Source organism: Heterodontus francisci, chromosome 43 (assembly GCF_036365525.1).
Source record: "Heterodontus francisci isolate sHetFra1 chromosome 43, sHetFra1.hap1, whole genome shotgun sequence".
Classification (NCBI taxonomy): Eukaryota; Metazoa; Chordata; class Chondrichthyes; order Heterodontiformes; family Heterodontidae; genus Heterodontus; species Heterodontus francisci.
The window spans coordinates 23449457-23593635 of NC_090413.1; the positions used below are offsets into that span (position 1 = coordinate 23449457).

General features: G+C 44.8%; 1 protein-coding gene and 1 long non-coding RNA gene across 3 annotated transcripts; one reads left to right on the forward strand and one right to left on the reverse strand.

The window, feature by feature from the left end:
- Positions 1–3559: 3559 nt before the first annotated feature.
- On the reverse strand, positions 3560–61446 carry LOC137355718 (uncharacterized). 2 transcript variants are annotated; one of them, XR_010970960.1, is made up of 5 exons: positions 61215–61446; positions 53598–53763; positions 24617–24784; positions 5202–5411; positions 3560–3999 (listed from the first exon to the last, which is right to left on the reverse strand). It is a non-coding gene; the product is annotated as an uncharacterized lncRNA (long non-coding RNA). The 2 variants fall into 2 exon arrangements; XR_010970961.1 differs by lacking the exon at positions 53598–53763.
- A 60350-nt stretch (positions 61447–121796) lies between these two features.
- LOC137355714 (transcription factor Jun-like) lies at positions 121797–123583 on the forward strand. The gene has a single exon (XM_068021164.1). It carries the CDS (start codon positions 122205–122207, stop codon positions 123147–123149), a length of 945 nt encoding a protein of 314 aa, XP_067877265.1. The 5' UTR covers positions 121797–122204; the 3' UTR covers positions 123150–123583.
- Positions 123584–144179: the final 20596 nt, after the last annotated feature.

Here is a 144179-nt window from a genome sequence, read left to right on the forward strand (position 1 = left end):
CTCGCTGTGTGAAAATTGGCTGCTGTGTTTCCAGCATTACAACAGTGTCTGCACTTTAAATAAAGATATTATAAAGCGCTTTGGGATGTCCTGAAGTTGTGCAAGTTCTCTATTTTCTTTCCTCATAGCCCTGAAGGGGGACTGTGAGGTTAGAGTGCAGGCTGCTGGCCCTCTCCTGACTGAAGAAATGGTGGTGGGGGAATGTAAATAGCAGCAAGAAGCAATGGTGAGAACCTCTTAAATAAAAGGCCTAGTGCTGGGTCCTGCAACTGGTTCTGCCATTTACAATGCTGGCAAGCTCTTTTGGCAAATCTTCTGGCAAAGGAGGGCGCAAGGTAGGTCAGATATGCGATCACATTGATAGATGGCAGCCAGGCTGCTATAGCTGGGCATTCCCTCAGCTATGTCCACTGGTCTGCACGAGATCTGCTTTCTGGGCAGGACGGAGGACAATGAAACCTTCGAACCATCGCTTTCTACACCAGCATGTTGAGACAGCACTTTGGCATCTGTCACCTCTACAGTTGGGCACCACGAGAGCTGCAATTGGTTCCTGGGGGGACACCTGTAGAACCATAGGATCATATGTTCGAATTCTGGCTGGAACATAAGAACAACAGTAGGCCATTCAGCCCCTCAAGTCTGTTCCGCCATTCAGTTAGATCATGGATGATCTGTACCTTAACTCCATTATGCATCTTCACACAACAAAAACTTGTACTTAAATAGCACCTTTAACACAAAAAAAATCCAAAGATGCTTCACAGGGATGTGATAAAGCAAAATTTGACACCAAGCCACATAAGGCGATATTAGAGATGATGGCCAAAATCTCAGCCAAAAAAGTAGGTTTTATGGAGCATCTTAAAGGAGGAAAGAGAGGTGGAGAGGCAGGGAGGTCTGGGGAGGCAGGCCTTGGGTGAGGGTACAGCCACCAATTGTGGAGCAATTAAATATCGGGAATGCCCAAGAGGCCAGAATTAGATGAGCACAGAGATCTCGGAGGGTTGTGGGGCTGGAGGAGATTACAGAGATAGGGAGGGGCGAGGGCATGGAGGGATTTGAAAATAAGGATGAGAATTTTAAAATCGCGGAGTTGCTTAACACATTTCTTCCTTGGAAATATTCCATATACAGTTTTATGCTTGAGTGTATGCCTGTGAGTGAGTGTGTGAGCAGGTGGGTTGAATACATGAAGAAACAGCAAAGGATAGTATTAAGCCTACAGGCTTGGGGGAATTTTGATCGTCACCCTCTCCCCCCTCCCTCAATGCTCTCATCGCCTACAATTTCATCCTCAAAGGCAGTGAGGGCTTAAAGTTCAGGGGACGCCTCCTGCCACTACTTGTTCCTATAGGCAGAGCAGCAGCATTGAGGAGTAAACTAAATGAACATGCATCATATAAACTCACTTTTGTTGAAAGAATTTTTTTCCTGGTATACTTTCAAAGACGTAAAGATGCCTTCAAGGATTTAATTTGCAGGTGCAATGTGGCCTTTTTTTTTGATTATTCATTCTTGGGATGTGGGCGTCACTGGCAAGGATGGCGTTTGTTGGCCACCCCTAGTTGCCTTGATGGCTCACTAGGCCACATTAAAGGGCAGTTCAGAGTCAACCACATTGCTGTGGGTCTGCGAGCCACATGTAGACCAGACCAGTTAAGGACAGCAGGTTTCCTTCCCTAAAGGATATTAGTGAACCAGATGGGTTATTATGGCAACCTGACAGCTTCGTGCTCACCTTGTGACACACAAGGCAAGTCCCCCTGCCCTAGTGTCATTCCAAACCCTCCCCCCTCTCACGGTATATTTGCATGAGGGAAAATTTTATGATCAGCTGATTTACTGATAGCCATTTTTAAAAAATTTCCCTATTTGTTTAAGGGTGGCCGTGAGCAATGAAAGAGCTGTGTCGTTGTTTTGAGCGATTTGCATTCAGTTGTAGTCAATGTATAACAGGTTAAGAGGATGCTTAATGCGGCCTGTATGCTTTGCTTATCTGTTCGATGTATGGAAATGTTGGGTAGCTTTGATCGCCACACATCTCTTACATGCATGGAAACTGCATGATACCACTGACATTCTCCTTGGCTGCCGCCTCTGTCCTAATTTTAAGCTTTTGCTCCCTTGTTCTGGACTCCCCCACCACCAGAGGAAACGACGTCTCTCTTATCTACTCTATCAACTCCTTTAAACCTCCAGTTCCCGCACGAGCCATGCTGCGTCCTTTGCCCCTGTTTTGTGCAGCTTTAGATCCCATGCCCATTGACATCAGGTAAACACAGCTCCGTCTCATCTCAGTTAGAACCAGTAGAGGAAGGAAGTTTTAATTCAGAAGACTTGCAGCCAACTTGAAGAGTCATAGGGACAGGGGTGCCCGCTCACCATTTCAACCAGTTCCCCACCTGGAGATTTTGTTTGGTCCCCTGGCATGTTTAGATTCAAGCAGTTCTCCCAATGATGTCTCCAGCACACTCCCTTCAAACAACATATTTAAGAACAAATCTGTGGACAAAATATTTCTACTGATTCATAACTTGGCACCATACTCAAGCTGTACATTAAAGCATCAACATGCTGCATCCCTGTGATTGCCGTGCAGCCCCTCCTTCCAAACAGAGAAGGAGGCCATTCAGCTCATCATGCTTGTGCCAGATCTTTGAAAGAGCTATTGAGTTAGTCCCATAACCTTGCCCTTTTCCTGTAGCCCTGTAGCCAGGAGCCCTGTTGTAGCAGTTGGGTGAGGGTCAAATCAGATTCAGTTGTGAAGCCACCCACAGTTGAACAGGCTACTGGCATTCACTGACAAGACATGCACATGAAGCAGGGCCAGCTTGGTGGGTGCGAGGTATTGGAGATCTATCAGAATCTGTAAAGCTCAGCATGAGTTAGAACCTTCAAAAACTAAAAAGGCACAAGGTATTAGCCGTGTTTTAAACGCAATAGAATTGACCATCTTTTGGAGCCCTGTCTGCCCCCTCAAGTGGGCCGAAAAGATCCCACAACCACTATTTTGAAGAAGAGCCGTAGAGTTCTCCCCAGTGGCCTGGCCAATATTTATCCCTCAAGCAACGTCATAAAAACAGATTATCTGTTCATTATCACATTATTGCTTGTGGGAGCTTGCTGTGCTCATGTCATGGGGTGGTGGGTTCAAGTTGCACACCAGAGACTTGTCTGTGCTGTGCCTGTGAGGTTCAACAGCCCCAACAGGGAATTCTGATATAAAAGCAAAACACTGTAGATGCTGGGAATCTGCAAGAAAAACAGAAAATGTTGGAAATGCTCAGCAGGTCTGGCAGCATCTGTGGAGAGAGGAAACAGAGTTAACCTTTCATTAGATGCAATATTCATCCAGTTTGCTCACTTGCTCGTTTCCTATATTGCAACAGCGTCTACATTTCAAATGTACGCAATTGGTTGTAAATCATTTTACGATTCTATAAAGCGCTTTGGGACGTCCCGAAGTCATGATAGACGCAATATAAATGCAAGATATTTCTTTACTGTTGATAGAAGGACAGTGTGTGTGGGTGGCACTATGGAAGAGCTTGTCATTTTAGATAAAGGTGGAGGTGTTGTGCTTTAACAGTGAAGATGTGATCAGCAAACCATCTCAATCAGTGCTCCCGATCAGTACCTCCTAACCTGCACTTCCAAGAATCAGATCTACAGTTTAACAGCACAGTAGGGTTAAGGCTACTTGCTGGAAAGTTATGACACAGCAGTTTATTGTTTCTTAACTGACTCTTACTGGCAATGATGCAGTCCATGTGTTTACAACTGGAGAGTTTAAAACATTAGCACAGATGGCACTCAGCCATGGTTTCCAGACAATGGATGTTACTCGGAAACAGACGCAGCCTGTGGGATTGTCTTTTCAGCAAGGAAGTGCTCTCGTCTGAGAAATGTTTGTTCTTCTCTGACAAGTCCCCTCGGTACCATTGGGTGCTGTGCGGCATTTGATTCACTGTTGCACAGGCCGCATTTGTTCCAGAGCTGAAAATAAAATTAAAAGATAAATATTGTTCTCTGAAGATTGGACAAGGCTTTCTTGAAAGTCTTCAAGAGTATTGTGATGCTTTCCAGAAACTTTGATTTCCCCCCCTGCCTCCCACCCACCCGATATTTCCTGAAGTCTTATCTGTAATGGCACTTTCAGAAATACTTCAATGCAGCCAGCAGCCTGGTGTGTTGACCTTGCTGTCCTGAAGCTGCAGACACTTCCTGGGGTACAGTTCCACAGGACGTTGCCTGGTAACCTTGTCATTCTCTATTTGTGAGCCCAGATGGAAGGCTATTGTATCATGGGGGGAGTTGCCCTGGGCCTGATCACCCCCCCCCCACCCCCACCCCCCCCCACCTCACTCCCGACTCTACTTACATCCACAGGCACAGCAGGAGCAGGAGTGGGAATTTCATCCCTCCTTCACTCCCGAGGCCTTGAGACCTTCAAACTTTGCAGACCCGAGACTGAAGCAGACATCTCCCAGGTGTGTGTGCGACTCAGTGCCAAACGGTGCAGTGCATCCCTGCCTGCAATGAGCCCTCCAGAGCTGGGATTAGAGGGCGGGAGGGGAGCCATTTTCTAAAGCAGAAAGATAAGGAACTTGCATTTATGTAGTGCCTATCACTGCCTGAGGGGAGGTGGACTCAGATTCAATACTAAGTTTCAAAAGGGAATTGGATCAATATTTGAATGGGAAAAATTTGCAGGGATATGGGGAAAGGACAAGGGGGAGTGGGACTAATTGGATAGCTCTTTCAATGGCCCGTTGTTTGGGCCTAGCTGTGGAATTGACTGCTATTCCCCTAGTAGTCTATATGTGTGTGCCTGTGGGCCCTTTGCTACTGCAGTAACACTCACCATTGGAAACTCTCAAAACATTGCTCTTGCAGGCATTTTATTAAAGTAACAAGGGCGAGGTGAGAAAGTGACAGACATCTGTCAGCATTAAGCGAATTAAAAGTGCAGTGCTCATCATTTGATGACTCAGTTCCGGGAACAGCCTGGTCTGCGTTGTCTTCAGGGTAGAGTAGCACTGCAGATATTCTTTCACCTGCAGCCTCATTTTCTTATTCAGTAACCTGCAATTTCTCTCCTTCACCAACGGCCCCCCCCCCCCACTCCGCCTCCCCCCCCACTCCGCCTCCCCCCACAAAGGCATTTTGTCGTTTCTGGGGTATTGGTCTCGACTTACCCTGCATGCTCTTGATACCTTGCCTCAATGACACTTTCTCAAATGCAGCTGTGGTTCAGTTGGCTGCACTCTCACCTCTGTGTCACGAGGTTGTGGATTCAAGTTGCACTCCAGAGACTTGTCCGTGCTGTGCCTGTGAGGTTCAACAGCCCCACCTTACAGAATCAGGGAATTCTGATATAAAAGCAAAACACTGTAGATGCTGGGAATCTGAAAGAAAAACAGAAAATGTTGGAAATGCTCAGCAGGTTTGGCAGCATCTGTGGAGAGAGGAAACAGAGTTAACCTTTCATTAGATGCAGTATTCGTCTAGTTTGCTCATGCTTATCTAATTTAATGTATTTCCATCAGATGAAAGGTCACAGACCTGCAATGTCAACTCTGTTTCTCTCTCCACAGATGCTGCCAGATTTGCTGAGTATTTCCAGCACTTTCTGTTTTAATTTCAGGGAATTCTGATATTGCCTGTACTAAATAAGGGGCATTCCTAATCCAGGCTGACACTCCAGTGCAGTACCGAGCACTGTTAGAGGTGCCATTTTTCAGATGTGACATTAAACTGAAAGGGGCAACACATCAAGAAAGAACCAGTGTCTTTGTGGGTAGCGCATGGCTACCCGACGGGACCCAACGACATGTGTCAGGTCCGGGTCAGGTCGGGTCACTCTTCTGGGTCTGGCATTCGGGTTCGGGTCGGACACACTCCATCACCACCTCCGGTACGTGGCTGCAATGTTAATGTACTTCTTGGACTTGAATGGTTGGTTAGTTACAGTTTTTTTAAGCTAGTGCAGTTAAGTAACTAAGTGAAAAACGGAAGCTAGGTTAACTGATGGTCGGGTTGGGTCGGGTGCAGGAAAAATCGAAAGGACACGTGCTGGGTCGGGCTCGGGTCGGGTGTGGTTCTGTCGGGTTCGCGTCACGTTTCATTTGCAGACCCGAACCGGCCTTTATTTGGGCGTGGGGGGAGGAATTCTTGGAAATTAAGAAAATGATGCTGCCTGCTCAAGTGATCCCATGGCACTATTTTAAAGAAGAGCAGGGGAGTTCTCCCTGGTGTCTTGGCCAATATTTATCCCTCAACCAACATCACTGAAACAGATTGTCTGGTCATTATCACATTGCTGTTTGTAGGAGCTTGCTGTGTGCAAATTAGACGTCTCGTTTCCTACATTGAGGTTGGCATCCTTCCATCTATGAAAGATGATGGACACGCAGCAAACGATCCATTTAGGCAGAGTGTCTCCTCTTGGTGAACCTTTGCTGATGGCTGTGAAGGCCAATCCTTGAGAGGCAGGTTCTGCCACAAGTGCCTCACGTGAAGCTGCCAAGTGACGCTGAGAGTTGTTGTTTGTGACATTGGCACCTTTTGCCAAGCTGCTGTAGCTACTTGTTCATCATGGTATTGCAAAACCAGTCCAATGGATGTGTCGCCATTTCCCTCTTTTTCCAGCTAAAGACTCCCAGGTGCCATAGTCGACATTCATGTCACGCTTGCAAGCATCCTTGAATCGGAGCTTTGGGCGCCCCACTCGTCCTCTGTCCCCGGCTACCTCAACATACTGAAGGTCTTTGGGCATGCGACCAGCTTCCATCATGCGGACGAGTCTGATCCACCAAAGCCGCCTCTGTTTGGTTAGTGCCAAATCACTTGGAGCTCTGCCTTTGAGAGGACTGCCACATTTGTGATTTTGTTCTGCCAGGATATACCAAAGATGAAAATAATTGAACTTCTTTTCCTGGTAGCTGTAAGTCACCCATGTTTCACAGCCACACAGCAAGGTGCTGAGAACACAGGACTGTAAAGTGCTTTGGGACGTCCTGAGGTTGTGAAAAGTGCGATTGAAATGCAAATGTTTTTATATTATGTAACTATTTACATATTGGTTGGTGTGTTTAAGGTTAAACACCAGACCTTAAAACTGAATGAGAAACAAATGATTGTGATCCCAGTACACAAAACATAGAAAGGGCAGGGTACCTATTTGTGGTCCAGTTGACTTGTTTTCGGTACAGGGAGGGTGCAGTGTGCGGTTGGTTTTAAAAAAACCACAGTTACTTTTTTAAAATAAAAATGGAAAATGCTGGAAATACTCAGCAGATCAGGCAGCATCTGTGGAGAGAGAAACAGAGGTGAAGGTTCAGCTTGTTGAGCTTCTGTCAGAACTTTTATTTCAGAATTCCAGCACCTCTGTTATTTCGCTTTCAGTTTTGAAAAAGCCTGGTCCAGTGAAATGGTCACCAGTAGGGATGCAATATTCGTCTACTTTGCTCACTCACTTGTCTGATTTAAGTTATCTGAACTTATTTAATAAAATCAAAAATATGGAGCTCCATAAACTCGATGTCATCTAAACCTCTGCTGCCCCTGTCCTAACTTGCGCCAAATCCCATTTACTAATTGCCCCTGTACTCGCCGACCTACGCTGGCTCCCTCTCCAGCAATGACTCAATTTTAAAATTCTCATCTTTGTTTTCAAATTTCTCCTGTGCCTCACCCTTCATATCTCTGTATCTCCTCCAGCCCTGCAATCCTCTGTGCTCCTCCAAATCTGGCTCCTTGCGCATCCCCAATTTTAAACACTCCATCATTGGCGGTCATGCCTTCAGCTGCCTAGGCCTAAGCTCTGGAATTCCCAACCTTACAAAATACTTGCATTTATATAGCGCTTTTCACAATCACCGGATGTCGCAAACTGTTTTACAGCCAATCAAGTACAGTCAGAGCTCAAACCTAGCGGCCAATTTGCACACAGCAAGCTCCCACAAGCAGCAATGTGATAATGACCAGATAATGTGTTTTTGTGATGTTGATTGAGGATAAATATTGACCAGGGCACCGGGGAGAACTCCGCTGTTCTTTAAAACAGTGCCATGGGATCTTTTGCATCCTCTCATCTGAAAGATAGCACCGCCAACAGTGCAATACTCCCTCAGTACCGCACTGGAGTGTCAACATTGATTTTTGTGTTCAAGCCCTGGAGTGGGACTTAAACCGAGAACCTGGTGACTCAGAGGTGAGAGTGCTACCCCACTGAGCCACAATTAAACCTCTACCTTTGCTGCTTCTCTTTCTCCTCCTTTAAGCTGCATCTTAAAACCTATGTCTTTGACCAAGCTTTCGGTCACCTGTCTAAATATTTCCTTATGTGGCTCGGTGTTAAATGTTGCTTTATAACACTCCTGTGAAATGCTTTGGGATGGTTTACTGCACTAAAGGTGCTATATAACTACAAGTTGTTGAATTTCGGAATGAAATTAACCGAGTGGTAAGAGAACGAAGCCAGACTTGCTGCTGAGGCGTTTGGGAAACTGGATGCCATAACGAGCACTGCACCCTCTCTCCTCCTCCTCCTCCCTCTCCCTACAAACACACACATGTGCAAAGCTGACACCAACACATTTGTGGCCAATGCATCCATTGCTGACCACTCTCTAGAGGATATCATTGAGTGCAGACAGATTTGCATTCGTTGTGACGCAGTCTGCAGTCAAATAGCCTGCTGACATTTACTGTCCAAAAAAAGCATGTGGCACCTTGAAGGATCTCAGGATGGTGCCAAGGCGCCTCCCTGCTGAAGAAATACTGTATGAGGTGCAGTCACTGTTGGAATGAAGGCTTTGCTCTAGATAGCTGTACACGACAGCACCTCTTAAAAGAGGTTTGGAGCAAAATGGAAGATGGGGAAAAAAATAAGAGGAATTAAATAGTGTCGCAGCCATTCCAGCCTCAAGTGCTGCATGATGGAGTGGGGAAGTGAGGAGAGGGAGGGAGCGAGGGGTTGGACTTCTGACTCCACAGTTGCATAACTGAACGAGCAGTTAAAAACCCAGTGCTAATGTTGTAGAACAGTGCCTTGGCGTCAGAGATACTTATCTCTTGCTAATTCAGATAACCTCACCCAGCCTCCGCTATCGTATCAGGGAGAGGAATTTTAAGCAAGTCTGTTATGTGTCACTTCAGGGTCGTTGTTTACAACTACACTGCTCTCGTCGGTTCCATGCAGCATCTGATGTGGAAAATCTAATTGGCAGAGACAGTGCGGTGACCAGACCCATCATCGCTTGTAGTGATAACATTGAAATCAATCCCCAACCCAATAGCATCTGTTATTTAAATCCAACAGGATATATTGAAACCCTTGTGATGCAGAAATTTTAAATGTTAACCTTACTGTTGTATTATTTTTAACCGTTCTAAGCTCTACCGCAGACCTGGAGAGGTTATTAGTGAAGATAATAATAAGCATCACGCCCTCGCAGCCCAGAGGCAGGCAAGCTGCAGAAATGATACTGTTTTCTGATTATAAACATGGGCGACAGAGCCACTCTCATTGCTGGAAACTTACCAGCAACAACTTGCTGGCAAGACGCAGACAGCTTTGGAGTGAAGGAATCTAGATTCCCAGCAGTGACATCAGCCTGACTCGAAAAAATGACTAATAAAAGGACTGTAAATCCCACACATTGCATGTATGCGTGTTTGTATTTGTGTGTAGATATACAACTGTGTATTATCTATGTGTTGGTGCATGTGCCTATGTGATTGTGTATGTGGAGGTTTGTATATGAATGTTTATGTGTTTCAGTACATGTATATGTTATTGTGCTTCTGCACTAATGGGATTTACAATCTGCTAAGAAGCACACACTGCTTGTGAAAGAAAGTATTGCATTTATATAGCACCTTTCACAGCCTCAGGGCATCATGAAATGCTTTACAGCCAATGAAGTACATTTGAAGTGTAATCACTGTTGTATTGCAGGAAACACAGCAGCAACTTTGCAAATAGCAAGGTCCCAAAAACAGCAATGTGATAATGACCAGATAATCTGTTATTTTTTTACGGTTATTGGTTGAGGGATAAATATTGGCCAGGACACGGGGGCGGGGGGTGGGAGAACTCCCCTGCTCTTTGAAATATGGGATCTTTTACGTCTAGCTGAGACAGCAAACAGGAATCTCTGTTTAGCGTCTCATCCAAAACACAGCACGTCCGACTATGCAGAAACTCCCTCACTCCTCACCTCACCCGAACGCCATGTGACCTCCTGAGAGCGGCAAGAAACCAGATATAGGCTAATTAGTGGGGGGAAAGATCTGGATAATTCCTCTCCAAGTCCCTTTATGCGATCGAAACTGGCTCAGGAGATCACTCTGGCCCTCTTCATTCTATACAGTACCTACCTTTTGTACGAGGTGATCTCTGCCCCAGCTAGAAACAGGTTCAGCTCTCATTTAAAGGAATTTAGCGAGTTGATGTCCACTGCACGAGCTGACAGCCTGTTCTAGGACCCTTCCTGACATCTAACCCAGACTCTGGCCTTTCATAATAAGGCACTCTACAAATGCTTCATCTTGAAGTCAGAAAAACTCAAAAGAAAAAAAACCCACATGCAACCCACAGACACCAGTGAAATAACTTTATCCAGCGTGAAGATTCAAAAAATTTGTGTGGCTGTGTATTCAGGATTTATTACAGGACCAGGCAGCTTGTGGGTTGCTTAAATTGCTGTATCATCACATTCCTCTCAAATGAAGACACATGAAAGGTTAAAATGTTATTCTCTGAGGTAAACTTTGTTATGTAGTTTGAGATTCTGTGGTAGTTCCTTTGTTCACAATTATGTCTGCTAAGCTGGTTGTTTAAGTGAGGGCAGATCTCGATTTTCTCCCTGCAATTTTTTGACTCCTGGAGTCGTTGAGGGCCCATAGTTAAATTATCGAGTCAAACTCACAAACGAAATTTTCGCCAAGGAACAAAGCAGGTTATTTTTGGTGACTAACAAAAGTGGGATTTGAAATATTCCAAGTGATTCCGATGCCGACCTTTGATCTGTGTGTGGAACATCCTGTGGCCTTGCCCTTTGTTTTCATGCAGGTGACTCCTGTGCGGTACCTCGCAATCAAAGATTGCAGCTCCTTGCATCAGAAGGAATGAGTTACATATTTTAATGGGTGGGTCTAAACTGGATCCGATAGGAAGGCGTTTACTGAAATGTGCCAGCATAATAAAACAATGGATGCCCCACGTCTCCTAGAGACACTGCTTTGATCTTATGACTTTGGTCAGGTAGCGTGCCAGAAATAAATTACATTTATCTAAGAACAAAAAATGCTGGAAATGCTCATCAGCTTTTGCAGCCTCTGTGGAGAGAGAAAAACAGAGTTAATGTTTCAGGTCTTTCTTTACTGTCTAGTTTGATTTTATATTTTTGTCAAATGAGACAAATGTCATTTTAACTTTTTGTCCAAAACAGTGTAGGATTGGGACTTGAGTTGCCGATCCTCCAGGATTGCCCTCAAGTCTCCAGGAATTCAGAATTAATCTCCGGGCCACTGCTGCAAGCAATGAAAGGAAATAAAAAGGCTATTTGCCCAGGGGGTGCAGTTGGAGACACGAGGTCATGTGATCAAACCTCCAGGAATATGTCCAAGCAAAGTTGGCAACCCTAACCGGGATAGTGGGGCACATTAGTGCCGTTGTGGTTCACCACATGGGGGAGGGAATTGCCTCAGTCAAAATGTAGAGCAAAATCTTAAAGAGGTTCCTTGTGAATCCAATTATGATGTTGCTACACATAGCAATGAAAGCAATTGTTCCCCTCAGTGTAGAGTTCCTAATCCCAGCCTGGTGCTTATGAGGGGGCTGGATTTTCACTCCCTGTGCCAGGCAATGCCACATGGTAGCAGCCTCCAAATGGATGTTGGGAGCCTCACCGCCCTTGTTAATGCTGCCATTTTTAAATGGGTCAGGTGTCCAAAGCACCTCCCCCTGCCCCCCCCCCCCGCCCCCCGTATCAGGTGTTAGGCCCCTTTAAATTTGGATATTGGGGTCCTATGATGTCAGTTGGACCCCGATGGCCATTTTAGGCTGGAACTGGCCGGGGCCTGCACCACGGTGACTCTAATCAGTTCCATAGGTGATGGAAAGGAAGAGACATGGCCAAGGGTGAGTCTTGAGTTGGCTTTGGAGGAGCAGGAGCACGCCCCCAGGGCCCACAAGAATAATCTGGGCCACTGAAGCTCCTGCATCCCCATGCTCAGCGACATGCTCATCCTCCTACAATGTACTTTCATGTCAGCAGCTCTGGTCTAGTTTCCCGGCCTGCATCTTGCAAGCTGAAAGAGAGGTCTGTTTGGCACCCTGAAACTCACCTGATGAGCCTAGAGCCTGGGCGGGGAGGTGGACATTGTAGGTAGGATGGGGGGGACTGTATATGCCTCATTCCTTCTATCTCTGTAACCTCCTCCAGCACTACAACCCTCTGATATCTCTGTGTTCCTGCAATTCCGACCTCTTATGCATCCCTGATTTTAATCAATCCACTGTTGGCGGCCGTGCTTTCAGCTGTCCAGCCCTAAGCTCTGGAATTCACTCCCTAAACCTCTCCACCTCTCTACCATTCTTTCCTCCTTTAGGATGTTCCTTAAAATCTATCTCTTTGGCCAAACTTTTGGTCACCTGATCTATTATCTCCTTCTGTGTCTCGGTGTTAATTTATAAATGTTGTTTAATAATGCTCCTGTGAAGCACTTTGGGATGTTCTACTACGTTAAAGATGCTAGATAAATACAAGTTGTTGTTGAAATATGGTGGATCAACCCAGTGACTGGTTAAAGAGCAGCACATGGAGAAGGATTGGGCTCAAAAGAGGAAACAAAATAAAGTGAGGGAGAAAGAAACGGGGCCTTCAAATTAAACTGCGCAATATTCCTGTATAAATACTTATATGAAATTCCATAACCTGCTATTTATTGGATACCTTAACCTACATAAAATAAATGGTAAAGTGAAATATCTGGAGGAGTTATCATGTTGTGAGGCACTCCAATCCACTCTGATGCTGTATTATCACACTCTCATCAGACACAATCCTCGGGGTGTTTCGATGATTATCTGCCTTCACTCTTTAACCTGTCTGCCTGCTGTCTGGAAAAATATCGGACTCCGAGAGGTGAAAGGGCATCTTCTCACAGCTCACTTTGCGTCATGTTCTTGGCCAAAGCAAGAACAGCCTCTCCAACTCAGTCAGCTCATAACCATTCCACAGGAACTGAGCCTGGAATATGAGAGACCCGGGCACAATGGGGAAGTGTCACAGGTCTGTCAACATCTGAAGTTGGAGAGACAGAGTGACAATTCTGATGGGGGGAATTGCCCCTCTGTCAGGACTGTAGGGAAAACCCTTCCCTGAACTGACCAAAACAAAGGGGAAGGGGAGCATGGCAGATAAAGGGCAAGGAGCTCATAAAGCTCTTCTGTAAAGGGCAAGCTATCAGTTGTGGCTCAGTGGATAGTGCTCTGGTCTCAAAGTTAGTTCGGTTGTGGGTTCAAGTCCCACTCCAGAGACTTGAGTGTAAAATCTAGGCTGGCCTCTCAGTGCAGAACTGAGGGAGTGCTGCACTGCCAGATGTGCTGTCTTTCAGATGTGGTATTAAACTGAGGCTTCATCTTCTGTCTTAGGTAGATGTAAAAGGTTCTGTGGCACTATTTTGAAGGTGGGCCGGGGAATTATCCCTGGAGTCCTGCTCAATGTCCCTCAGCCAACAAAAAAAACCAGGTACTAACCATTATCATATTGCTTTTTGTGGGAGCTTGCTGTGCTGCTGCAACACTTCAAAAAACACTTCATTGGGTCGAAAATGGCAAAGTGAACATCCTGAGGTTGCTCTATAAATGCAAGTCTTTCTACATAGCCCAGAAGGGGACTTTTTCTTAAATTCTTTCATGGGGTGTGGGCATCACTGGCAAGACCAGCATTTGTTGCCCATCCCTAATTGCCCTTGACAAGCTTGCCAGGACATTTCAGAGGGCAGTTAAGAGTCAACCACATTGCTGTGGGTCTGGAGTCACATGTAGGCCAGAACAGGTAAGGACAGCAGATTTCCTTCCCTAAAGGACATTAGTGAACCAGATGGGTTTTTAATGACAGTCGATTATAGTTTCATGGTATCATTACTGAGACAAGCTTTCAATTCCATATTTTTAAAAATTAGTTAATCGAATTTAAATTCCACCAGCTGCTGTGGTGGGATTTGCACCCATGTCCCTAGGGCACTAAAATAAAAGCAAAATACTGCGGATGCTGGAAATCTGAAATAAAAACAAGAAATGCTGGAACCACTCAGCAGGTCCGGCAGCATCCGTGAAAAAAGAATCAGAGTCAACGCCCCGGGTCAGTGATCCGAGGAAGGGTGATCTGAGTGGTTCCAGCATTTCTTGTTTTTATCCCTAGGGCACTAGCCTGGGCCAATGGATTAATATTCCAGTCACATTACCACTACATCGCCATCTCCAGGCTGCTGGCCTCTCCTGACTGAAGGAGAGGGATAGGGTAGGAGAAGCTACGATGGGTCCACCTGCAGAAAAAAATCAAGAGAGGCAGTAACATAAATTGTTTCACATCTCAAGGGAGTGTGTGGGGAGGGTGGAGGCGTTGGTTTCTCAGAAGAGAGAGTCAGTGGTCAGGATTGGGATGGTTTGCATTACAAAAGTCATGGCAAATTGACCAATGGAGCCATTCTGTTATGTGAAATATGTCCCACTGGTTTCAGCAATAAGTCAATCCTCACATACTATTTGCCTAACCACAAATATGAAAATGTGATCAAGAGATTTCATACATTCCCACTGACGGCTTAATACTCTGCCGGGGGGGGGGGGGGTGGGGGGGAACTGTAAATATGTTAACACTTATGTGACCTTACAACATATACATTGATATTACACTGAAAATCTTCTCTTTTCCCACCAGACTTCAGTAACACCGGCTTCTGAACACAGAGCTAGTATGTGAGGCTGTGTTTAGTCTAGAGAGCTCCCCAGTGCCATGCGCTGTTCATCTTTAACAGGTGACAGCTTGGAGATACTGTCCTGTCACATTTGGTGTCCGTTTTCCATGTTCTTTAGATTTTTCTTTTTAGATTTAGAGATACAGCACTGAAACAGGCCCTTCGGCCCACCGAGTCTGTGCCGACCGTTAACCACCCATTTATACTAATCCTACACTAATCCCATATTCCTACCACATCCTCACCTGTCCCTATATTCCCCTACCACCTACCTATACTAGGGGCAATTTACAATGGCCAATTTACCTACCAACCTGCAAGTCTTTTGGCTGTGGGAGGAAACCGGAGCACCCGGAGGAAACCCACGCAGGGAGAACTTGCAAACTCCACACAGGCAGTACCCAGAATTGAACCCGGGTCGCTGGAGCTATCTCTTCTCCACTTAGCTGGCTAGAGGGCCACAAGCACTAATCGCCCTCTGGGACCTTGTCCCAAATTGCCACTAATTCGCGCGAGAGCCTTCACAGGGAGTTGGTTGTCCTCTTGTGCCTCCCGGATTCTCATTGTTCCACCACTGGCAGCCATGCCTTCAGCTACCTGCGCTTTAAGCTCTGGAATTCCTCCCTAAATCTCTCTGCCTCTCCAGCTCACTCTCCTTCTTTAAGTCGAAACCTATGCCTTTCACCAATATCATCTTATGTGGTTCGTTGTCAAATTTTGTTTGATAATTGCTCCTGTGAAGCACCTTGGAACATTTTAATACATTGGAAACGCTACATAAATACAAATTGTTGTTGCTATTCGACTACAGGGGCATCAGAGCCTTGCTTGATGCTGTCCTCATCCAACAACCGTATGCCGGCAGTGTTTACTGTGCAGTAATTGTGGAGCAGGAAGCCTGGATTATTGCTTTCTCTCCTGCCTACCCCTGTCACCAACCTCCTCCAGGGTACTGGGGCCTGTTGGAGCACCCTGGCTGCTGCCTCGGCTGAACTCAGTGAATTCAGCATAGGTCTGTGTTCTCATTCAGTCTGTATGCTTCAGCTGTTCACTGGAGAAATTTGCTGAGATATTGATGAGGTTGGGGGGGGTGGGGGGTGGAGGGTGATGCTGGGTTGGAATCTAGTCCTGGAGCTGGGATGGAAACATCTAAAACAACTATTAATGATTGTGGATAATTCTGACTTTGGCCAAAAACCTGTACAGATGTTTAACGAGTGGCTGAATTAACATTGCCCGTTTTACAATATCAATCAAATCCAAAATAATTCCCTTTATCGGCAGACGGGGAGATGAGTAATTTAAATAAAAGCATATCTGGTCGTCTATTTCCCTCTCCGAAAGATTGCCTGTCTCCATCCTTCCCTCACCCTCACTGCTGCTGAAACCCTCAACCACACCTTCATCCCTTCCAGGTTTGATTTTTCTATATTTCTTTTCCTGCTGCCTCCTTCACTCCGCCTCCACATAAACAAAGCTCCACTGCTTAAATCTGGTTCCTTTCTGCAATTCCACTCACCTATATACTCTGTCTTCAGTAATCTCCACCAGTTCCCTAACACCAGAGCACTGATTTCAAAATCCTTGGCATAATTTGCAAATTATTCCATAACCTCTCCCCACATATAATCCCAATAATCCCCTTGAGCTCTACATTCCAGCTCATATTGTTGTTCGAAAAGGGTATTAAGGGTTAGGGAACCAATGTGGGCAGACAGAGTTAAGATACAGATCATTCATGATCTAATGAGTAGCAGATCAGGCTTGAGGGGCTGAATGGTCAGCTCCTGTTTCTGTGTTGCTATATACGTTCCTCTTCTAACTCAAGGGCACTGTGAATGCCTTTCTCTAAGCTCCACCATCATGGTCCTGTATTTTGGAACTACCACATGGAGCTTTTCTAATCATTCATGGTATGCGGGTGTTGCTGACAAGGCCAGCATTTTTTGCCCAACCCTAATTGCCCTTGAGAAGGTGGTGGTGAGCTGCCTTCTTGAACCGCTGCAGACCTTGCGGGGTAGGTACACCCACAGTGCTGTTAGGAAGGAACCTCCAGAATTTTGACCCAGGAACAGTGATATAGTTCCAAGTCAGGATGGTGTGTGACTTGGAGGGGAACTTGCAGGTGATGTTGTTCCCATGCATCTGCTGCCCTTTTCTAGTGCCTTCTAGGTGGAAGGGAGTGGTTGAGGTGAATAGCGTGGATGACGTAAGAGGAATTTAGGTAAGTACATGAGGGAGGAAGGAATAGAAGAATAAATTGCTAGGATTAGATGAAGCAAAGTGTAGGAGGAGCATAAACATCAGTCTGTTGCTATGCTGTCATTTCAATATATAATTCACTTCCTAAATCTGTCTACCTTGCTAAGTATCTTCCACCATCACCTGAAAACCCTTTAGACCCTCCAGCTACCTGCACCTGACTCTTCTCCCAGTTTCTGCTAGGTGTCCATCCTTTCCTTATCCCTCTTCTAATGTCTTGTTCTAGTTGCTGTATAAGAGGTTGCTAGTGCTGTTTAATTTGTTCTAAGGACATAGGCCACCCTTATTTTCCACCCTGAGTTGCCCTGGGAAGGCAGTGGGCTTTCTTGAACAGAGTTTATTTATAGTTCGCTTTACAGGGTATTTACTATGGGTTCCTCCCACTCTCACATTGTAACTTGGGTGTAAGAGTCAACTACATAATAGGGGCTGGAGCAGGGCAGGTTATTTTCCCTAAAGAACATTAGTGAACAACTTACAGCAATCCAGCAGTTTTCATGGCCTCTTTTATTAATTTATTGAATTCAGTTTCATAATTTGCCTTGATGAGATTTGAACTCATAACCTCTGGGTTTCTAGGCCAGTCTACGCTACACTTACTATACCATTGTTCCACTAGGTATTGTTGATATTGCTGATAATGTTGGTAACATTGTCACCATTGCTGGTTGGTGTGCGACGTCTGTATATTGCATTGCTTGTTGTAAGACCTTAAGACTATGATAAATGCAACAGGATTGGAAACTCTTCCTAACAACGTTATTTTGTATGATCCATATTGCTTTTATCCACTAAATGTCACAGGATATTGATCGACAGTGAGAACCCTGGTTGGTTTTCCCTCCTTTAATCTAGCCCATTGTAAGACACCCATCTGCTTCTCCAGCTGAGATTTGTTACCCGAGTCCTAGACTAGTAACTAGACCCTGCGACTAATTTACTTTGCAGAAGAATTGAAAGGGTGAAGCCGCTGGTTGGCTGAATTCCTCCTGTTTACACAACCTGGCAGATTGAAGGCACAGTGGGAGCAAGACTAGAACAGCTGCATGAGTGAAGTGGTGCAAAGGTCATGCTTCTGCAACACTAAGCTTCTGCCAGTGCAAGAATAACCTATAACAAGAAAAGCACATGGCTGGTCTGTACAAGTGGACTGAAAGAAAGAAGGAAGAAAGAAAGAAAAAAGAAAGCCTTACATTTATATGGCACCTTTCATGACGTCAGGATGTCCAAAAGTGCTTTGCAGCCAATGAAATACGAGCATACGATTAGGAGCAGGAGTAGACCACTCGGCCCTTCGAGCCAGCTCCGCCATTCAATAAGTTCATGGCTGAACCAATTACTCCACATTTCCACCTACCCCCGATAACCTTCCATCCCCTTGCTTATCAAGAATTGATCTACCTCTGCCTTAAAAAGATTCAAAGACTCTGCTTCCACCGCCTTTGGAGGAAGAGAATTCCAAAGACTTAAGACCCTCTGAGAGAAAAAATTTGTCCTCATCTCTGTCTTAAATGGGTGACCCCTTATTTTTAAACAGTGACCCCTAGTTCTAGATTATTCCACAAGGGGAAACATCCTTTCCACAATCACCCTGTCAAGACCCCTCAGGATCTTATATGTTTCAATGAAGTCACCACTTACTCTTTTAAATTCCAGCAGATACAAGCCTAGCCTGTCCAATCTTTCCTCGTAAGACAGCCTGCCCATTCCAGGTATTAGTCTAGTAAACTTTCTCTGTACTGCCTCCAACACATTTACATCCTTCCTTAAATAAGGAGATCAGTACTGTTCACAGTACTCCAGATGTGGTCTCACTAATGCCCTGTATAGCTGTAGCATAACCTCCCTACTTTTGTATTCAATTCCCCAAGCGATAAACGATAACATTCTAGTAGCTTTCCTACACATTTACATCCTTCCTTAAATAAGGAGATCAGTACTGTTCACAGTACTCCAGATGTGGTCTCACTAATGCCCTGTATAGCTGTAGCATAACCTCCCTACTTTTGTATTCAATTCCCCTCGCGATAAACGATAACATTCCTAGTAGCTTTGCTGTACCTTCATACTAACCTTTTGCAATTCATGCACTAGGACACCCAGATCCCTCTGCATCTCAGAGCTCTGCAGTCTCTCACTGTTTAGATAATATGCTTCCTTTTTTATTCTTCCCACCAAAGTGGACAATTTCCCACTTTCCCACATTATACTCCATTTGCCATGTCCTTGCCCACTCACTTAACCTATCTACATCCCTTTGTAGCCCTCTTCACAAGTTACTTTCCTACCTATCTTTGTGTCATCAGCAAATTTAGCAACTATATCTTTGGTCCCTTCATCTAAGTCATTTATATAAATTGTAAAAAGTTGAGGCCCCAGCACACATCCCTGAGGCACATCACTCGTTACATCTTGCCAACCAGAAAATGACCCATTTATGCCTACTGTCTGTTTCCTGTTAGCTAGCCAATCTTCTATCCATGCCAATATGTTACCCCCTACACCATGAGCTTTTATTTTCTGCAATAACCTTTGATGTGGCACCTTATTAAATGCCTTCTGGAAATCAAAGTACAATACATCTACCGGTTCCCCTTTATCCACAGCACATGTATCTCCCTCAAAGAACTCCAATAAATTGGTTAAACATGATTTCCCTTTCACAAAACCATGTTGTCTCTGCCTGATTACCTTGAATTTTTCTAAATGCCCTGCTATAATGTCTTTGATAATATCTGTCTTAGGGAAAATGTTAGAAGTTGTTAAGCTAACTGGCCTGTAGTTTTCTGCTTTCTGTCTCCCTCCCTTTTTGAATAAAGGAGTTACATTCACTATTTTCCAGTCTAACGGACCCTTCCTGGAATCTAGGGAATTTTGAAAAATTAAAACCAACGCATCAACTATCTCACTAGCCACTTCTTTTAACACCCTAGGATGAAGTCTATCAGGACCCGGGACTTATCAGCCTGCAGCTCCAACAATTTGTTCAGTACCTCTTCCGTGGTGATTGTAATTTTCTTGCGTTCCTCCCTCCCTTCCATTTCCTGACTTATAGCTAATACTAGGATGTTACTTGCATGCTCAGTAGTGAAGACTGATGCAAAATATCTGTTCAATTCATCTGCCATCTCCTTATTTTCCATTATTAATTCCCCAGACTCACTTTGTTAACTCTTTTTAAAATATCTATAGAAACTCTTACTTTCTGTTTTTATATTTCTAGCTAGCTTTCTCTCGTACTCTAATTTTACCTTTCTTATTAATCGTCATTCTTTGCTGTTTTTTATATTTTGTCCAGTCTTCTGACCTGCCTCCCATCTTTGCACAATTATAGGCTTTTTCTTTAAGTTTGATACTATCTTTAACTGTTTTAGTTAACCACGGATGGTGGGTCCCACCCTTGGAATTTTTCTTTCCCATTGAAATATATCAGTTCTGTGTATTCTGAAATATCCCCTTAAATGTATGCTTTTTGTCTCTATTGACCTATCCCTTAACCTGATTTGCCTGTTAACTTCAGCTAGCTCTGCTTTCATGCCCTCATAATTGCCCTTATTTAAGTTTAAAATACTAGTCTTGGACCCACTCTTCTCTCCCTCAAACTGAATGTAAAATTCAAACATATTCTGATTGCTGCTACCTAGGGGTGCCTTAAATATGAGGTCATTAATTAATCCTATCTCGTTGCACAATACCAGGTCTAGTATAGCCTGCTCTCTGAAATAAAAACAAGAAATGCTGGAACCACTCAGCAGGTCTGGCAGCATCTGTGGAAAGAGAAGCAGGGTTAACGTTTCGGGTCAGTGACCCTTCATCGGAACTGACAAATATTAAAAATGTCACAGGTTATAAGCAAGTGAGGTAGCGGGTGGGCAAGAGATAACAAAGGAGAAGATGTAGATTGGACAAGGCCACATAGCTGACCAAAAGGTCATGGAGCAAAGGCAAACAATATGTTAATGTTGTGTTGAAAGACAAAGCATTAGTACAGAAAAGGTGTTAACGGACTGAATATTGAACAGCAGCAAGTGCAAACATGGAAAAAAACAGTGGGTAAGCAAACTGAACAAACTAAAATGAAATGAAATAAATGCAAAAAAAGGTTGTAAAAAATGTAAAAAAGAAAACACAACTAAAAATGTAAGTAAAATGGGGAGCCCGTCATGCTCTGAAATTATTGAACTCCATGTTCAGTCCGGCAGGCTGTAGTGTGCCTAATCGGTAGATGAGATGCTGTTCCTCGAGCTTGCGTTGATGTTCACTGGAACACTGCAGCAATACCAGGACAGAGATGTGAGCATGAGAGCAGGGGGGAGTATTGAAATGGCAAGCAACCGGAAGCTCAGGGTCCTGCTTGCGGACTGAGCGGAGGTGTTCCGCAAAGCGGTCACCCAGTCTGCGCTTGGTCTCCCCCATGTAGAGGAGACCACATTGTGAGCAGCGAATACAGTATACTACATTGAAAGAAGTACAAGTAAATCGCTGCTTCACCTGAAAGGAGTGTTTGGGGCCTGGGATAGTGAAGAGAGAGGAGGTAAATGGGCAGGTATTACACCTCCTGCGATTGCAGGGGAAGGTGCCATGGGACGGGGACGAGGTGGTGGGGGTAATGGACGAGTGGACCAGGGTGTCGCGGAGGGAACGATCCCTTCGGAATACTGACAGGCGAGGGGAGGGGAAGATGCGTTTGGTAGTGGCATCACGCTGGAGGTGGCAGAAATGGCGGAGGATAATCCTTTGGATATGGAGGCTGATGGGGTGGAAAGTGAGGACAAGGGGAACCCTGTCACGGTTCCGGGAGGGAGGGGAAGGGTTGAGGGCAGAGGTAGGCTCCATGACCTTTTGGTCAGCTTATGTGGCCTTATCCAATCTACACTTTCTCCTTTGTTATCTCTTGCCCCACCCCCACCTCACTTGCTTATAACCTGTGACATGTTTAATATTTGTCACTTCCGAAGAAGGGTCATTGGCCCGAAACGTTAACTCTGCTTCTCTTTCCACAGATGCTGCCAGACCTGCTGAGTGGTTCCAGTATTTCTTGTTTTATTTCAGATTTCCAGCATCCACAGTATTTTGCTTTTATTTTAGCCTGCTCTCTGGTTGGCTATTGTTCCAAGAAATTATCCTGAGAACATTCCTTGTACCCCTCATCTAGACTACCTCTGCCCATCTGATTTTTCCAGTCTATAAGTAGGTTAAAATCCCCCATAATTATTGCTGTACCTTTCTGACAAGCTGCCATTATTTCTTCCTTTATACCCCGTCCTACTGTTTGGTTAATGTTAGGTGGCCTGGACACCACTCCCGCAAATACTTTTGAAGTGTAGTTACTGTAGCGATGCAGGAAATGCGGCAGTCAATTTACACACAGCAATATCCCATAAACAGCAATGTGATAGTGACTAGATAAGCTGTTTTTGTGATGTTGGTTGATGGATAAGGACACTGGGGATAACTCCCCTGCTTTCCTTCAAAATAGTGCCACGGGATCTTTTACATCCACTTGAGAGCAAGGTGTGGGGACCTCGGTTTAACATCTCATCTGAAAGAAGGCACCTCCAACAGTGCAGCATTCTCTCAGTACTGCGCTGGAGTGTTAGCCTAGATTTTTGTGCTCAAGTCTCTGCAGTGGGACTTTGACCCACAACCTTCTGACTCAGAGGCGAGACTGAGGCAGGGCTGACACTCAGCCCCAGAGTTCAGGGCAGCTGTGCCCTAACGGAAGTTGTAGGCTTGATGGCCAGCCAGGTTTGCTGCTGTTGGTGCTGTGCCTCAGGCTGGGTTTGAGTGCCTCTGCAGTGTATACACCAGCCCATTATTACTGCCCATAAGCAGCACACAGCTATAGAAGATTTCTGGGAAGCTTGCGTAAGAGTGTGCTCCTGCCAGGGAGTGTCGGTTCTGGAGAGAACACACAGAGTGCGGGAGTGCTCTTGTTGGAATGTGCCAAAGTGGCAAGTTTCGACCAAGTTCAAAGTAAATTCGAAGTAACCTCCATGGGTGTTCTTTGGGCATGAGGGAAATTGAACAGTAGCTGAAAATACCATATGCTCAGCCAAAGGAGAGGGCGAGGAAAGAAAAATGAAACTGGTGGGACCAGACCTGCCCTTCTCCTGAGAAACACACCTAACAACAGACAATTAAACAGGCATTACAAAAGTCCACAGCCCGCTTTTCCACACCCAGCAGAATGCAAGGTGGCTATTTACATACAGGAAAACAGGAAGCTTTGAGTAGGGAGGGCAGCGCTGCGTCTTGCATCCTGGTTTCAGCTTGAATAATATAGGGTATAATATCTTAGGGTTGACCGGGTGCTGATAAACCATTCAATCTTAATTCTCTGAACTCTTCTCTGTGCCTCTATTATTCCTTATGTGCTGCTATTCCCTGTAACTTATACATAGTCTGGTGTTCCCCATATTATATACAGGACTTCCCATTCCTGTAATATATTCAGAGCCTGCTATTCCCTATAACATATACAGGTTATTCTATGTTTAATTCCCTCACCCTTCCCTATCTATAGAACCTCCTGCAACCATATAATTCCATCCCCAACCCCCGAGCTCTCTGTTCCTCCGACTCTATCCTCACCATTTCTCTCCTCCTTTAAATCGCTCCTTAAGACCTACTTCTTTGACCGCCCATCCATCCTAATGTTGCCTTAAGTGGCTCAGCATCAAATGTTAACACTCCTGTGAGACTCCTTGGAATGTTTTACTCTGTTAAAGGCGCTATATAAACACAAGTTCTTGGTTGTTGTTGTAGCCACTTGTGCATCCTCCTCTCCGCCATCCTTTTTGGCCCAATATTAGCAGATGTACCTTTGGCCGTCAAGATCCCACACTCTGGAATTCCCTCCTAAATCTCTCCCCTTCTCCAACAGTCTTTCTCCTCCTTGAGACCCACATCAAAATCCACTGTGACAAAGCTTTAGGTTGCCCCTCTTGATGTCTCCTTCTGGGATTTGATACCCATTTCTGTCCAATAACACTCCTGAGAAATGAGTTGGGACATTTTTTACATTAAAGGTTGATACATAAATAATTGTTTGTAGTTGTTATTCCCTGTAACATTTTCAGGACCTCTTGCACTATTCTTATGTTATATTATTAGGGTTCCTGATAATCATAATAATTTAGGGACAGTAGCATAATGATTATGTTACTGGACTAGTAACCCAGAGGCCTGGACTCATGATCTAGAGACATGAGTTCAAATCCCATCTTGGCAACTCGGGTATTTAAATTAAATAAATCTGGAATAAAAAGCTAGTATCAGTAACGGTGACTTGATTGTTGTAAAATCTCATCTGATTTACTAATATCCTTTAGGGATGGAAATCTGCTGTCCTTACCTGGTCTGATCTGTGACTGCAGACCCACAGCAATGTGGTTGACTCTTAACTGCCCTCTGAAATTGTTGAGCAAACCAGTCAGTTGCCAAGAAAGCAGCTCACCACCATCCTCTCAATGACAATTGGGGATGGGTGGTAAATGCAGGTTTTGCCAGCAACGCCCACATCCTGTGAATGAATAAAAGAAAATCCATCATTGAATCATAAAACAAAAACTAGATTTATTACGGTAGAAAACATTCAACAGCTCACTGCCAGCTTACAAACTCCATCTTTGCCAGTTTGAATCTAATTGATTGTTTAACTGAAACATTGACACATACAAGAGAATTTCTAAATGCTCATACACAACCAGCAATTACTCACAATAAATACATGATTTGCTTCTCCTTGTCATATATGCAGAGTTTGCTGTTCCCTCTGATAAATAACAAGATGCTTCAAGATTATATTAGGGTTTTATAAGGAAGACATAAAGTAGTTCTTTCCACTTGCAGGAGAGTCCAGAACCAGGAGCCATAAATATAAGATATAGTCACGAACATTCCAGTGGGGAATTCAGAAGTATTTTCTTTACCAGAACAAACTGAGAATGTGGAACTCACTAACACATCGAATAGTACAGCACAGAAAGAGTCCATTCGACCCATTGAGTCTGCACCGGCTCTTCAAGTATTTCCTTTTTTAAGGCTACCTTTGGCCAGGATTTTGTCTTGGCGGCAGGGGTCTCGACCACCAGTAAAAGTGCCGGCAAGAGCCCCGCGTTACCCGGCGGCGGAGCTCCCGCCTGCTGAGAGCTGCTGGCCAATCAGCGGCCGGCAGCTCTTTAAGAGTGCAGTGCCACCAGGGAGGCAGTGGCTGCTGCTGGTGGAGTATTCATCAGAGTCCCTGGATCCAGGCCACAGGTAAGTCACAGTGGGAGGGGTTTCGAAGGTGGGGAAGGCAGGGGGTGGGGGGGGGAGGGAGTTGGCAGCAAGGGCAGGGGGGTGACTCTCTGCGGGCCTCCCGTTTCCCGATCCCGGGTCCCTCGTTTAGGCAGTAAGTGCCTTTTAAAAAGGGATAAGCCCCCATCCTCCTCCTCGGAGTTCCCCCCCAACCTGATTATATGCGCTCCCCACCTCCAAACCTGTCGCGGAGGAGAGTATAATATTCCCCCCATTGAATCTGTCTCCACCACTCTATCAGGCAGTGCATTCCAAATCCTAATCACTCGTTGCATAAAAATACTTTTCCTCATGTCACCTCTGGTTCTTTTGCCAGTCACATTAAATCTGTGACCCATCAGCCATTGGAAACTATTTCTCTTTATTTACTTTTTTTCCCTTCATGATTTTAAACACCTCTATCAAATCTCCTCTCAGCCTTCTCTGCTCTAAGGAAAACAACCCCAGCTTCTCCAGTCTCTCCAGAAAATTGTAATCCCTCATTCTTGCAACCACTCTAGTAAATGTCTTCTGTACCCTCGCCAAAGCCTCCACATCCTTCTTAATTGAGGCGAATAGCATAGATACATTTAAGGGAAAGTTAGGTAAACTGATGAGGGAGAAAGAAATAGAGGGTTATGTTGATAGAAGAAAATGAAGAAGGGTGGGAGGAGGTTCATGTGGGGCATAAACACCAGCCTGGACTGAATGGCCTATTTCTGTGATGCAAATATGATGTATATTTAGGAGTTGCTGTGCCCTGTAATAAATTACTGGATCTGTTATTCCCTATAAGACAATGAAAAAGGGTATGGGGTGGTGTAGTGGCGCAGTGGTTAGCACCACAGCCTCACAGCTCCAGCGACCCAGGTCCAGTTCTGGGTACTGCCTGTGTGGAGTTTGCAAGTTCTCCCTGTGACTGCGTGGGTTTCAGCCAGGTTCCTCCCACAGTCAAAGACTTGCAAGTTGATAGGTAAATTGACCATTGTAAATTGCCCCTAGTGTCGGTAGGTGGTAGGAGAATTGAGGGAAGGTGGGGTTGTGGTCGGGAATATGGGATTAATGTAGGCTTAGTATAAATGGGTGGTTGATGGTCAGCACAGACTCAGTGGGCCAAAGGGCCTGTTTCAGTGCTGTATGACTCTATAAAATAACCAAAGGGTTATCACATCATTGCACTCACATATATGCTGGATCTGCCTTAGAGTGATGACTTGACATCTGCACCATTCACAGAAATGATAGCACGTAAAGTGTGCTGTTTTCTTACACGGGTGAGACTGAATTTAGCGAATGTACAGCCTCAGGCAACGAAAGGCAACTTGAGACAGAAACCCCTGGCAAGGCACCTAACTAGGTCACAGTAACTTAGCACTAAGCAACTTCTTTAACCAGCAATCACACATTGACTGTGCCACTCCACTGTAGGCCATTAAGTAGGTCACACAGTAGTCGGTGCTCCGCAGTAATGGAAAAGGTTTAGTAAGCTACACGCATCAATTACTGAAGCAAGGGTGAATGAAAGTGCGAAGGCTATTAATACGACACGAGTAACCCATAAATCACTTGTTAGAGATGGTGCAGTTAATTAACATTATACCTCTCTCATTGAGTGAGGTGCAGCCCTAATTTTCATCCCTCCACCACTGGTGGCTGTGCCTTCAGCTGCCAAGGCCCTAAGCTCTGGAATTCCTGCCCTAAACCCCTTTGGCTCGCTCTCCTCCTTTAAGACACTCCTTAAAACCTACATCTTAGATCAAATTTCTGGTTACCTGACTTACTATCTCTTTATGTAGCTTGATGTTTAATTTTGTTTGATAATTGCTCCTGTGAAGTGCCATAGGATGTTTTTACTGTGTTAAAAGTGCTATATAAATACGTAATTTTTGTTACTTTTAGAATTTGTGTGATTTTTGAAGAGTTAAATAAAACTCAAGTTCTGAAATCCTTCCCATTGTTCAGTGGATATCTTCACTGAGTCACACAAAACAGGAAGCTCCTGGGTTTAATCTGATCTGTTAGTTGGTGGAGGTAGGATTACTACAATTGGCTTCAGTTCAGGGAGGGTCAGAACCGTGACCACCACCTAGAAGGACAAGGGCAGCCGGTGCCTGGGAACACCACCACTTCCAGGTTCCCTTCCAAGTTGCACACCATCCTGACTTGGAAATATATTGGCCATTTCTTCATCGTCGCTGAGTCAAAATCCCAAAATCACCGCCACCTTCTCAAGGACAAGGGGATTTGGCAATAAATGGCAGCCTTGTCAGTGACGCCCCACATCCCGAGAATCAGAGCTTCACCTCCTGGTAGTTATCCTGGATCTGTTAGTTGTCAATGGTAGAATTTCTACAATAAACCTCAGACCAGTGAGTGGTAAAGTGAACCAGACCTCCTGATTGCAATCCTGGAAGGGACATTAGGCTAGATTTTCTACTGCCCTGTACATGGGAAATTGGTGGGTTTTTATTCTTTTGTGGAATATGAGCGTCACTGGCAAGGCCAGCATTTATTGCCCATCCCTAATTCCCTTGAGAAGGTGATGGTGAGTTGCCTTCTTGAACCACTGTAGTCCGTCTAGTGTGGGTACTCCCACAGTGCTGTTAGACAGGATTTTGACCCAGCGACAGTGAAGGAATGGTGATATAGTTCCAAGTCAGGATGGTCTGTGACTTGGACGGGAACTTGCAGGTGGTGGTCTTCCCATGCATCTGCTGCTTTGTCCTTCTAGGTGGTAGCGGTCACGGGTTTGGAAGGTGCTGTCTAAGGAGCCTTGGTAAGTTGCTGCAGTGCATCTTGTAGATGGTACACACTGCTGCCACTGTGCATCAGTGGTGGAGGGAGTGAATATTTAAGTTGGTGGAAGGAGTGCCGATCAAGGGGACTACTTTGTCCTGGATGGTGTCGTGTTTCTTGAGTGTTGGTGATGCCACACTCATCCAGGCAATTGGAGAGTATTCCATCACACTCCTGGCTTGTGCCTTGTAGATGGTGGACAGGCTTTGGGGAGTCAGGAGGTGAGTTACTTGCCGTAGAATTCCCAGCCTCTGACCTCTTGTAGCTGGGAATTCTGCAGCAAGTAACTCACCTCCTGACTCCCCAAAGCCTGTCCACCATCTACAGCATTTATATGGCTGTTCCAATTCAGTTTCTGGTCAATGGTAGCCCCCAGGATGTTGATAGGGGGGGGGGCTTCAGCGACGGTAATGCCATTGCATATCAAGGGGAGATGGTTAGATTCTCTGTTGTTGGAGATGCTCATTGCCTGGCACTTGTGTGGCGCGAATGTCCAAGAGAGCAGACTTATTATGTCAGGTCTCTGTCTCCATTTCGTCTCTCTGGGAATTCCCTAGGGCTTTCACAAATGGGCCTACACCTGCCTAACATAATGAGGTGGGAGGGGGAAATCCAGAGCTCCCATCTCAATTTCCTCTGACAATGGTGAATGGCAAAAGAACCGGAGGTGACATGAGAATTTTTTCTTTTATGCAGCAAGTTGTGATCTGCAATGAGCTGCCTGAAGGAGCAGTGGAAGCGGATTCAATAGTAACTTTCCAAAGGGAACTGGATAAATACTTGAAAAGGAAACATTTACAGGGCTATGGGGACAGAACGGATGAGTGGGACTAATTGGAAAGCTCTTTCAAAGAGCTGGCACAGGCACGATGGTCCAAATGTCTTCTTTGTGTGCTATATTATTCTACGATTCTATCACAATGCTTGCTGAATGTCCCAGGATTGTTACACCTACACTATAATTTGCCCACAGACCTCTACCGACCAGAAAGTCCTTGATAGGGTTGCCAACTCTGGTTGTATGTATTCCTGGAGATTTTGTCATCTAACCTGCTGCCTTTAATCTCCCTGCCGTTGTTCACCCAACTTGTCCATCCTCACAGCAATTCATTGTATGTTAGTACTTTGGGGGAGCTTCTGAGGAACACGATAATCCCAGAAATTCTTATTTTCAGTTTGCAAAATCTTCTTTTTAATCCCTTGAAATGATGTTTTGATTGTGTGAACTTCTAATAAAGGGTTCACGCTAAAACATTAACCTGCCCTTTTCACATTCTGACTGACCTACTGAACATTTCCAGCATTTTCAGTTTTTATTTCAGTTTCCAGTACTTTCTTCTTCTTATTCTTCTTATGAGTACACTCCTGTTGTGATATAACAAGGTAATTGATGTTTTATTAACAGACAATACAGCTATCACTTTGACACACACTTACAGTTCTGTAACCCCTCTGCATAACACTCTCTGATATAAACTTTGTCTTTAGCTCCTGCACTAATATAGAAACTGTACAAGTACAGTCCCCATAACACCCCTTACTGTAACACTCTGATATACCACAGCCTCTAATTCACATCATTTGTGGCTCTTTCTCTAATACAGAAACTATATACACACTTTCTAGAACATGCACACTGAAGACGTTAACAATCATGAGATGGGAGAAGCCATTTGGACCCAGCAGGCCACTGCTTGTGCAGGCCATGTCCAATCTACCCTGTCACAGGCTCAGCCTCACCCATTTTAACTGCTGCGGCAGACATCCTGCAAAAGACTGATATACGGATATGCGGCCAAGAGACCTCCTGAAAATGCTAATGTTCTCTTAAGAAATCCCCTCCACCACCGCCCCCTACCCCACCCCAGTATCCCTTGACCCAAGTTCCAAAAGTTATGCCCAGCTCTGGAAGGAGAGAAATTTGATGACCTCATCAGGTCCCTTAGTGTCTATAGATCCCATTTTGAAAGCCTACCCTCTTATGCATCCCCAGTGTCCTCTCCCCACAACTGGCAATTGTGCCTTCAGCTGCTTAGGCCCTGAGCTCCCGAATTTCCTCCCTAAACTGATTCCCCCCTCTCTTCCTTCAAAGCGTTCCTTAAAACCTATTTCTTTGAATAAGCTTTTGGTCACTTATCCTAAGTCAAAATAGGCCCAGGCAGACATCCTGCAAAAAACTGATATACGGCCAAGGAACCCCCTGAATATGTTTCAAACTCATACTTCTACACACCTGCACAAAACCCACGCAGAGTTAAAATTGGGAGTCTTGACTTTATGCCTACCGCTGTCATTGAATCATCCTGATCCTTATGCATGTAACACCTGTATCATATCGGACTCTACTTGAACAAAGTTTCAAACTCCAATACCTAATAAACCAAGGAAGAAGATGCAACCCAGGCAATGTTGAAACAGGAGGTAAGTCAGATACTAGAGGGGTTTAAAATTGATAAAGAGGGAGTATTAGATAGGCTCTCTGTACTTAAAATGGATAAAACACCAGGACCAGATGAGATGCATCCAAGGATACCGAGGGAAGTGAGGGTTGAAATTGCAGAGGCACTGGCCATAATTTTTCAGTCTTCCTTACACTTGGGGGTGGTGCCAGAGGACTGGAGAGTTGCAAAAATTACACCCTTGTTTAAAAAAGGGTGTAAAGATCAGCCCAGCAACTACAGGCCAGTCAGTTTAACTTTGGTGGTGGGAAAATGTCTAGAAAAAAATTTGGGACAAAATCAATAGTCACATGGACTTAATTAAGGAAAGCCAGCATGGATTTCTTAAGGGAAAATCAAGTTTAACTAATTTGTTGGAGTTTTTTGAGGAGGTAACAGAGAGGGTTGATGAGGGCAATGCTGTTGATGTGGTGTGCATGGACTTTCAAAAGGCGTTTGAAACAGTGCCACACGGCAGACTTGTGAGCAAACTTGTCACTCATGGGATAAAACGGATGGTAGCAACATGGATACAAAATTGGCTGAGTGACAGGAAACAAAGAGTAGTGGTTAATGGATGTTTTTGGGCTGGAGGAAGGTTTGTAGTGGAGTTCCCCAGGGATCAGTGTTGGGAGCCTTGCTTTTCCTGAAATATATTAATGACTGCACAAAGAACAGCAAGGCGCTGCGCAAATGACTACTGGCAAGACCTATGCAGTCATATTCAGCTGGCCTCTGACACCAGAAACATCAGAGGAATGTATGATGGCATTAAGAGAGCTTTGGGCCAACCATCAAGAAGATCGCCCCCCTCCTCAAGTCTAAATCAGGGGGAAACGATCACTGACCAATGCAAGCAAATGGACCGCTGGGTGGAGCACTACCTAGAACTGTACTCCAGGGAAAATGTTGTCACTGAGACCGCCCTCAATGCAGCCCAGTCTCTGCCAGTCATGGATGAGCTGAACATACAGCCAACAAAATCGGAACTCAGTGATGCCATTGATTTTCTAGCCAGCGGAAAAGCCCCTAGGAAGGACGGCATTACCCCTGAAATAATCAAGAGTGCCAAGCCTGCTATACCTTCAGCACTCTACGAACTGCTTTGCCTGTGCTGAGTCGTGGGAGCAGTACCACAGGACATGTGTGATGCCAATATCATCACCCTCTATAAGAACAAGGGTGACCGCGGTGACTGTGGCCAGTCTGGACATAGCAGTGGGATTCCACTACCGTGGAATCTCCCTGCTCAGCATAGTGGGGAAAGTCTTCGCTCGAGTCGCTTTAAACGGGCTCCAGAAGCTGGCTGAGCGTGTCTACCCTGAGGTACAGTGCAGCTTTCGAGCAGAGAGATCCACCATTGACATGCTGTTCTCCCTTTGCCAGCTACAGGAGAAATGCTGCAAACAACAGATGCGCCTCTACGTTGCTTTCATTGATCTCACTAAAGCCTTTCACCTCGTCAGCACATGTGGTCTCGTCAGACTACTAGCAAAGATCAGATGTCCACCAAAACTACTAAGTATCATCACCTCATTCCATGACAATATGAAAGGCACAATTCAGCATAGCGGCACCTCATCAGACCCCTTTCCTATCCTGAGTGGCGTGAAGCAGGGCTGTGTTCTCGCACCTACACTGTTTGGGATCTTCTTCTCCCTGCTGCTCTCACATGCGTTCAAGTCTTCAGAAGAAGGAATTTTCCTCCACACAAGATCAGGTAGCAGGTTGTTCAACCTTGCCCGTTTTAAGAGCGAAGACCAAAGTACGGAAAGTCCTCATCAGGGAACTCCTCTTTGCTGACGATGCTGCATTAACATCTCACACTGAAGAGTGTCTGCAGAGACTCATCGACAGGATTGCGGCTGCCTGCAATGAATTTGGCCTAACCATCAGCCTCAAGAAAATGAACATCATGGGACAGGACGTCAGAAATGCTCCATCCATCAATATCGGCGACCACGCTCTGGAAGTGGTTCAAGAGTTCACCTACCTAGGTTCAACTATCACCAGTAACCTGTCTCTTGATGCAGAAATCAACAAGCGCATGGAAAAGCCTTCCACTGCTATGTCCAGACTGGCCAAGAGAGTGTGAGAAAATGGCGCACTGAACACAAAAGTCCGAGTGTATCAAGCCTGTGTCCTCAGTACCTTGCTCTCTGGCAGCGAGGCCTGGACAACGTATGTCAGCCAAGAGCGACATCTCAATTCATTCCATCTTCGCTGTCTCCGGAGAATCCTTGGCATCAGGACCGTATCTCCAACACAGAAGTCCTCGAGGCGGCCAACATCCCCAGCATATGCACCCTACTGAGCCAGCGGCGCTTGAGATGGCTTGGCCATGTGAGCCGCATGGAAGATGGCAGGATCCCCAAGGACACACTGTACAGCGAGCTCGTCACTGGTATCAGACCCACCGGCCGTCCATGTCTCCGCTTTAAAGATGTCTGCAAACGCGACATGATTTCCTGTGACATTGATCACAAGTCGTGGGAGTCAGTTGCCAGTGATCGCCAGAGCTGGCGGGCAGCCATAAAGGCGGGGCTAAAGTGTGGCGAGTCGAAGAGACTTAGCAGTTGGCAGAAAAAAAGACAGAAGCGCAAGGGGAGAGCCAACTGTGTCACAGCCCCGACAACCAATTTTATCTGCAGCACCTGTGGAAGAGTCTGTCACTCTAGAATTGGCCTTTATAGCCACTCCAGGCGCTGCTTCACAAACCACTGACCACGTATAGGCGCTTACCCATTGTCTCTCGAGACAAGGAGGCCAAAGAAGAAGAAGATATTAATGACCTAGACCTTGGTGTACAGGGCATAGTTTCAAAGTTTGCAGATGATACGAAACTAGGAAGCATTGTGAACTGTGAGGAGGTTAGTGTAGAACTTCAAAAGGACAAATTCAAGTTGGTGGAATGGGCCGGCAGGTGGCAGATGAAGTTCAATGCAGAGCAATGTCAAGTGATTCATTTTGGTAGGAAGAACATGGAGAGACAATATGGAATAAAGGGTACAATTCTAAAGGGAGTGCAGGAGTAGAGGGACCTAGGTGTATATGTGCATAAGTCATTGAAGGTGGCAGCACAGGTTGAGAGAGCGGTTAATAAAGCATACAGTATCCTGGGCTTTATTAATAGGGACATAGAGTACAAGAGCAATGAAGTTATTTTGAACTTGTACAAGACACTAGTTCGGCCTCAGCTGGGGTATTGCGTCCAGTTCTGGATGCTGCACTTTCGGAAAGATGTGAGGGTATTGGAGAGAGTACAGAAAATATTCATGAGAATGATTCCAAGGATGAGGAATTTTAGTTATGAAGACAGATTGGAGAAGTTAGGACTGTTTTCCTTGGAGAAGAGAATGCTGAGAGGTTATTTGATAAAGATTCAAAATCATGAGGGGTCTGGACAGAGTAGATAGAGAGAAACTGTTCCCACTTGTGAAAGGATCGAGAATGAGAGGGCACAGATTTAAAGTATTTGGTAAGAGAAGCAAAAGTGACATGAGGAAAATCTTCTTCACGCAGCGAGTGGTTAAGGTCTGGAATGCACTGCCTGAGAACGTGGTGGAGGCAGGTTCAATTGAAGCATTCAAAAGGGAATTAGTTATATGAAAGGGAAGAATGTGCAGGGTTACGGGGAGAAGGCGGGGGAATGGAACTGAGGGAATTGCTCTTTCAGAGAGCTGGTGCGGACAGGATGGGCCAAATGGCCTCCTTCTGCACTGTAACGATTCTGTAAACCAATAGACTTATTCTATGAATGTATTACTGCTGTAAATACTCTAGAAATAGAAAGTTATTTTTTAACGTACATCTATATAGTTACATTTATAAACCAGAGTCTTAATCCAAGTGAGGACGTCTTAATAGAAAGAAAGATTTGCATTTATATCATACCCTTCAAAACTTCAGGTCATCCAAAAGCACTTTACAGCCAATGAAGTACTTTTGAAGTGTAGTCTGTGTTGTAATGTAGGAAATCAGCAGCCAATTTGCCCACAGCAAGCTCCCACAAATAGCAATGTAATAATGACTGGATCATCTGTTTTTTAGCAATGTTGGTTGAGGGAAAAATACTGGCCAGGACATCAGGAATAACTCCCCTGCTGGCGCCATGGAATCTTTTACGCTCACCTGAGAGGGCAGATGGGGCTTCAATCCAAAAGACCCCTCTGACAGTGCAGCACTGCCTCAGTACCACATTGAAGCAACAGCCTAGATTTTTTGCTCAAGACTCTGAGGTGGGACTTGAACCCATGACCTTTTGACTCATAGGATCAAGCCAAGCACCAGGCTATAAACCGCGAGCGCCATTAAGACTGACGTCGTGTGGACTGAGTGCCAGAGAGCCACATCGCACTTAATAATAGCGGGAGCTTTACTGTACTGGGGTAACAACATGAATCCTGACTTGTCCACCCACAGCCTATATCAGGAATTTGCAAATATGGGATTGAAATTGGACAAGAGCAGAATGCTTTTGACACTGGTTTTTCGACACGCTTAGCTGTACAACAGGCGACCGATGTGATATCACTTCTTCTGTCTCCTTGCCTCTGTTCAATTTCACTCCATAATTTCCACAATATTCCATCTATAGACAGTAAACTGAGTGGAGAACCTCCCATCTCAATTTCTAATTCAGACTCCCAGTGGGCAAGCCTTTCTCTTGGCAATGCAGTTGCGTAAAATGACCCCTTCCTTCAAATTCACACTGTGCCTGGCTTGTGAGTGCTTGACCCAGGCACTGCCTTTGAAATGTGTTCCATTGCCTTACCCTGAGGGACACAAATCCTGTCACCTCCGCCCACCCAAAAAAGTCCTTTTACCGTCATTCTGGTCGAGCCACCTACACCATTAATATAATTGATGCTGAATGCCTGCCTTAGTTTTGTAAATTGCTAATCTTTCCCCACCCACAGTTCTGCCTGGTGTGCTCAGGCACTCCTCCTCAAATGGTAGGGCTGTCCAGCTACCACATGCTGATGAAGTAATGTGTCAGTTAAAGGCATGCCTTTAAATCTCAATTCAGCAACAACCAGTTAGATTGATACTATCTGCAATTTGGAGTTTGTATGCAGAGAAGAAGATGCTTAAAGTACAATTGGTTTCAAGCCAGAACAGATCTGGTAGCTTGACCTCTTGCGTTTGATTATTAGGAGCCCTAAGAACAATATGATCAAAGAACGAGCTTGCCCAATTCAAGGCCTCAGGACATCTCGAAGCACTTTTCAGCCAATTAAGTACTTTTTAAAGTGTCGTCTCTGTTGCAATCTCGGAAGCACAGCAGCCAATTTGCTCACAGCAAGCTCCCACAACAGCAGTGAGTTAATGTCTTTTTTGAATGATGTTGGTTGAGGGATAAATATTGGCCATGAGACCAGGGAGAACTCCCCCTCCTCTTCTTTGAAACAGTGCCATGGGATCATTTACATCCATCTGAGAGGGCAGACAGGGCCTTAGTTTATCATCTCATCTGAATCTTCAGCACTCCCTTATGCACTGCACTGGAGTGTGAGCCTAAAATTTGTTCTCAAGTCACTGGAGTGGAACTTGAACCCACAACTCTCTGAGCCTGAGGCAAGAGTGCTACCCATTGAACCACACGCAGCAGCTGAAGGAGGGGAGCCATCATACAGTCATACATTTTCCGCCTGCTTTCAGCACTTCCCTCCAATGTCAACTCCAACTCATGTGACAGCCACTATGTTGTAGATGATTGCTATGATTACTGGTCTAGTTGAAGGCTTTGGGGATTTGGATTCCAGTAGCACCCAAGTGAATGTGAGAGCTGGACCAGTCTGAGATTTTTTTTTACATGATTGTGGTTTTATTGTAAGTAATTCAGCCTGAAAGCAAAGAGTTTGAACAGACAGGAAGTGAGATTGAGAGCTCAATACTGGGGATTATCCTGTGAATGTGGTGCATGATTATCCATCACCAATCTTGATAACTGTATTCTGCAGAAATACCAATTCATTAAGTACTGCAGAAAGCACAAGTTGGGAAAAAACATTCGGTCCATCCACCCTACTCCTGTAGACCATATGCATTCTACCCTTTCATGGACTCCACTCCCCTCCCTCTCGATTTGCTTTCTGGAAGGAAATATCTGCATAAATATTCCCTAAACCCCAAAAATAATCAAGAAAATTCCAAAACATTTGCCCATCCTCACATCTCCATTGTCTACCCTGGATTTCTGGCCTCCACAGCCAGCACTCTCTCCCTCCAGTCCTCAGAGCATAAGAACCACCTTGTCAAGTGAGACTATTTAATCAGTTTATTACTATTAATCTATAAACTGCAATCCCATTCCTAACAATTTATGTAGGTATTTAATCCCACATAGCTATTGCTCTTTTTGGGAACAACACATTTCTCGAACAATCTATAACATACATTGTGACTCTCTCTTCCTCCAACACATCTTCACTATAATACTGCTGTATCACAATATCTAGCACACATTGTAACCCTCTTCACAACTTGCCCCTCACTCTGTTCTCAGTTCCATTGCCGGTGCTGCCAATCCTACATAGGCTGGGATAAATGGGCAGAATGGCCCTTCCCATTCTTACCTTCTTATATGGTATTCACAATGGCAGCCTGTGAATGGGTTTCTGGAACTCACGCTGTTAGACTGTGCCAGGGACTGAGTGAGGCTGGAGAGACCTGGAAGGGCGACTGTGCCCCTGACCTCAGGGGCAAACAAGCTCTGCATCAAATACTTCTTTTCTGCTCGTGGGCCCTTTTCCTAAAAGCCAAATCTATCTGTGATTTGAATTCTGCTCCCACATCTGAGAAAGCTCTTCTCACACTCCTGAATGGGAGCTTGTTGTTCAATAGGTGACCCTCCTCTCACCTTGAGCCCTCCAATCCTTCTGTCTCTCTCTTTGTCAACTTTCTTCATCCTCAATTCACTGACATAATTTCACCAGCTCCAAATTCTTCCTCAACACCTCAAAACTGTAGAACTCTTCATCTCCCTTAGTCTTCCCTTCTAACAACAACTTGCATTTAAAAAGCACCTTTAACTTGGTAAAACATCACAAAGTGCTTCAGAAGAGTGTGGTCAAGCACAATTTGACACCAGGCCACATAAGGAGATATTGGGACAGGTGACCAAAAGCTTGGTCAAAGAGGTAAGTTTTAAGGAGCATCATAAAGGAAGAGAGAGATTTGGAGAGGTTTGGGGGGGGAATTTCAGAGTTTGGGTCCTGGACAGCTGAAGGCATGGCTGCCAATGGTGGAGCAAAGGAAGCAGGGGATGTGCAAGAGACCAGAACTGGAGGAGTGCAGAGATCTCAGAGAGTAGTTGGGCTGGAGAAGGTTAAACAGATAGGGAGGAGTGGGGCAATGGAGAGGTTTGAAAACAAAGATAAGAATTTGAAAACCAAGACATTGTTGGACCGGCAGCCAACTTGGTTCAGCTAGCACAGGGGTGATCCCTCCTACCAAGTAAGGAGCATTGGATCCCTTCCACCATTCTGGTTGGGATGAGTGAACACAACAAAGAACAGGGTATATACTGGGACCTTCTGAGGCTGTGAGACTCAGTACCACACCATGTACCATCTGAACAATGGGGGAGGTCAGCAGGATTTACTCCTGCCCCACAGAAGCTGGAGACAATGAAATGTTGTGTGCAACCTTCAGTAAGACAAACATCCTATTCCCACTTCCTAGATGGAACTGGAACTAGAAGCTCAGCACACAGACACAGCAAGAGCACGTGCAATCAGGCACTGCTCTGCCGCTCACTCCACCAGCCCACTGCAACTCACACTTTCAGTTCCCTTGCAGTAGTGTATACAATATCAAAGATCATACACATCACCATCAGACAGTGCCTACAACGTCCTCCAAATAAGCTCCAGACACAAATGCATGCAAAGCAGAAACTTCAGTAAGCAACAGCCTTCACTCTACAAGTCACAACACAACAGCACTTAGCATTTCACCAATCCCCTCCCTTTCTTTTTCTCCTAGAAGCTCTCAGATCTTGCTCTATTTATCAAACTTGGCCTCCTCACTCCTCATCCCAACCCTCCCTCCCTCTTGCTGGGCTGAACTACATCTCCTCTTCACTGCCCAGCCCCTCAGCATCATTTCCGAAGACAAGATTGTATTCTGCAAAAACACAATACAGTGTAACTCAGCAAAACTTCCCTCCCTGGGAAGCTTGAAAGAATGATTTGTATTTATATAGCATCTTTCACAACCTCAAGTCTAAAAGCCAACAAAGTTCTTTTGAAATGTAGTAACTGTTGTAATGTCGGAAATTACCACAAACAGCATTGTGGTAATGACCAAATAATATGTGTATTTCACTGATGTTGGGTAAGGGATAAATATTGGCCAGGACTCCAGGGAGCATTTTCCTACTCTTCGTCAAATAGTACTACCCGAGAGGGCAAACAGGGCTTTGGTTCAACATCTCATTCGAAAGACAGCACTTCTGACAGTGCAGCACTCCCTCAGTATAGCACTGGAAGGGGGGAATTTTATGCTCTCCCCCGCCACGGGTTTGGAGGTGGGGAGAGCATGTAATCAGGTGGGATGGTGGCGGGAGGGGACCCGCCACCGCCGAAATTAAGTCCGGGGCAGGGAGGCCTGTGAACAACCTTCCTGCCCCACTGCCAATTGAGGCCCTTAAGTGGGAAATAATGGCGAATTAAAGGCTTCCAATTGCCACCACTGCATTAGCCGAGTGGCGGGCCTGTCGCCGCATGGGCAACACAGCAAGAAAAACCGTGAGGGTTGTTTGCCCGCTCCGGGGCGGGGGTCGGGGGGCTCCCTCGTTAAAAGGCACAGTGCCTGAAAAAGGGACCTGGCATTGTGAATGGGGGGCCCACTGAGAGCCCCTGGCCTTGTGGCCGACCCCCCCCACACCCTGCCCCCATGACCCCCACCCCACGAGACCCCTCCCCCCCTGACCTACCTGTGGCCTGGGTCCAGCCCCACTCCTGGGCCTCGGGTGGGTGCTCCACTGGCAGCAGCCACTGCCTCTGCGGTGGCATTGCTCAGTTAAAGATATGCCATTTTCTGATTGGCCAGCAGCTCTCAGAGGCCGGGTCCTTGATCCCGTGGAAGGCTCGCCACTGTCCACTTAAGTGCCTCATTGGCACTTGACTCAGCGGTCTTCCTACAGAAGGGGCAACGCGGGCTTCGCGGTGGTGCTTTTTCTGGAAGTCAAGACCCCTGTTGCCTAGATAAATTCCCAGCCGAAGTATCAGCCTAGGTTTTGTTCTCAAGCCTCTGGAGTGGGGCTTGATTCCTTGACCTAGCTCAGAGGCAAGGATCCTACCGCTGACCCACAATGACACCATTGGGCACAGACAAAGGTTGGTTACGTAACACACAGAGCAATGGCGTCTCACAGCGCTATATAATAGATAGAACAATGTTGCCTCTAAGCTGCATGGGTGCACAGCCATGCAGAAATCTGGAATGCACCGTGCAGTGCAACAAAAAGGCGTGCACAACCAACATACTCTTTAAGATACATGCCGCCACGCAGCCATCTGGCTGCGTACAACAAAGAAAAATTAGAGGGAACATTGGACATAACAGTGCTGGGTAATATAGACAGTACTACACAAGGCACAAAACAGTGTTACGAGTGTCAACGGGAGTGCAGTAATACATAGAGCAGTGCTATATAACAGTGCCACATAATAAACAGGGCAAATGTTATAATAAAGGACACAGAACTGTTTTATATAATAGGCAGAATAGTATTAAAACACATTGATGGATAATATAAAAACAGAACATGGCAGAAACACTCAGTGGGCCAGGCAACATCTGTGGAGAAAGAAACAGAGTTGACGTTTCGGGTCAGTGACTTCTCCAAACTGTTAAGCCTGTTTTTCTCTCTCCACAGATGCTGCCTGACCAACTGAGAGTTTCCAACATTTTCGGTTTTTATTTCAGATATCCAGCATCCACAGTATTTTGCTTTCGTTGTTATATAACAGAGAATTGGATAAATACTTGACAGAACAAATATTACAGTGTATGGGGAAAGAGTGGGAGAGTGGGATTAATTGGATAGCTCTGCCAAAGCACCAGTACAGGCATGATGGACTGAATGGCCTCCTTCCATCCTGCATCATTCTATGATTCTGAACAGTACTGTGCTAATTAGGAGTAATTCTGTAATCGTCCACACCCAGCAGGGCCACCCCACCCCACACCCCCCAATTTTTGCTACTCCCTGCAAGCTTACTGCTATTAATATGTGGTGCTGTGTTATTTCCCAGTAATTCCCAACAAGTCAATATCTAGTGCATAAATCCGAGTTTAATTTAACAGTGACACCATATCACAAATTGATTTAATGAAACCTCATTGCTGTTGATATTTGCAATGACAGCTGCAGGCTTCACTTATTTTGTGTACATTTAAAACCCAGTTTTTAATATATATATATATCATAAATAAATCATATGTGTGTAGGAGGAACCACAATGGAAATCTCAGCTTGTGAGAACAAACTGCTTTGGATTCACTCATGGTTTGTGGCAACATGCAAATCCCTTGAGATAATTATTGTTGTGTAGTTTTGTCTACCCACCCACCCTTCTCCAGTTATTAAATGTGGATCCTTTTCAATTTTGTATTTGGAAGGTGACACTGAGGATTGATTCTGGGGAAGCAGGGCTTTCCTGAAGTAGGTACAGGAATTTGCTACAAGAAGACATGAGTGGTAGCCACACTTGCGAAGCTGTTTTTGAAGCTTTGGGTTTTCGCCTACCCTCTGTGTATTCCATTTAACACACTGTGTGCCAGTAAACTGAGTAATAAGCATCTCTATAGGTATGCAAATCTAATGTGTGTCCATTAATCTTCAAGGTGCCAAACATTTTGACCGGGAGCCTGAAATTTACAGGTAAAAGTGGCCTCAGCAATTTACAAATACATTTACTTGGATTTTCTTGTTTAGAGTCATGGTCTTAAAGGGTCAGACCAGGTTAGCAGCCAAATTTCAGTGGGTAGAAACTTGTCTTCTGCCGTAACGAAAAGCAGGTGTATACAGGTCATTCTCAGGATGGCAGGCTGTTCCTAGTGGAGTACCGCAAGGATCAGTGCTGCGGCCACAGCTGTTCACAATCTATATAAATGATTTGGATGTGGGAACCAAATGTAGTATTTTCAAATTTGCTGATGACACAAAACTAAGTGGGAATGTAAGTTGTGAGGAGGATGCAAGGAAGCTTCAAGAGGACTTGGACAGGCTAAGTGAGTGGGCAAGAACATGGCAGATGTGAATAAGTGTGAAGTTCTCCACTTCAGTAGAAAAACAGAAAGACAGAGTATTTCTTAAATGGTGAGAGGTGTGGAAGTGTTGATGTCCAAAGAGACCTGGGTGTCCTTGTTAATGAGTCACTAAAAGCTAGCATGCAGGTGCAGTAAGCAATTAGAAGACAAATGGTATGTTAGCTTTCATCGCAAGGAGCTTTGAGTACAGGAGTAAAAATGTCTTGCTGCAATTGTATAGCGCCTTGGTGAGAAAACACCTGGAGTACTGTGTACAGTTTTGGTCTCCTTATCTAAGGAAGGATATACGTGCCATAGAGGGAGTGCAACAGAAGTTCACCAGACTAATCCCTGGGATGGCGAGATTATTTTATCAGGAGAGATTGAGGAAATGGGCCTGTATTTTCTAGAGTTTTGAAGAAAGAGAGGTGATCTCATTGAAACTTACAAAATTCTTACAGGGCGTGACAGGGTGGATGGAGATAGGATGTTTCCTCTGGCTGAGTCTAGAACCAGGGGACATAGTCTCAGAATAAGGGGTAGGCCATTTAAGACTGAGATGAGGAGGAATTTCTTCACTCAGAGGGTGGTGCATCTTTGGAATTCTCTGTGCCAGAGGGCTGTGGAAGCTCAATTGTTGAGCATGTGCAAGACAGAAATCGATAGATTTCTGGATACTAATGATATCAAAGGATATGGAGATAGTGTGGGAAAGTGGAGTTGGGGTAAATGGTCAGCCATGATCTAATAGAATGGTGGAGCAGGCTCAAGAGGCTGAATGGCCTTCTCCTGCTCCTGCTCCTATGTTTCTGTGTGTATTTCATCAGCCATCTGTTATACCCCTTGCCTGATATTTAGCTCCAATTGTCTTCAGTAGAACTGAGTTTCAAGTGGGCCAGAAAACAAGCTTCAGCTGTGGCAGTGCCACAGCAAATTCATGTGCTTATATCAGCCACTGGCACCCCACACACAGGGCAGGGGCATCATGTGGATCATAGAATAGAATGTGCAGGTAATGTGCTGTGAACTTGCTGCTTTTTAGTCTGCACCTTGAAACCAAACCAGGTATGAAGGAAAGAGTTGCATTTATATAGTGCCTTTCAAGCCTCCAGGACTTCCCAAAGTGCTTCACAGCCAACAAAGTACATTCTTTTTGAAGTGTAGTCACTGTTTTAATGTAGGAAAATCAGCAGCCAATTTGTGCACAGCAAGCTTCCACAGACAGGAATGAGACAATGGCCAGATAATCCTGTTTTTGCAAAGTTGATTGAGGGATAAAAATTGGCCAGGACACCGGGGATCACTCCCCTGCTGTTCTTCAAAATAGTGCCATGGGATCTCTTATGTACCTGGGGGGCCTCGGTTTAATATCTCATCTGTCTCATCTGAAGAACAATACCTCCTCAGCACTCTGTTGGGGAGTGTCAGCCGAGATCTTGTGCTCCAGTCTCTGGACTTGAACCCACAACTTTCTGAGCGCTGCCCACTGAGCGACAGCTATTGGAGTGAAGAGTGGAAGAAATACAATTATAAGAAAACAGAATTGAGCATCAGAAAAAGACTGTGTCAGCAAAATTTGACCTCCCTCAACCCCCTCTTTGCGGAAGTGAAAGATCATAACTAGTGCTCATGAACTGTGCCAAGGTCTGTTGCAAGTGAAGTGAAAGCCAGGTTATATAAAAAACAGTGTAATGAGGATGTGAAAAACCGAAGTGAGCCATGCTGTGGTAAGGGTCCGCACAGAGGACATCCTTAATCCAGTTTCAAAATAATTCTGGCTTAAGCAATGTGTGCAGGTATTCTACAAGATCCCTGAGTAAATATTAACCTGATGCCCCGTTAGTTCTGTACAGGATCTATACTGATGCCTGAACTCCAGTGTAGACGTACTTGCATTCATATAATGCCTTATCACAGTACTGCAATCTCTAAACACCTCAGAACCTAAATGGGAGAGCAGGGACTGGTATTTGCAACAACAGAAATTCTGCATGAAGAAGGTTGCACAATTGACAGTCTGTCCTTCAGTGGTGTGGGTTAAAATTTCTGCTCCTCTTTCACATCAACAGGTAGATGGGACCTCACTTCTATATCTCATCTGAACATACAAATATACGAATTAGGAGCAGGAGTGGCCACTCGGCCCCTCAGTCAAGTTTCAGTCAAGTCACTTCTTACTCTTCTAAATTCCAATGGATACAAGCCTAGCCTGTCCAATCTTTCCTCCTAAGATAGCCCACCCATTCCAGGTATCAGTCCAGTAAACCTTTTTTGAACTGCTTCCAACACATTTCCATCCTTCCTTAAATAAGGAGACCAATACTGCTCACAGTACTCCAGATGTGGTCTCACCAATGCCCTGTATAGCTGAAGCATAACCTCCCTATTTTTGTATTCAATTCCCCTCACGATAAACAATAACATTTTATTGGTTTTCCTAATTACGTGCTGTACCTGCATACTAACCTTTTGCGATTCATGCACTAGGACACCCAGATCCCTCTGCATCTCAGAGCTCTGCAATCTCTCACCATTTAGATAATATGCTTCTTTGTTATTCTTCCTGCCAAAATGGACAACTTTGCATTTTCATGAAGGATAGAACTTGCATTTATATAGTGCCTTTCATATTCGCAGGACCTCCAAAGTGCTTGACAGCCAGTGGAGTACTTTTGAAATGTAGTTACTGTTACTGTAAGTTAGTGTTGCAATGTAGGAATTGCAACACCCAATTTGTGTACAGCAAGCTCCCTCAAACAACAATGTGATAATCTTTTTCAGTGGTGTTGGTTGAGGGATAGATATTGGCCAGGATATCGGGGAGAATTTCCCTGCTCTTCTCTGAAGTAACGCCATGAGATCTTTTACATCCAGCTAAGGGAGCAGACAGGGCCTCAGTTTTAAGATGAGGTCTCGGTTTAATGACTCATCCAGAAGACAGCACCTCTGACAGTGTAGCACTCCCTCAGTACTGCGCTGAAACAATGCAGCAGTTCTCAAGTTCTGGTCTGATGCAGGAACCCTGAGACAAGGGTGTTACCTACTGAGTCTAGTTGACATAACAGTCCATTCTCTGTTGTGTGCTGTGGATCAGGACTGATGAAGAGACTATCCATAGAGCATTGAACAAGGAGAGCGGCTCTGATTTTGCAATATCAATGACATCATAGGACTTGCTAACCATCTGCTTCCATCTAAATGAAGTGACAATGGTGGAGACTCAATAATATGACAAGGAAAGGGCAGCAGAATTAAAAACATGGAAAATACCTCAGAGACAGGAATAGAAAGAGTTCAGCAAAGAGTAGCAGGAGCGATCTCCTGTAATACCTGAGAGGCAGGGTTAAAATCCAGTTTCTGAAAACAGGAGTTGTACTTCAAAGTCTTTTTGCTAGAAAAGTTCCTCCTTTCTCATCAAAGACTCCGACTGAGGAAATGTTGAGAAAAAAAAATACACCAAAGCCTGACCTGGTTAAAGGAGCTCAATTGACAATCACGTGATGAGATTTTGCAAAATTCATTTTCAGGATGTGGGCCTCACTGGCAAGGCCAGCATCCATTGGCCTGCGAAGATGGCAGCGAGCCTCCTTGATGGGCCTCAACAGTCCGCATGGTGATGGTTCATTCTATAATGGCGTTAGATAGGGAGTAGAAGTCAGGTGCCGTGTGACTCAGAGGGGAACTTGCAGGAGGGTGATGCTGTTCCCACGGCATTGCTGCTGTCACCCTTCTTGGTGGTTGAGGTCACAGGGTGGGGAGGGCATGTTGACATAAACCAGTGAGTTGCTGCAATGCACCCTGTAGGTGGTACATACTGCAGCCACAGTGCACTGGTGGTGGTGAGGTTCCATATGCACTGAACTGACATTAAGGCAGCATTTGACCGAGTGTGGCACCAAGGAGCCCTAATAAAATTGAAGTCAATGGGAATCAGGGGAAAACTATCCACAGGTTGGAGTCATACGTAACACAAAGGAAGATGGTTGTGGTTGTTGCAGGCCAATCATCTCAGCCCCATGACATCCTGCAGTAGTTCCTCAGGGCAGTGTCACAAGCCCAACTATCTTCAGCTGCTTCATCAATGACCTTCCCTCCATTATAAGGTCAGAAGTGGGGATGTTTGTTGATGATTGCACAATGTTCAGTATGATTTGTAACTTTGCAGATAATGAAGCAGTCCGTGTCCACATGCAGCAAGACCTGACAACATTCAGGCTTGGGCTGATAAGTAGCAAGTAACGGTCGCACCACACAAGTGCCAGACAATGACCATCTCCAACAAGATTTAATCTAACCAGCTCCCCTTGACATTCAACAGCATTACCATCACTGAATTCCCCTACCATCAACACCCTGGAGATTACCATTAACCAGAAACTTAACTGGACCAGCCATAGGGAAGGCCATGGCATAGCGGTAATGTCATTGGACTAGTAGTCCAGAGGCCCAGACTAATTCTCTGGGGACATGGGTTCGAATCCCACCACAGCAGATGCTAAAATTTTAATTCAATTAATAAATCTGGAATTAAAAAGCTGGTGAGCGTGAAACTATTGTTGATTGGTGTAAAAACCCATATGGTTCAATAATGTCCTTTGGGGAAGGAAATCTGTCCTACATGTGACTCCAGACCCATAGCAGTGTGGTTGACTCTTAAATGCCCTCTGAAATGGCCTAGCAAGCCACTCAGTTAGAAGGCTGTTCACCACCACCTTCTCAAAGGCAATTAGGGATGGGCAATAAATCCTGGCCTAGCCAGTGATGCCCACATCCCACGAACGAATAAAAAGAAATACTGTGGCTGCAACGAGTAACTCACCTCCTGTGTCCCAAATGCCTTTCCACCATCTACAAGACACGAATCAGGAGTGTGATGGCATACTCTCCATTTACCTGGATGAGTGCAGCTCCAACTACACTCAAGAAGCTCAACACCAAAGCAGCCTGCTTGATTGGCACCCCATCAAGCATCTTAAACACTCATTCTCTCCACCACCGATGCAAGTGGAAGCACACAGTGGCAGCACTTCTTCGACAGCACCTTCCAAACCATGACCTCTACAAATTACAAGGACAAGGGCAGCAGACGCATGGGTACATCATCACCTGCAAGTTCCCCTCCAAGTCACACACCATCCTGACTTGGAACTATTTCGCTGTCACTGGGTCAAATTCCTGGAATTCTGTCCCTAACAGCACTGTTGGTGTCCCTACACCATACCGACTACAGCGATTCAAGAAGGCAGCTCACCACCACCTTCTCAAGGGCAATTAGGGATGGGCAATAAGTGCTGGCCTAGCCAGCGACTCCCGCATGCCACAAATGAATCAATTAAAAAAATCTAAATAGTGGGTTGAAACTGCACTGTGAAATTTTAACAAGAAATATATGAATCGGTTCACATGAAATTCCTGTATTTATTTTAAAAGAATTAATATTTGTATTGAATTTCAAACATGAAATTCAATTAGGTGGTGACTTGGCTCAGTTGGTAGCACTTTGTCTCTGAGTCAGAAGATTATGGACTTCACGTCCCACTCCAGAGACTTGAGCCCATAATCTAAGGCTGACACTTCCAGTGCAGTACTGAGGGACAGCTGCACTGTCTTAGGTGCCATCTTTTGAATGAGGCGCTAAACTGATGCCCCATCTGTCTGACAAGGTGGACATAAAGTATCCCGTGGCACTATTCAAAGAATGGTATGGGTGTTCTCCCTGCTGTCCTGGCCAATATTTATCCATCAACCAAAATCACTGGTCATTATCACATTGCTGTTTGTGGGAGCCAGCAATTTGGCTGCTGCATTTCCTACATAACAACAGTGACTACACTGAAGAAAGTACTTCATCAGTGTCAAGCACTTTGGGACATCTTGAGGTCGTGAAAGGTGCCATATAAATGCAAGACTTGCTTTTTCCTTTGTAATGCAGATTGAACTAGTCTTTTATCTCATTGCTGTTTGTGGAAACATGCTGTGTGCAAATTCACTGCTTTTTGTAGGATGCCACTGAAACAATGTTAGAACAGAAGAAACGATTGCATGGGTAGCAGTTTGATGTTTGAAAGAGAGCACTTGTATTAACAGCTGGGAAGATTGGCTGAAAGATTGGCCGCCAGCCAATGCCTAACTTGTGGACATCTTTTATAGAAAGGTTCAGCAACTAAAGCAAGTCAATTTTTTCCTGAGTTTTCAAATAAAGTTTCAAATTAAACTCTTCGTAGAAAACCATTAAAAAAAACACAAAACTGACCCATTTTATGCTCAACTCTCTGATGGAAGTTGTTCAAGGAGCTTTTCTATCCCTCAAAAAAATAAACAAATTCACAAAAATGACTCACTCCCATCAAGTGGAGAGAGATGTAGAGAAAAACAGCTGATGTGATTTTTTTTTACATTTCCCTGCAGTCATTGCCACATGACTCAATCACACCCACGGAACACTGGCTGTTAAAGGCGTGTGTGCAAATCAGTGTCACCGACCCACTGCCAGATTTGAGCACGACAGCTCCACGCTTTTGCTAGCAGCATGTCTAGTTCCTGCCGCACTCCCGTGCTGCGCAGGGAATACCTCTGATCCCACCTCTACGGGGATTCCTGGAATGTTATAGGGAAAGCTTGGACTTGGAAAAAGGAAACCGGTGAAAGTGTCAAAACGAAAGAGACGTACGAAGATGCAACATTGATGGGCAGGAAACAACCTGCTGGTCTATCAAGCCTGTCCCCTGCTCATGGAGCACTGTGGCTAGATACTCCACAGCCACGTCATCTCCTGGGAGAGGCAAAGAACCCAGGGCCAGTATGTGAAAAAAAAATCCTCTCCGCGTCCCTCAGGCGATTGAACCCAGTTTAGGAGACCACATGGCCCAAACGTTATCTATAAAGACACTCACTTTCTATATGATGTGATCTCTGCTCCAGTCAGGAACTGGTCCAGCTCCCTCTTGAAGGCGGAGAGTCAGCTTCCACTGCACCAGCCGACAACTCACTCCTCGCTGGGAAAAGAACTGTCCGAAATCCAGCCTATTCCCACTCGCACACAGTTTAAACTCATGACTTCTGGCCACCACCCCCCACAATCTGTTATACTGTAACATAAATTAAGACTGAAATTAACTGAGAACCATTGAATCATATGAGTGCAGCACAAGAGGTGGTTGGGCGGATTTCTGGTGAGAGGAGGGATTGAGGGATGGAGTGAGAAGGTGGATATCTGTGGTTCAGAACCCACAACCCTTCTGACTCAGAGCCAACTGAGCCAAACTGACATTCCTAGTGGGTTGTACTGATTCTACAAATTTAGCACTAGGGAAAATCCTACAGGAGTTGAGTGAACGTGAAACTGGCGTGAGTAGAAATCTTCTACATTTCTGAGAAAGGGTTGATAGTTTTTTGTATGAGAGGTAAAGGACAGTGAGACTACAGAAGCAGAGGAGATTGGCTAGACGGCCTCTCCAACACATTTAATGCAGCATTTGGGAAACAAACGATGGCTTTGAAAATACGCTGTGTGATTATCGTATGCAAATATTTAATGCTTGTGTAAAAGTCCGCTCTCTGCTAGTTTGGTGGAGTTTTTAACTCACTTATTCAAAACAGGTCAATATTTCATCTAAAATAGCAGAGTGGAATTTGAGATGAAGGTGGCATACAATTATCCCACAGAGTACTTAAAATACCGTTTTTTTTCGTGGGTGTTGGCAAGCCTGTCCCTTTCTGCTAATAGACATTAAAATGTCCCAAGGCGTTTCATTTGAGTGTTATCAGACAGTGAGCCCAAGAAGAAGACATTCAAACAGGTGGCCAAAAGCTTGATCAATGATAGATTTTAAGGGGAGGTGGAGAGGTTGAAGGAGGATATAAGAACATAGGGACAGGAATAGGTCATTTAACGCCTTGAGCCTGTTCCACCATTTAATGAGATCATAGCTTAACTGCAACCTAACTCCATATACCCCATATCCCTTAATATCTTTGGCTAACAAATATTTCAGTTTTAAAATTAACAACTGTTCTAGCATCAATTGCCATTTACAGAAGAGAGTTCCAAACTTCTACTACCCTCTGTGTGTAGAAGTGTTTCCTAATTTCACTCCTGAAAGGTCAGGTTCTAATTTTTAGACTATGCGCCCTAGATCTAGACTCCCCAATAGCAGAGCTTAGAGTGTAGAGGGCTGAAGACACGGCCACCAGTGGTAAATAGGGATATGCACAAGGGGCCAGGTGATTTCTCACTATATCTCTCAACCCCTTCTCATTACTAGAAACAGCGGCACAGCGGCGCAGTGGTTAGCACTGCAGGCTCACAGCTCCAGGGACCTGGGTTCGATTCTGGGTACTGCCTGTGCGGAGTTTGCAAGTTCTCCCTGCGACCGCGTGGGTTTTCGCCGGGTGCTCTGTTTTCCTCCCACAGCCAAAGACTTGCAGGTGATAGGTAAATTGGCCATTGTAAATTGCCCCTGGTGTAGGTAGGTAGTAGGGAATATGGGATTACTGCAGGGTTAGTATAAATGGGTGGTTGTTGGTCGGCACAGACTCGGTGGGCCGAAGGGCCTGTTTCAGTGCTGTATCTCTAAATAAATAAAAAATAAATAAATGTCCAATATACTCTTCGGCCCTTTTACACTGTGCCCAGTTGCTTTCTCTGGTGACTTATTCCACAATTCTATTACCCTTTCTGGTAAAAGTAAACTCCGCTTTGATTTCTTTTCTTTCTCCTAACTTCCTAATTTTTAACTTGTGGCTCCTGACGATCAAATCCTTTATCTGGATCTGTCGCCTTTGTAACCTTGAAAGCTTCAATTCGGTCGCCTGAGAATTTTTTTTTGTTATTATTTAGATTGTAAATCAAAACAAAGTTAACTGCTGAGCTCTTATGCAACAAGGTTTAATTTTCTACTGAGTGTGATTGATTCGCCTCAGTCCTTCAGCAGCCGGAAGCTCTTCACAGTCTTCACATGTCCTCGTATACCACAAAATTATGGTCCTGTCTGCCCACACAGTGGACAAAACTTTTACATCCACCTGAGAGTGTGCAGACAGGGCCTTGGTTTAATGTCTCACTCAAAAAAAGATGGCACCTCTGACAGTGCAATACTCCCTCAGTACTACATTGGAGCAGCAGCCTAGGTTATGTACTCAACTATCTGGAGTGGGGCTTGAACTCACTACCTTCTGGACTTGTACGCAAAAAGCACAGTTGACAGACTGAGAAACAGCTGCAAAAGATCCCATGGCACTATTTCAAAGAAGAGCATGGGCATCCTGGCCAATACTTACCTCTCAACCAACATCACGGAAACTGATTTGCTTGTCATTACCACATTGCTGTTTGCGGGATCTTGCTGTGCGTAAATTGGCTGCTGCATTTCCTACATTACAACAGTGGGTACACTTCAAAACTACTCAATTGGCTGTAAAGCACTTTGGATTTGAAAGGCGCTATGTAAATGCAAGCTCTTTCTTTCTTACTTTTCTTTCACTTCTGCTCCTGTTATTTCTAAGTCACGTATTTCAAATGATCTGTTAGTTTGAATTATTTTAAGCACAGAAAGCATCCTGCATCCTTTTATTGGCTGGGCAATCTAAAAAATTTTTAAGCACATAGCTTGACTTTGATCTTATAGGACTAAACTGTAATGTTAAACTAGTTGTAATTATTAATTTTAAAAACAGTTATGACTAGAGTCAATCACATGAAAAATGTGGCCAATTATTGAATAAACAAATCATTTTTTAAAAACTGAAAATTGCTAACAGAAAAAGCAGAGCAGGCGACCACTCAACCCATTGAATCTGTGATGGTGCTAGCTCTTCAACAGGAATTGTTGAAATTTCTACTCCTGCTGCCGAAATCAGCGGCGGGCGAAATCAATGGCGGCATACCCACGCGGGCTGCACGTCACAGAGCTGCCGCGATATTAAGTGCGGTGGCTCATTTAAATAGCCAGGGTGGGCCCCCCTCCACCCCCGATGACATGGAGTGGGTGGGCTGACCGTCCCCAGCAATGGCGTCAGCTGCCTGTACGCAGGCACTGACGCCAGTTTTAAAGGGCTTCGAGCCCTACTGTTCCATTTAAATATTTAAAGAGACATTTAATAAAGAAATGCATTTATTCTTCCTCTCTCCCACCCCCCCACAATGGCAATTAAATTAGGTTACTTGCCATCTCCCCCCGGAAACACTTACCTTGTCCACCGACCATTCCCACCACCCCCCCCCCCCCCGACCCCCGCTGCAATGTACATAAACTTTAAAGTATAACCCTTCCCACCATCTTCTACACCAATGATATTACTTTGACTCCGCTCCCCCCGACAGACACCAGTGTTCTGCCTTGGTTCCCCGGACAGATGGCAGGAACGTAGGTCTCATTAATTCATTGATTATAATTAATTTAAATATTTAAATGGCAGTCCAGTCGCCGAGCGGCAGGGGGGGTGGGTGGATGGGGGCCGTCCACAAGTCCTCGCCACCTTTGGCAATATCGAGTCAGGCCTACCCGGCGTCAGGGTGCGTGGCGGCCCTCTTCCGGAGGCACTTTCCAGACCCCCCTCCCTGCCACGACCCCCAACGTCGGGAGGGGGTTCTGTAAAATTCAGCCCTTACTCTTTCCCTGTGTCTCTTTGTATTCTTCCTTTTTCCTTTTCAGATGCTTATTCAAATCCCTTTAAGATGACAAAGCATGCGGTAAAGCATTTCTAAATATCTGATACAGAACCCACAATAGATTGAGGAAGGAAATCCTTGCTTTGTCACAGCTCGAATAAGAAGTGGTCTATCATTGATGGACAGTTGAGGTTCTTCCTATGGATTCCCTCCAATGATAAATACTACAAGCTCAGTTACCTCAGTTAAATGCAAGGTCAAAATCCCTCTGTTCTGATCAAACCCACTCTATTTAGCCCATTCTAGAGGCGTCTCCTTTACTATGTTGCTGTGACCTTCCATTTCTTACATCTTTGTAACCTTGCTGAATGAGGTTGTCAACTTATTGCCAATTAATCCTCTCTTATTTATTTTCATGGTCCTATGCCAGTCAGTAACAGGATCCATATAGACACTTGGAGCAAGAGAGGAAACTATTTAAGCCCTTCATGTGGGCTGGGGTGGAACACAAAGGTATTCCCTGTTCTTAGCAATTCTGGCCTGATGGTGGGAACTATGTACCTCTGAGAGGTTAGTGCTTTCAGACTTGTAGCTGCCTACAAAAAACAGCTGGGACAGTGGTGACCCCTTTCCCAGAAACATGGAGTACCTTTGAACCCTGACACTATGGGAAGCTTTACCCCACTAATGAATGAGGACTTCATTTTAAAGCCTGGGCTCTTAATCCCAAGATAGTGGAAAGTATGGCACCAAGTGGCATCATATCAGGAGGCAAATGCCAAGCTGCCCATGAGACCACACCAAGTGCAAAAATGCGTAGTGTTTGTGAGGTTTGGGATAGATAAACAGAAACTCTACAGAATATGGGCCATTCAAGGCCACTGAGCACCATGGGGAAAGTCATGTGTGAATGCAGTTGCTTAGGACTGAAAGGCACAGATTCAAAACTTTACCTTGATTTTCAGAAGATTCTGTTTTCCCACCTTCCCACTGGAGAACTTTGACAATTTTGTTTTGGGATCGTTAATTTAGTGTTAGCTGCCATTGGTTGAATTCCAGCTGATTTTAATTGCAATAAAAACAAGAAATGCTGGAACCACTCAGCAGGTCTGGCAGCATCTGTGGAAAGAGAAGCAGAGTTAACGTTTCGGGTCAGTGACCCTTCTTCGGAACTGACAAATATTAAAAATGTCACAGGTTATAAGCAAGTGAGGTGGGGGTGGGGCAAGAGATAACAAAAGACTTTGATTTTAATCACATCTATTTCAGAACAAAACGTGGAAGCTTGGTGGCTTCCTCAGGAGATGAGTAAGATGGTGCTGTTTTATTGCAGTGGAAATTGTTCCTGGTCCATCAGTGGAGGAGGAAGGATAATTCTGGGACTCAATGGACTCAGAATAGGCTGAGATAGTGTGAACTCTTCTCAAGAGAGTGAAGACTGAAATGAGCCATGATTAAAGGCGTTAAAATGTTGAATGGCTCTGAAATGCCATGATTACCTAAATTGTGACTGAGGATATGGGCGCAAAAATGACAAACCGCAAGTGAGATTCAAGATTAGGAATATGTCTGCTTCCCTGGAGGCTGGTACATTTACAGTACAGTCCTTCCCAGCAAAGCTCACTAATGCAGCCTTGCCCTTTTTAAAAGAAAGGAGCTTGTTCAAATTCACCCCAAGCTAATTGGGATGAATGTCTTCTCTAATCTGCTGGCTGTAAGAGTCCTGAAGTGACAATTTTAATCCAATCTCTGGTGAGTGAGAGCTGCCAGTACAGAAGGGCTCTTCTTGATTTACTGATTTTCCCTCCATCTTCCTGAGGGAAGTTCGTAGCTCCCAGAAGAATGAGAATGGGAACTTATAGGGCTGAATTTTACCGGCCCCTCGACACCGCGGGTCGCGGCATAGGCGCCGGTAAAATTTTGCGGGGAGAAGCCCGCCTTGACCCGCGACGTCGAGAAGGGCCCGCCGCATAATACCGGCGGCGGGGGGACCTCGGTGCAGCCTCCCCGCCGCCTGGCGGCAGGCCCTTCATTTGCATATCCAAATGAACATAAATGAGATGCTAATAAACTTACCTGCAGGCAGCGGACGTCCCATGCCGATTTTACGGCCTCCGTTCGGCCTCTGCGCGCCTTCGGGACTCCGCAGTTTCTGAGGCGAGAACCTGGTGGGGAGGGGGGGAGGAATAAAATTTTCAGGGCGGGAGGGGTGTGGAGCGGGGAAAACGTTTATTATTGGCTGTGGGGATGGTGAGAAGGGGTTGAGGGTCAAAGGGAACAAATGTCGGGCGAGAATGTTCTTGGTACTAATAAAATTTTATCATGGCGGTAGAGGGCAATTAATGTATGATTTAGCCATGGGTGGGGGTGGGATACATGATTGACACCCGACAAAACATTTTATTTTTAATTCCCGGAGATCGGAACCTTTAAATTCTACAATGTAACTGAAGGGCTTGAAGCCCTTTAAAAATGGCGCTGGCACCGCCGCAGTGACGCCGTTGCTGGGGACGCAGTGGCCACCCCTACACGTCATCGGGGGCAGCTGATCCGCCCCCCCTTTTTTTAAATGAGCCCTCGCGCAAAATATCGCGGGGGCTCCTTGGCAGCCTTTCTGTTTTGGAAGGCCGCCGAGTTGAAAGCACGCCACCGAGGAATGCGGTGCGCAATTAAAATTCAGCCCATGGTACGGGGAACCTCAAATTACAAACTGCAACACTTCACAAATACTACAGAAGCAATGAGCTGCGCTGTCCACTCCTGGTCTTTACTAGTATCATTCAGACTTGTGGTACATAAAAGCATAAGAAATAGGAGCAGGAATAGGCCATTCGGCCCCTTGAGCCTGCTCCACCATTCAATAATATCATGGCTGCTCTGATTGTGGTCTCAACTCCGCTTTCCTGACTGCTCCCCCATATCCTTTGACTCCCTTGTAGATCAAAAATCTGTCTAACTCAGCCTTGAATTTATTCAATGACCCAGCCTCCACTGCTATCTGGGGTAGAGAATGCCAAAGGTTAATGACCCTCTGAGAGAAGAAATTCCTCCTCATCTCCATCTTAAATGGGATACTCCTTATTCTGAAACTGTGCTCCCAGTTCTAGATTCCCCCACGAGGGGAAACATCCTCTTAGCATCTATCCTGTCAAGCCCCTTCTGAATTTTATTTGTTCCAATAAGATCAGCTCTCATTCTTCTAAACTACAATGAGTATAGGCCCAACCTGCTCAACCTTCCCCCATAAGACAACCCCTTCATCTCAGGAGTCAGCCTAGTGAACCTTTTCTGAACTGCCTCCAATGCAAGTATATCCCTCCTTATATAAGGAGACTAAAACTGTATGTACTACATTCGGTGTGGTCACACCAATGCCTTATACAGTTGTAGCAAGACTTCCCTTCTTTTATACTTCATAAAGGCCAACATTTCATTTGCCTTCCTAATTACTTACTTACTGTGCCTACATGCTAACTTTTTGTGGTTCATGTATGATGACATCCAGATCCCTGTGTACCGCAGCATTCTGCAGTCTTTCGCCATGAAAATAATATTTTGCTTTTCTATTCTTCCTACCAAAGTGGATAACCTCACATTTTCCCACATTATACTCCATCTGCCAAATTTTTGCCCACTCAGTTCACCTCTCTCCCTTTGCAGACACTTTGTGTCCTCTTCACAACTAGCTTTCCCAACTATCTTGGTATCATCAGCAAAGTTAGCTACAATTCTCTCTGTCCTTTCATCCAAGTCATTAATATAGATAGTAAATAGTTGAGGCCACAGCATTGAACCCTGACCTGAAAATGACTCATTTATCCCAACTCTGTTTCCTGTTAGTTAGCCAATCCTTTATCCATGGTAATATATTATCCCAAACACCATGAGCTCTTATCTTGTGTAGTAACCTTTTATATGGCACCTTATCAAATGCCTTTTGGAAATCCAAATACACAACATCTACACTGACCCAAACTGCGCTGACCCAAACTGCGCTGACCCAAACTGCGCTGACCCAAACTGCGCTGACTCAAACTGCGCTGACCCAAACTGCACTGACCCAAACTGCACTGACATCAAACTACGCTGACCCAAACTGCGCTGACCCACAGCGCTAACTCAAACTGCACTGACCCAAACTGTGCTGTCCTAAACTGCACTGACCCAAACTGCACTGATATCAAACTGCGCTGACCCAAACTTGACTGACCCAAACTGCACTGACCCAAACTGCACTGAGCCAAACTGCGCTGACTCAAACTGCACAGACCCACAGCGCTGACTCAACCTGCACTGACCCAAACTGCGCTGACCCAATCTGCGCTGACCTAAAGTGCGCTGACCCAAACTGCGCTAACCCAAACTGCACTGACTCAAACTGCGCTGACCCAAACTGCGCTAACCCAAACTGCACTGACCCAAACTGCACTGACCCAAACTGCACTGACCTATCTGCGCTGAGCCAAACTGCACTGATTCAAACTACGCTGACCCAAACTGCGCTGACTCAAACTGCACAGACCCACAGCGCTGACTCAACCTGCACTGACCCAAACTGCACTGACTCAAACTGCGCTGACCCAAACTGCGCTAACCCAAACTGCGCTAACCCAAACTGCGCTGACCCAAACTGCACTGACTCAAACTACGCTGACCCAAACTGCACTGACCCAAACTGCACAGACCCACAGCGCTGACTCAACCTGCACTGACCCAAACTACGCTGACCCAAACTGCGCTAACCCAAACTGCGCTGACCCAAACTGCACTGACTCAAACTACGCTGACCCAAACTGCACTGACCCAAACTGCACTGACCTATCTGCGCTGAGCCAAACTGCACTGATTCAAACTGCACAGACCCACAGCGCTGACTCAACCTGCACTGACCCAAACTGCACTGACTCAAACTACGCTGACCCAAACTGCGCTGACTCAAACTGCACAGACCCAAACTGCGCTGACCCAAACTGCACTGATTCAAACTGCACAGACCCACAGCGCTGACTCAACCTGCACTGACCCAAACTGCACTGACTCAAACTGCGCTGACCCAAACTGCGCTAACCCAAACTGCGCTAACCCAAACTGCGCTGACCCAAACTGCACTGACTCAAACTACGCTGACCCAAACTGCACTGACCCAAACTGCACAGACCCACAGCGCTGACTCAACCTGCACTGACCCAAACTACGCTGACCCAAACTGCGCTAACCCAAACTGCGCTGACCCAAACTGCACTGACTCAAACTACGCTGACCCAAACTGCACTGACCCAAACTGCACTGACCTATCTGCGCTGAGCCAAACTGCACTGATTCAAACTGCACAGACCCACAGCGCTGACTCAACCTGCACTGACCCAAACTGCACTGACTCAAACTACGCTGACCCAAACTGCGCTGACTCAAACTGCACAGACCCAAACTGCGCTGAGCCAAACTGCACTGATTCAAACTGCACAGACCCACAGCGCTGACTCAACCTGCACTGACCCAAACTGCACTGACTCAAACTACGCTGACCCAAACTGCGCTGACTCAAACTGCACAGACCCAAACTGCGCTGACCCAAACTGCACTGATTCAAACTGCACAGACCCACAGCGCTGACTCAACCTGCACTGACCCAAACTGCACTGACTCAAACTGCGCTGACCCAAACTGCGCTAACCCAAACTGCGCTAACCCAAACTGCGCTGACCCAAACTGCACTGACCCAAACTACGCTGACCCAAACTGCGCTAACCCAAACTGCGCTGACCCAAACTGCACTGACTCAAACTACGCTGACCCAAACTGCACTGACCCAAACTGCACTGACCTATCTGCGCTGAGCCAAACTGCACTGATTCAAACTGCACAGACCCACAGCGCTGACTCAACCTGCACTGACCCAAACTACGCTGACCCAAACTGCACTGACCCAAACTGCACAGACCCACAGCGCTGACTCAACCTGCACTGACCCAAACTACGCTGACCCAAACTGCACTGACCCAAACTGCACAGACCCACAGCGCTGACTCAACCTGCACTGACCCAAACTACGCTGACCCAAACTGCGCTAACCCAAACTGCACTGACCCAAACTGCACTGACTCAACCTGCACTGACCCAAACTGCGCTGACCCAATCTGCGCTGACCTAAACTGCGCTGACCTAAACTGCACTTACCCAAACTACACTGACTCAAACTGCGCTGACCCAAACTTCACTGACCCAAACTGCGCTGACCCAAACTTCACTGACCCAAACTGCACTGACCCAAACTGCACTGACCCAAACTGCACTGACCCAAAGTGCACTGACTCAAACTACGCTGACCCAAACTGCACTGACCTATCTGCGCTGAGCCAAACTGCACTGATTCAAACTGCACAGACCCACAGCGCTGACTCAACCTGCACTGACCCAAACTGCACTTACCCAAACTGCGCTAACCCAAACTGCGCTGACCCAAACTGCGCTGACTCAACCTGCACTGACTCAAACTGCGCTGACCCAAACTGCGCTAACCCAAACTGCGCTAACCCAAACTGCGCTGACCCAAACTGCGCTGACTCAACCTGCACTGACCCAAACTGCGCTGACCCAATCTGCGCTAACCTAAACTGCGCTGACCCAAACTGCACTGACTCAAACTGCGCTGACCCAAACTGCACAGACCCACAGCGCTGACTCAACCTGCACTGACCCAAACTGCGCTGACCCAATCTGCGCTGACCTAAACTGCGCTGACCTAAACTGCGCTGACCCAAACTTCACTGACCCAAACTGCACTGACTCAAACTGCGCTGACCCAAACTGCACTGACCCAAACTGCGCTGACCCAAACTGCACTGACTCAAACTGCGCTGACCTAAACTGCGCTGACCCAAACTGCACTTACCCAAACTGCACTGACTCAAACTGCGCTGACCTATCTGCGCTGACCTATCTGCGCTGACCCAAACTGCGCTGACCCAAACTGCACTGACCCACAGCGCTGACCTAAATTGCACTGACCCAAAGTGCACTGACCCAAAGTGCACTGACCCAAAGTGCACTGACCCAAAGTGCACTGACCCAAAGTGCACTGACCCAAACTGCACTGACCCACAGCGCTGACTCAAACTGCACTGACCCAAACTGCACTGACCTATCTGCGCTGACCCAAACTGCACTGACCCAAACTGCGCTGACCCAAACTGCGCTGACTCAAACTACGCTGACTCAAACTACGCTGACCCAAACTGCACTGAACCAGCACTGTCGGACCAGCCTTCTGTGACTGTAAAGCACTTTGTTGATTGTTGTAAAAACCCATCTGGTTCACTAATGTCCTTTAGGGAAGAAATCTGCTGTCCTTACCTGGTCTGGCCTAAATGTGACTCCAGACCCACAGCAAAGTGGTTGACTCTTACATGCCCTCTGAAATGGCCTAGCAAGCCACTCAGTTCAAGGGCAATTAGGGATGGGTAATAAATGCTGTCCTAACCAGCAATGCCATCATCCCATGAACGAATAATTTTTTAAAATCCTGAGGCTGTGAAACAAGATATATCAATGCAAATCTTTCTTTTTTCCCCCCATATAAAGTATCGGGGCATTTGAACTTTAAGTTTATATTTAATTCTTTTCTGCAGTTACTCTGGAGAGCTGCCAAGGACTTTGGGACTGAGCTGGTGAAATATTTAAGCTCAGTTACTGAAATTACGGAATCAACACATCTGAGTTTTGGAATTACCCTAGTTATCAGAGTAGACGCAACAGATTGACTGAGCTTTGGAGAACAAAAGGAAAACAGGAGCTTGAGTCTGCACATACAGGGATCTTTGTGTACAGTAACTCTTTTCACTTTCTGTTCCTAGAACTCTACAATAAAATTTCCCCAATTCAAAAACACCCAGGCACCCTGCCTACAATCAACCAGACTCAGAACTCTAAAGTTTAGAAATAAAAGCAAAAGACTGTTGGAAATTTGCTGCATCTCATGAGAAAGATGTGCATTTCTATAGTGCCTTTCATGACCTCAGGATATCCCAAAGGACTTTACAGCCAATTAAGTATTTTCTGAAGTTCAGTCACTGTTATAATGTAGGAATCGCGGCAGCCAATTTGCACACAGCAAGCTCCCACAAACAGCAATGTGGTAATGACCAGATAATCTGTTTTAGCGATGTTGATTGAGGGATATATATTGGTCAGGACATCAGGGATAACTCCCCTGCTCTTCTCCAAAATAGTGGTATAGGATCTTTTATGTCCACTTGAGAAGGCAGTAGGGCTCTCAGTTTAACGTCTCGTCCAAGAGACGCCACCTCCGACAGTGCAGCACTCCCCCAGTACGCTACTGAGAGTGTCAGCCTGGATTATGTGCTCAAGTCTCTGGAGTGGGGCTATATAAATGCAAGTTCTATTCACAATCACTGTACTTGTCACTCACTGTTTCGATACTGATACCGAAAAATGTTTCTTGCCCTACCTTTAGGGCATCGACTGGATTGTTAAGCAGTTTCAGGATGATGTGGGAGTGTGCCAATATTTACAGAGCGTCGGTCACATAGGAACGTTTGACGGTCACTCACCTACAGCCAAGGTTCAGAGCTGTTGCCTCATGGGATGGAAGTGAACAGATAAAAAAAGAGGCTCTGTCGTCACACGCCCACATAAGATTCCATGTGCTTCAGAAGTAACTCACCGTGTGGAAGGGCCTCGAGAGGTTTTAATGCAAAGGAGGCCGTGTTATTTATGAATGAGGCGGAGGAAGTTTGGATCTGGAAGAGCGACGGAAACAGCCTGGACCACAAGAAAACCTCGATCTGTATGGGAAGTGGGGGAGGGTAGAGAGCGAGTGAGAGAGAGAGAGAAATATGTCCTTCGATGTTCTGCAATTGTTGTACAAGGCTGTAATATGCTACGTTTGTGTTTATGATTAATGCATAATGTATAAGATGCATTATATCATAATGGTAATAACTTGCATTTATTCAGCATACCTTCATTTCCCCCCTCCCCCCACTTCCGTCACTCCACAGTTGGAGTCTTCAGCTGTCTCAGCCCTAAGCTCTGGAATTTCCTCCTTAAACCTCTCTCCTTCTCTCTCCTCCTTTAAGACATTCCATAAAACCTACCTCTTTGACCAAGCTATTGGTCACCTGTCGTAATGTCTCCTTTTTCGGCTCGATGTCAAATTGTGTCTATAATTCTTATTTGAAGTGCCTTGGGATGTTAAAGGCACTATATAAATATTAGAGTTATTTGCATTTTTGTTTACATTTTTAATTAAGTTATTAGAGTCATTTATAGCACAGAAGGAGGCCATTCGGCCCATCAATTCCATGCGAGCCCTCCGTAGTGCAATCCAGTCACTCCCATTCCCCCACTCTATCCCAATAGCCTTGCAAGTTTATTTCCTTCAAGTGTCCATCCAATTTCCTTTTGAAGTCATTGATTGTCTCTGCCTCCACCACCCTCATCGGCAGCGAGTTCCAGGTCATTATTACTCTGTGTAAAAAAGTCCTTCAACACATTGCCGTTGCACATCTTGCCCAAAACATTCAATCTTGTTCTTGTAGTTGTTGTTCAGAGTTGCAAAGAGGCCTGAAAGGAATTTTGGGGAGGAGAATTGAACACAAAGTTTAAGAGGTTGGTTTAGGAGGTTTTTGAATGCAAGGAGAGAAGTAGAAAGGGTAATGCTTTGAAAGGGACTTCCTGATGGCTGAAAGATTGTTCTCTGATGGCACAGTGAGAGAGCACAGAATAAGCAGTAAAATACATCAGTAGAGCAAAGGAGCAAGATACAGAAGATTCCCCAGAGAGGCAGCAACAAAGTTACAGAGAAGCCTGTAAGGAGAGCATCAGGATCTGGAAATCAGTTGGATGGGCGACGCAGAGAGTCAGCGGAGCTGGATAGAGGTGGGTGTTTGACACTTCCTGCCTGAGAAAAACCAGGAGATCATCTAAGAATCAATAGATATTACTTTTGGGAGGAGGAGACTGTTAGGATCCCATTGGATGGATGAATCGAGGTGAATGGAACAGCCTTCCTTATACATAATTACCTTGTGATCTGAAGCAGTTCAAGAGGGACACCCAATGTCTACCCTCCCAGGGCAGCAAATGCAATATTGCAGGCAAGTGCCACATAGGCCTCCAGATCTGTTAGGGTGAGCTGTTTAAAGACGTGCATTTAAAGGCCTTATAGTAAGATTCATATCAGTGTTTTGAACCAATTTTGAACCCTTTTGCTTGCATTTTATTTTTAGTTTCTTTCCTGTTTCCAGTTAGTTGCTCAGGAGGCCCCATGCCAAGTATTCTGGTAAGCACATGACACTGGACAAGGGAATTCCCAGTGGGACACCCCTTTTAAGCTTTTAGTCGAAAGGAGAGGAGAAACAATGAAGGAATACCAGCCAGGTCAGCGCGTGCCAGAGACTAATGCCCACTTGCAAGTACCCACACACACACATTGACAGGCAGAGGGGGAACTTACCATTGAACCATAGAAATGTTACGGCACAGAATGAGGCCATTCAGCCCATCGTGTCTGCAGCAGCTGAAAAAACTAGCGACCCAATCTAATCCCACCTTCCAGCACCTGGTCCATAGCCTTGCAGGTTACAGAAATTCAGGTGCATGTCCAGGTAACTTTTAAATGAGTTGAGGGTTTCTGCCTCCACTACCAATCCTGGCAGTGAATTCCAGACAGCCACCACCCTCTGGGTGAAAAGGTTTTTCCTCATGTCCCATCTAATCCTTCTACCAATCACCTTAAATCTGTGTCTCCTGGTAATTGACCTCTCTGCTAGGAGAAATAGGTCCTTCCTGTCTACTCTATCTAGGCCCTTCATAATTTTGTACACCTCAATTAAGTCACCCCTCAGGCTCCTCTGTTTTAAGGAAAACAACCCTAGCCAATCCAATCTTTCCCCATAGCTGCAACTTTCAAGCCCTGGCAACGTTCTTGTAAATCTCCTCTGTACTCTCTCCAGAGCAATTATGTCCTTCCTGTAACGTGGCGACCAGAACTGTACGCAATACTCCAACTGTGGCCTAACCAGCGTTTTATACAGTTCCAGCATTACATCCCTGCTTTTGTATTCTATACCTCGGCCAATAAAGGAAAGCATTCCATATGCCTTCTTCACTATTCTATCTACCTGTCCTGCCACCTTCAGGGACCTGTGGACATGCACTCCAAGGTCTCTCACTTCTTCCACCCTCTCAATATCCTCCCATTTATTGTGTATTCCCGTGCTTTGTTTGCTGTCCCTGGCAAGGACTATGCTAAGCTGCTTATATATGATACTGCACACTGTCAGATACAGCACTATTTCATGTGTGGTAAGGGCACAGCCATTCTGAACAAACCAAGCTCTAGTGAGCCAGTGCCTTTTCCCCAATGATATGAAAGACAGATGCAATCGTGTAAATTCAGATAGTCGACTCATGGACCCCAGTCTCCCAGCATCTGAACTAAAGTTTAGTTTAGAGATACAGCACTGAAACAGGCCCTTCGGCCCACCGAGTCTGTGCCGACCATCAACCACCCATTTATACTAATCCTACACTAATTCCATATTCCTATCACATCCCCACCTGTCCCTATATTTCCCTACCACCTACCTACACTAGGGGCAATTTATAATGACCAATTTACCTATCAACCTGCAAGTCTTTTGGCATGTGGGAGGAAACCGGAGCACCCGGAGGAAACCCATGCGGACACAGGGAGAACTTGCAAACTCCACACAGGCAGTACCCAGAATTGAACCCGGGTCGCTGGAGCTGTGAGGCTGCGATGCTAACCACTGCGCCACTGTGCCGTGTCAGCCATAGCTCACTGGCAGCATCCTCTCCTCTGAATCAGGTGGTTGTAGGGTCATTCCAGAAACCTGAGTATATAACCTGGGCTGACACTTCAGTGCAATTCTGAAGGAGTGCTGCACTGTTGGAGGTGCTGTCTTTCAGATGAGTTGTTAAACTGGGACTTGTCTGCCCTCTCAGGTGGATGCAAATGATCCCATGGCACTATTTTGAGGAAAAGCTGGGGAGTTAGCTTTGATATCCTGGCCAATAATTATCCTTCAAACAATATCACCAGAACAGATTATCTGCTCATCATCATATGATGTTTGTGGGAGCTTACTGTGCTCAAATTGGCTAGCGTGTTTCCTACATTACAACAGTGACGATGCTTCAGAAAGTACATAATGTAAAGCACTTTGGGACATCCTGAGATTGTGAAAGGCACTATATAAATGCAAAATGTTTTGCATATCTACAATTGCATTTAGCAAATAGACACATTTAATGCTTTACTCTTGAAGCTTGTAATTTATCACTTGGAATCACTCCTACAGCCCTATAACCAACCACCAGCTCAAACTGCATTCTCTAGACAGCCTAGTTTGTAAGGGCTGGGCTTGTACTAGGGTGTTTGTTACAGTTCAAGTGAACCTATTGTGCCAAACTTTGACACACCCACCATTGTATTTTACTGAAATTTGACTGTGTTGAACTTGAGATGTGTTTAAGATTTATGTACATCTAGTTTGTAAAGGTTAATCAGTCATACAGGGAGCAGAGGGGAAATTCACATATGACTTCAACCAGGTCAGAAATTAGTTCTTGCAAATGTTGTTACACTCTAATAACTGGACAGGAAAGGTCATTAATTATGCACTTCTCTCTGCCATCTCCCCCAACCTCAGATTTAGCCCCTTGTTCTATCTGCAGAGATACATGAAGATATTTTTTGGCAAAATTTTCTGCTCATTCAAGTATAGTGCTAGGGAATGGAACCCTTTCCCAGTTCCGGCACTCCCAGATCAGGTGCACAGCAAAGCTCCCTGTACCATATCTCAAGAATGTGCCTTGTCACCAACGCCTTCTCTTCCAGTACTGTCCAAATGGCCTCTGTGAGATTGTCAAGCTAATGCCAACTTCAGAGGAGTTTTGAGCAATGAAGAAAGAGTGGGTGATTTGTCAAGTCATTGTGAGTGATTTGGAGGTATCTTAGAAAGGTGCCGTGAGACAGGAGGGCTGCTGGCACACTGAGCCCAGGTAGTGTTCCTTGTACCTCCAACTTCAGCACAAAGTGAGCGACAGAGGGTAGATTTTTTAATAGTGATACTAGCTCACCATGAGCACTCATTGCAAAACTGTAGACAATGGATCCTGATGTACAAGGTACTCCAGAGCATGCAAAGAATCAGGGAATCTACACTCAGATCTCAGTCAGAGGGAAGATAGTGAGGCATATTTCCAGAAGAGCAGGACTAACCCAGTGCATAATCTCAAGGTTTGAGCATGACAGATGACTGCAACTATTGTGGGGTTGAATTTGCATTGTTCCATGTCGGTAATAATACAGTTAGTGTGTTGGTGTGGAATCTTGTCTGCTATGTTAATCAAGGCAGTAATCTTTGGAAGTAAAAAAGAATGAGAAATGAAGAGAGTAAAAGAGAATGAGAGAGTGAGAGTGCAAAAAAAAAGTAATAAAGAGAGAACAAGACAATGTGAGATTGAGAGAAGGTGAAAAACAAAGCAATGAATGAGAGATACAGTGGGCAGGAGAATGAAATGGACAGAGATTAAGGAAATGAGAGATGGAGAGAAAGAAAACATATGAAAGGGACAGATAAAGACTGAATGGTCAAAACTGTGGCAGAAGGAGTTTAGTGTGTGGTTGTGAGGTCACCCACCATGGAGCCAGGAAAGACAAATTTTCTTAGAATATTTTCTTAATGGTGACAGATTAGGAACTGTGGAGGAGCAAAGGAATTGGGTGTCCAGCAACACATCACATCAAGCTAGCGTGCAGTTACAGAAAGTAATCAAAAAAGATAATGTAATATAGGCCTTCATCTCAAAGGAATTGGAATACAAAGGGGAGGAAGTGATGCTTCAGTTGTACACAGCCTTGGGTCAGACCACATCTGAAGAATTGCATTCAGTTCTGGGCACCGCATCTCAGGAAGGATATATTGGCCTTGGAGGAGGTAGAACACAAATTCACCAGAATGATATCAGGGCTTAAAGTGTTAAATTATGAGGACAGATTATGTGAATTGAGTCAGTATTCCCTTGAGTTTACAAGATTGTGAAGTGATCTAATCAAGGTCTTTAAAATAATAAAGGGATTCGATAGAGTGGATTTTAAAAAAAGCAGAAAAGCTTTAACGTCTGGATGGGGAGTGCAGAATAAGAGAGCACAATCTTAAAATTTGGGGGGTGATGTCAGGAAGCACTTTGTCTTGCAAAGGGTAGTGGAAATATGGAACTCTGTCCCCCAAAAGATCGTGAACACGTGGTGGGGGTGGTGTCAAATGAATTTTTGAAGACTGAGATTGGTAGATTACTTTTTGGGTGAGGGCATCAATGGGTATGAAGCAAAGGCAGGAAAATGGATTGAGGTACAGATCTGGTTAAATGGTAGAACAGGCTGGAGAGGCTGAATAGCCCACACCTGTTTCTTTGTTTCTACAAACAAGAGGAAGAGAAAAAAGGAGGAGACAATGAGGAAATTAACTGGGAGCCTAGGGTTGCCAACCCTCCAGGATTGTCCTAGAGTCTCCAGGAATTGAAGGTTAATCTCCAGGCTGATGCCAGCAATCCTGGAGAATAATCATCGGAGAGTGGAGGTGGACAGTGGGAGGTGGGACGTCATGTAATAAAACCTCCAGGAACGTTCCTAGTGCTGGGGTGGGGCTCCAGCACTGATCGTAACAATGAAAGATGCCCAGCAGAGTTGGGGGGGTGGGGTGGGGGGGAGAGGTTGAAGGGGGAAATTCCCAAAGCACCAGCCGTCAACCCGACAGCACGAAGAGATAAATATCACAGATCTTGAACTGTGCAAACTTCTTTATAAACTCAAAAGTGTCAGCTTCCACTGCCAGACCAGCTGGGTGAATCAGTTCTACAGAACTTTACTCACAGTTTTGGGAGATGATAGATGACAAGACAAGTTGCAGTCTTACTCAGCCATGATAGGGTTAACTGTACACAGGCCACTCGCTGTTACTGTTTCCCCTTGCAGCCAAATGTCTTCACACAATACTCTCTGTTCACATCAGCATTCAGTTTGGGTATGAGAGCGCTGGCACAGGGACGCAAGTACTTAAAGCACAATCTCACCCCTCTCCTGGGTCTAGATTTCATCCGACAGCCGAGTGGTCTTAATGTGGAATGGGACTTGACAGGGTGGATGTTGAAAGGATGTTTCCCCTTGTGGGAGAGACTAAAACTGGGGGTCACAGTTTGAAAATAAGGGGCTCCTATTTAAGACAAAGATGAGGAGAAACTTTTTCTCTCAGAGGGTCATAGGTCTGTGGAACTCTCTTGCCCAGAGAGCAGTGAAGGCAGGGTCATAGAATGTTGTTAAGGCAGAGGTAGACAAATTCTTGACTAACAAGGGAGTCAAAGGGTATCCAGGGTAGGCAGGAAAGTGGGGTTGAGTCCACAGACATATCAGCTATGATCTTATAGAATGATGGAGTGGGCTCGCGGGGCCGAATGGCCTACTCCTGCTCCTAGTTTATATGTGGTCTGGGTTAACTTTCACAAGCTGCTTTTCTGTGCAAGTCTGATTTGTTTCGGTTTCAGCTTAATCCCCTCCTCTCCCTGAGGTACACTTCCATGAATGCTGCATGGGTAGCCAACCCTGCAGGAGTCTCCAGGGATTGACGATTAATCCCCCAAACACTACTGTGAGCAAAAACCCAGGTGAAAATCATAGGGGGATTTTTCCCCCCCATTTAATTGAATGCTTTTATTTATTACAAAAATATCCAGGGTAGGGGTAAGAAATTTATTTGACTGTTTTGGGCAATTGGAGTCGGGAGATCATGTGTTGAAAGCTCCAGGAATATGGCCAATCAGAATTGGCAACTCTATGCTTGTTCCTCACCCATTTGACCATCCTTTATGTCTAAACTGAGGCAGCGACTGTTGGCAAGCAAGTTCGCAGCCCACTCCTCTCTGATTGCAGCATGGGTCACTGGACACCTCTGTTAACAACCCGGGATAAAATCACAGTAGCATTTCGAACAAAATGGTTTTTATTTCATTTTCTTTCAACACTTTCAATTGTTAGTTTTAAAAATATTGGAGATGGGGGAAAGGCTGTTTGACTGACAGTCAAGATTAATCGAATTGAGCAAGGTTCCATTCCTTTTGCAATTGCTATGGGATGGACCGATGGTGAGATTTTGGCAGTGGCATGGTTTTAGAGCGGAAGATCATGTGACAAAACCTCCAGGGATATGTCCAACCAGAGTTGGCAGCCCTAATTGTCAACTGAGGCTCAGTGGGCAGCAACCTCACCTCTCAGTGAGAATGTTGTGAGTTCAAGTTGCACTCCAGACTCTTGAGCACAAAATCTAGGCCGCCACTCACAGTGCAGTACTGAGGGAGTGCTGCACTGTTGGAGGGTGCCGTCTTTCAGGTGGGATGTTAAACCGAGGCCCTGTCTGCCCTCTCAGCTGGACATAAAAGATCTCATTGCACTATTTCGAAGAAGAGCAGGGGAAGTGTCCTGGTCAATATTTATCCTTTGACCAACGTCACCAAAAACAGATAATCTGGTCATTATCACATTGCTGTTTGTGGGAGCTTGCTCTACACAAATTGGCTCCCCGTTTCCTATATTACATAAAATATACAGAACAGAAACATGCTATTCACCACAACCAGTCCATGGTGAAGTTTCTGTTCCACTCGAACCTCCTCCCATCTTTTCTGTCATTAAAACAGTGACTAGGCTTCGAAAAAGTACTTCATTGGCTGTAAAGTGCTTTGGGATGCCCTGAAGTTTTGAAAGGTGCTGTATAAATGTGAGGCTTTTTTTTCAATCTTAAAAATGGCAAAGTTCAGAGATTTCAGTCATGAACAAATATTGCTATCCGCAGCACAGGAAATCATTCCAAGAAAGGGTTAACCCAGCAAGTCTTTAGTCATCTGACTTTGAACTGTGAACAGCCACGCACAACAGTCTTTTTTCTCTCTCAGATCTATTTTTATTCTGGTGGATCCAATACAGGAAGCATTTGGAATTCTCATTTTTAACTGTAAAAAGCCTTTTCTCTTTAGGCTGGGATTGAAAAAGAAAGGAGGTTCATGGAGTTCGGAATCTGTTTTTAAGCAGAGAAAAATTGCATAACAAACAGGGAAATGTTGACCACAGGCCTGAACACATCCTGCTTGCTCATACCTCGTGGTGCCGCCCACTGCTGCCTCTCAAGCTTATCGTAAATTACTTGTCTGTCGTTTCCTAATTTCCCAAAAGCCCTTGTTGCAGATTCCTGGTGCACGTAAACAGGCCCAGCCTCTGTCTTTTCTGTTGCTCTGAATTACTTCTGTTAGGGATGTTTTTCATTTCTTGAAGATGTCATATCTTTTGGAGGGGGAGAAGAGTTTCTGAGAAAAATATATTTTCTTACATTTGAAAAAAAATTCCTCCCCTCCTACCTTCTTCCCTCCCCACTCACAAAAGAAGTGAACTCAAAAAGAAAACTGCCTCTGGCAGTTCTACTGTATTCTGAAAAAATATTCACACCAAGGAGGTTTCTGTAGGTGAAAGACCAAGGCTCCTCGTATAGGATATCGCAATCATTGACAACAGTCGGAGAAACGACGAGGCAAACGAAGGGCATCATTAGGCAATACCATGCAGTACTCAGGGAGTGCTATGCCATCAGAGGTGCTGTCTTTCACGGGAGACATTAGATTGCAGACTCATCTTCCCTTTCAAGTGGATGTAAAAGATCCCAAAGCACTATACGAAGATGGGCAGCGGAATTCCCCCATTGTCCTGGCCGATATCTATTGCTTGACCAATATCACTCAAGCAAATGTTCTGGTCATTATCACATTGCTGTTTGTGGGAGCTTGCTGTGCATAAATTGGCATTTCCTATATTACAACAATGACCACACTTTGGAAGTATTTCATTGGGTCAAAAGTGCATTGGGACATTCTGAGGTTGTGAACAGTGCTATTTAAATGCACTTTTTTGTCGTTAAAAAAAAAGCAAAATACTGCAGATGCTGGAAATCTGAAATAAAAACAGAAAGTGCTGGAAATACTCAGCAGGTGAGGCAGCATCTGTGGTGGGAGAAGCAGAGTTAACGTTTCAAGTCTGTGACCTTTCATCAGATAATGTTCGTCATGTTTTTATTTCTTTTTGTGTTTGGTTGCATCTCCAATATCACTTTATCTTGTGCTACCACACTGGGATTTTCTCTCAGTATTCTTTCCCTTTCTCTCCCAAAGTCCTTGACTCCTTGCTGGGATACACTAGCTAAGTCCCAGTGACATCAGCTGGCTTCTGTCACTCACTCAAGTGGTCAATTTTCATGAGTGAGTCTAGACAGTGAATGCTGGCAGTCCATTGAATTATTGAGAACAGCACAGCTGAAACTAGTCCAGTCCAATTACTGCACCCAGTTTCAGATTTCGGCACTGTCTCTTTATAAGCATGCTGATTGGCTTGCGCTTTTTTTGGCACAGAACCAATTTTGTTCTTAGCTAACACCCATACACATGCGTATTTTTCCTACAACGCTCAGTCCATTCCTCAGAGTTGTGTTAGGATTCTGGATTCAGATGCAGAGTCTTCCTTGATGAGCAGTGAGATTGCAACAGATTTACATAAAATTGGGGCAAGGGCCAGGTTAAACTGGGGCTCTGTCAAAAAGTAGATCAGTGGACCAGCGCATAAAGGATACTGAGATACAATAACCGTATCGAGTTACAAGAATAACAACTTGTATTTATATAGCACCTTCAACCTAATAAAACCTCCCAAGGCACTTTACAGGAGCGTTAAAAACTAAATTGGACACCGAGCTATATAAGATGTTAGGACAGATGGCCAAAAACTTGGTCATAGAGATGGGTTTTAAGGAGCATCTTAGAGGAGGAAAATGAGGCAGAAAGGTTTAGAGGGGGATTCCAGAGCTTAAGGCCCAGGCATATAAAGACACAGTCGCCAGTGGGGGAGTGTTAAAAATTAGGGATACAATAATCATACAGGGCTACAATAATCGTACTAGTGACGCCAGCCTAGCTTCATGAGCTAAAACAGCATGGGTAACAGATGGGGTGGGCAGTCAGTGTGATGAATGTTCCAAGCTCTGATTCAAGACATTGTGTGGACCCCTGGTGGTTTCAGCATTGTTGTCAGAGAGTGAAATCAGCCATGATTACTGGACCACATAATATCATTAAAATAAATCTTTAAATTGAGAAAAGGAAGCAATTAGCCTCTATCTGATCTCACGATGCATCTATTTACAAAACGACTCATTGGCTTTAAAGGGGCAGGACATTTAAACACCACCCTCTACTTTAACAGCAGAATAAAACATTGTAGGTTAAATGATGTAAACCTCCAGTTCTCATGAACCATCTTATTATCTACTTTGTTATGAGCAATGCCACAGGTTGTCGGGACTTATTAAATTGTGGCAATCTGGTCCTGGTTACTTGGTTGCTATGGCCTGTTGCTAGGATTCAAGCACTATAATTAACCAATTAATATTTAATAGTTTAAAGGTGCAGTGGTGATTGGAGGGAATACTGAGCACCACTGTTTGGTGCTGTGAGTAGGAAACAGACAGAAAAAGATTACATTTATTGTTGATGCAACAGAGCAGGTTCCCATGGAAACAATATGTGTAATAGGGGATGGCGAAATGTGGTACGTTCTTTCAGAGTTTTATGCTTAAGAGATAGTGCAGGCCAGGGCAACCTGCCAGTTTACAGTGTTAATACTGGGTACACCCACTGTGTTCAGCCTAAGCTTTGCTCGATTGTATCCAGCAGTCACATGTTAACTGAGCTTCAGGAGTTTAGCACGACCTGCTGCCAGGCGGGCGGTTGCTGCGGTTTCTTTTTGCCGTTCCTAAGCTGTCAGGGTGTGATCAAGGCTGGGGAGGGGGGAAGGTTGGGGCAGGACAGGGGATAGGTAAATGATTTGGAATAACAGCTTGAGATCTAAAGGGCATGTTTTTATCTCCATTTGCTAATTACATCATTTTACAGCACAGAAACAGGCCATTCGACCCATCTGGTCAATGCCAGTGTTTATGCTCCACACGCGCCTCCTTCCACCCCTCTTCATCTAACGCTATCAGCATAACCTTATATTCCTTTCTCCCTCGTTTATTTTTCTTGCTTCCCCTTAAATGCATCTATGTTATTCACCTCAACTACTTCTTGTGGTGGCAAGTTCTACATTCTCACCACTATCTGGGTAAATAAGTTTCTCCAGAATTCCCTATTAGATTTATTGGTGACTATTTTATATTTAAGGCCCCTAGTTCTAATCTTCTACCCCCCCCCCCCCACCCACAAGTGGAAATATTTTCTCTATGTCTAACCTATCAAACCCTTTCATAATGTTAACCCTTCTATCTTCTCTTATTGAGTGTTTCTTCCTCTTGTCTTACATGGAAACTCCTGTCTCACCCTCATTCAGTACCTGCTTATCTATGGTACCGTGTGCAGGAGCAGCAGGCGGCAGTGAGCCTGGGTGGGCTATTGGATCATGGGAGGCACTGCAACGTTCCACGGCAACAAAAATTACAATGGAGGAGGGGAAATGTGTAAGGCATGAAACTCAAGCTACATGCACGCTAATTTTTACACTGGAGGAAAACCTTGCCGAATATTTGGTTTAAATTAACTTTAGTCTTGTTTATTATCCCCCTCTCCCCCCCACCCCCCCCCCCCCCAACCCTGTATCATTTTCCTGATCGTAAAATCTTACAACGCAGATGGAGGCCTTTCAGCCCATCATGTCTGTGCTGGCTCTTGGAAAGAGCTATGCAATTAGCCCCACTCCCAAATACTAATCCAATTCCCTTTTGAATGTTACTGTTGATTCTGGTTCCACCACCCTTTCAGGCAGTGCATGCCAGATCACATTTCACTGTGCAATAAAAAAAAGTCTCCTCATCTCCCCCTGTTTCTTTTTCCAATTATCTTAAATGTATCCTCTGGTTACCGACCCTCCTGCGATTTGCTCCCTATTTAATCTATCAAAATTCCTCATACTTTTGAACGCCTTTATTAAATCTCTCCTTCATCTTCTCTGCCCCCATTTTGTTTCCTTTTTCTTTGCAGGTTTCAGTTCTCCTCTCGTTTTTCTTTTGTTTTTGCTTTCGGATGGCGGCTGTTCATGATTCTGCCATTCACACCTCCAGACACATGTTTTGTTTCTTTATTTGTCCCATTACCACACCCTTTGCCCTTGCACCACCAACTCTTTCTTAATCTCTCCTCTGTCTTCCACCCAATCATAGATCTTCCCTTTTGTTCCTTCCCCACCCTCCCCCCTCTAGTTGCTTAAACCTATGACATTTCTAACTTTTTCCAGTTCTCATGAAACGTTAACTCTGTTTCTCTATCCCGAGATGCTGCCTGACCTGCTGAGTATTTCCAGGATTTTCCGTTTTTAATTTAGATTTCCAGCATCCGCAGTATTTTGCTTTGGATTAATGAAGAGTCTGCTCGCTTTCCAAGTGAAGCTGGTAGGCGGGCCACCATGAGGATGGGCATAAAAACAAGAAATGCTGGAAATACTCAGCAGGTCTGGCAGCATCTGTGGAGAGAGAAGCAGAGTTAACGTTTCAGCTCAGTGACCCTTCTTCAGAAGTGAACAGGTTCTGATGAAAGGTCACTAACCTGAAGCGTTAACTCTGCTTCTCTCTCCACAGATGCTGCCAGACCTGCTGAGTAATTTCCAGCATTTCTTGTTTTTATTTCAGATTTTCAGCATCTGCAGTATTTTGCTTTTATCACAAAAGCAGATCATCTGTTCAATATCACATTGCTGTTTGTGGGAGCTTGCTGTGTGCAAATTGGCTGCCCTGTTTCCTACATTACAATGGTGACTACACTTCAAAAAGCACTTCATTGGTTATAATGTGCTTTGGGACGTCCTGAGGCTGTGAAAGGCGCTATAGAAATGCAAGCTTTTCTTTCTGTTAATTTTGTATGTTTTCAGTGCTTTAGCATATGATATATGGAATGTTGAATGTGCTGTAGTGTCCAGATGATCAGTGGAACCTGTCAGGGAGTAAATTGCAGTCATGGGAACAATAACATCAATCTTTTGGATGAATATTGTAGGGCATTAAAACTTTGCCTTCAGACTGTGAGAGTGTGAGAGGGGTGGGGGCGGGGCGGGGCGGGGCGCAGTGATCTCAATATCTCATTGATGTGAGTTTCTTTATAACTAATCTAATGCAACTTAATCCTTAGAATGAGTACGTGCACACAGTCAAACCAATACACAGTCTACTGTCACTGTAATAGTCCCTGGGAGCTGAGCACTGTGGTTTAAAACAGTGTGGGCAATACAGCTGAACCTAAATCTGCTCCTTGCCCAGTAGCCTAGTAGTTAAAGACACTACTTAGAGCTGCATTAAGAGCCGAAGATGCCAGGTTCAATTCCTAGTCTATGCAAGCTTGCTTCATCCAGTAAAATAAGGGAAGAAAGCCTTGTATTTCTATATTGGCTTTCATGACCTGTAGGAAATGGGGCAGCCAATTTACACACAGTAAGCTCCCACAAAAAGCAATGTGGTAATGACCAGATAATCTGTTTTAGTGAATGTTGGTTGAGGGATTATTATTGGCCAGGACACCGGGAATAACTCTCCAGCTCTTCTCTGAAATAGTGGCCACGTGATCTTTTACGTCCACCCAAGAGGGCCAGATTTAGCATCTTATCCGAGAAAGGAATGATCACTTTGGCAAGGAAGTGCCCGGGAGGTTGAGAGGAGAAAATGTGAAAAGAAAAATTAAATCCACTTCCGTCACTAAAGGAATCCTATACCGGATATTCTGGCCTTTGTGCCCTTCGGTTGTGAAGAAATCCATTGTGTAGAAAGTTTCCTCAAATTTGAAGAGGATGTAATGCTGACTCAATGATGTTAGTGTGGCCAGGCTTCCCACTATAAATAGGCTCCAGGCGGGAAGCATCAATGGCTTACTGGATTTCAATACACTGACGCTGCTACTGGATCGGACAAGAGTGTCTTGTGATCAATCTCTTCACTTCAACAGGCCAGCCCCACTCAAAACAGCCCTGCTGTGTGTGATGTGCAATGGCATTTGGTTTTTGGTGGTGCCAAGTGATAGGACATGGGCTCTGAATGGCACCATGCTACCATGTGGAGACTCTTAGCAACAACCAGACACTGCAAAGCGGGAGAAATCACTCCCGCTGCCCCATCACACTCAGCTGTGGCCCCTCCCAGTTCTCAAGAGCCATAGGGTTGTCCACAGAATTGCTGCGCAGTCTCTAGGAATGAAGACTAAATTCCGGGAAACGGGTGTGTGCAAACTCAGGAGAGAAAAAAAACATAGGAGCGATTTAAAAGATAGTGTTTGGAAATAAATTTCTTTGAACACTTTTATTTAATAATATTGGACACGGGCTGTTTGACTGATGGTCAAGGATCATCCAATCAGGAAACGAAGGGTCTATATTTGTGTTCTGATTGGCTGTGGGAAGGCAGGGCATGTCAGGCAACCAATGTAGGAGCGTGGGGTGTGGTGGGGTGGCTGAAGCCAGGAGGTCATGTGATGAAACCCTCAGGAATATATCCAATCAGAGTTGGAGACCCTATAGACGTTGTACCTCATACACATTACAAGCGCTCACACTCATGCCCTTATGATGTTTGCAGGCTGACTCAGGGCTGCAGGGGAAGGAACAGCACGCCCATGGCAAAGCCATCCATTGCCTTATCTCATTCCACTCCACTGTTTTCCTTCACTTAATCCTGCACACACTTCAGGCTCATGGAGATTGACATTGCTATCCTTTTATTCTGCAAAAGGGTTATTGGCTTACCCAGTCACCTCAGACTGAGGGTTCCTGTGTAAACCCCCATTACCTCATTCTCATTTAATATGTATATATATATCTGCTGGGTTTCTGTAGGTGGTGTGGGTTAAATTAGGCTGCAAATATGGGAAGTTACACAGTGCTGTGAATTTTCGAAAAACTGTTGCGTTTTTTTTTCTACAAGTGAGGCAAAAGAATCAGCGATGAAATCATGGAGTTATTCAAAGAACCTATGTATCCTCTTCCTGTGTGGTACAGTGTTTATATTAAGGATACACAACAACAGGGCTGTGGTAGGGAAATATTAACCATCTAGGCATGTCAACCGCAGAATTCATGAGTCTGCAAGCGCACGGACCACCATCACTGGAATACTGACCCATCTGGTTGCAAGGTATTCCTCTGCCAGACGTGCTGGGACACCACCTCTACCAACTGTTACTACTAGGACACCTGCGATTGGAGGCATCACACTCCCATCCCTTTCCCTAGACCATCCTGAATCGGACTCCTGCTCTGCAAGCTAACGGAATCTTCACCAACAGTGGAGATGGTGGTGTAATGGTAATGCCACTGAGCTAGTAATCCGGAGGCCCAGGCTAATGCCCTGGGGACGGGTTCAAATCCCACCATAGCAGCTGCAGGAATTAAAAACAATTAATTAATAAATATCTGAAATTGAAAACTAGCCTCAGTAATGATACCGTGAAACTATCATTGATTGTTGTAAAAACCCATCTGGTTCACTAATGTCCTTTAGGGAAGGAAATCTGCTGTTCTTACCTGGTCTGGCCTACATGTGACTCCAGACTCACAGCAATGTGGTTGACTCTTAACTGTCCTCTGAAATGCTCTAGCAAACCACTCAGTTGTCAAGGGCAATTAGGGATGGGCAGCAAATGTTGGCATTGTCAGTGATTCTCTCATCCCGTGAAATAATTTAAAAAAACAACTAGGCAATTAGCTTTTCCACTTTTAGAGGGAATATTCTGTCCAAGCCTGATCCTGTCCACATACACGTAGATCAGCAAGAGCCAATGATTGTCTTCGTGCCATTACAGATGAGTAAGACCCATGTTAACGTATTAAAATTGTTGTGTTATCACATGCTTATGCTGGGGATATGGCAGCTGTTACAGACCCATGCTGAATTACTCATTGCACTGGATATTTTGTGAGACACTAAGTCACCTAAACTATTTTGGGGCAGTTTCCATAAATCATTGATTTTATTTGCTCTCACTGAGTAAACCCAAAAGTATTCAGTGTTGTTACTTTCTGACTGTCCCCTTTCTCAACTATTTCTAGTAGGGTTTGAGTTACTGAAATTCATGGGTGCTACTACAACAACAAGTTGCATTTATATAGTGCCTTCAGCATAGTGGAATATCCACATAAGGAGATATCAGGACAGGCGACCAAATGTTTGATCAAAGTGGTAGGTTTTAAGAAGTGTCCTAAAGGAGGATAGAGAGATGGAGATGTTTAGAGAGGGAATTCCAGAGTTTAGGGCTTAGGCAGTTGAAGGCACGCTCGCCAATGGTGGAGCAATAAAAATCAGGATGTGCAAGAGGCCATAATTGGAGGGGTGCAGAGATCTTGGGGAACTGTAGGGCTGGAGGAGGTTACAGAGATAGTGAGGCCTTGAAGGTTAATGACGAATGCTACTTTTGAGCTAAGGTTACCTGATGATGGGTGGACCAGCCTGAGAGCTGTGAATTGGACGCTTTCTCTCCTTTGATCTTTTCCCTTCCTCCTCTATTGAAGGTGGACACTCTCTGCTTGGGTACATCCCAAGAGAGGTAGTGTCCACAGGTGCTTCTCACACGGCCATTCTTAATGTGTAATCCTAGTCAGTGAGTGTTGGCAGGCTATTTAACTTGGAGGGCATCATAACTGAGACTGGTATCACCCTCATCATGCCTCGTTCTCAGCTTTATCGTTAAGGCTGCCACTGGAGATGCCAGTAACATGGCTCAATCTGCTGATCATAGATGTGTGCAGCAAGTGGCCATTGCCTTGTTTGCTTGAATAATTGAGTTCACTTCCTTCTCCTTGGACAAGCAGCAGCAACTTTACAGAGTTTTAGATTTGCCAAATGTCCAAGAGGGTTTGCGGTTGTACCCATATAGCCCTACACACTCCCAGCTACCCTGCTGGCTCCACTATAAGGCAGCACACCAACTCCCAATATATTGACTTGACTATTCCAATGCACTCCTGCCTGGCCTCCCAAATTCTACCCTCTGCAAACTTGGGGTCATCCAGAACTCTGCTGCCTGTGTCCTGAATCCCACCAAGTCACGTTTACCAATCACTCCTATGTTCACTAACCTACATTGGGTCGCGGTCAAGCAACATCTTGATTTTAAAATTCTCATCCTTGTTTTCAAATGTACTGCTTCTGCGAAGCGCCTTGGGATGTTTTCTCACATTAAAGGCGCTTTATAAATATAAGTTGTTGTTATTTGACCCATCACAAAAACTCCTGGGTGATCAATTACATAGAATTACAGCCCAGAAACAGATCATTCGGCCCAACGGGTCTATGCTGAGCTTCCTCTTCATCTTACTTTATCAGCATATCCTTCTATTCCTTTCTCCCTCATGTGTTTATCTAGCTTCTCCTTAAATGTATTTATGCTATTCACATCAACTACTCCTTGTTCCACATCCTCGCCACTCTCTGGGTGAAGAAGTTTCTGCTGAATTCTTCAGTGGATTTAATCGTGACTATCTTATATTTATGACCTCTAGTTTTGAACACCTCTATAGGGAGCCATGTCTCATACCCGCGTGGTATCGCAAGCCACCAGCTGAGCACCGGTATAATGATGAGCTGGTATTACCAGTTTAATCATTGAGCATGCCACTGGGCTATTGAATCAGCACTACAGATGTCGAGAGATCTGGGCTATCCTCCAATACTGCCCGGCCAGGTTTTCAATGATTGTTGTCGTGTGTTGCACGCTACATGACTTCACCCTGGAAAGAGGCACTATCATGGCAACCCTGGAGGAGGACGCTCTGCAGGATACCACTAAGAGGTGTCTGAAGAGGTTGCAGAGAAGATCCAAAGTCAGTAAGCAGGCTCTCCATGGGCACACCTCTTAACTGGCAGATATGACCACTGTATTAACAGCCCTGTTTACATTTTCATACGCCCTCTGGAAAAATGTCACTGCCTTTTGTGTCTTAAACCTTTTGACGCCACTTGCAACATATTCCTGTCACTTGTTGAAACACGCTCCCAAACCTTCACAAGATCTCTCTCTATACACAGCTTCAGTGTAACCAGATTGTTGATGGCAAGTTGCGTGCACATGAATGTCTAGTCTTTGATTCCAGTGTTCTTTTCCTTTGTGACAGTTTGAGATGAGCGTGCTGCTTGGATGCTTTGGAGACCTGAGAGACAGACCGGCATCCTTAACCTATGCAGCTCTGCAGCGATAGATGGCTAAGAATGGTGGTGCCACCTCTCAGGCTACAAGGATCATGCAGCATAACTCAGCCATGATGCCCTTTGTAAGGGACAGCCTTTGCAGGCTCTGACTCCTGCTGATCTCCTTCTGGGAGTACTGATGGATGGATGGGTGGGTGTAGTGCCCCCTGGTTTATCTCTAGCCAGTTCACAACTCTGTCCAAGACAGGATAGACGGCCCATTCCCCACCGGTCTCTCGGGTAACTCTGCGACAGCAGCCTCAGCAGCCATGTCAGAAGCTCCAACAGCTTTTAGGGTGTTTGGTGGTGCAGATTAATCATGGAGCAGTTTGGGTGCTCCAGTGGAGGAATTTCTGCATTGTGAAACAATCCAGGCAAGGCTATCCACATATGTCCAGTGGACCTGTTCACCTGAACTGCCATCATAGCAAGGTCTGAAAAGTGTTTGGTCCTCATAAAACAGCCAAGGCAGGATACAATCTGCCCTCCAGATAGCAGGTTCCTCCTTTACTCACTAGCTGTACATGTGATGTTTAACTTTCCTTTCCATGGGCGAGAGTGTAACAAAAATACTGGTAGTTATGAATTGTCAAAACAAACCATTTAGAGAAATTAATTCCTCTGTTTGTTGACCTGGATAATTCCAAGAAAGTCTTGCGTTTAAATAGCACAATCCATGACTTCAGGACGTCCCAAACAACTTTACAGCCAACGGAAGTACTTTTTGAAGTGTAGTTACTGATGCAATGTAGGAAAAGCAATGGCCAATTTGCACACAGTAAGCTCCCACAAACACCAATGTGATAATGACTGGATAGTCTGTTTTAATGATTTTAGTTAAGAGGTAAATATTGGCCAGGACACCAGGGAGAGCTCCCCTACTTTTCTTCGAAATAATAAATTGGGATCTTTTTTGTCCAACTGAAAGGACAGATGGGGCCTTAATTTAATGTCTCATCTGAAAGATAGCACCTCCAACACTGAAGTATCAGCCTGGGTTATGTGCTCAAGTCTCTGAGGTGGGACACAGAGGGGACAGAGTGCTATCCATTGAGTTACATTTTATACCTGACACAGTGAGCATGCTTTAATTAACCTCTGCATCTTTGACTGGCAATGCAATGTGGGAGAACATGTCCACAGTGATCTCCTGGACTAGTTTAGGGGGTCAGAGAAGAATTTTCCAGATTACCCCCTCCCCCTAATTGGTCTGGGGTTTTTAATCTGTTTTTGGGGTGGGTGGGGAATATTGAGATGCATAGGACATTACAATTGTGTGGGACAGTCTGGATGGACGAGTAAAGTCTTTTCCTGTTTGTCATTTTTGGTTATCTTTTGTATACAATCAGAACAGTGGCTACACAAAAGTCATAACCCTCTCACTCTGTTGCTGAGGCAGACAGCTCAGACCAAATACAATAAGTTGAGAGGGGAGGTGAAGAGGAAAATAAGACTGGCAAAGAGAGAATAGAAGAGCAGTCAACATAAAAGGGAACCCAAAAATCTTCTACCAGCATGTAAATAGTAAGCAGGTAGTAAGAGGTGGAGTGGGGCCTTATAGGGACAAAGAGGGTAATGTATGCTTAGAGGCACAGGGCAAGGCTAGAATACTTAATGAGTACTTGGAATTGGTGTTTACTAAGGAAGAGCAATCTGACAAAATATCGATAGAAGCAGAGAGAGTAGAGGCAATGGCTAGGGTAAAAATTGAGAGGGAGGAGGTACTGGAAAGATTGGCTATGCTTAGGGAAAATAAGTCACCTTACATCTAGGGTGCTAAAGGAAGTGGGGGTGGGGATAGAGCTATAATCTATTGCTATAATCATCCAATCTTCACTGGATACGGGAGAGGTGCCAGGAAATTGGAGAGTGGCAAATGTGACACCCTTATTTAAGAAAGGGTGTAAGGATAGTCCTAGCAACTACAGGCCAGTTATTTTAACATCAGTGGTGGGTAAGATTTTAGAAACAATAATCGTGGGGAAAAAGCAACAAGCAGTCGAAGAGGTTTGAATTAATTAAGGATAGCCAGCATGGATTTGCAAAAGGCAGATCATGCTTGCCTAATCTAATTGAATTTTCTGATGAAGTAACCGAGAAGGTTGATGAAGAGAATGCAGTGGAAGTTGTCTACATGGATTTTAAGAAAGTGTTTGACAAAGTACCACATAAAAGGCTGGTTAACAAAATTGAGGCTCATGGAGTAGGAGGGTCAGTGTCCAATTTTTGGGGGGGATTTAAAAATTGGCTTAAGGACAAAAAACAGCAAGTCGAGGTAAATGGTTGTTTTTCAGACTGGAGTATGGTAGACGGTGGTGTTCCCCAAGAGTCAGTGCTAGGATCACTGCTTTTTTTGCTATATATAAACTACTTGAATCTAGGAATACAGAGTAGAATTTCAAAATTTGCTGATGATACCAAACCTGGAGCAGTGGCAAACAGTGAGTATGATACAAACAACCTGCAACAGGTCATAGATAGGCTACCAGAATGGACAGACAAGTGGCAGATTGAATTTAATACAGACAAGTGTGAGGTGGTGCATTTTAGCAGAAAGGATAGGGAGAGGCAATATAGACTTAATGGCGCAGTTCTAAAGAATGTGCAGGAACAGAGGGACCTGGGGGTGTACGTGCATCAATCTTTGAAGGTGATAGGACATATTGAGAGAGTGGTTAGCAAAGCACATGGAATCTTGGCCTTCATAAATAGAGGCATAGAGTACAAAAGCAGGGAAGTTATACTGAACCTTTATGAAGCCCTGGTTAGGCCCCAACTACAGTATTGTGTCCAGTTCTGGTCACCACACTTTAGGAAGGAAGTGAGGGTCCTTGAGAGGATGCAGAGGAGATTTACCAGAATGGTTCCAGGGATGGGGGATTTTAGTTACAAGCTTAGGTTGGAAAAGCTGGGGTTGTTCTCCCTGGAGCAAAGGAGATTGAGGGGAGATTTGATAGAGGTGTACAAGATTATGACACACTTAGATAAGTTAGACAAGGAAAGAATGTTCCCATTAACTAATGGCACAAGGCCTTGGGGCCACAGATTGAAGATTTTGGGTAAAAGCTGCAGGGGAAACGTGAGGAAGAACTTTTTTATGCAGTGAGTGGTGATGACCTAGAACTCGCTGCCCATAAGGCTGGTGGAAGCGGACATAGTCAATGATTTCAAAAAGAAATTGGATGGGTACTTGAAGGGAATAAACTTGCAGGGCTACGGGAATAGAGTGGGAGAGTGAGACTGACTGGATTGCTCTGCAAAGAGGCAGCATGGACTCGATGAGCTGAATGGCCTCCTTCTATGCCATAAATGACTGTATGACTCTATAATGGAATCATACAGCACAGAAGGAGGCTATCTGGCCCATCGTGCCTGTGCTGGCTCGTTGATCGAGCTATCCAATTAATCCCACTTCCCTACTCTGTCCCCAGAGCCCTGCAAACTTTTCCCTTCAAGTATTTAACTAAATCTCTTTTGAATGTTATTACGAAAATGTGAATGCTGGGACAGGTGGAGCTTTCAAGACTGAGATTGATAGGCTTCTATTAGGTAAGGACATCAAGGGATATGGAGTAAAGAGGGGTGTAATTGATGTTGAGGCGCAGATCAGCCATAATCGGATTGAACGGTGGAGCAGGCTGAAGGGGATGAATGCCTCGATGAAACTGCATTAATCATTCAATGTGTGATTTGCGCCAAAATATCAAAAGTAATTTTCCACAATGAATCCCTTTTTATGGTAACCAGTATGGTGTAGAAAATCATAGGAGCCATTCAGGCATCAGGTCTGTTACACAAACAGCCTTGAGATGAATAACCGGTTAATCTGTTTTGAAGTGCTGTTAATTACGGAGGAATATTGGCCAGGGCAGCAGGAGAACTCCCTGTTCTTTAAGCAGTGCCAAGGGGATCTTTCAAACGTCCACTTGCACCATGGGAACAGGTCATGTCGAACCTGCCTTTATACAATTTCCATCATCTGAGCTTTTATTTTTCCTTGACGACATCATGAAAGCCTTAAAGTTCGAAGCGTTTCCTGCAGGACTTTTTTCTCTCTCTCTTTTAGTTATGCCGGCCAGACGCAGTTCCTGTTTATTTGGGAGGTTAACACAAGTCACCGCTTTTCTTTGTTGATATTGTTGCCTTGGCAACTGGCTTCTGTTACCAAAAAAAAACTGCCCTGCTTCATGCCTGCGCAGTGAAGCAGAAACTGGTTTGCGGTAATGTGTGTAGAGAGAGTCTGGAAACCGGTGACGGCCCTGACTATCTATGCATTGTGTGAAAATGCTAGACATAGTTCAGGGTTGCGCGCAATTAGAAGAGGACTGAACCCTTAGACGCACACTGTGGACTGGGTTAAAGGTAGTGAAGATCTCACAGTAACAATTCCTGAGGACCCCACCAAACTCCCCACCCCACCCACCCTTCATCATGGCTTGGCTGGTAAGAAAGGTAGAAAGACTTGCATTTATATAGTGCCTTTCACCACCTTTGGATGGACCAAAGTGCTTTACAACCAATGAAGTACATTTTCCAAATGTAGTCACTATAGTAATGTATGAAACATGGCAGCCGGTTTGCCCATAGCAAGCTCTCACAAAGCAGCAATGAGATAGTGACCAGATCATCTGTTTGAGTGATGTTGGTTGAGGGATAAATATTGGTCCCAGAACAGCGGGAAGAACTGCCCTGCTCTTCTTAAGAATAGCAATTTATATCCTGAGAGGGCGGGCGAGGGCTCAGTTTGATGTCTCAGCCGAAAGGTGCAGCCCTGCAACAGTGCAGCACTCCCTCAGTACTGCACTGGAATGTCAGCCTAGATTTTGAGCTCTCTCTGCAGTGGGACTTGACTGAGAAGTGAGTGAGTATGCTACACACTGAGCCACGACTGACATGCTATAAGTGCATTTCCTGGTATACATCTCAGCTATACAGACCAGGCCGCCACACTCCCGGTCAAATTGCACCCCTGTTCTGTGTTGAGTCAGTTGGGGTAGTGCTGGGGGCCTCAGTGCACTTGGTTGAGGAAAGTGAAAAAAAATTAGTGATGAGGAGGGATTCATCAATTCAAAATTGCCATTAAGAAATTGAGGAGAGAGGGTCAGAGAAAAATCTTTGGATTGTTGGAGCAGGAATGGGTGAGGCAGAGACCATCGCATATTTTAAGGTGAAATTGAGTAAGTATTTGAAGCAGAGGATAAGATAGGGCTTTTGGGAGAGGGCAGAGAAGTGGGGTGAATTTTGGATTGCTCTGGCAAGGATACAGTGAACCAAATGTCGTCCTCCTCTGATGGGTGCATCCATGGTTCATACTCCTGCTTGCTGTCCAGTGTCACATATGAAATGTGTGTCAGTGAATGGTGAGTAAGAACGGGCTGTGATGGCCCCACAGTTGAATAGCACATCAACGCTCGCTGTCTAGACTCCGCCGTAAAGGATAGCCACAATAAAGTTCAATATGAGTCAGCAGCTTCAGGAAAGATGAGGGGGGGAATGAGGGGAAGGAAGGATAAGGTAACAGTTTACTCATGTCTTGCTTTAGTTTGTTTATGTCTCAGAACCACTGCTAACTTGAACTGAGTTAAAGGTAATAATTTTCTCACACTTCACACTGTCTGACTTGTGTATGTCGCAGTGCCAGCTCCTGAGCCTCCGTACATCACAATGAGCTGAAAGGTTAACAATTTTCTCAAAGCTAGCCAATGTCTGAGAGCAGGGAGAGCTGCACCAGTGATGGAATGGTCAGACAGTTAAGAAGAACGAAATTGCACTTATATAGTGCATTTCACAACCCCAGGAGTGTGTCAATATTTACTGGGGGTCCCTGGGAGTGTGTCAGTATTTACGGGGAGTTTCTGGGATTGCGCAATATTTTTTGCATCCACCTGAGAGGGCAGACGGGAACTTGGCTTAATGTCTCATTTGAAAGATGGCATCTCCGACAATGTGGCACTCCCTCAGTATGGCACTGCAATATTCAGACAGTGCTGTGCGAACCAGTGCACTACAGAGGGAGTCAGCATTACACTGTACTTGTTTTTGAAGGGGAGTTCTCCCTGGTGCCCTGGCCAATATGTATCACTCAACCAACATCAATAAGTCAGGTTATCTGGTCATTATCACATTGCTCTCTGTGGGAACTTGCTGTGTGCAAATTGGCTGCCATGTTTCCTATATTACAACAGTGACTACATTTCAAAAGTGCTTCATTGGCTGTAATTGGCTTTGGGATAGCCTGATGTCTTGAAAGGCGCTGCATAATTGCAAGTCCTTCTTTCCTTTAGAGGGTGTTACCTGGAACCCAAGCAGTTACATATTGCTAGGGTAGGCGGTGGCGTACTGGTATTATCACTGGACTAGTAACCCAGAGACCCAGGGTATTTCTCTGCAGAAGGTGGAATTTGAATTTAATTAATAAATCTGGAATTAAAAGTAAGTCTAATGGCCATGAAACCATTGTCGATTGTTGTAAAAACCCATCTGGTTCACTAATGTTCTTTAGGGAAGGAAATCTGCTGTCATACCTGGTCTAGCCTACATGTGACTCCAGACCCACAGCAATGTGGTGAACTCTTACATGCCCTCTGAAATGGCCTAGCAAGCCACTCAGTTGTACCTAACCGCTACAAAGTCAATAAAAAGGAAGGAAACCGGACGGACCACCCGGCATCGACCTAGGCAACAGAAACGACAACGGCAAACCCAGCCCTGTCGACCCTGCAAAGTCCTCCTTACCAACATCTGGGGGCTTGCGCCAAAGTTGGGAGAGCTGTCCCACAGACTAGTCAAGAAACAGCCTGACATAGTCATACTCATGGAATCATACCTTACAGACAATGTCCCAGACACTGCCATCACTAACCCCAGGTACGTCCTGTCCCAGCGGCAGGACAGACCCACCAGAGGTGGTGGCACAGTGGCATACAGTAGGGAGGGAGTGCCCTGGGAGTCCTCAACATCGACTCCGGACCCCATGAAGTCTCATGGCATCAGGTCAAGCATGGGCAAGGTAACCTCCTACTGATTACCACCTATCGCCCTCCTTCAGCTGATGATCACCACTTGGAGGAAGCACTGAGGCTGGCAAGGGCACAAAATGTACTCTGGGTGGGGCACTTCAATGTCCATCACCAAGAGTGGCTCGGTAGCACCACTACTGACCGAGCTGGCCGAGTCCTAAAGGACATAGCTGCTAGACAGGGTCTGCGGCAGATGGTGGGGGAACCAACACGAGGGAAAAACATACTTGACCTTGTCCTCACCAATCTGCCTGCCGCAGATGCTTCTGTCCATGACAGTATTGGTAGGAGTGACCACCACACTGTCCTTGTGGAGACGAAATCCCACCTTCACATTGAGGATACCGTCCATCGTGTTGTGTGGCACTATCACCGTGCTAAATGGGATAGATTTCGAACAGATCTAGCAACGCAAAACTGGGCATCCATGAGGCGCAGAATTGTACTCATCCATAATCTGTAACCTCATGGCCCGGCATATCCCCCACTCTACCATTACCATCAAGCCAGGAGACCAACCCTGGTTCAATGAAGAGTGCAGGAGGGCATGCCAGGATCAGCACCAGGCATACCTGAAAATGAGGTGTCAACCTGCTGAAGCTACAACCCAGGACTACTTGCATGCCAAACTGCGTAAGCAGCAGACGATAGACAGAGCTAAGCGATCCCATAACCAACGGATCAGATCTAAGCTCTGCAGTCCTGCCACATCCAGCCATGAATGGTGGTGGACAATTAAACAACTAACTGGAGGAGGTGGCTCCACAAATATCCCCATCCTCAATGATGGGGGAGCGCAGCACATCAGTGCGAAAGATAAGACTGAACCATCTACAACAATCGTCAGCCAGAAGTGCCAAGTTGATGATCCATCTCGGTCTCCTCCTGAAGTCCCCAGCATCACACAGATGCCAGACTTCAACCAATTCGATTCACTCTGCGCGATATCAAGAAACGACTGAAGGCACTGGATACTGCAAAAGCTATGGGCCCTGACAATATTCCGGCAATAGTACTGAAGACCTGTGCTTCAGAACTTGCCGCGCCCCTAGCCAAGCTGTTCCAGTACAGCTACAACACTGACATCTACCCTGCAATGTGGAAAATTGTCCAGGTATATCCTGTACACAAAAAGCAGGACAAGTCCAACCCGGCCAATTACCGCCCCATCAGCCTACTCTCAATCATCAGTAAAGTGATAGAAGGTGTCATCAACAGTGCCATCAAGCGGCACTTGCTTAGCAATAACCTGCTCAGTGACACTCAGTTTGGATTCTGCCAGGGCCACTCAGCTCCTGATCTCATTACAGCCTTGGTTCAAACATGGACAAAAGAGCTGAACTCAAGAGGTGAGGTGAGAGTGACTGCCCTTGACATCAAGGCAGCATTTGACCAAGTATGGCATCAAGGAGCCCTAGCAAAACTGAGGTCAATGGGATTCAGGGGGAAAACCCTCCTCTGGCTGGAGTCATACCTAGCGCAAAGGAAGATGGTTGTGGTTGTTGGAGGACAATCATCTGAGCTCCAGGACCTCACTGCAGGAGTTCCTCAGAGTAGTGTCCTGGGCCCAACCATCTTCAGCTGCTTCATCAATGACCTTCCTTCAATCATAAGGTCAGAAGTGGGGATGTTCGCTGATGATTGCACAATGTTCAGCACCATTCGTGACTTCTCAGATACTGAAGCAGTCCGTGTAGAAATGCAGCAAGACCTGGACAATATCCAGGCTTGGGCTGATAAGTGGCAAGTAACATTCGTGCCACACAAGTGCCAGGCAATGACCATCTCCAACAAGAGAGAATCTAACCATCTTCCCTTGACATTCAACGGCATTACCATTGCTGAATCCCCCACTATCAACATCCTAGGGGCTACCATTGACCATAAACTGAACTGGAGTAGCCATATAAATACTGTGGCTACAAGAGCAGGTCAGAGGCTAGGAATCCTGAGGCGAGTAACTCACTTCCTGACTCCCCAAAGCCTGTCCACCATCTACAAGGCACAAGTCAGGAGTGTGATGGAATAGTCTCCACTTGCCTGGATGGGTGCAGCTCCAACAACACTCAAGAAGCTCGACACCATCCAGGACAAAGCAGCCCGCTTGATTGGCACCCCATCTACAAACATTCACTCCCTCCACCACCGACGCACAGTGGCAGCAGTGTGTACCATCTACAAGATGCACTGCAGCAATGCACCAAGGCTCCTTAGACAGCACCTTCCAAACCCGCGACCTCTACCAACTAGAAGAACAAAGGGCAGCAAATACATGGGAACACCACCACTTGCAAGTTCCCCTCTAAGTCACACACCAACCTGACTTGGAACTATACCGCCGTTCCTTCACTGTCACTGGGTCAAAATCCTGGAACTCCCTTCCTAACAGCACTGTGGGTGTACCTACCCCAAATGGACTGCAGCGGTTCAAGAAGGCAGCTCACCACCACCTCCTCAAGGGCAATTAGGGATGGGCAATAAATGCTGGCCTGCACAGCGATGCCCACATCCCATGAATGAATTTTTAAAAAGGCAATTTGTGTACATCACTAAAGTAAAAGAACAGCAAAATCTAAGGATGCAGTCGAAGATTGAGATCATTTCCAAGAACCAGCATACAGGTGGCAAATGAAATAATGTCAAATAGCACATTTTGCACATTGAACAAAAATAATGTGCATCATAACTGCAGAATGTATAAGACAGAGATCGCACAAGGTGACTCAGAAAGAGACTTTGAGTAGTAGTGGCCTCATTTCTGGCAGTGTCTAGACAATGTGGTGAAGCAATTAAAAAAGACCAACACAAAGGGTTGGCTATTACAGCCACAACAGTGGAATACAACTCTGATGAGGTTATGCTGAGGCAGTGCAACACAATGGTTAGACCACACTTAGACCATGGTTCACAGATCTGGGTGCCAAGCTTCAAGTGGGATAAGCAAGCACTGGAGAGGGTACAAGTGACGGAGAGGCAAAAATGATTCCGAGCGTAAAGGAAGAAATAATTCACATATGGTGCCTTTCATGACCTTAGAGCGTCCCAAAACACTTCACAGCCAACAAAGTACTTTTTGAAGTGCAGTCACTGTTATAGTGTAGAAGACACAGCAACCAATTTATGGACAGCTAGCTCCCACAAGCAGCAATGTGATAATGACGTGATTACCTGTCTTAATGATAAGGAACAGTAGCACAGGGGTTGCATGCTGGACCGCTAATCTAGATACCTAGTCTAATAACATAGAGATACAAGTTCAAATGTCACCATAGCAGCTGGGGAATTTCGATTCAGTTAATTAGATAAATCTAGTACTCTTAACTGTCGTCTGAAATGGTCAAGTAAGCCACCACCACCTTCTCAACAGTAATTAGGATGGGCAAACAATGCCAGTGATGTCCACATCCTGTGAATAAATAAAACAAAAACAATGATGTATTTTGGGAGGTTAAACCAGAGCAGGACATATACAGTGAATGGCAGGGCCCTGTGGAGTGTTGTTGAGCAGAGAGACCTTGGGGTGCAAGTACATAGTTCCCTGAAAGTGGCAACACAGGTAGACAGGGTGGTGAAGAAGGCGTATGGCATGCTTGCCTTCATCGGCCGAGGCTTTGAGTACAAGAGTTGGGACATCATGTTACAGTTGTACATAACGTTGGTTAGGCCGCATTTGGAGTACTGTGTGCAGTTCTGGTCACCTCACTACAGGAAAGATGTGGCTAAGCTAGAGAGGGTGCAGAAAAGATTCACAAGGATGTTGCCTTGTTTGGAGGGCTTGAGTTATAAAGAGAGATTGGATAGGCTGGGTCTGTTTTCCCTGGAGCGAAGAAGGCTGAGAGGGGACATGATAGAGGTATATAAAATTATGAGAGGCATAGATCGGGTAGACAGCCAGAATCTGTTTCCCATGGTAGGGGTGACTAAAACTTGATGGGCATAGATTTAAGGTGAGAGGGAGGAGGTTTAAAGGGGATCAAAGGGGTAAATTTTTCACACAAAGAATAGTGGGTATCTGGAATGAGCTGCCTGAGGAGGTGGTGGAGGCAGGAACAGTAGTGACATTTAAGAGGCATCTGGACAGGTACTTGAATGAGCAAGGCATAGAGGGATGTGGAATTAATGCAGGCAGGTAGGATTAGTATAGATAGGCATTATGGTCGGCATGGACGCAGTGGGCTGAAGGGCCTTTTTCTATGCTGTACGACTCTATGACTCTATGACTCTGATGTTGGTTAAGGGATAAATATTGGTCAGGACACTGGAGAGAACTCCCCTGCTCTTCTTTGAAATATTGCCTTGGGAACTTTTATGGCCTCAGGTTAATGTTTCATCCAAAAGACAGCAGCTCTGACAGTGCTGCACTTCGTGTGTCAACCAGGATTATGTGCTCAAATTTTTGGAATAGGATTTGAGTAGATTTGCTTTTAGATGGCCTCCATACTACCAGTCTTAGCAAGTCCCAGTAGTTTTACATTATAGTGACCAACTGGCTACAGGGAACTTTGAATCTGGTGGCATTAGTTATAAAAATTCCTTAGACACCATCAACAAGCAATTAAACCCATTTGTAGGTTCCTTACAGAGATATTTAGCATAGTTTAGTCGTGACCTGTACTCGTAAGCCTCCCCTCCCCCTTTCCTTTATCCAGAGTGCCAAGAAGCTTCCCTTAACTCTGAAGAAACGACCACACCTTAAATATTATCTGCTACCCGACCGGTTCTGTATTTCCAGCCTTTGGCTTTCACCAGCCTCTACACTCCCCGAGCTCTGGCCTCTTGTGCATCCCCCCATCCTGACTCTCTTCACCCCACCTCTGGTGGACATGTCTTCAACTCTTTATGAAGTTCCCTCCCTAAAAACTCTCCATCTCCCTCTCCTCCTTTAAAAGGCTTCTTAAAATCTACCTCTTGACCAAGCTTTTGCTCGCCTGCCCTGATATCTCCTTTGGCAACTTAGTGTTACATGTTGTCCATTAATACTCCAGTGAAGCACCTTTAGGGTGTTTTACTATGTGCAAGATGCTATATAAATGCGTAGATTATGAATATTTACAACACAGCAACAGGCCATTCAGCCCAACAGATCTATGCCAGTCTTTATGCTCCACTCGAACCTCCTCCCACCCAACTTCATCTAACCCAATCAAAATATCATTCTATTCTTTTTTCCCTCATGTGCTTTTTATCTTCAATATCAACAAATACAAGTTTCCGTTACTTTCAGTTTTTATTTCCCATATGATGGCTGATTCACAGGTTTTCTCCAGGTGCTGAAGTCATTTGGGCCTTCATTCAATGTTTCCTCTTATTGTATAAACAACAACAGATTAGCAGCCTGACCCAGTGCCTTTCACACCACAGGATGTAAACCACCTCCCCCCCCCCCCCCCCACCCCCTAAACCTTCCTCCCCGCCTTCAGACTGTTTGACAATCTGTGGGCAGCATGAGATAAGAGGAAGCTAAAAATAATGACATTTTCAGTGATGCGGAAAAAATAATTAAAAAGAAATTGATAGAGGTGTCTAAAATCAGAGAAGCAGTTTCCAACGGCTGAAGGGTCAATAGCCCAGGGCACAGGTTTAAGGTGATTGGCAAAAGAACCAGAGGCAACTTGAGGAAAAAAAACATTTATCGGCAGTGAGTAGTTAGGATTTGGAATGCACTGTTAGGACAGTAGAGACAAATTAAATATTAGCCTTCAAAAGGGAACTGGATAGATTTTCGAAGGAGAGAGAATTGTAGGCATGTGGGGAAAGAGCAGGGGAGTGGGACTAACTGGGTTGCTCTTTGAAAGAGCTGGCACAGACTCAATGGCAGAGTTGCCTCGTTCTGTGCAGCACTATTCTATGAAATCAATGCCATTTGGATACTGGAACATTTGTTTGCCAAATTGAAAGGCAATATCCCATCTCTCCCTTAAATGAGTAGGACTAATGCCAATTCAAGCAAGGTCTACCTCTCATAGTTCTGATTCCTGTTTACACTTGTAATCTTATTTACAGTTCCCAAATTCTCCAGGATTGTCCTGGCATTTCCAGGAATTGATGATTAATCTCCTCAATTCTGCTGCGAGGAAGTCATAATGCCATTATAAATATTGTACGTTATATTTTGTTTTCTTTCTCAATTATAAAAGCATCGGGGAATAAAAGTCTTTTGATTGGGTTGGAAACGAGAACAACAACAACTTGCATTATATGGCACCTTTAACGTAGTAAAATATCCCAAGACGCTTCACAGGAGCGTTATCAAACAAAATTTGACATTGAACCACATAAGGAGATGTTAGGACAGGTGACCGAATGCTTGGTCAAAGAGGTAGGTTTTAAGAAGAGTCTTAAAGGAGGAGAGAGAGTCGGAGAGTTTTAGGGAGGGAATTCCAGAGCTTAGGGAGGGAATTCCAGAGCTTAGGGGTCCAGGTGGCTGAAGGCATGGCTGCCAATGGTGGAGCAATTAAAATCGGGGATGCACAAGAGGCCAGATTTGGAGGAGTGTAGAGATCTCAGAGGGTTGTAGGTTTGGAGGAGGTTATAGAGATAGGGAGGCAAGGGAGGGCTTTGAGATCAAGGATGAGAATTTTAAAATTGATGCATTGCCATATTGGGAGCCAATGTAGGTCCGTGAGCACGGAGGTGATGGGCGAACAGGACTTGGTGTGAGTTAGGAAGCGAGTAGTAGCGCTTTGGATTAAGCTGTAAATGTTTGAGACCCATGGTCAGTACGTGCAGTTTAGCAAGTTTGATAACACACTGTTGAACCTACACTGATTCTACCGAGAATATGCATTGATTTTCTCTGTGACCCTGATCTATACTGGAGCCACTCCCTCCTCCCACACACTCTTCAATTAGCATCAGTCCAGCAGGTCGTTAACGATCTTCCACTGCCTGGTACTTTCTGACCACGTAAATGAATTCATTCACCTCGTCAGACTGTAGCTCCTTATCTTAAGCACCTGCCACCCAAGCCTTCCGATCAAGGTTCAGGATTAACATCACACTTCCTGTTGTTTGCAGACTTGTGACGTCATTGTTGTGCTCACTGTTCTGGCCTTGTTCATGCAGTATCGGCTCTGATTTCACACTGTTCGCTTGCGAACACCCAGTTGTACCAACCACGCATGGTCACTAAGCAGACAACACCAACAGCTAGTATTTATACAGTGCCTTTAACCTAGTAAAATATCTCAAGATGTTTCACAGCAGTGTAATAGGAACACAGGAACAGGAGGAGGCCATTCAGCCCATTCTTGTCTGTTCCGCATGCAATGAGATCATGGGGGGCTGATCTGTATATTATCTCCAACCACCGAACACATGAGGCTGAAAAGAATAGAACGATATGGGGTTTGATGAAGAGGAGGCACATGTGGAGCATAAATACCAGCATGGACCTATTGGGCCGAATGGCCTGTTTCGGTGCTGTAAATACTTTATAATAGCTGCCTTGACTCCATATCCTTTTGTAAGCTTGGCTGGCAAAAGTTCATCGATCTCAGATCAAAAGCAGACAAAATTTGACACCGAGCCACGTAAAGAGATATTCGGACAGGTGATAAACACTTGGTCAAAGTGGTTGGTTTTAAGGAGCGTCTTAAAGGAGGAGAGAGAGGTGGAGAGGTTTAGCGAGGAAATCCAAAGCTTAGGGTCCAGGCAGCTGAAGGCACCAATGCTGGGGTGGAGGATGTTGGGATGCAGAAGAGGCCAGAATTGAAGGAATGCGGAGATCTCGGATGGTTGCAGGACCAGAGGAGGCTACAGAGATAGGGAGGGGCGAGGTCATGGAAGGGTTTGAACACAAGGATGAGAATTTTAAATTTGGGACACTCAAAGAAGTGGACTGTGCTTAGCACTGGTTCCTGTACTGCTGCTCCACTGATGGCAAGCTCGGGACGCCAATAGGCAGACAGACAGGGACAGTCTGAGGTGAGCAGCCTCTGGTATTAGAGAATTTCTTGGGTTGAAATCTGATACTCTTTTCCAAAAGGCATTGTGGCCAGGGCTGTCTGCATGGGATAACCTGAGGACCAGAGTGAGCACACAGGAATCCAGGCGTGACCATTACGTTTTTTGCTAAGAGTCGCACAATGCCAAACATCAGTTAAAGGTTGACACTTTTCCACTCGGTTTCCTGATGATTGGCCAGCATCAGTGGGCTCTGTTTCTCTCTATTCAGAGCTTGTTACAGTAATGGCGTCACACTGCTCCCTAGAAGTGTCATCAGTGTAGCTGCCGCCGTCACTGCCTAATGTGGTACTAAGATATACAAACCCATGCTTAATCTACAGTCCATGCTGCCCTAAGCCAATACAGGGAAAGGGCAGGGGAGTGGGACTAGCTAAATTGCAAGGAGCTGGCACAGACAGACACCATGGGCCGATTGGCATCCTTCTGTGCTGTAACCATTTTATGATTCTATGATCCTAAGCCGGGAGGAGTTGGGGGAATGGATGGGAAGCGTGCATCACTTGTACATGAGATTTGAGCAATCTGGCTGCCACCCTGTTTGAGAATCAGGAGAGTGAGATTAATGCCGACTCCACCTGCAGCAGGTGTCACGGCAGGTCCAGCCCTCAGAAGTCACTGCTTCTGCTGTGGCGAACGGCCGGGTCAATGTTTGGTACTGTAACGTTTTACTAGGGCGCACTCTACAAACAGCTACTTAAAGAGCTGAGTGTTTGTGTTAAGGGTGTGTTCTGATCCAATATTTAAATCTAGTTTACAAATGTAAAATCTAGTTTGTGGGTAAAGAAATTTCTCTTGAATTCCTTAGTGCATTTATTGGTGATTCTCTTATAATTATGCCCCCCGAGTTTTGGTCTCCCCCACAAGCTCAAACATCTTCTCTACCTCTACCCTATCAAACCCCTTCACAATTATAAAAGCTTCTATTAGATTGCTCGCTTTGTTCTGGCAGTAGTCAGTTAATTGTGGGCAAAGGAGTCAATGTGGCCTTAATATGTTCAAGTTTTAATTATAAACCCATTAATATTGATCAAAGGGGTTCCCCGTAATCTTCTGCTCGGCCATCAGTTCCTGAATAAATATTTTAGAAAACCTTTTCTTAAAAATAACTGTGTTCAAATACATACCAATTTATCTACCAATTGCACTGTGAGGAATATATCAAATACATCATATATATTGGGTACATCAGGGAATATGTCATATAGGATATCATCTATATTGGATAGATCAGAAAGAAAAGAGAGACTTGCATTTATATATCACCTTTCATGACCTCAGGATGCCCCAAAGCACTTTACAGCCAATGAAGTACTTTTGAAGTGTAGTCACTATTGTAATGTAGGAAATGCAGCAGCCAGTTTACACAGCATGATGCCACATATGGCAATGTGACAATGACCAGGTATTCTGCTTTCGTAATGCTGATTGAGAAATACTGGCTAGGACGCTGGAGATAACACTTCCCCCGTACCCCTGCTCTTCTTTGAAATAGTGCCATGGGATCTTTTACACACACCTAAGGGGGCAGACAAGACCTCAGTTTAATGTCACACCTGGAAGACAGCAGCTCCGACAGTGCAGCACCCCCTCAGTACTGCACAGGACTTTTGTGCTCTAAGTTTCCGAAGTGCGACTGGAAGCCACTACCTTTTAGCGCAGGGGCGAGAGTGCTACCCACTGGCCCATGGTTGACACTTTATATGCAAATTGATAGAGCATAAAGGAATATATTAGAAAGATCAGATTGGAAGAAGGACTGTATCAGATGTATGAGAAAAGTTGAGCAGCCTTGCTAATCAGACTTGGTCCTGGTGCTGGGATGACTGCCAGCTCTTTTCCAGAAATGCTCTGGGCAGCATGCCATGACCTCACCCATTTTCACATTATCTCTACTTGTTGCTCATTCCCAGCATGGGACACGGCCCAGCCTCCCACTTCCTGCTTTCTGTGTTCAGCAACCCAGCGTAACTAATATCCCTAAGGATGTGAGCCTACCACCAGGAGCATCTCCTGCACCCCACCAGCCACCCACCACCCCCCCCCCCCCCACCCTCACTCCTCTTGGAAAGCAGAGGTGGGAAGGGTGGAGAATATCAGTTACTGATGAGGACTGATTCCTTTCACAAAATGGAACTTCTACCATGAATGTCAGCCTTTGTATTACTGTCAGCTGTGGCTCAGTGGACAGCCCTGTCGCCTCTGGGTCCGATGTTTGTGGGTTCAAGTCTGCAAAATCTAGGCTGACATTCCAGTGTAGCACTGAGGGAGCGCTGCACTGTTGGAGGTGCCACCTTTTGGATGAGACACTAGACTGAGGCCCCGTCTGCCCTCCCAGGTGAATGTAAAAGATCCCATGGCACTATTTCAAAGAAGAGCAGGGGAGTTCTCCCTGGTGTCCAGGCCAATATTTAATCCCCCAATCCAACATCACAAAAACAGATTATCTGGTCATTATCACATTGCTGTTTGTGGGAGCTTGCTGTGTGCAAATTGGCTGCTGCATTTCCCACATTACAACAGTGACTACACTTCAAATGTACTTCATTGGCTGTAAGGTGGTTTTGGACATCCTGAGGTCAGGAAAGGCGCTGTATAAATGCAAGGCTCTCTTTTTCCTATTGCCCTCAGGGCAACTAGGCACGTGCCTTGTTAGTACCACTGACATCCTGACAACTAATATATTTAGAAGAAAACCCGTGCGACAATTGGCCTCAGCGCCTCTGGGCTAAGGAGGGTTCCTGCTTCTGATTGGTATCCTATGACACACTCCGAACCCCCACCGCTGGAAAGTGTGGGCACTGGAAGTTGGGTGAGGACATGATCAAGCTCGACAGTAATGCAGCATCCACAGTCGAATAGCTTGCTAATGCTGTTGAGGCTCACGCATGGTGAGTAGCTCCTGGCTAGACAGTTGGGTGGGTCAGGGAGTGGATTGGCGAGCTGCTGGTGGGCTGTCAACTTGTGTGAGCCTGTACTCCAGTGTGAGATGCTCAGTCCCTTGGGGACTGGGAAGTGCCCTGATTTACAGTGAGTGAAAGAGTCACGCCTTGCCTTCATTACATGGAATTATCATTGTGAAATTTTGCTCCCCCAATGAAGTCCATTTCTGTTCAAGCTGTAAATTGATGGGAGGGTGGGGGCGGGGAGTGACACTTTAATGCATGGAGGAAGCAGATGAGAGAATGCAAAACAACAAAGTGATTGAGAAGAAAGCGTTTCCAGGCAAACAGCCAGTTCTAAATATTAATTTGCCTTCGATTTAAAGGAAAGTTATTTTTCATGAACAAGTGTCTGGTAACAATTGCTGTTTGTCTACAAACACCGGAGCGACACATGCCCTGTCCTAACTTGTCTGTGTCCCAAAAAGTGAGAAAAAGAAAGCTTCATCAAAACACTTTTTCATGAAAAGCATCTCTCTCTGATATAACCACCTGTATGCACAAGAGAGGGAAATATAAAGAAAATGACATCAATCATTCCATTTTTCCTTTGCGTGCTCACATTTGTGTTAGCAAGAGAAAGAGATAAAGAAACTTGTATCTAAACAGCATCTTTCACATTCTCACAAAAACCCAAAGCACCTCATGGACGATAAATTGCATTTGCAGTATGATCACTTGTTCTGCAAATATGGAAGCTAATTTGCACACAGCAAATTCTACAAACAGCAGTGAGCAATTCATCTCTTATCTTATCTATTCCAGTGCACTTCTAGCTGGCCTCCCAAACTCTACCCTCTGTAAACCTAAGGTTATCCAAAACTCTGCTGCCCCTGTCCTAACTCACACCAAGTCACCCATCACCCCTGTTCTCGCTAACCTACTCTGGCTCCTGGTTAAGCAACGCCTCGATTTTTAAATTCTCATCCTGCGTGGGTCTCGCCTCTTCCCTATCTCAGTAATCTCCTCCAGCTCCACAGCCGTCCGAGATCTCTGCGCACCTCCAAATCTGGCCTATTGAACATCCCCGATTGGTGGCCGTGCCTTCAGCTGCCTCCACCCTCAGATCTGGAATTCCCTCCTTAAACCTCCTCTCTACCTTCTTACACTCTCCTCCTTTCAGATGCTCCTTGCAACCTACCACTCTGACCAACCATCTGCCCTAAAATCACCTTATATGGCTCAGTGTCAATTTTTGCTTTATAATGCTGCTGTGAAGTCCCTTGGGATGTTTTATTATGTGAAAGGCACTCTACAAATACAAGTTGCTGTTGTAGGTGGTCTACTGAGGTATAAAGGTGGACCAAGGGAGCTCCATGTTCTTCTGGGGGATCTTTTACATCCATTTTGGCAGTCAGGGCCTTGGTTTAATGTCTCGTCCGAAAGATGGGACATCTGACAGTGCAGCGCTCCCTCAGCGCTGTGACTAGACTTCAAAAGTACTTCACTGGCTGTAAAGCACTCTGGGAGATCCTGAGGTCAAAAAGGACGCTATATAAATGCAAGTTCATTCTTTCTATGTGGTTCCATGTTCCTTTTTGTCCGATAATGCTCCTGTGAAGTGCACAGGGATGTGAAAGGCACTCTATAAATCCAAGCTGCTTCCGTTGCTTGGGGGCTGTTGAGCTTACATGGAGCTGTGCCCCTGCATGAATCCTTATTGCCAGGGGAAGGGGCAGGAAATTGAGCAAACGGAAGAGGAAAATGATTGTTCCGTGGCCAACAGAACTGAGCTAGTGCATGCAAAGTGCCGATGATCTCGGGCAGAACTAAGCTTGTCTCAAACTGTCAGTCAACACAGAAGTCAGCGGCCTCCTTTCAAAGACACAGGTAGAGGCCTGCCAAACAAAGGGTCATGACCTTAAAATTAGAGCTAGGCCGTTCAATTGTGATATTGGAAGCACTTCTTCATGCAAAAGTTAGTGGAAATCTGCAACCCTCTCCTCCAAAAAGTAGTTGTAGTAGTCAATTGAAATTTAAAGACCAAGATCAATAGATTTTTGTTAGGAAAGATTATTCAGGGTTACCGAACGAAGGCAGGCGAATGGAGTGAAGATATAGATCAACTATGATCTAATTGAATTGAGGAACAGGCAGTTGGGGGGCTGTCTGGACTCGGGCTCCATTGCTGGTTGCCATGCAGCCTTACAATGGGTGTAGAGGAGATTTGCTAGAATGATACCAGGGATGAAAAGGTTTTGGTCATCTGTCCTAATATCTCCTTATGTGGCTTGGTGTCGAATTTTGTCTGATTTAAATCTGATAGATTTTTGCCAGCTAAGAGTATAAAAGGACCTGGAACCAAGGCAAGTGCAGTTAAAGTGCAGAACGTTCATGATCCAGCTATATGCCATGTTAGGACCGAAGCAGGGGGAGTGCACTGTTTATTCCAGTTCCACTTCTCCACAGGTCACAACATATATTTAAATTTTTTTCCCACTTACCGATACGGTCAATCATAGACTCTGTTTTTATCACAGAATAAAACACACCAACCAGGTTTCTTTAATAAACAACAAAGTTATCAGTTTATTATAAAACAAGTCTTAATCAGTAATGAAGTTGAGCATAAATACACAGATTGAAATATTAAAGTTCCCTTTTTACCTTAGCCCCCTCACACACACACACACACACACACATACACCGGTTAACCGGAAAAATAAAGGGATTTTTGTTTTTAGAGCTCTATTACAGCCAAAAAAAACCACTTGGTCTGAATACTTGCTCATTCTGGCATACAGTCTGGCCTCCGAGTGCACGTACATGGGTCACTGGGATCTTTTCGAACAGTTCTTGTCAGGCAGCATTGAGAATTAATTTAGAAGGCTTGTCTTCAAAGACATGAGATGAGTTGACACATTGGACTTCTCAGGGTCTTTTAGAGAGGTAAAAGCAAAATACTGTGGATGCTGGAAATCTGAAATAACAACAAGAAATGCTGGAAATACTCAGCAGGTCTAGCAGCATCTGTGGAGAGAGAAGCAGAGTTAATGTTTCAGGTCAGTGACCCTTTTGACCTCCATCAATCAACCTTTTGACCTCCATCAATCTTGACCTGTCACTTCTTCGTAAACAACTTCTCCAGATGTCCAAAGCTCTATGTTGTTTATTGAGCTGGAAGTCAGGTGGTTTCTTGGAAAGGCTTGTTTTCCTCACAAGACCTCTCAGTGCCCCTTTTAAAAACCATTTCCAGGGACTGTTTTTTCAAAGTCGTGGCACACATGACCCCTTTGAAAACCCCAAAGTTTAACAATCTTTCAAAAATGAATCCTCAAAAAATACATTTAACAAAACACAGAGACACTTTCCAAACAGCCGGAACAGGCTCAAGGGACTGAACAGCGTGCTCCTGTGTCCCTGTGATCTCTGTGAAGGGTTAAAAACAGAAAACTGTGCTAAGTGGAGTCGTTGCGAAATACAACAAGCAGCACAGGTGGGAACATGCCTGGGAGGGTGTTGGAGGGGTGGGGAGGGCAGTTTGTGGAGGGCAGCCCACAGCTGAGGTTAAGGTATGGAGCTCCACTCCCTGCCTCATCCTGTTAGCAAGAGCTCGCCAAATAAGAAAGCAGGAATCTGCCCACCCAGGCCTCACATTATCGGCCTGCCCTTTTTAGGTAGTGGTTCCTGTATGGCTCCGCTGTCTCTCGGAGATTCCCGGAGACTTGCAGTATTCACCACAGCATCTAGGAATTCAACATAAATGCAGAATTGAGAGAGGTAGAGGCTGCCCGCTGGAGCCACAGAAGGAATTTGAGAATCCCCATAATTATTTTTAAATAGAGTTTTGTCGGTCTGTCATTTCTGAATTCTCTGGCCTTGGAGGTTTAGAAAGGGAGTTGTTTTTAGGCCAAGGTCTGTTAGTCTCAGCAACGTATTATACATTCAAATTAAAGGGAGCATGTGTTTAACCTTCATATCTCCCTCTGAAGCTCTAACACCCACCACGAAAAACTTGGTCAGCCTGGCTTTAAAGCATAAATTTCGAGTGACAGATGGTGACTGAGAGGCATTTGACAAGCAAGTAGAATATACAGAAATCCATTGCTTTAACATCGTTAGTGATTTTATCTATATACAAAGCATTTTATGCAAATCTTGGCTCTGTGCAAACAGGGCAGTTGAGCTGGTGTAATGTTTCACAATACTCTGGTTTCCTTGGGGATTAGAGGTGGGGCTCACATTCCTGCCATTCCTCCCACCAGTCCTTTGCCGATCCCTGCTGTACCAAGCCAGGTGCAAGGTGCAAATTGCCACATGTCCTGTTTACTGTCTGGTACAGAGGAGCTGGAAGGAAAGCCAGGCTCCTGTACCAGGAATGATGCCCCATTCCTCTCCATTCCACTTCTGCAGATGCTGACTCTTGCTGGGATAGGGTCCCCGCAGAAGCTGCCTTTCCTCAAGACCCTCTCCCTACTCCTGCAATCCCTTACACTTCCAGTGCCTCATCCAAGTGCCTTTATGTCTGTGTCTGTGTTGGCGAGTTCTTTGACCATGGTGGAAGAAGGAGGGAGATTACATTCAAGCCCAATTATGTCTGTACAACAACAACTTGCATTTAGATAGCCCCTTTAACATAGATATCCCAAAACACTTTACAGGAGCATTCCCCCCAAAAAATTGGCACTGAGTCCCATGAGATGTTAGGCCACATGACCAAAAGCTTAGTCAAAAAGGTTTAAAGGAAAGGTTTAACGAGGGAAATTGAATTGATATAGCGCTTTTCACGACCTGAGGACAACCCAAAGCGATTTACAGCCAATGAAGTACTTTGTGAAGTGTAGTCACTGTTGTGATGCAGGGGAAGGCGGCAGCCAATTTGCACACAGCAAGATCCCACAAACAGCAATGTGATAAATGAAGAGAAAATCTATTCTTAGATGTTGATTTAGAAATAAATGTTGGGCAGCAAAACAGGGAGAGTTCCCTTTAATATAAAAACAGAAAATGCTGGAAACACTGAGCAGGCCAGGCAGCATCTGTGGAGAGAGAAGCAGAGTCAACGCCCCAGCTCCACGACTTTTCATCAGAACTACTTTAGCTTTTACTTTAGGGAGAGCTCCCCTGCTCGGCTTTGAAATTATATGCCCACCTAGGAGTGCAGACAGGGCCTCAGATTAACAGATGATCCAAAAGATATCACCTACAACAGTACAGCATTACACTGGAACATCAGCTAGAATTTTGCACTCAGGTTCCTGATCCAGAGGTGAGAGTGCTACCCACTGAGCCACAGCTGAGATCAGGAACACTGACCTTTTCCCCTTCTTAGTGCCAGGGACATTGAATCCAACTTCAGCACTACTAATGAAAGGTCACTGACCTACAACGTTAACTCTGCTTCTCTCTCCACAGATGCTGCCAGACCTGCTGAGTATTTCCAGCATTTCTCGTTTTTATTTCAGCACTACTACCACTAGCTCGGCTGAGATCAGCTAACATCACAGAGCGGAAATTGAACCAAGGACATCCCTAGTCTCTGTGGTTCAGTACAACGTCAGGCATTGCATGTACCTGCTGTAAATTGGAGCATCTCAAGGTTCCTGTCTCTAATTTAAGTGGGAAGGTCAGTAGTTTTGGGTGGAGCAAAACCATAATCACTTCCTTTGAAGGAAATGAAGTTTTAATCTCCTTGCAGTCTTTCGCTCATATGCAAATGATGTGCGAAGACAACAACAACTTGCATTTATATAGCACCTTTAACATCGGAAATAGTCCCAAGGAGCGTTATCAAACAAGGGTAAACACCAAGCCAAAGGAGGAAATGTTAGGGCAGATGACCAAAAGTTTGGTCAGTGGTAGGTTTTAAGGAGTATCTTAAAGGAGGAGAGAGCAGTGGAGAGGTTTGAGGAGGTGCGGCTACCATAGGTGCGATGAAGTAAGAGGGGGATGTAGAAAAGGTCAGAATTGTAGGAATGCAGAGATCTCAGAGGGTTGTAGGGCTGGAGGAAGGTACAGAGAAAGGAGGAGGGAATTAAAGAAATGAGAATTTCAAAATTGAGGTGTTGGTGGGCTGGGAGCCAATGTACGTCAGTAAGCATTATTATGGAGACAGCCACTACAATCAGAGACTCTCAATATTATCAGAGCTCTCAATATTATCAGAGACTCCCACTATTGTCGGAGGCTTGCACTATTATTGGAGCTTGCACTATTATCAGACCCTATTATTGGAGATGTGGATTTTTGCTCCAACTCTCATACCCGAGGCCCATTGCCTTATAGAGTGAGGATCTGAGCACAAAAGGTCACCACACAGTGCAATATCCCACACAGAGTAGTAAAAGCGCCAATTATATCAGGTATTACTGTTAGCTTCTGTCGGTTGCCTCTCGCCCCCATGCCCTAGCCCATGCTGGAATTCCAAACATGTGGGTGCCAAGCGGGGGCAGCATCAGCTGCGATGCCCATTACAGATGACTCAACTATCTAAGGCTGGCATATGAAAAATGGTCGGATGGGTGAGACAGAGGATGTCAGGTTGTGGATGTGGATTTGAATCTGGCCCCCAGCGTGAGTCAGAGATTCTGTGGGAGAGGGGGGAGGGGGGAGTTTAGCTGGGAGGGGGGGTGGGGAGGGGTGGTTAATTAGAAAGTAAAGCAAAATGAGAACATGACTCACAGGAAATATCTCACACTTGGATTGGGAGTAAGCATTTGCATAGAGGACTGTTCGAATCAGAATAACTACAAACTGGGACTGGGTAGGAAGTGATGTGTTAACATTGGAATGCTGTACACAGGAGTGGGGGTGGATGGGAAGTGAGCTGCTCCATTGGAATTCCATGTTTGGATCAGGTATGCCAGCCGTATCCATGCCTGGTGTTGCTGTGGCTTGAATGTAATCCCTTTGAATGTATAAGGACTTCAGGCAGTTCTGACAGGTTGAACTAACACAACCAGATGTTCACAGACCGAGCAGTGTGAGCGTTCTTTCTTAATGAAAAAAAAAATCCCCAGTACTCGCTGGAATTTCTAAAAGTTAATTCCAGAGCAGGATTTTTCCCTGTATTTTTAATCAATGCACAATTTTAACTCTGTGCAAGTGGATGGGTTCTGAGCAGGTTAAAATCTCGCTCACTGTCTGGGAGTGCGTTTGGGGTAGATCTTGACTTTTGTGCGATGGTGTTTAATGGGTAATAGTGAGTTGGGAGCCTGTTTCAAATCCCTCCTTGATTTGAAGTCAGTGGAAATTAAAATCGGAGGGGGGAATAGAACAAGCTGCCGACTCATTATCAGTTGTTTTATACCACATTGTGCACAGTTGAGATCTGCCCATTTGTATCTGAGCTGTTAGTTACAGTTTAATATAAGTGAATAAATTTTAAAAGTATTTTCAGTTGCTTCTTGCTCCCTGGCTTCTCCTCGGACTCTTGCTGGGCTCCAATTCAGGGGCACTGCCAGTCCTTGCCTCTAGACAAGTGTCAGTGCCCACTTGTGTACACTTTCCAGCAGGGTCACTCACTACAGGTGGGAGTGGAAACCCAGACTGATTTAAACTGGGGAAGGAGAAAGCCATGAGCTCAATGGGCCACCCAGTCCCACAGGATCAAAAGGGCCCGCTTTCGATCCCCAGTCTGCGCTGCCTTTAATCAATCTCAGCTGAAGACAGTTGGGGGAGTGGGGGAAACGGCAATTGAACTCAGTACCACTGAGCTGGGTAGGCGTGGGGTGGTAGTGGGAGGTTAACTAGGGCTGCAACTCCTGATCACTATCCAGTGACTTAGTGACGGAAGGAGAGTGACTCAGTGACGGAAGGAGCAGGCTAGAATGTGATGCCCCAACAGTCAAATAGCTGGTCAATGTTTGGGCTAGTATGTGAGGTCTTGCCAGTTGGGCATGATAAGAAGGAGGGTGGCTGGTGCCCAGGGAGTTGTACCTCACTAGCAGGGTTTGGGCAGGGTGTGGTCAGCTCCTTCAAGTGTGAGGATCTGAAAAAGAGAAAAAAGTGTTTGCACAGGCTCCAAATATTGGAAAGAAGGAACAAGGCTGTTATTGTTCCTTGCCCAGTCTGAATCTGTCATCATTTCACATTAAAGATGCCAGAAATATATCACACATCAAAGGAACAATCAGAGAACACACACCCATGATCTAATACCATCACTGGCATTAGTTTATTCAACACACGCTACTTAAAGATTCACCTCATATTAGTAGTCAGTAGTAAAAAAAAAAACCCACAATAAACACATGCGCTTCATTCATTACTGTTTAATTGTCCTGACTGGATATTATGTCAAATGGTGCTGGGATTCCATTCTAAACTTGTTACAGGATCCTGATGATATGTCAGTGGCATTCGACTGGCCATTTTCTACATCTCCCTCTCTCTGTAGCTCACCAGGTGTCAGCTGTGGTTCAGTGGGTATGAATCTTTGCCTCTGAGTCAGTTCAAGTCCCACTCCAGAGATCCGAGTACAGAATCTAGGCTGACACTCCCAGTGCAGTGCTGAGGGAGTGTTGCACTGTCAGAGGTGCTGTCTTTCAGATGAGAAGTCAAACCAAGACCCTGTCTGCCCTCTCAGCTGCAAGCAAAAGATCCCATGACACTATTTGGAAGAATAGTGGAGGAGTTCTGCCTGGTTTCCTGACCAATATTTACCCTTCAACCAACATTGCAGAAACAGATTATCTGGTCATTATCACATTGTAGCACGGTAGGAATTACACTGTGATGGGGGGAGATGGGAGGAGTACAGAGCAGAGGGTCCCTAGTTCAGTTCCCAATATGCTCTGAGTTACTTGATCTCAGCTAGAGTGTTGGTCAACCCTCAGATGTTGCAACGACTTCCATTGTTCTACCTCTTACCATGCATTAAGTTTTAGACTGCCTACATGTCTGGGATATTTCAATCTCTCCGGTCCAACTGGTTTTGTTTGTTTGCACTCACACACTGTGACACTGACAGTGAAATGCAATAACAACCGCAATTATTAAAACAGCTTTATGACTCTATTGACCCTAAAGCATTAAGATAAACACATTTTTGCCTGAAAATAAAAGTAATTCAGCTCACCTTTTCTCATCCCATCTTACCCCATTTTCTTTTCCTTCCTGTTCTTTATCTGTTTGACTTTTATTACTTTTTCTACTTAATCTGAATCATCTCATCTTTTAGATTAGATTAGAGATACAGCACTGAAACAGGCCCTTCGGCCCACCGAGTCTGTGCCGAACATCAACCACCCATTTTTTATACTAATCCTACACTAATCCCATATTCCCAACAAACATCCCCACCTATCCCTATATTTCCCTACCACCTACCTATACTAGTGACAATTTATAATGGCCAATTTACCTATTAACCTGCAAGTCTTTTGGTTTGTGGGAGGAAACCGGAGCACCCGGAGAAAACCCACGCAGACACAGGGAGAACTTGCAAACTCCACACAGGCAGTACCCAGAATCGAACCCGGGTCCCTGGAGCTGTGAGGCTGCGGTGCTAACCACTGCGCCACTGTGCCGCCCTATTTATTTTGTTCCCAAAACCCTTTGAGTTTCTACTTCGACCACACTGCCCAAACACGCGACCTCCACCACCTAGAAAGACAAGGCCAGCAGGGGAACACCACCACCTGCAAGCTCCCCTCCAAGTCACTCACCATCCTGACTTGGAATTATGTCGCTGTTCCTTCACTGTAGCTGGGCCAAAATCCTGGAACTCCCTCCCTAACAGCACTGTGGGTGTCCCTACATCAAATGGCAGAGGTTCAAGAAGGCAGCTTACCACCACCTTCTCAAAGGCAGTTAGGGATGGGCAATAAATGTTGGCCTTGCCAGCGATGCCCATGTCCCAAGAATGAAGAAATAAACTTAAAACATTTTTCTTTCGCCTGGCTGCTATTGTTCATTTTGGCACAGCAGTAAAGATTTTTAAAACTTGTTGCCTGAACGCCAGATCAGGGTTTTCTCAACCAGAGGAAAGTCCAGATTGAAAGTATATCTCCGGGATCTTTCTTGTTCCAACATCTGGAACTAACAGGTGTTACAACCAAGGCGGGAGACATGCACCAGTTATCCTAGTTCCACTTCTCCACGGGTCACAACATAGATTTAAATTTTTTCCCACTTATCAATACAGTCAATCATAGAACCACAGAATCGTTACAGTGCAGATAGATTCTATTTTTATCCCACAATAAAGCACACCAGCCAGGTTTCTTTAATAAACAACAAAATTATCTGTTTATTATAAAACAAGTCTTAACCAGTAATGAAGTAATGCATAAACACACAGATTAATATATTGAAGTTACATTTTTACCTTAGCCCCTCACACTCACACACACACACTGGAAAAATAAAGGGATTTTTTTGTTTATAGAGCTCTATTACAGCCAAAAAAAACACTTGGGCTGAATACTTGCTCCTTCTTGAAGAAACAGGAGATGAGATATGTTGTGTTCCAAAACTGGCATACAATCTGGCCTCCGGGTACACATAGACGGGTCACTGAGATCTTTTAGAACAGTTCTTTTTAGGCGGCGTTGAGAACTAATTTAGTAGGCTTTTCTTCAAAGACAGGAGATGAGATGAGTTGACACAGTGGACTTCTCAGGGTCTTTTAGAGAGATGCTGGAAGGCTGGGTTGTGGTCATCTCTGCTTCCTTGGGGATTCTCTTCTCTCCTTGGATGTTCTCTCCGTTTTTATACAGTTTAACCCCAACTCAAAACAATTCAAAAGCAAAATGACAACTGGAAGTCAATCTTTTGACCTCCATCAATCTTGACCTATCACTTCTTTGTAAATGACTTTTCCAGGTGTCCAAAGTTCTCTGTTGTTTATTCAGCTGGAAGTCAGGTGGTTTCCCGGAAAGGTTTGTTTTCCTCACAAGACCTCTCAGTGCCCTTTTTAACAAACATTTCCAGGGACTGTTTTTCAAAGTCAAATGGCCTTTACATGACCCCCCCCCCTTTTGAAATCCCACAATTTAACATTTTTCCAATCTTTCAAAAATGAATCCTCAAAAAATATATTAAAACTAAAACACAGAGGCACTTTCTTAACACTGGTCAGCAATCTAGAGCAAGGATCCTGGCTGGTTTCTCCTCTCCTTAGGAAATGATACCCCTCTCTTAGTACTGCCAGGATTGGCTAGTTCATACCCAGAGAGTACTTCACAAGGACGATACCAGAACTGAGAGGTTACAACTATCAGGAAATACTGTACAGGCTGGGGGTCTTTTCTCTAGAAAGTAGAAAGCTGAGAAGTGAGCTGATAGACATCTTATATGAAAGTGTTCAACAGGGTAGAAGTAGAGAGACAGTTTCCTTTGTTGGGAAATCCAAAATCATGGGTCAGAAATATAAGATAGTCACTAATAAATCAAATAGGGAATTCAGGAGAAACTTCTTTATCACAGTATCATAGTATAATATAGCACAGAAGAAGGACATTTGGCTCACTGTACCGGTGCCAGTTCCATGGTAGAGCTATCTAATTAGTTCCATTCCCCTGCTCTTTCCCCATAGCCCTGTAAATTTTTTCCCTTCAACTAATTACCCTTGAATGGTGAGAATGTGGAATGAGGAGTGGTTGAAGCAAATAGCATAGATGCATTTAAGGGGAAGTTAGATAAGTACATGAGTGAGAAAGGAATAGAAGGATACACTAATAGGGTAAATGAAGTAAATAAAGTAGGAGGTGGCTTGCGGGGAGTGTAAGTGCCAGCATAGATCAGTTGGATCTGTAAATTCGATGTAACTCTGCAAACTTGGAGCCTTCCTAGTCTGTGTGGCTCAGCAATGTTTAAACAGGCTTCTTTGACCCACCAACAAGCCTCCAAACAGATTATAAAAGGTCATGTCAACCTTATGGAGGAGTTATTAGTACTGGACGATCACTGAGAACAGATTGAGGTTCTGACATATAAGAGGCTGTTTACAACAGTCTGCCTCTGCGGGGAATCAAACAAGTATGATTCAGTTGTTATTGGGTTTGGCTGCAGGCTTGTGATTTCACACTGCACCAGCATGTTAAGACTTCCCGTGTGCTGTATAACTCGGGAGTGATATTCCCATCCTTCTCCGCCTGCCCCCCCACCACCACCCCCAACCTCCACCTCCCCTCCACCTCCCCAACCACCCCCCCACCCCCCCAGCCGCCCAAGCCTTCTACTGGATCCTTACAGTCTTAACCCTGAAATGAAATGTCAGATGCATTTGGCATAAAAGACTTGCAATTATATAGTGTCTTTCACAACCACATGACATCCCAAAGTGCTTTACAGCCAATGAAGTACTTTTTGAAGTGCAGTCACTGTTGTAATGTGGGAAACACAGCAAGCTAATTTGTGCTGCTCCCACAAACAGCAAAGTGATAATGACCAGATAATGGTGTTGTTGAGGGATATATATTGCCCAGGATACTGGGGAGCAGTCCCCTACGCGCCTTCAAAATAGTGCAATGGGATCTCTTACATTCACCTGAGAGGGTAAAAGGGACCTCACTTTAACCTCTCATCCAAAAGATGGCACCTCCAATAGTGCAGCACTCCCTCAGTTCTACACCAGGAGTGTCAGCCTAGATTTTTGTGCTCAAGTCTCTGGAGGGCAACTTGAACTCACAACTTTCTGACTCAAGGTGAGAGTGCTCCCAACTGAGAAATGCAGGAAATATTGTAAATACGCGACAAGTTAGTCAGCATCTGAAAGGTAAAAGACAGATGAATATTTTAGGCATTTCCTTCCGCGAAGGCTCCTCCGGTGAATTTATCCAGTGAATAGTGGAGCCACACTGATCAGCATTTGAACCATAGTCTACATGGAGTAACTGGATGGTGGGGAGGGTGGAGGAGACCATCGTTCACTTCCCTGATCGCTATCCAGTCTGAAAGCCTGTAGATGTTGAGGATGTAGATGTTGGCCGAGGACAGGATTGAACCTCAGCCACGATGCCTCCCAGGGTCAAATAGCCCACCAACACTCACTGTCAAAGCTACTAATGACAGCCACTTGTGCGCGGTGCCAGCTGACTACGAAACCATATTTCAGGAACGAGTTAATGCCTTTGGAACAAGAAAAAGGGAAATTGGGTGAGAAAGAGCCAAAGAAAATGTCTGGGCCTTTCATTGGAACTGAATTCTGATGGGTATGTTCCTTTGTTAGGTGTTTTGTGGCCTGCAGAGGTGTGGTGGCCACTAGTAAAGAGGTGACCACCACACCTCCGATGGTGTCCAAAATGTCTCGAAGAAAGCAGAACAATCCTTTCAACTGACCACCCCCCCCCCCCCCCCACCACACCGTCCCACATGCTGATCAATCACCACACTGGTAAATGCTAGAAGGAAAGGGCGTCATTTGGAGTCTGGGTCTCAACTCACGTGCGGCCCTTCCACTGCTCCATTGTCAATATAAGCGGAGGGTTCATCATCAGAACCCATTGGAACATCAAACCGTAGCAGGAAATTTGATCAGCTTTAAGGGACTGGATGGTGCAGACTTTGTTTACACCTGTACCAGCTAGGGTTGTCTCCAGCTCAGACTGATGCGATGAAAGTTTCTCCCTCTACTGGCTATGAGTTCAACAGAAATATATTTGGGGCAGAGTCATCCCAATGGTTTTTGAGTGTGGTCCCACTACACAGAACTATTCTCTATGCTGCATCTAACACTCCTGGGAGTATTGCTGAAAAAAAGAGACATGCTGTTGAAACTTTTTGTCTTGCAGTCATCAGGACAGACACAAGAATGCCAAATTTCAAAGGGAGCAATAATTTCTACTGCATGAGAAAAGGAGTGCTGATTGGTTGGCAAGTCGACTCTGATTGGTCGAGGCGTTGCCATGGAGAATGCATCAGGGAACTATTGTCCTCCACGCTTTTGTTTAATTCAAATAAGGCGCAGCACCTGGACATGTTCCTTTTGCCTGCAGAGGACAGGTCCCTGCATATGAATATATGTAGCTTCGAGCAAGCGTAAGTGAGCGACGTTGCGAGCCCGACTGATAATCTTAAATTGGTTGTTAGTGTAATTCTTAACACATTCGGGATTGTTCAGTAAGTACCGTCCAATCGTGGAATCATATCTAACATTAGACATTGTGTTGAGTTTTGCAAGTAAGGGCTGGTTGAGTACGGTCAGTACTATGCCTGTTGCGAACTGCGAAAGGGAGGCACTGTTTGATCCGTCAGTCATTAGGACGTACGGCCTACTTACCAGGCATCACACTGGAATTCATATACCATATTACTCCTCATTTGTGTGGTAGGCAGAACATTTTCTTGGCTTGATAGCAGCATCCTATTAGTAGAAAATACCACTTGTGTACTTGTGTTGCCACTGCATAGTGTCAGTGTGAAACAGCTAGCTTCACTTGTTGCTTAAATTTTTAATTTGAGGTAGACTGGGCACTTTTCAGGTCCGAAAGTGGCGGCCTTAGGTCTATTCGTGAGTATGCGGATGCACAACGAACAATGATCTGATTGGGGTAGCCGTTATCCCACAGGTTAGCTTTGATGCGCCCTATTCCAGCATCAAGCTTGCATGATGCGCAAATGGCTTGGGCCCTATCTACGAGGTTGCCGTTAAGGTCAATGTTATAGTGCATGGAGCTGTAGGAATCCCAATGCGTATATTGACCAGTGAAGGTAGGCTTGCGGTAGACAGTAGTAGCCATTAGAACGGTAGCCCGTAGAACCCGTTAGCGGATTTCTCAACTAGCATATTGAGGAAAGGGAGCTCATTAGACTGCTCCATTTCAAAGATGAATTTGAGCACAGATGGAGCGTATTAAGGTGTGTAAGGAAATTCTTACATGCAGCTGCGGATTCAAATATAGCAAACGTATCATCTATCTATCGGTAATATGCAAGGCATAGGAGGTTAGGGGTCATTCCAGAGAAAATGCATTTCTCATTGAAACCAACAAAAATGTTAGCGAGAGCTGGGCCTAGAAGGGATCCAAGGCAACACCATCTATTTGGGAATACATGGTGTCATTAAAGCTGAACTCAACTGCACGAGTTGCTAAGTTCTTAAGTTCAATGAATACAGATTCAGAAAATGGCAGCGTGTCTAGAATGCCATGCTGTAGTGGCATGGTGAAAATGTCTATGGATTCCTTGAGCAACACAATAGTGAACAGGCAAATCAATATTAATCCCTCAACCAACACCACTAAAATAGAGATTATCTTGTCATTATCACATTGTGGGAGCTTGCTGTGCATGCATTGGCTGTTGTGTTTCCTTGACTATGACAGTGATTCTTCTCCGCCACTTCCGGCGTGATGCCACTACCAAACGCATCTTCCCCTCCCTTCCCCTGTCAGCATTCCGAAGGGATCGTTCCCTCCGTGACACCCTGGTCCACTCCTCCATTACCTCCACCACCTCGTCCCCTTCCCATGGCACCTTCCCCTGCAATCGCAGGAGGTGTAATACCTGCCCATTTACCTCCTCTCTCCTCACTATCCCAGGCCCCAAACACTCCTTTCAGGTGAAGCAGCGATTTACTTGTACTTCTTTCAATGTAGTCTACTGTATTCGCTGCTCACAATGTGGTCTCCTCTACATTGGGGAGACCAAACGCAGATTGGGTGACATCTTTGTGGAACACCTCTGCTCAGTCTGTAAGCATGACCCCGTGCTTCCGGTTGCTGGCCATTTCAACACTACCCCCTGCTCTCATGCTCACATCTCTGTCCTGGGATTGCTGCAGTGTTCCAGTGAACATCAATGCAAGCTCGAGGAATAGCATCTCATTTACCGATTAGGCACACTACAGCCTGCCGGACTGAACATTGAGTTCAATAATTTCAGAGCATGATGGGCCTCTCATTTTACTTTTATTTTTAGTTTTTTTTTTCTTTTTCCTTTTTAAAAAAAATGTTTTTGTGTTTATTTTATTCTATTTCATCTTAGTTAGTTCAGTTTGCTTACCCTCTTTTTTTCATGTTTGTACTTGCGGCTGTTCAATTTTCAATCCGTTAACACCTAATCTGTACTAATGCTTTGTCTTTCAACACACCAGTAACATATTGTTTGCCTTTGCTCCACAACCTTCTGGTCAGCTATTCTGTGACCTTGTCCTATCTACACCATCTCCTTTGTTATCTCTTGCCCAACCCCCGCTCTACTTGCTTATCACCTTTCACATTTCTAATATTTGCCAGTTCTGAAGAAGGGTCACTGACCTGAAATGTTAACTCTGCTTCTCGCTCCACAGATGCTGCCAGACCTGCTGAGTATTTCCAGCATTTCTTGTTTTTATTTCAAAAAGTATTTGATTGGCTGAAATCAGTTCCATTAATACTGAATGCTGACAAAGCATGTAAAATCTGTAAACTACTTGATTCCCATTCTTGATACCACCATCCTTAACTCTGATCAGCACAATAATTATGCACTAAAATGTAAATGGTAGAATTGTGACTAATGTTGTATCGTTCTAAAATTTAAACTACAAAGGTATTTTTATATGAACAGCAGCTTTTGCTGTGAATGCTGCTGTGGAGAGTTATTACAAGGGTTGGACTAACATCAGTAGAGATATTAACCCCGGGGGACCTATGCCATTTCAGCTCTGCTCAGCACACTGCTGGGCTCAATATCTCCTCCCAGCCAGATCCCCTGGTGATAGCTGCTGCATTCACTTTAATAGCTAAGGGGAACAGAAATAGAGACACACTCAATGGTTCTGTTTGCAAATGCAGAGCCCTGAGCCATACAGAACCTGAAGGCCCCAGATTCGATCCCCGATCTATCGCGAGTTAACTAATCTCTGCTGTGCCAATTACAGGGGCATTAAAATAGCCCTATCTTTAAAGCCTCCTCCAGCCTTACAATCCTCTGAGAATTCTACATTCCTCCAACTTTGGCCTCTTGTACATCCCCCCTTCCCTTCGCCCCACCATTGGCAGTCGTGCCTTCAGCCGTCTAAGCCCTCACCTCTAAATCTCTCCAACTCTCTACCTCTCTTTCTTTATTGAAGACTCATTTTAAAACCTATCTGTTTGACCAAGCTTTTGGCTTGGTGTCCTAAAGTCTCCTTTGGCTCAATGTCAGTTTTGTGTCTGATTATGCTCCTGTGAAGTGCCTTGGGACATTTTACTATGTTAAAAGGAGCCAAATAAATGCAAGTTGTCGTTGGGAGAGGTCAGAGAAATCTTAACCCAGGGTTCTTGCTCTTGACCACTATCTGACAAATGGCCTCCCCTGTGCCATAATGACTCTATGACTGCATGACCTTTGCTAGAAAGTCTTGTCAGTGTCTGAATGTCTGGTGAGATTAGCTTAGATAATGATGGAATTAGCCTCACTGTCTAGGCCCACATCTGAAAAGTAGCCATCGTTGAGGTACTGGAGAAGTGTCAGTGCCTATGGAATCGCAAAGCAACAAGACTAAGCACCATGTCGATGAAGAAAGTGAAATTATCAGGAGCAAACAGAAGGCCGTTAATTAGAATTCTTAGTAATTGAGTTCTTACGAGGTCTTCAGCTGAATTGATAAGAGTTATTTCAGGGCAGCCTGTGAACTGAGAGGTGACCACATTCTCACCCACAAGGACAGAGATAGATAGTTATCTGAAACATTCTCATTTGCTTGGACCACGCTGGATTACAGAATGAAACCTTCTAAAAGCTTGATAGCAACTCACCTGCTGCTCTCTTAGTCCGGGAGTATATGTGGGAATATACCATGGTCGTGATGGTTCGGGCATGTATTATTTTTTTTTATAGAGTCATACAGCACTGAAACAGGCCCTTTGGCCCACTGAGTCTATGCTGACCATCAACCACCCATTTATACTAAGCCTACATTAATCCCATATTCCCGACCACATCCCCACCTTCCCTCAATTCTCCTACCACCTACCGACACTAGGGGCAATTTACAATGGTCAATTTACCTATCAACCTGCAAGTCTTTGGCTGTGGGAGGAAACCAGAGCACCTAGAGGTGCATGGGCCCCCAAATTAGTTTGAGGTTAGTTTAGTCACACTGTTCATGCTAACTATATATTTAGTATATATTGTTAGTTCAGTAAAATTATTTTAATGAAATAAAAACATGGGGTTCCTCTAAAAATCAAGTATGAAGCAACAACAATTTGCATTTGTATAGCACCTTTAATGTAGTAAAATATCCCAAGCTGCTTCGCAGGAGCGTTATCAAACACATTTTGGCATTGAGCCACATAAGGAGAGATGAGGACCAGGTGACCTAAAGCTTGGTCAAAGAGGTAGGTTTTAAGGAGCATCTTAAAGGTGTGAGAGAGGTGGAGAGGTTTATGGAGGCAATTTTAGATCTTAGGGCCTAAGCAGCTGAAGGCACAGTGACCAATGGTGGAGCAATTAAAATCAGGGATGCACAGGAGGCAAGAATTGGAGGAGCGCAGAGATCTCAGAGGGTTGTGGGGCTGGAGGAGGTTACGGAGATAGGGAAGGATGAAGGCCTTGGAGGAATTTGAAATCAAATATCAGGATTTTAAAAATAGAGGCATTGCCATTCCAGGAGTCAATGTAGGTCAACGAGCACAGGGGTGATGAGTGAACGGTATTTGGTGCAAGTTAGCATACTGGCTGTCTTTATTATATAGTATTCTAAAAAATATCCTTTGGTGTTGCTCAGGGTATGTCAGTTGATGGTGTTTTATAATAACAGGAGTGTTATAACATGAAATCTACAGTGTATTATTTTGCTGCTATTAACTTGGAGCTGTTGGACGATGGCCTGTACTATTAAGGCCCCAAAGTCTAGTTACTGTAAATTGGAACATCCTGCAGTCAATTCAAGAGTAATTGTCAGTGCGTAGGTTTTCAGTTTGGCTAGTAAATATCTGACTCTATATCAGACAAGAAATTATTGCCTTTCTCTTTTTTAACATTTGACAATTTGAATTGTGACATCTGAAGTATGATACCCTGCTGTGTGCCCTCCGTAGTGTGAGCACTGAAGTGTGACACTTGTTGTATGACATCTGAGGTGTGATGCCAGATGTGTGACACTAGAGTGAGGGCTGATATGTGACATTTCAAGTGACCAGAAGTAAAGCAGTATATGCATAGATACATATGTAGGATTACACTACCTCTGTAAAAGGCACTACTGTTGTAAAATAGAGGTAGGGTGTGTTACCCCTCTGTAATATGAACTGAAAGAAAAACTGATGTGACATTAGTCTAAATCACATGACTCAGTTGTCTGTTGCAATTCACCGCAGAATTTACTGCAGGGAAATTATATTGTACAAAAACACATAATGTGTGATGCTACGGAGTGCAGCTGTGGATATTGTATTGAACAGCACAGGGTGGAGTCGTTTCAAAGACGCAGTTTAGTTCAGGGTTCAAGTGACGTTGGAAAGATTTACACATGTAATAATTATATCGTTATATTTATTGTATGTTATATAGTCTATCTTTAGATGGGGGTACGGACTGTTTGGGAAGGCAAGTTGTAAACAAGAAATGCCGAGCAAGCAGCAAGAACATTGTAAATATACTGTGCTTTTCAAAAGTACTTGGAAATAATAGAACAAGTCTGGACATTGGACCCTACAACAAGTCTAGAGATGAGCAAAGGACGAGGAGGGTGTTCAAGGCTCTAGCACAACCTTGGGACCCAGATTATTTCATAACTGGTCACAAGATTGATACAGGCAAGGAATGCCTTTCCCACCATCCTAACTCATTCATTCAGGAAGGACCTACAGTCTCCACCCTGTCCCCCAACACCCCCCACCGAATCACAGTATCCAGGGGTACACCCACTACCTGAAAGTCTATTCCAAGCATTGGTCACTCTTTGTGTGGGGATGAGTGTCCTAAATTAAGCCATCATTGTCCCACTTGCCAATTTGAACCTCTGCCCCTTATCCTACTATCATTGTTTAACTTGAAGAAGTGTGGTGAATTGAACTTTTCTACCCATTTTACGATATTATATATCCCTATGAGTTCCACAGAGCTCAGTTCTCTGACTTTTGGATCAGATGTGCCAGTCTCGGTGCCACTTCCAGACCATGAATATCTCAGCTCCCAACCCCAAGCCCTCCGCCTATCCATCCCAGCACATCTCAATAACCAGGATATGCTGCAAGAGCAAAGCTCTGATATTTTACTGATATTCACCCTGAGAGAGTGATAAATATTTGCATTGATATGGCACCCTTCATGACCTCTAGACACTTTACAGACAATTGGGAATTTTCAAGTGACTGTTGTAATGTAGGAAACGCAGCAGCCTATGTGCGCACAGCAAGATCCCACAAACATCAATGTGATAATGACAGATAATCTGTTGTAGTGATGTTGATTGATGAATAAATGTTGGCTGGGACACCAGGTAGAACTGCACTGCTCTTCTTCGAACAGTGCCATGGGATCTTTTATGTCCACCTGAGGGGACCGACAGGGCTTTGGTTTATTCTCTCATCGAAAGATGGCACCTCCGACAGAACAGCACTCCCTCGGTACTGCACTGGAGTTTCAGTCTGGATCATGTGCTCCAGTCTTTGGTGGAGGCACTTGATCTCACACCTTGATATAGCTGAGTATGTACAAAATGTATAATTCAGTCTTATTTGTGTTCTACATTTAATTTTCTCCGGTTCCTTTCTAAAAAAAAAACTATCTCAAATTTCTTATGAGGGAGCACCCATCCTTGCCTTGAAATCACAGGAATTCACTTGCATCTCCCCACCCTTATGGAACCCTATGCTAAGGCACCGGTATTTTCTGCCTCTCCTGCAAGATTACATGGCCACTGAGGGCAGAGACAGGGGATGGGGTAGGAAATGTCCAGTCATGGTGCTTCACCATCATGGGGCAGGCTTGCAGGACCAACTGGTCTTTTCCTGCTCATCATTTTTGTATGTTCGTCGGAGATAGATACTTCCTGCCAGCAGACAGGCGAGACAATTCCATTTTGAGTGGGGTGCGTTTGAATCTGGTCTGTAGAGGTGACAGCCCTTATCCTATCTTTGGAATATCCCTCATTGTAACAGTCACATCGCTTGGTAAGATGGGGAATAAGAACACAGAATTATAAGAAATAGGAGCAGGGGTAGGCCACACAGCTCCTCAAGCCTGCTCCGCTATTCAGTAAGATGATGGCTGATCTTCTACCTCAATTGCACCTTCCCGTCCTATCCCAATATCCCTTGATTCCCTGAGTGTCCAAAAATCTATTGCTCACAGTCTTGAATGTACACAGAATGGCTGAGCATCCACAGCCCTCTGGGTAGAGAATTCCAAAGAATCACAACCCTTTGAGTGAAGAAATTTCTCCTCATCTCAATTGTAAATGGCTGACAGTACTGTAGGTTCTGCAGTACACTATCCACCAGAGCAAACAAGAACCTCACAAGTCAAGCATAATTTTACATGCACATATATCTCAGCTATGCATTACCTAGATATTCCCTGTCTTGTATTCATGTCTCATTTGAATACAATGCTAGCAGTCATTTGTTGAACTTGGCTTGCTGAATCATGCATTAGACTACAGGAAATGTGTAACTTCACAGTTGATGAGCCCAGTACAGCTTCTCCAAGTCTTTTATTTCTCCAGTTTTCCTCCCATTTGTCCCCTAATTCTCCTGAAGGAGCTGACTTCGGCTGGGATACAGTTCCACAGGCACGAAAGCTCTCCAAGTAGCTCCCCTAAATGGTCATTCTTTATTTTCAATGCCTTCCTAAAAATGGACGACATACTTAATGAATAGCAAAAAAACTTGCATTTTTACAGCGCCTGTCATAACCACAGGTCATCCCAAAGTGCTTCACAGCCAATGAAGCACTTTTTGAAGTGTAGTGACTGTTGTAATGGCAGTCAATTTGCACACAGCAAGCTCCTACAAACAGCAAACACAGTAATGACCAAATAATTTGTTTTTGTGATTTTGATAGCATAAAACTGGCCGAGGGGGAGGATTAAAACAATCTGCTAATGACACTGAACTAAACACTTACTACAATCAGTTAAAGCAGAGCAGCAGCACACACAATGGAGTGCAAGCTATATTACCAAATCAGCAGGGTGTAAGTTAGCCTAAAGCTCTAGTCAGGCCACTCATTCAGTACTGCATTAAGTATTTGTGTCAATTGAGACTTAATGGGTAGAACTCTCATCCCATAGATAGATTATTGATAGACAAAGGAGTCAATGGTTATGTGGGGCAGACAGGAGGGCGAAGTTGAGACCACAATAAGATCTCCATGACCTTATCAAATGGCTCGAGCGGCTGAATGGCCTACTCCTGCTCCTAAATCCTATGTTGCTCTGAGTCAAAATGTTGTGGGTTCATGTCCCACTCCAGAAAATAAATCTAGACTGACACTAAGGGAAAGCTGCACTCTTAGAAGTCCTGTCCTGCAGAAGAGACATTAAGCCAAAACCCTATCTCAGGTGGATGTCAAAGATCCTATGACAGTCTTTGGAAGAAGTACTGTAGAGGAGTTCTTCCCTCGTGTCCTGACCAATTTATCCCTCAATCAACATCACTAAAAACAGATTTGCTGGTGATTTATCACATTGCTGTTTGTGGGAGCTTGCTGTGTGCAACTTGGTTGCTGCATTTCCTATGTTACTACAGTGACTTGTGGAAAGTATTTCATTGGCTGTAAAGTGCTTGGGGATGGCCTGAGGTTGTGAAAGGCACTATATAAATGCAAGTCATTCTTTTTTACATTGGCTACTGAAGCATAGGGGAAAAAATCAAGAGTTAGAAGTGGTTCAGAGTAGGGCTACAGTGCCAATTCTTAGTGTCTCAACTATTGAGGAAAGGCTTGAAAAGCTTGCACTCTTCACCCTGAAAGGAGACCTTGTAAAGACATAAGTGGAATAGGAAAGATTAAGCATTGGTTCGTGGCAAATTAGGATTGCAAGACAAGGGAAGGATATAGGTACAAATTGGTCAAATGCAAGCTCGGGACTGATGCCAAAAAGCGCTTTTTATGTGAAGGGTGACTAATATTTGGGATGGCCTTTTGGGTGTGGTAGTGGAGGCAGTTAGGTGCTCTGATGGGACTGCAGATTTCTGCAGAAGTGTGAGCCAGCTGGGTCAAATGACCTCCGTCAGCGCTGCTTATTTTAGAGATGTGTCAGCCTAGGCACTAGAATGTTGGCAAGCGATAGGACTGTGAAGGGCATGGGGGTTGAGCTCAGCACCACACGTTCAAGGAACTGGGTTACCACCTGGATTTTCTAATCACTGATATTTTAACAGGATAAACCTGCCAGGGTTATGAGCAGGCCGATCAGAAAAAAAAAATCTGGACTACTGGAAACAGGTCAGGCTCAGGAATCTTGGCTGTTTTACTCACTCTCTAGTCCAAAGGCATGAAAGCCGAGGTATAGGTTGTTTGTAACCCCACCCATTACCTGAAGTCTATTTTTTTGTAGCATCCACCCTGCTTATATTATTCCTCCAGCCTCGCCCTGTTATACCACCCAACACATTCTTTTAGCTTAGGGAAAGTAATGTCCTGGTTGATAGTTATACCTCAAACCAACGGCGCTTACAATAGACGTTCTTGTCATTCCGCATTGCTCATTGTGGGATCTTGCTGTGCGCAAAGTGACTGCTGCGTCTCCTACCTTACAACAGTGACTACACTTCAAAAGGAAAGTGCATCACGGGCTGCAAATTGCTTTGGCAGGTGGTGAAAATCGCTATATAAATGCAAATCTTTCTTTTAATGTGAATGGGACTTGATTCTGTATTTCTATACAGATTTCTATCTTAAAACATTCCCCCCCCCCCCCCAAAAAAAATGCTGCGCCCGAAAACATGAAGTGCACGTTTCGATAGCAAATATAAGCCCGTATGAAGAGGGTTAAAGTATTTCGGAAGCCCTCTAGTGGCATCTACAGTCAGGAGCGAGGAAAAAACACACACACATAAAAAAACACACACAGACACGCACACATAAAACCAATCAGTGGGCAGGAACAGTGACATCACCCCGGCTATTTAAGAAGTCATGGCAACCCAAGCAACTGCATTAGACTGGAGGATGTTACTGTAGAGGAACAGAGAGAAAGAGACTCCAGAAACAGACAGCATCATCACCAGTTAACATTCACAAGCAGAGAGAGAGAAAAATAAAAGGACACTTTGTGTTTACAAAGCAAGCTTGCGGGATTCTTGCTGCTGTGAAGACGCCAAAGGGGAATCTGCCTGAAAGAACATTGCTGGTGTGGACAGTTTATTGGGTGTTTGTGTGTGTTGGGGAGGAAAGAAGCGACTATAGTAACCGAGACGTGTTCTGGCTCTTGGGGAAAGCACTTTGCACTTGTACGCCCTGCCCGAGAGGGAAGTGAAGCCTTGGACTCTTCGCAAGCGTCTCTCCCTCCCCCCCTCCCCACTACTACAGATTTTGCTTTTTCTATGTCTACAAAGATGGAACAGCCATTCTACCACGATGACACCTTCCTCTCGGGCTACGCCAGTTCAGAGAGCGGTCTCCATGACTACAGTTCCAAATATTTAAAGCAGAACATGAGCCTCAACCTGGTTGACCCGTCCAGGTCCCTCAAGCCTCACCTGCGGAACCCAGAGGACAACCTGCTCAACGCGCCCGACGTGGGGCTCCTGAAGCTGGCATCTCCCGAGCTGGAGCGGCTCATCATCCAATCCAGCAATGGGGTGATCACCACCACGCCCACCCCCGGCCAGTATTTCTGTGCCAGGAACATCACAGACGAGCAGGAAGGCTTCGCCGACGGCTTCGTGAAGGCGCTGGAGGAGCTGCACAAGATCAATCATGTTGCGCCCAACGTGTCCATCTCCAACCCGGGCATGAGCTGCAGCGCCGCCCCCAACAATGCCTACGGCTCCTCGGTGCCCTCCGAGGTGCCCCCCGTCTACACCAACCTCACCGCCTACAACTCCAACACTATCTCGGCCGGCGGCAGCTACCCCACCGCCACCATCAGCTACCTGCCCCAGCCTCACGCCTACAGCCTCCCCGCCGTGCCCGTGGGCCACCCGAGGCTGCAGACCCTCAAGGAGGAGCCTCAGATCGTGCCGGACGTTCAGAGCCGAGGGGAGACCCCTCCACTCTCCCCCATTGACATGGAGAACCAGGAGCGCATCAAGGCGGAGAGGAAGCGCATGAGGAACCGAGTGGCCGCCTCTAAGTGCAGGAAGAGGAAGCTGGAAAGGATCGCCAGGTTGGAGGACAAGGTGAAGACTTTGAAATCCGACAACGCCGGCTTAGCTTCCACCGCGACCGTCCTGAGGGACCAGGTTTCTCAGCTGAAACAGAAAGTCATGACTCACATCAGCAGTGGCTGTCAGATAGTATTAACTCAAAAACTACAGGGCTTCTGAGAATGAGCGGACAAAGCAAAACGAAAAGATAAGACTGATAAGTTTGTTTAAAAAAAGAGGAGGAAAAAAACCTTTCTGATCGCACTGAAACTCCGAGAAAGTTGCATGTGGTCTGGTCTGAAGCTGTGAGACTATCCTTACAGAAAAAAAAAGACACTGAAGTCTGTACACCAGGTAACGGAGATGTAGAGAACTGTTCAGTGTCCAGCCTTGCACAGGAGAAAGCAAAGTCTTTTTTTGGGACTTGATATACTAAGAGGGTCACGGAAATTTCTCTCGAAGCTGCAGACAAGAGTTAATTTGTAAATTATTATTTCTCTTGTTTTCTGAATTTGTTTTCTGGTTTAGTTTGTAACAAACTGAGTTGAATTTGTGTTTTCTTTTTGGACAAGTTCATGTTTTTAAGTATTTAAGTAAATGTTTTAAACTGTGAACTTTCTGTGCGCTGTTGGTCTCTTCTTTCAATTGCATGGAATAAGAGTCTGGTTTCCTGAGATACCATCTGATTTCCAGAACTTGTGTTGTTGCTACAAGCGAGACATCCCAGACTTCCTGGGAACAAATTAGGGGGTGTTATCAAGAGGGGAACTATCAGCATTAGATTGGCAAGTCCACTGCTTCCTCCTAGTCTAAGTATACCCTCAACCCCCAACCGCCCAGTCCTATTCAATCCTTAACTTCTTGGTGATCCAAACCGTCTTCTAAACTTTGATTACTTTTTTTAAAAAAGTGGGTTTCACATTTTAAAACGTTTCATGATTGAGTCAAGTTTGTACAAACACTGGTCCCCAAGTCTGAAATTATGGTGCACAGATTAAAAGGTTTATTTTCTTTAAAAAAAAACATGGAGAAGGAAGGTGACTGTGGCATATTAGGACTATGGGGACCAGATGTGTCTCAGGTTCCATTCTTAGTCTATAGTCTATGCTGAGTTCAGTGAGCAGCTAGGGGTGCTACAGTTGGCCTACCGGGTTATGGAGAGGAACACTGCCATGGGTTCCTACTCATGATTGCCAACCAGCAAGCTCTCCTACAGGCAATGTGGACATTGGGTGAAGGTGGGATTGGGCTTGGTTGTGATACCTCCCTCAGTCAACTAGCCAGCTCACATTTGCAATCTAAACTTGTATGAAGAGCGACCAGTTAGTTTGAGGTACCAAAGGTTGACTTAACACCCTGTCAACCCATACCTGAACAAGGAATCAAAACCTTCAGGAGAGGAGATGGAGCAATAAGAAAATTGGTGAAGGAAAATAGAGAGAATAAGACATTCAGGCATTGAAGAGTCAAAGGGATGGGCTGTATGGGAAAATAGGAGACACTCAAGCTGTACTGCCTAGGGACAAGTTGAGAGGGGACCTCATCGAAGTGTATAAAATATTAAATGATGTAGCGAAGGTAAACCTAAAATATTAATTCGGGTATGAAGACCACAGGATCGAAATGGACAAGTATTGCATTTGAAATGGTAAATTGAGAGAGTTAAGGTATTACAGGGATGAGCTTTAATGGGAAAAATGGCCTTTTCCTATCCTTAACTGATCTCATGTTTTCAAAAAAAAAGCCTGTGGCTTCTTGAAGTCCAGTTATGATGTGGCCACCATCTGTGGATGCAGTGATGAACATATTTAAACAAAGGATTAGTCAAAGTCCTTTGAATCGTGGCCTGTTTGGCTACTGACATTCATTAGCTGCAACAGAATGCTGTTGTCTTGACATGCCACAGGTGTCCACATTGGAGACCGTGCCCTCATACTCACAAGAGGTGCCAGACCACAATTTATTTTATCTATAGCGACCTTTAAATAAGTCCAGTTAAGATTTCTTTGAACCTCTGCCTCACTGGGCTGGGAAGGGGGGAGGGGAAGGTGGTATTTCAGCCATAATTCCTGCTCCTGATCCCTATCGAGTGATCCCTTCTGGAAAGAGAGAAGGAAAGAAACAGCCATTTATATAGGATATTTCATGAACTTGGGACATTCACAGCCAATTAATTACTCGTGAAGCGTAGTCACTGTTGTAATGTAGGGAGTCACTGCAGCCAATTTTACCACAGCAAAGTCTCACAAACATTTATAAGGAAGAGTAACCAAAAAATATTTTTAGTGATGAGGGATAAATATTGACCAAGACACCATGGGAACTCCTGCTCTTCTTCAAATAGTGCTTCTATATCCACCTGAGATTGCAGCCCAGGCTTCAGTCCAATGTCTCATCTGACAGTGCAGCAGCAGATTTTGTGCTCAAGTCTCTGGAGTTGGGCCTGAACTCACAGTCTTCTGACTCCAAAGTAAGAACGAGCCAAGGTGACCATGGGTTAAGCACAGGATTAGGCTTAGCTGTGATATTTATGTGCTTGACTGACTAGTGAATGCTTATTGTCCAGGTTTTCACATTAAAATAGCCTGGAGAACTGGACACTAGATTGAGTCACCATCTTGGGGGAGAGGAGGGAAGAAACACATACACACAAAAACATCTCAAGCCCATATGGCTTATCCATTTTTAGTGCACCCTGAAAGAGTTAACCAATTAACCGACACTGGAATCATAATGAGCCTAAATAAAAATGTAAACTAGTCTACTGAATAATTATAAGGCTTTCTCTCATGAAACATTAGAAGTTCTGTTTACAAGGAACTCCTTTGTAAAAAGACATAACTAAGTTTGCAAGAAAATGAAAGTCCTGAACATATAATTTGTTCATAATCTGAGGGTTCAGAAATGTAGATAACATAATCTTTAATCCAGTAAAGAAATGAAAGCCAAGTGTTAGCTTTCAGTTCTCATACAGTATATTGAATGGATAAACCTTGTTGAATCACGAGGTAAAAGGAAGATTCACATTTGGCCCAGCAAGGTTTATTCCCCATCTCACCTGAAGGCACTTGCTTATGCTGGGTTACAATCCCAGTGGCTCCAGAAGCCCTTCTTGCCCAACTGGCATGAGTGAGCATGGACAATGAGTGTCAACAGGCTAAACTGTGGAAAACATCACAACCTCACCCAATCCTGTTCTCGCCCAATAGGCCCAGACACCCACTTCTTGGCAGGCATCACTGGATGGTGATCGGGAGCAGACAACCCAGGTTGATTCTTCCACCCAGTAACCAAGGGCCAGTTAGGCTAATTAAAGCACTTCAACTGACATCCCATTGGAGATCAGCAACACAGCACAGTCTGTGAATCAATCTAAAACCATATTTTTACATTACTGAAGTTAAGCTCATCAATCATCCTGAGCTAAGTAAGCAGCTGTTATCTTCAGCAAATAATTGATCCAGTAATTTGACTCTAACATCAACAAAGGAACATATTCTAAGCAAGAACTTACATTAATGAATGCATGAATTAATTAATTAATTCAGAATCTTTCACAATTTTAGGACATCTCAGTGCACGTTACAGCCAATGAAGTACTTTTTGAAGGGTAGTCACTCATGTAGGAAACACGGCAGCTAATTTATGCACAGCAAGCTCCCACAAACAACAATGTGATAATGACCAGATAACCTGTTTTAGTGGTGTTTGTTGAGGGATTAACATTGGCCAGGATACCAGGGAGAACTGCCCTGCTCTTCTTCAAAATATTGTCATGGGAACTTTTACATCCACCGGAGAAGGCAGATGGGCCTCAGTTTAACTTCTCATCTGGCAGTCACCTCTGACAGTGCAGCAGTCCCTCAGTAGTGCACTGAAGTGTCGGCTGACATTTTGTGCTGAAGTACATTAAGAACCTCTTGCTAAGATATCATGAATGAAGTATATTTTATATTTGTCAAATTTACATTTTGTTCCAACAAATGGTTTTGTGTTTGTGTCACCAGAGGGCCATGCTCTGTCAAGAACGGAGGGAAAAACACTGAACAAGGAGGAATTTGAGTTGAAATTTTTAGGGTGGGAGAGGAGTCTATCAAATGACCTGGAGGATACATTTGACTTTAATCAATTAAAATGCCAGTGAATTGAGGGTGTGGAAGAATGAGATTGACTTTATCTATCTCAGCGCATAGATTGCTGCCTGATCGAACATTGTCTTTAGTTAGGGTGTGTTGTTTTCATTTTATACAGTGTGATTACAGATCTTCATCAACAACTCTATTATCATTGTATCATGTGACTACCAGGGTGGTGGAAAGCAAACTAGATAGACCTTGGCATTTTTGTCATCTGACAATTCTCATATGAAAATAAGGACATAGTCTGCCTAGTGAGGCAGTAGGGGAGAATAGTTTTAGCAGAGGAAATGTGGGATGGGTATGAGTCTAATATGTTTTCAGTATATTTTGGCAAAAAGGAATCTTGTCCACTGCCAATGTGTACCAGAAGATAATGGGTAATGATGGTTCTACAAATCCCTAACAATGCTGATGGAATTGTTGCTGGTAAATAATTAGAGGGAAAAAGATCCTTCTGTAGTCAATGATAGATGCCAACACTGGAATTGACCACAGACATAACAAAACGGTTTCTTGCCATTTTATACATTCCTAAGTCCCATGACATGACTTTGTCCTTGTTAGCTTCCTGCAGAACACACAGAGGTTCAGATTAAAATATATGTCAGTATATTTAAATAAAATCAATCTTTTTCTTCATTCTTTCTATTTAACAGCAGTATTTTAATATCTCATTTAATAGAGCATGATATAGCTTTAAAATTCAGTTATTTAATTCAAAGCTTTTGAATATTTAAGTTTTTAGAGTTGGATTTAAATTTATGTGAACATACATCTAAACGCATAGATTGCTTCTGGTAGGTAATTGCGAAATCTGCTGACGATACAAGGACTGACAGAGTGAAATATAATCGTTTCCTGCCCTACCCTGAAGTTGTGTAAAAACTTTAGAAAGTTGCAACAGCGTTGGCAGCGTGACGTGCAACGTCGAACGGGTGACCGGGGCTTTCCGCTCTGACGTGCGGAAACCAAGTCCAAATATGGGCAAAAGCGGAAACTGCGAATGATGTCAGAGCGGCTCGCTTTCCGGGAACCCCCTCGTTGGTGTGCTGATCCAGAGCAGCTGGGAGTTTCCAGTTTGGCATTTCAAATGCGTACAATCCTCAAAAGAAAAAGACAAACAAAAAAAATCCAATTTGCAAATAGATCTATTTTTACAAAGTGACGCTTTAAAACAAATGTGAAGTGGGGCTGAAAACATATTTTTAAAAAGCCTTACAGCAAAACCATCCCTCTTCCCAGCAGCACTGTTTAATGTTTTACAAGCCAGCACTGACAGATGATCCCCTGTGTTTGTTCCAGCTTCTCATATGAAAATAAGGACATAGTCTGCCTAGTGAGGCAGTAGGGGAGAATAGTTTTAGCAGAGGAAATGTGGGATGGGTATGAGTCTAAAATGACACCAGGTTGGATGAAAAATTTAAAGGCCTTACTTTGGCTGGCACTGAACAGCTGCCACGTTTTTGCTGATGGAACAGTAGTCGCCTCAGTCCAAAAGTAATTCATCCAGTGAAAAAAGCATTTTGAGATGATGTGATAAGGTATAAAATAAAATATATAAAAATAAAATACCAGTACCTTTATTGTCCGTATATAAAAGGAGTTTAACATCATTTTAGTGATACAGTAAATGTCAGAAATACACAATTGGTCAGATTGAAATCTGTGAAGAGAAAGTTTAATGTTTTGGGTGAAGCTTTAATGTGTATTTTCAGTTTTGACTATTTGGTTAAGCAAGGTTTTTTGTTTGGGGATGACTTAAAGAAATGACTTAATTTCTGTCATGATGATGTCAGGGGCAAGTGAAACAACTGTGAAATTTGATGTGATTCATGTCATGATATTATCTGTTTGTAAACACATGAAAAAAGTCCCAAATATTCCTTTGTGAACAAGAACTCTGTTCTTATAATTCTGGCCTTTTGTGTATCCTGATTTCCTTCGCCCCACAATTGGCAGCCATTCCTGTCCAGGCTCTTAGCTCTGGAATTTCCTCCCGAAACCTCTCCACTTCCCTGTCTTACTTTAAGACATTTCTTAAAACCTAGGTCTTTCTCCAAGCTTTTGGTTACCTGACTTAATGCCCCCCTTCTTTTGCTTGGTGGCAATTTTTGTCTAATAATGTTCTCTTGAAGCATCTTGGTTTGTTTTACTACCTTAAAGGTGCTATGTAAATGCAAGTTTTTGTTGTGTGAGCCTAGACTGAAATTTGGGGAAACACCACAGGCAGGTCTGTTAGGCACATGCTCACACACACATCTTTCAATAGCTGTCATTGGATAACAACCATGTACAAGTTGTCCAACTTTTCTCCTCCTGAGCCCAAAAATATTGTAAGCAATTGTAGTACTGTATCAGGAAAGACTGAACAAATTGGGACACTTTTCTGTCAAAAAGAGAAAACCAAGGGGAGATCTGATACAGGTCTTTAAATTAAAAGTGTTTGCTCGGAGAGATGATGTTTCCACTTGTCATAGAGAACAGAACCAGAGGCCATAAACACAAGATAGTCACTAATAAATCCAATAGTGAATTCAGGAGAAACTTCTTTGCCCAGAGATTGGTGAGAATATGGAACTCGGTACCACAAGGATTAGTTGAGGCAAATAGTATAGATGCATTTATGGGAAAACACATGAGTGAGAAAGGAATAGAAGGATATGCTGATAGGGTGAGATGAAGAGGGGTGGGAGGAGTTTTGTGTGGAGTATGGAGTAAATCAAAGAAACAATACTATTTTGATAATAGCCAGTTTCTCTTAATATTTCTTTAAGGTTATAGCATAATAGTGTGAAGAAGACCCTATTTAATATTAGCAAAGGGGTAAATTCACATTGGAATCATAGCTGGCTTAATACTTCATTGCCTGCTGCAAAAATATTATGATACTTACTGACATGTCCCCTTGGCAGCTCACAATCATCTCAAATGCACATTCCAATTCTTACTTAAATCAACATGTGAAGTGACAGAGAAAATAGATCTTTCAGAAAATGAGTGGATGTTATTTGAGATTAGCACAGCTTTATGTATATGTATAGAACTTGCATTTATATAATGCCTTTCATGACCTCAGAATGTCCCAAAGTGCTTTACAGCCAATGACATACTTTGGAAGTATAGTGACTGTTGTAATGTAGGAAACGTGGCAGCCTATGTGCACACAGCAAGGTCCCATAAACAGCAATGTGATATGACCAGATAATCTGGGTTATTGCATTTTTGTAGGGCTTTCCATGAACCCAAGACATTCCAAAATGTTTTACAGCCAATTAAGTATATTCCAAGTGTATTTACTGTTGAACTTGGCAAGCTCCTACAAAGGCCAATGAAATCAATAATCTATGGTGATGGTTGAGGTTTAACTATTGATCAGGACACTGGGGAGAAAACCTGTGTTCTTTTTCAAATAATGCCATGGAATCTTTTACGCCCACCTGAGAGGGCAGCGGAGGCCTTGGTGTAACGATCATTCAAAATACTAAATTTCTGACAGTACAGCACTCCCTCAGTACTGCACTGAGGTGTCAGCCTGGATTTTTGTGCTCAAGTCTTTGAAGTGGGTCCTAAACCCACAACCTTCTGACTCAGAGGCAAAAGTGCTACCCACTAAGCCAAGGTGGAGAGCAGGAGTTGGACAGAACTGCTAACAGTGTGAAAAAAAGGAGACATGATGAGAGAAATAAAAGGTTATGTGAGACTCAGAGGCTGTGCGAATGGTTAAAGCAAAGTAGCAGAGGGGGAAGGAAGCAGAGAAGGTTCCAGTGGCCCTCAGGTGTGATGGAAGGAAAAGGCAGGTGGACCTCAGGGGTGCACACCACCTGCCAGCCAGGTATCATAGGGATCCCCATCCCAAGCACCAACTCAAAATCTCCCTCATCCCTAGAAGTGCTGGTACACCATCAGGATCTGGAGCCCTGTCTGATTTGCTCTAGCCCAGGGTTGCACCGATCATCATCCCACCTCCGCCTGAGGCCAGCTAGCTCATTGCAGACCGGGAATCGAATCTGAGACCTTGTAGTCCCTCTAGCTTAGTGCTACACCAGGAAGATGATCATTACAAGGCTGGTAGGGGTTGAAGTCAATATTTACTTCTATTTACTCAGAAGAAAAATGAGGCACTCCCTAGTCTCAAAATCCATGTCATATTTAACTGCATAGAGGCAGAATCTTCACACCCTGCTTCTTGTAAGGACTCCATCCCATTCTCCCAGTTGCTCCATCTCAGAAGCATCTGTTCTGATGAGGCAACCTTCCACAACAGCACTTCTGGCATGTCTTCCTTTGTCCTCAACCGAAGAATCCCGCCCACTGTGGTTGACAGGGCCCTCAACCGTGTCTGACCTATTTCCTGTACTTCTGCCCTCACCCTTTCCCCTCCCTCCTAGAACCACGACAGGGTTTTCCTTGTCCTCACTTTCCACTCCACCAGCCTCCACATCCAAAGGATCATCCTCCACCATTTCCACCACCTCCAGCATGATGCCACTACCAAACACATCTTCCCCTCCCTTCCCTTCCCCTATTAGCATTCCAAAGGGATCATTCCCTCTGCAACACCCTGGTCCACTCCTCCACCACCCCCGACACCTCGTCCCCTTCCTACAGCACCTACCCTAATCACAGGAAGTGCAATACCTGCCCCTTTACCTCCTCTCTCCTCACCATCCAAAGCCCCAAACACTCCTTCCAGGTGAAGCAGCGATTTACTTGTACTTCCTTCAATTTAGTGTACTGTATTCGCTGCTCACAATGTGGTCCCCTCTACATTGGGGAGACCAAACATAGGTTGGGTGATCACTTTGCGGAACACCTCCGCTCAGTCTGAAAGCATGACCCCGACCTTCCAGTTGCTTGCCATTTCAACACACACCCCTGCACTCCTGCCCACATTTCTGTCCTTAGTCTGGTGCAGTGTACCAGTGAAGATCAAAACAAGCTCAAGGAGCTGCACCTCATCTTTCGATTAGGCACTCTACAGCCTTGCAGACTCAAAATTAAGTTCAACAATTTCAGAGCATGACTGGCCCTTTTTAAATATTTTTCTATATTTTTAGTATCTTATTTTATTTTTTTAACCATGTGCCTGTTTTTTCATGTGGACAGAGCTGCTCATTGTTCTGCCATTAACACTCTCTCTAGACTAATGCGTTGTCTTTCACCACAAGCATTAACACACACTTTGCCTTTGTCCCATGACAATTACTCAATTTCTTCTGCCCTCTACCCTATCACACACCTTCCCTTTTGTTCCCTTCCCCACAAAACCCACATCACAGCAGCACCCCCCACCCACCTTCACTTGCTTAAAGCTTAATTATTTTCTAACCTTTGCCAGTTCTGATGAAAGGTCACAGACCTGAAACATTAGCTCTGCTTCTCTCTCCACAGATGCTGTCTGACCTGCTGAATATTTCCAGCACTTTCTGCTTTTATTAGAGGCAGACTCCTCCTGCCCTAGAATAATTTTGGGAATCTCTTCAATTGGATCTACAGGCAAGCAAAGTTAGCACATCTCACAGTTGGCCTCACTGTTTCTGGCCTAGAGAGGGGAACAATCCACTAGGGCTCCTCATTCCTGATTCAGTGGGCCCTGCTGGAAACTATGAAGCCTGATTTCTGTGTAAGTGAATGGGTTTTGAGTGAGTTACGTTTGGGCCCTATAATTGTGCGGACTTCTGACAATGATAGAAACATCCTTACCCATGACGCCATCTACAGCCAAATAGCCTGCCAATCCTTGAGCCAAGGCTTTCTGCCTCTACAGTCACCAGCCTGCAATCAGTCATTTTAATCTATCCTGAACTGGGGAGCACCAGAGAGAAATAGGAATCTCTGGCCTTAATGTTTAGGCTCAATCCTGAGAATGGTCACTTGGGTGAGATACCAAAGGAGCAATCTGCACCCATGGGCCCAAGAATTAGTAGCTTCAGAAGGAGGGAGAAAATGGTGAGCTGTGTAATTTCACTGTACACAAAGCCATTTTGACCAATGTAAATACTAATGTGTTATTTGTTGGTCTGTGTGTGTGGAGTCTAACTGATGTGAATATTATCTGAAGCTCTTTAAGTAACAGCAGCATAAATGGGATGGGAAAAAACCCCAGCATCTCTGCATTACTGGAGCATACCCTGAAATGAGAATGTGTAGGCGCTGCAAGCTTGTTGTGTTTGTTTCCCAGCAGTGTAACACAATACATGGAATGCAGAATGGGTCACAATAAGCCTTTTCGAAGAAACACTAATTATGTGATCATAAAATAACTTCAACTCTTCTAAAATGATTTATTTGTACCATGAAGGAATTATCGTTTGTTTAACATGATTAAAATATGGTCCCACATTCCTTCCTGAAAAGACAAGATCCCTTACATTTTGCAAAGGGATTTTTTTCCAAAGTCTCTTTCCCTCCCTTTTTCTCCCCTCGCCCCCTGACTGTTCTGACGGTTTCTCAGTATTGTTCTTTGTAGATCAGCTACTGTCAGTCACCTTTTATTTATGAACTTACACCATAGGTTACCATAGTCTAAAGTCCTTAGATCCTAGAAGACCCACCAAGATCCATAGGATCATTCAGACCCGTTCAGCACCATGGGATCATTGAGACTCCACCAGGATCCATAGGATTCTTGTGACCATTCCGCATCCATAAGATCACACAAGTCCACCAGGACCTATAGGAACATTCAGACCACTTCAGGATCTGTAGGATTATTGAGACTCCTCCAGGATCACTGAGAACCCTCCAGGATCAATAAGATTATTGAGACCACACCAAAATCCATAGGAGCACAGCAAGTCCACCAGGAACAATAGGATCTTCGAGGACCCCACCAGGATCTATTTGATCAATGAGATCCCTCCAAGTTCGGAGATCTCATGGTTTCGGCGGGATGGACAGTGTATATCTATGGGTCAGGCTGCATGGACCAAAGGGTCTTTTCCTGTCTGTCATTGATTATATTACAGATTTACACCTTGGGCTATATAGAAATGAAAGTCAGTGCTTTATGTCCTTTGAACTTTAATGATCATTTCCTTGACTCTATCCAGATAAGATCAGCAATAGTTAACCTTAGCTTTTGTGGTAATTCATGCACGGACGTGTCAGACAACAAATCTGATCAAATGGTATTTAGGGCTTCCTGAAGGCGAGTCCTCTTACAGTAAAATGACAATGGGTATGAGAGAAGATCTAAAGGCGGCTGTAGCATGACCCGTGAAGTCCTGGAGTAGGTTGTTGCAAGACTGTTGATGCTGAGCAGTTTCAGTTTCCCGGCAGTTTTTGTTTGTAAGGTCAACACTGACGCCGAGATGTTTCTGTGAAAAAGATGCGTGGTCGTAAAAATTCCCTGCACTTTTACCCTGAGAGCTTTTTTTTTTGCTTGTTGTGTGCCTCTATATTAAGCACTTTTTGCCCAGGTTGCAAAATAATTTTGCACCATCATTGTCAGCATTTTTAAACCTACTGTATTCTGCATCTGAGAATTGCCCACGTGGATTGGTATGAATTAATAAAAATGTACTGGTAATTTTCTGTGATGCCCTTCTGGAGTCTGAATGATTGCTTCACTTACAAGCGACTGCCAGCTATATTATAACTGTGTCTGGTGTAAAAACCAAGCTTAAAAATTTGGGCTGGGAACTTGTAAATTTAATATTAATTTTTTTTGACACTAAAAGAGACACACCTTCCTAAATACTATTGCTTAATATTGTTCAGATGCTCATAAGCAGGAAGTTCTGGTTTTTCCAGCTACAGAATGCAAACTTGCTGGGTATTCATTTTTTTCCCAACAAGTATAACTTGCATTTATATAGTGCCTTTAACATTTTAAAACATCCCAAGGTGCTTCACAGGAGTGTTAGCAAACAAAAAAATTAACACATAAGGAAATATTAGAGTAGGTGCCTAAAGGTTTGGTCAAAGAGGTCAATTTTAAGGAGCGTCTTTTGAGGTACAGATGCAGAGAGGTTTGGGAAGGTAATTCCACAACTTTGGGCCTAGGCCGCTGAAAGAACACCCGCCAATGGCGGGGTGATGGAAATCAGGGATGCGCAAGAGGCCAGAATTTAAGAAGCGCAGAGATCTCAGAGAGTTGAAGGGCTGGAGGAGGTTACAGATTTAGGGAGGAGAGAAGCCTTGGAGGGACTAATGCTTACAAGTTGTGTTCCTTTTCTCCTCCTCCCAACACCGCCCCCAACCCGGATAGTTTATGAGGTTGTACTTTAAAGTGATGCCTCATAATGTACATCTGTGTAATCTGTAAGATTACTAATATCAGCTTTGCAATAATGCAAAATATGCAGTGTAACCTGCCCACCTCCTCCTGGAATGTGTCTTCGCAAAGCAGGTGTGGAAAGAGATGCAGTGGTTTTTGTCGAGGTTCATCCCAAGCAGCTCTGTAACACAGGAGTCTGTGCTCTACGGGCTGTTCCCAGGGACGCACACCGAGACAAACATCAACTGCTGCTGGAGGACTATCAATTCGGTGAAAGACGCCCTTTGGTCTGCCCAAAACTTGCTGGTCTTCCATTTGTCGAGGTTCATCCCAAGCAGCTCTGTAACACAGGAGTCTGTGCTCTACGGGCTGTTCCCAGGGACGCACACCGAGACAAACATCAACTGCTGCTGGAGGACTATCAATTCGGTGAAAGACGCCCTTTGGTCTGCCCAAAACTTGCTGGTCTTCCAGCGCAAAGTGTTGTCCACCACCGATTGTTGCAGACTGGCACATTCCAAGGTCCAGGACTACGTGCTGAGGGACGCACTAAAGCTTGGGGCAGCCGCAGCAAAGGCTCAATCGGGAAAGACCACAGTGTAAGGTCCCCCCCCCCCCCCAAGCTGAACTGAGGGACTGGATCCATGGGTACCCCTCAAACCGTATCGGGAAAATTTCTGTCTCCTGTATAATGTAAAAATGTATCTGGCAGGACAAATGTGAAATGGAAGGGTTGTGAGGCAACTCATAATTGTATAGAAGGAAACTGATCACCTTTGCACTGTTTGTATTTTTTGACTTGATGCTGTTTTAAACTGTTTGGGAATGTAATTTTTACAGATTTTTATGAATAAAGTATATTTTGGAAATTTAAAAAAAACCTGTGTATTACATACATAATGGTACTTAAAAATCTTATAATCCTATGTATATAAAACCCTTGCATTGAGAAGGATCCATCAATTAGAGGCTGCACTTCATATGTCCCATTGCAGATGTCACACGTCAGACGTCATACTTTAGATGTCACACTTCAGACATCACATTTCCAATGACATGATGTGCAACAAATGGAAAGCAATCTTTTTTTAAAATGTGTAAACCAGAAAGCCAGTCATTTCCTGCTTTTTTTTGACCTTGTAGAGGAGCCAGGGATTTGCAGAGAGCTGCCAAGCTACAAAGAAACAATTATGCTCTAACTGACGTCAGGGTCTATCTGCTTGTAGCAATTAAACTTTGTGACATTAAATAAACAGTTTAGATTCTGACAGATCCACATTAGCAGCATAGTAATACATTGTGGGCTATATAGCATCATGCTCTACCAGTGAAACCAATAAATCCGGAATGTAAAGTTAGTGTCAGTAATGGTGACCGTGAACTACCAGATTGTTGTTAAAAAAATCCATCTAGTTCACTAACGTCTTTTCATCCTTAGCTTGCCTGGTCAGATTTCTTAGACCGTGTTTAAAAGAGCACACAAAAGGACATTTAAGTTTGGAGAGTAATATATTTGGTCTGGTTTGAGCCTCATTTGATTCCTACCTTGGGATTCTTCAGCTTTTGATTACACAGGTTGCCATTTCATTCTAATTATCTATGTATTCTCGTAATCTGTAAGAACTTGGATTTATATAGCGCCTTTCACGACCACAGCATGTCTCAAAGCACTTTGCAGCCAATGAAGTACATTTGAAGTGCAGTCACTGTTGCAATGTAGGAAATGCGGGAGCCCATTTGCACACAGCAAGCTCCCACAAACAGCAATGTGATAATGACCAGGTAGTCTGTTTTGGAGATGTGGATTGAGGGGTAGATATTGGCCAGGACACCGGGGAGAGCTCCCCTGCTCTTCTTCAAAATAGTGCCATGGGATCTTTTACATCCACCTGAAAAAGCAGACAGAGCCTCAGTTTAACATCTCATCCAAAAGACAACACCTCTGACAGTGCAGCACTCCAGCCTGAGTTATGTGCTCAAGTCTCTGCAGTAGGACTTGAACCTATAAGCTATCTGACTCAGAGGCAAGAGTACCACCCACTAAGCCATGGCTGACACTTTTAATTTTTTTTTGTGTACTGGGTTGATATTTACAATTAAATGGTGGCAGAGTGGGAAGCATAAGTAAACACTTACTTCAAAGCTTAAAGGTTCCCATTAATGGGCGTGATAAAAAAATTAATGCGAGGATTTTCAGTTGTGTGTCAAAATTTGCCATCTTCAGTGACGGGGGTAATGGGGGCTGGGGGTGGGACCTCTGGGTCTTTTCCCCTCTTCCAAGGACCTGTACATGCCCCGGGTGACCTTGGAGCAGGACTTTGCAGTGCCAGCTGGGGTCAGCACAAATGATGGGCATTGCCAGGCATACCCGCTTTGCTTCAACTGCAAAGTAGAATCGTTCTAAACCTGCTTGTCGTGTCCATGATCATTTTAGACCTGCCATCCTTTGAAAGAGGGGGCACTTGTCAGGAGACTGAGGCTGACTTCCTGGCAAAATGCCCACTCTATTGGGTCAAACAACATGGAGCAAACGTGCCCCTGTTAGATGCACATCTGGGAAGGCAGTAAAGTATAAAGGGGTCCATTTCTTCCGCTGAAAATACAGACTGAAAAGAGCCTGACAGCCCTCCAAAATAAAACCCCTAAAGGCTCCATTATTTTCCCGCAAATTTTGCATAAATATTGCCTTTACTGTAGAGGCACCGTCTGCAATTCCCTCGGCTATTATTATTATGCTTGGCAGTATCAGGGAAATTTATGATGAGTTGAAGGACATGGGGGAGGGGAGCTGATGGATGAACGGATCGAACATTACGCTTTCCAACCCACCGAGTCCCCCGGTCCTATTACGTTGTAAATTAGTCACCGTTAACAAAGGCAATTTTAACAGCAGTTGGCGTGCGGGGTGGACTGTGCGTCCATGCTCCCCCACTCTCTCCTTCACACGGTCTTCACACCAGCTCCCTCCAGCTCTTATCCTCCCACAAAGCTTTACCCATGTTGGCGTTTGTAATGACGTGAGTGCCTCTTCCCAGCGCGTCTGATCTGAAGGTTGCGCTGTTCGCAGCCTGAACGTGTCCCAATGTGCGTCAAAGTGATTGTGGAGGAGGCGTAAATGAGTTAATCGATTCCATTCCCCCACCCCAACTCCTATGCACTAAATACTGGTAGAAGCTCTGACATTAACAAGGACACACCCAATTCATTAATATTAATATTAACCTCAGAATCAGTACAAAATATTCACAGATGTCCAAAAAGGCTGCATTCTACCATACAATTCTGGTGTATAGATCTTTATTTTAACTCTGTCCTGTCTCTAAAATTCCTGTAGGATTCCACCCCCCACCCTCCCCCCGCCCCAACCTTGGAACAGTTGTTGTAACCACAAAAATGGGGATGTGCAAATCTAACTGGATTGTTCTTAAAAGAGCCAGTGCAGGCTTGATGGACCGAATGGCCCCCCTTCTGTGCTGTACTATTCCACGGTCAGAATTTTACAGGGGTGGCTGAAGTCCGTCTGCTGAAGCCGAAAGCGGGAGACGACTCGCTGTCCCAATTAAGGATGGCGACCCTCCCGCAAGAGCTGCCCGTCCAATCAGAGGGCTGGCAGCTCAACAGTTTCAGCAGTGCCACCTCCAGTGCTGAGACCGAAGCTGTGAGGAGAGGGTGCTTCAATGGCCCAGGCTCCCTGTATGTAGGGGGTAGCAGGCCCTGGTGATCAGGGTGGGGGTGGGGGGGGGGGGGGGGTTTGTCGCTGAGGGCAAGCGACGCTTGGGGGTGGCCATTGCCAAAAGATGGCCCCTTTGGGGGCAATGAAATGCCCCTCGAGGAGGGCCTCCCCCTGGAGGCCGCCAGGATTTACAGGGTGGTCTCCTCACCCGGCGGCAGGCTGCCCATCACGGGCAAAATGCCTGCAGAGGCAAGAACTGGGCCTTATTTGGCCATTAAGTGGCTCAATTGGACTCCCAATGGTTGGCCTATGATTCTATCCTCACTCGCCAGTCGGTGCTGAGCAAGCTGACCTTGGGCTAGGATGGCAGCAGCCATACTACAGTCGCCCTCTGTGCTGCGCCAAGGGAGTGCTCCACCCTCGGAGTCTTTTGGATGAGGCATTAAACCGGGTGTCCTGTCTGCTCTCTCAAATAAAAGATTTCACGGTACTATTTCGAAGACGAGCAGGGTAATTCTCCCAGGCGCCCTGGCCAATATTTAGGAATGAATTCACATGCTAGTGTGGGTGAGTGGATAGTGTACAAATATATGATGAACAGGAACTTAAAGGATGAGATTGATTCCACTATACATATAATAATTTAAGGTGTTGCTTGTCGATCTAGGGTCACATAACATTATAGGGTCATAGTCATTGTGGCACAGAAGGAGGCCATTTGGCCCATTGAGTCCATGCCAGCTCTCTGTAGAGCAATCCAGTCAGTCCCATTCCCTCGCTCTATCCCTGTAGCCCTGCTAGTTTATTTTCCTCAAGTGCCCATCCAATTTCCTTTTGAAATCATTAATCATCTCCACTTCCGCCATCCTCATAGGCAGCAAGTTCCAGGTCATTACCACTCGCAGCGTAAAAAAAGTTCTTCCTCACAACCCCCTGTGCATCTCTTGCCCAAAATCTTAAATCTGTGTCTCCCTAGTCATTGCACCATCAGATAATGGGAACAGCTTTTCTTTGTTTAATAAGCTGGATCTTTCTGTGTATTCTCTGACACCTGCATGGAATACCTTTCAATCAGACCCAGCTACCCTCTGGTACCTTACGCACATGCCCATGAGCCAAGAGAGGAAGTGAAATCCAAACCCATCCTCACGTTCCAGCTGAAGTCATTAAAGTCATAGAAGTGTAGAATAATACTGCACAGAAGGAGACTATTCCTGCTAACCAATTAGTCTAACTCCCTTGCTCTTTCCCCATTGCCCAACACAAGTTTCATTTTTAGGTATTTATCCAATTGTCTTTTGTAAGTCATTATTGAATCTACTTCGATCACCCGTTCAGGCGGTGCATTTTAGATCATAATAACTCACTGTGTAAAAAAAAACTGTATTTTTTTGCCAATTCCATTAAATCTGTGTCCTCTGCTTACACACCCTACTACCACTGAAAACAATTATTTACTCTATGAAAACCTTTCAAGATTTTGAATAAATCTATCAAATTTCCCCTTAACCCTCTCTGCTCTAAGGGGAACTCCTCAGTTTCTCCAGTCTCTCCACCTAATTGAATTCTTTCATCCCAGGTACCATTCTAGTAAATCTCCTCTTCACTCACTATAAGGCTTTACGGTGGGCAGGAGTGTGGAGCCCAGGTTTGCGCAGCTCAGTGTAGCTCACCAACTGCTGCCCCCGTGGTGAAGCTCAGGTAACTCAGCACGGTCCAAGGATGGAGTCTGTTGCCGTTCTGGTCTCAGTGTACTATACCAGGCATTGAACACAGCTGTGGAATTCAAGGTGAAAGTTCCCCCAGGATGGCAAAGTGGAGCAAGAGTAGGAAATTTGGTCAGCCACTGCCCTCCATAACATGGAGATACTGAGCCCAATCGCAGCTCTCTGACAGCTGCCATAGCAAAACTCAAAGCCAACTCAGCTCATTCACCAGCTAACTAACCAGTGTAACAGATACTACTTGTCGGAACATAGAAATAGGAGGAAGCCTTTCAGCATGTTCTGCCATTCAAATAAATCATTGCATCTCAACTCCATCTATCTGCCTAGGTTCATAAACCTTAATACCCTTGCCTAACAAAAATCTATCAATCTCAGTCTTGAATTTTTCAATTGAGCCCCAGACTCAACAGTGTTTTATGGGAGACATTTCCAGATTTCCATTAACCTTTGTAGATAAGCAACACTAATGAAATCTTCTTTACAGGACACGAAAGCAGTATAACTGAAGGCATGACCACAACAAGAAATGTCATGTGGTCCATGAACGTAGACCTCACTCTGAATTTGTTGGAGCCTTTATAAGTTAGTGTGATATTGTACAGCTAAGCAACCGCACTGTGGGGAAGTGGATTGGCCTACATGGCTCCAAGCCATACACACCCAGGGCGATGGTAGGTCAGGCCCCCAGTTTCTGCTGAGTTAACTGGTCTTAGCCAGATCAGCAACATCTTATCGCTGCATGCAGGATCTTGCTATGCTTAAATCAGCTGTCATATCTACCTTCAACTCAAATGTAATTATGCCCATGAGGCACTTTGAGATGTTCTGAGGGTGTGGATAGTACTATTATTGATTCATATCCTTCCTAGCAGCGTTACTATTCAACCTCAATTGCTGTGGACTAAGGAGAAAGCAAATGAGCCAGATTCCCATTCCTGATTGGGAATCCAGTGATTCCCTCCCCTGCTGGAAAATGTACGGCTGAGGGGAGAATTGTTCTTGGCCATGTTGCCAACCATGGGTGAATAGCTTTCCAATGCTACTGAATAGGCTCATACATAAAGACAGACCCTGGAGGTACAAAAGGGCTGTCGTCATCCATGGAACCATAACCAACACCTTCAGGGGAGCAGCGGTGAAAGATTGAGAATAAAGAAGAGACTTAGCAGTTGGCAGGAAAAAAGACAGAGGCGCAAGGGGAGAGCCAACTGTGTAACAGCCCCGACAATCAGATCTTTCTGCAGCGCCTGTGGAAGAGCCTGTCACTCTAGAATTGGCCTTTATAGCCACTCCAGGCGCTGCTCCACAAACCACTGACCACCTCCAGGCGCTTACCCATTGTCTCCCGAGACAAGGAGGCCAAAGAAGAAGGTATATTGTATGCTAACAATGGATGAAAAAGGTAGGGTCTGTTGGAGCTGAAAACCTCTCAGGTTTTACTATTTTCTGATTATGATTAATATCAGACCTCCTAAATTCATCTAATGTCTCGTATCTCACTGGTGACTAGAGAGAGAATCAGAGTTAACAGGTTTAAGGTTGGCAACCTTTCATCAGAACTGGTTACAAAAGGTCATCGACCTGAAATATTTACTCTGTTTCTCTCTCCACAGATGCTGCCCTACCTGCTGACTGTTTCCAGCATTTTCAGCATCCATGGGAACATAGGAACACAGGAAGAGGTGCAGACCCTTCATGGGTCTATTGCATTAACTTTTTATTGGGTGTCACAACCCCTCAAAGCTCTATTGCACCGAGTCACAAATGGATGGGTGTGAGTATCCACCCAATAAATGAGAACTTGCCAGAATGGGCAGTTTGCCAGGCCTTCATTCCACTTCAGCTGTCAAGCCCTAAGCTCTGGAATTCCCTCCCTAAACCCTTCCTCTTCTCTACCTCTCTCCTCCTTTAAGATGCTTGTTAAAACCAACCCCTTTCCTGTCCTGCAGCATCAAATTCTGTTTGAAAACCCTCCTGTGAAGCGCCTTGGGGCGTTTTACTACATTAATGATGCTATGCGAATGCAAGTTGTTGTTATGGAGGTTAGGCACTTCATCGCCCCAAATCCCCCATAATCAAAAGGGAAAGAGTAAAGACCCCATAACAAATAGATCCATTAAAAGTCTCTATTCATTAGTTATGTTGGAACTTTTAACCTGTTCTAAAGATAGTAGGAGAGCCCTGAAGTTTAGAAGAATGAGAGGTGATCTAATTGACACATATAAAATTTGAGTATTGCTGAAAACAGAGACATTTTGTCAAAGCTTTTTGTCTTGCACTCATCAGGACAATTCGCAAGAATACCAATGCAAGGGAAAGCAAAAATTTATATTGTATTTATACGGCCATAACAAATCCTGGTAGTTAACTGTCAGACACCATAAATTGTTGCATTCTCCATGGCAATGCCTCTGCCAATCAGAGTCCACTTGCCAAACAATCAGCACTCTCTTCTTATACAGTATAAATTTGTTGTTTTCCCTTGCATTGGTATTCTTGCGAGTTGTCTTGATGAGTGCAAGATGAAAAGCTTCAACAAAATGTCTGTTTTCAGCAATGCTCAAGTTCTGTACTACCAAACGATTATTTATATACATATAAAATTCTTAAGGGGCTTAATAGAGTAGATGCTGAGAAAACCGGCTGGGGAATCTAGAAAACGGGGTCACAGTCTCAGAATAAAGGGTCAGCCATTTAGGACTGAGATCAGGAGAAATTTCTTTACTCAAAGGCTTGTGAATCTTTGGAAGTCTCTACCTCAAAGAGCTGTGGATGTTCAGCTGTTGAGTATATTCAAGACAGGGGTCGATAGACTTTTAGGTACTAAAGGAATTAAGGGATACGGGAATCGTGCGGGAAGGTGGAGTTCAGGTAGAAGATCAGCCTTGATCTTGGTGAATGGTAGACCAGGCTCAAAGGGCTAAATTGCCTCCTCCAGCTCCTATTTTTTTATGTACTTATGAAGAGAGCTGCCAGCTCTGATAACACCACCTTCATGAGTAAAGGCCCAAAGGCATATGGATTAGCAAGTCTGCCAATGCAAAGGGGAGATGGGGCGCATGTGATTTCTGGGCCTTAGCCCAAGCTATGTAGGGGCCAGTTATTTTCCAGTTCATCAACATGCATGATTCACCTGTGAGTTGCGTGATTTGTGTCTCTTACTCTGGCAGTTCGTGTGAGACATTAAAACTTGCACAGAGCTGTAATTAGTCAGGTTGCAGTGATTGTGGAATCTTCCAGTGTGAACGTTGGGACATCTCAATTAGACAAAGTACGCTGGCTGCTGGTTCCTGTGGTGACAAAACAAACACAATCCCAAACATCCTCTGTGAAATCCACAACGCATGTTCTAAGGTTTACCAGGAGTGATTTGAAACAGTTCAACAGATTTTTTTTTAACTGTGACTTTCAGTTAAGGAAAATTAATTTTTAAAATATTTTATACTTGAT

Bases quoted from the DNA above. Each gene is read 5' to 3' on its own strand.
- LOC137355714 (XM_068021164.1), top strand. From the start codon at position 122,205: ATGTCTACAAAGATGGAACAGCCATTCTACCACGATGACACCTTCCTC.